Source organism: Macrosteles quadrilineatus, unplaced genomic scaffold (genome assembly GCF_028750875.1).
Source record: "Macrosteles quadrilineatus isolate MER2022 unplaced genomic scaffold, UCM_ALF_1.0 Scaffold_4__1_contigs__length_99947679, whole genome shotgun sequence".
NCBI lineage: Eukaryota > Metazoa > Arthropoda > Insecta > Hemiptera > Cicadellidae > Macrosteles > Macrosteles quadrilineatus.
This window is the reverse complement of record NW_026542597.1, coordinates 30754112-30876007: the sequence shown is the minus strand read 5'-3', so window position 1 is coordinate 30876007 and position 121896 is coordinate 30754112. Positions and strand designations below refer to the sequence as shown.

The 121896-nt window shown below is 37.1% G+C and overlaps 3 protein-coding genes and 1 long non-coding RNA gene across 7 annotated transcripts; all 4 read left to right on the top strand.

Annotated features, from left to right (window-relative positions):
- Positions 1-1102: 1102 nt before the first annotated feature.
- LOC128991263 (uncharacterized) lies at positions 1103-73260 on the top strand. Its single transcript, XR_008490620.1, has 3 exons — positions 1103-1268; positions 48537-48577; positions 73161-73260. It is a non-coding gene; the product is annotated as an uncharacterized LOC128991263 (long non-coding RNA).
- An 8-nt stretch (positions 73261-73268) lies between these two features.
- LOC128991262 (nuclear hormone receptor FTZ-F1 beta) lies at positions 73269-101124 on the top strand. Of its 3 annotated transcripts, none has more exons than XM_054413977.1 (16): positions 73269-73452; positions 73728-73772; positions 76082-76204; positions 77005-77117; positions 77640-77777; positions 78845-78917; positions 79584-79791; positions 81507-81646; positions 85376-85459; positions 85893-85992; positions 86494-86878; positions 91664-91873; positions 93680-93932; positions 95483-95637; positions 96000-96104; positions 100674-101124. In XM_054413977.1, the coding sequence occupies exons 1-15, from the start codon at positions 73326-73328 to the stop codon at positions 96087-96089; spliced, it is 2244 nt and encodes a 747-aa protein (XP_054269952.1). In that variant the 5' UTR covers positions 73269-73325; the 3' UTR covers positions 96090-96104; positions 100674-101124. The 3 variants fall into 3 exon arrangements, with proteins under 3 accessions (XP_054269952.1, XP_054269951.1, XP_054269953.1); XM_054413976.1 differs by having other exon boundaries at positions 77002-77117; XM_054413978.1 differs by having other exon boundaries at positions 73270-73452; positions 77002-77117; positions 77640-77747.
- LOC128992830 (uncharacterized) lies at positions 97189-99288 on the top strand. The gene has a single exon (XM_054416573.1). The coding sequence runs from the start codon at positions 97189-97191 to the stop codon at positions 99286-99288; it is 2100 nt and encodes a 699-aa protein (XP_054272548.1).
- Positions 101125-106268: 5144 nt separating the features above from the next.
- Positions 106269-117017, top strand: LOC128993245 (uncharacterized). 2 transcript variants are annotated; one of them, XM_054417027.1, is made up of 4 exons: positions 106269-106438; positions 115446-115558; positions 116145-116419; positions 116450-117017. In XM_054417027.1, the coding sequence occupies exons 2-4, from the start codon at positions 115453-115455 to the stop codon at positions 116906-116908; spliced, it is 840 nt and encodes a 279-aa protein (XP_054273002.1). In that variant the 5' UTR covers positions 106269-106438; positions 115446-115452; the 3' UTR covers positions 116909-117017. The 2 variants fall into 2 exon arrangements, with proteins under 2 accessions (XP_054273002.1, XP_054273000.1); XM_054417025.1 differs by having other exon boundaries at positions 116145-117017.
- The last annotated feature ends 4879 nt before the right edge of the window (positions 117018-121896 follow it).

Below are 121896 nucleotides of genomic sequence, written 5' to 3'. Positions count from 1 at the left end.
AAAGTTTTCCAGCGTATTCCCTTAAACAGCTAGGTTCTAGTCAATGGTTCTAATGTCTATAGGTCTTAATTGTTTGTATTGCTAAAAGAGTCCACATTGCTGCTTGCTCGCTGGCGAGTAAGTGACACTTTTACAACCCGCCGCCATAATAAACCATAGATGTGGAGGGTTGAGTTTTACCATGTTTTACTTGTCAATTAACTTTCCACCGCGACACTCACCAAAAACATTTATCCTAAGATGTTGATCGCTCCCGTTTAGGTGCCACAGAAGGTGGCAGGAATATTTTTCTAAACTGTGGTGGCACGGTGCCACCACAGTTTAGAAAAATATTCCTGCCACCTTCTGCGAGGATTTGTCGCTGACCTCTTGTTAGTTAGTGGCAGGTTGTTGGGGTGGCACATTTTTGGCGCTTCGTATTTTTCTAGTAATAGTGATAATTTAACAAGAAACCAAACGGCAATTCCTTGTACAGAACTCGGCAGAATTGCTCAGGGATTTTCGGATTTACAACGTTGATTGTGAAACTCCAGTCAATTATCCAGAATATCTATTATTTATGCCTTGAAAATTTTTGGGCGTAAACCAGTGGCATCAATGGGGCGTATGGAATACCCCCCAGGAAACAGGGGGGGGGGGTGGTCCGGGGTTTACAAAGAGTTACAAAAAAGGGGTTACAAAAAAGAGGGGTTTAGCTTATTTAATTGTCAAAAGCCATGGTGGAAGGAGGCACTTGGTAAAAAGTATTCGACCAATAATTATTGGTGTGTTCACTACTGCAAGGAGATCCAAATGTTTGTATATACATATTAACCAACAGTTGGCCCCAAAAGTCGAATCCCGTTATACTTACTGTTTAAGGGACAGTTATAAAAAGTAAGTTCGGCACTTTATGTATATTTCACTTTTTTTTCAAATCATTGTAAAAAACTAACTATTTGGTATTCAACTAGCTGTGGCTGGGATAATTGACATGGTATATAGTGTAACACCCCGATACGGGAATTTCATCACTCTCGAATCGCCGAGTATTTTCTCGTTCGTGTAATTAAACAGTTGGCTACCCTGGTGAAATGAATGTAGTTCTCCCCTCCATGACGACCACGATCCTTCAGAGAGTCGAGGTTGTAGAAGGAATTAACTGTCGTCGAGGGACAGCGTGTGGGTTTTTGTGATTTTTCTTGGTTTACTTTATGTTTTAAGTGTACTTTTGCCATTTGTTTAGTTTATTTTAAGACAATAGTGCATCTGGATCTTCTTCAAGAACCGTAAGTTGATCACATTTCTTATTATAGTCTAACCAAATATGAAACGTCAGAACTGTGTCCAACCTTGCTCCAAGTTGTTACCAAATACGCAAGATGTAATTTACGCTGTCTTTGTCTATGAGTGACAATCTTGTACTTACTTAAGCTCTAGGGACTGTTTATCGTTTTGAAATCCAGTATGTATAATGCATTACTAAACATCAAGTCAATACTGCTCATTGGGCACCAGAGACTTGCAAACCTCTTTGTTCACTTGGGAAATAACATTGGCAACCTAGAATACTTTAATGATTTCTGCCACATTTGCTCATTAAAACGCCACATTTAAGGTAACTTATATCAGTATAAGTAAACAAGTTGAAATATCCCAAATCGGTAACTTAGTAGGATAGGTCTACTAAAAAATTTCAAGACAATACGTAAGTTACTATAATAATTTCACATTGGACCTAACCTACAATAGGCTTAGGCAACATTTTAGACTAGAGCATAAGTCAAGTAAATGTAGGGGATTATGCTATATTGCCAACTAATATAATTATACTAGGTGAAACCCGTTGAAATCGACGGATACTTTCAAGGCTTACGCTAATTCATCTAACTGTGTAAAATTCTGTGAAATATAGCCTACATATTTTGAACATTTAGCATTGTTAAAAGGGTAATAAGTGTAAAAAAATAATGATTTTAACTGCGTTAGTTGCCAAATTTGGTTGATCATTCAATGATTAAATTATTTCCCATACCGTACGTCATCGGAGTTATTATTAAGTTAGTATGTTATAAAATATCTCTAACCTTTAAGTATTAAAATTGTATTGGTGGGCCTCCTCATTTATATGGTCTTGGTGGCTTCATTGGCAACAAATAATGCAAATGACATAGCAATGGGACATTTCCAAAAAGCAAAAATACTGTAACTTGGCTGTTACGTATATATTGACGTATATATACCCCCCCCCCCTCTGCTGTATTATGCTTGTATTTGGCTGTTGATATTGGTAATCAACGTACCTTATAAAGGATTATGTGATCTAGTTTAAAAGGAATATGACCTTTCTGTCATGACAGTAGCTGCTTAAATCGTATTTTCTCTTTGTACCATATTTTACAGCCAAAATATAGTGTTATTTTCAATAATGTTACCAACCCAGTGCATCAAAGTCTGTAATATAGGCAGGTGCAAATAATTTGTCAAGATGGGTACCATTTTAGGCAAGGTTTCTATGTTTGGGTTTTATTAGACACGATAAGAGCAGATAAATCTACATAAATATTTGATATGTGTAGAATAGTATGATAAAATGTAGGAAAAAGTTGTGAAAAAGGCAGACACCAACCCTTACAGTAGATATAATTAAAAAGTATTATTCACATGGCCAAAATGTAAACAACTCTGTGGAGGGATCTTTAAAGGCTTCTGGGGCAGAGCCCTAAGGGATTTTGCTTAGTTTTTCTTTTGATAACTCATCCACAGACCAAGACCTTTCTTTGGACACCTCTAAGTTTCTACGCCCAGCTGTTCTCTCAAATTAGTGGGGACAAAGTTTCCAATTAAATATTTTAATTCCCCCATGTTAATCTTATGGGAGAAAATCCAACTTTGATGGCCTGTGGGGCAAAGCCCGAGGATTTTTATTACAGTAATTGGTATAGTTGTACATATACAACACGAGACACTACACAAAAATATTTAAGCATGTGCATGGCTATAAAACTGGTGACCAACTGCTTAAATGTTTTTGTATCTTGTCGTGTGTTGTATAGGCCTATGTACTATTTATTAACAATTGACACAATGAAAATGAAGAAATAACGTGAAAAATGTAAATAAGTACCGTCCTACAATATTTTAGTTTAGTGTACGACTACACCAGACGATGGAGTAATCTCCGAAACGGCCGTAGTGCTATAACTAAATAAGGATTGCGAAGACATTAAGTACCAATATATATTTGTATACCTATAGGCAACATTTTAGACTAGAGCATAAGTCAAGTAAATGTAAATGTACACGCAATCTGCCACGCAGTGAAAAATCATTATTAACTTATGTGGCAGAATATATGGTTTAGCATGCTATTAATCACATTGTTGTGTTTTAACCCTTGCACATTTTACAAACACTGTCTGCTAATCCACCAATAACTTAGATAAAAATGGACAGTTGGTTTGTGTGCTTAAAATATTTTTAAACCAGGATTGTTAGATTCTAAAGGACTACTACCGCTGTTTACAGGAGTACCCACACACCGTTTTTACAAATCTTTACTTTTAACATTTTTTGGTAAAATTTAACATTAATTAAGCTACAAAAGAAGACATTGAACTTATTTGGGCTGCCGCCATAATAGGCTATTTCAGTTTTTCGGATTAGCCAAAAATAATAGACAAGTAAATATAATGGAATAGCTAAACAAATGTTGCCTTCTAAAACGGTCCCTAAAATTGCATAAGTTACTAAGAGTCCAAACCCCTTTCAAATACAAACAAATAAGTTTCAATTAAGAGAGACTGAGATTTAGAGAATTTTGAATCCCTCATTTCTGTAACAGCTTTCCCATTGAGCAGTAGTCTGTTCTAAAACTGTGCTCAGGGATAAAAAAAAGACACTACAGACACCCATCATGGTATTTGCAATAGATAATTGAGTGTGAATCAAAGACTGTAGTACATATTTCATCACTAGGGCTAATTTATAGAGAGTGACTCTTTTCGACCTGAGCTCAAGTTTTACGATTGAGGCCAAGGTAGGAAAATGAGAGTTGAAAATAGACACTTTTTTGCCCGTTTGATGAAATAGGCTATATTTGTTGTCATATTGCACCATTATTTGATCAAACAATGTTTTAAAACCAAAATAGTTTACATTTAATGTAATCTCTGAAAACTACTTCTAACTTGTTTTCAATGTAATTTGCTGATGAAAACAAGCTAACAAGCAGCTGTTTAGTAGTGATTCAATCTTTTCGTCTATTACAATTGTGTTAGTGTACATGATAACATACTATCACAATATCGAACTATTTACAATAAGGCACAATAAACTACAATCGATTAAACAATCCATAGGCTACTGTAGGCTGTGATGCATGCAAAGAATTGTTTACAATCGAAATTTACAACTGAGTTGACAACAGCTGATTTTTACTCCCTAGGGGCTAAAAAAATTACTCCCTAGAGAGTAAAAATACTACCTACTTTAGACCTGCAACACATGCATTAATACCCCCGCCGCAGCAAACCTGCAGACTAAGCGAATTTCCATTTTGCCTGATTTGATTTTCAATTAAATCTATTCAAATAACATTAGGTATAACGAACGAGCACCTAGGTTTACTGCCTACAGTGTAATAAAGTGTGTTTAAAAAAAAAAAAACACATATTTTATAGTAAAATATTAATAGCTTAGTATAAAATAAATAGATTGGACAAGTTTGATCCAAATATATGCATAAACAAGCAAACTACAACAGTTTACTTATTCTCCATAAGAATAACATGGGAATTTTTAATTTAAAATTTTATCCGTAACCAATAACCATACAAAACCCCCGCCGCAGCAAACCTGCAGACTATATAATTTCCATTTGACTGATTGGATTTACACTAAAATGTCTACTTAAAAAAATAACATTTATTCCCTATTTAAATAGAATTAGTTTAACAAGTACTTAGGTTTGCTGCATCAGGGAGGGTAAAACTGTTTTTTTTTTGTAAAATGTTAATAGTTAGTAAGAAATAAAAACATTTTCCAAATTTGATCAAAATATGTTCATAAACAAGCAAACTACAACAGTTTACTTATTCTCCATAAGAATAACATGGGAATTTTAAATTTACAATTTTTTGGAATTTTCTCCGTAACGATTAGGCGCATAATAACGCTTCAATATACTAAATTATTTGTTTTTTTAAGCTCTACAAAATGGTTTGGAAAGAAATTGCTAAATTTTATGTTTTTTGGGTCAAAAATGGGAAAACCCTATTTTTACCCCATAAAACCCCCCGTAAACCCCCGTTCCCATGGTCCGATCATGCTGGATCGCGAACTCGTTCGAATAAACGTAGGTTTACACGTTTGTACCAAATTTCATCAAAATCGGATCATTTTTGCTCGAGTTATCGTGCTGACGGACACATATATATATATATATATATATATATATATGAATTTGAACGGATGGTGTTTTTGGCCTCTAGGGACCTCAAATTGAAAAAAAAAATCGGTCCCGCGTCCAGGTCTTACCATGAGTACTACGGTAATAGCTTATTCCCTATATGGGAAATTCGCTAAAAAAGCTGTTTTTGTTGCAGTATGGCAAAAATTCTCTTTTATTTTTGTTAGTAACTTGCTCTTTCTAAAGGTTGTCCACCTATACCCTGTTAGTGAATTTCCCATAGGGAATAAGCTATTTACCTTAGATCTCATGGCAAGACCTGGACCTAGAATTTACTTTTTTGTTTTGATGTCCCCAGAGGCCAAAAACACCATCCCTTCAAATTTAGACCTATCCTATACATGTTTTTTTACGTTTAACACAAATTTCAAGTACCATGTACACTGTTTTATGATGAAAAAGGCTCACGTTTTGGTATTCTTGTATTCCTTATTTTATTGCCTATTAGCTGATGTGCATTGTTGCATAGTTATATCTATGAGTTTTAGTGTTAAAGGGAATTTATTGATCATGCTAAAACACCTTATTATTTAATTTTTACTACAAATGGTCAATACTGTAACATTAAACCTCATAGATAACTTGAACAATGTATATAAGCTGACCGGCAATGGAATAAGGAAAACAGGGATTGCCTACCATCATTTGAGCTGGTTTTGTTGTTAAAAAGCGTCTTATGGTAGTTGTAATAATTATTTATGTTGTGTAAAAAATACCCTTTTTAATTTGTGTTAGTTAGCACAACAACTCGACATAAATGATCTGATTTTATTGAAATTTGGTACAAATGTGTAAACCTAACCTATGTTTATTCGAACGAGTTAGCAAACCAACATGATTGGGCTATGGGGACAGGGTTTTATGGGGGGGAAATCGGTTTTTCCAATTCTTGATCTTAAAAGAATTTTAATTTCTTTCTAACTATTTTTTTAGAGATTAAAAACAATAATTTAGTCCATTAAAGGCGTTACTATGCGCTCAATAGTCAAGGAGAGAATTCAAAAAAACTGTACCTATATTATTTGAATTGTAGAATAATAATGTAGTTTGCTTGTTTATGGATTGATACAATTTTGAGAATTTCGATCCACTAGGCTAATTAAAATCACTTTTTAATTAACTGCTTCTTCAATGTTTATAAATTCCTGGTCTACGAACCAGGAAAACAAAAATATGGAATATAATGCATAGATTCTAAGTCAGATAGATGATACATCAATTTTTCAATCTATATTTAGAATTTTGTATTTCTGCTGCCAATATTCTGTATAGACAGGTGCCTGCCACAAACCATCATGGAATTAGTAGTGGTATCTATCTTATATATTAAAAAAATTTGGTTTTTCTTTTCCGAGTTCGTTTGGCTCTTCTACCCGACCGATTTTCATGATTGAGGTCTCAAATTGAAGGTATGCACGCACAGATTTGCCATCAAGCATCGTCATATAATTATCTATAGTATTACTCGGTTTATACGTAAACGAAATTTGCTCCCCATGTATTTCTTATGGGAGTTAAATTTGGCTTTTCTTTGCCGAGTTCGTTGGGCTCTTCTACCCGACCGATTTTCATGATTGAGGTCTCAAATTGAAGGTATGCACGCACAGATTTGCCATCAAGCATCGGCATATATTTATCTATAACCCCACTCGGCTTATACGTAAACGAAATTTGCTCCCCATGTATTTCTTATGGGAGTTAAATTTGGCTTTTCTTTGCCGAGTTCGTTGGGCTCTTCTACCCGACCGATTTTCATGATTGAGGTCTCAAATTGAAGGTATGCACGCACAGATTTGCCATCAAGCATCGGCATATATTTATCTATAACCCCACTCGGCTTATACGTAAACGAAATTTGCTCCCCATGTATTTCTTATGGGAGTTAAATTTGGCTTTTCTTTGCCGAGTTCGTTGGGCTCTTCTACCCGACCGATTTTCATGATTGAGGTCTCAAATTGAAGGTATGCACGCACAGATTTGCCATCAAGCATCGGCATATATTTATCTGTAATCCCACTCGGCTTATACGTAAACGAAATTTGCTCCCCATGTATTTCTTATGGGAGTTAAATTTGGCTTTTCTTTGCCGAGTTCGTTGGGCTCTTCTACCCGACCGATTTTCATGATTGAGGTCTCAAATTGAAGGTATGCACGCACAGATTTGCCATTAAGCATCGGCATAAATTTATCTATAATCCCACTCGGTGTATATGCAAATGAAATTTGCTCCCCATGTATTTCTTATGGAAGTTAAATTTGGTTTTTCTTTGCCGAGTTCGTTTGGCTCTTCTACTCAACCGATTTTCATGATTGAGGTCAGGTCTCGAATTGAAGGTATGCACGCACAAATTTGCCATCAATCATCTACAAATATTTACCTACAGTATTACACGACCAGAACACATAATTTGATTTATTTTATAATTCTTACTTCAATTTAAGATGTACCTTTACCAGTTATAAATTTATAATCCTATATATTTTAGTCTAAGAACCTTCAGTTAAATACTGGCTTTCATTTAAGCTATTAGTTATTCAAATCGGACGAGTTTCAAGCAAACGTAAGGTGAATAACCAATATAAAAATTATTTTTAATAATGTTTTAATATGGTTAAAAATCAATAGCTCCAGTATTGTTCATGTTTTTCTATGTGTTTTAGACACAAAATAATCAGTAAATTATAGGATTTAATTTGAGCTATTGATCGTTTGAATCAGTTAAGCTCAAGATACTGTATTTATCAATCAATCAAAAATTATAAATTTGATTATTTCTCGGATATAATAAAATAATTATTTTAACGCTGCGGAGCAGCATGGGTCCTCTAGTCTATATATTAATTTGAAACTGTTTTTCTTTGTCATAGCTATTTTGAGAGAACGGCTGGGCGTAGAAACTCGGTAGAGGTGTCTAAAGAAAGGTCTTGGTCTGTAGATGAGCCATCAAAAGACGAATGAGGTAAATTCCCTTGGGGCTCTGCCCCAGAAGCCTTTAAAGTTGCCTCTTCAGATTTGTTTACATTACGACCATACGCATAATTCTACACTACTTTTTAATGAAACAGCTGTTAATATTTAAATTGTGATTTGTTGAATTTGTCAAAATGAAGTACAGTATTTGCAATGGGTTTTTCTGATTTTAAATTAGATTTTCTTCTGCATCGTGTCATGTTTTGCAATATAATGTTCTATTCTATTACCAAATCAGTGGAAAATCCTAATATCACAGTACATAACTCTTAAAATTATTTCATTTGGAGTTAACTTATATCTATTGTATGGGTTGGTTTCTGCCTTTTTTACTACTTCTTGGAGATTGTACGTAGGTGATATTCGTTGGCATATTGCATCTGTAGACGAAACTTGGGTTGGTGTAATTATTACAATGGAAAAGAGCAAAAAATCCTGGACAATTTGATATGGGCTAAAAATAAAACTGAATTAACACTGTTCTAGCCTACATTATTCTTGAGCAATCATTGAAATAATCGATTTGCAAACAATGGAAACATAGAAAAAGTCATAAGTTAGAACACAACCAAGTAGAAAAAATAGAAATAATTTTTTTTGCATTTATAATCGTTGTCATAGACAACCTAATGCGGCTATGAGTGGGAAAAATTTGTAGAAAACACTAAAAAAAAGATAGGCTAAGCTTTTTGAAAAAAGATAAGATATTTACAAAGGATTTTCATTATATCTAACTGTTGTGTAGATCGTGAGTATTTCCATAATCTTTGAGTCGCCTGTAATGCTTCGCAATTGCTCGAATTCGAGCAACAGGTACACTAGTAATCATTCTAATTGTTAAAAAGGAAAAAGGGGAAAATGTAAATTTTGTTTTTTAATTTTTGTTTATCAATTTGGATCTCGCCAACAAGTTTTGTAAACTTGGCGAGGCCAAGATGTTGTATGATCATAAATAAATATGTTTGAATTTTGTATTTGAACTAGGCTATTATCATTTCACCAAAATAACACTCTATTACCTTCCCAATGTCAGCAAATCTATGTACTCGTTTAAATAGGGTAGCTATTTAAATAGGGAATAAATCTGTCATTTTTAATGAGACATTTTAATGAAAGGATTTTCAGGCAAATGGAAATTTGCTAGTCTGCAGGATTGCTGCGGTGGGGTATTTTATATGAAGTTGAGGTCAAGTTGTAATTTGTAGGAAGTCTCATAGACACTCTTTAATCTTTTGGGTATTTTATTTAATATAAAATAAGTCTATTCTTTAATCTATGGACGAATATAGTAGTGTTAGTGTTGAGCGTTGTGGTGACGCGAGGCGCGACGGTGGCGCGGCCGCGCTGTGTTTGCGCCGGTCTCCGTCGCGAGGTCAGTGACCTCCACGGTCAAGGTCGGTCACCTTACCTCTACCGCTAGCTCGCCCTCTACTGTCCGCTCCGAGCACGGTTGGCACTCCTTTGTCTACCTCAGTCGCACCTTCGTGTGGACGTGGACACATTTGACTGTTGATTGAACCATACTCCCCAGTCCAATGTTTTGAATCTCAAGTGAGTTTACTGAAGATATACATCGCCGACAGTGCTCTGATCTCAGTTGCTGTAACTGTATCGGTTACAGTATTGAATAAGCAACATTTAAGCCATCATGCAATGATGGCGTGTTGTTAACGATATCCTCATTTTGTGTTACACAAAATAAGTTACCATAGTACTGTACAGTGTACATGTACCAGTACCAAAGATTAAAGGAGAAAATCGAATCTTTTCGGTAATCAGCTATGAGGGGGGTCTCCGGAATTTTATCCCCTGGAGTTTACCCCCAGAGCAGAGCTGACGTCCATAGATAGACAAAAGAAAGAAGAAGGCTAAATAATTATTAACATTTATTCTATTTGTCTATGCTATGACGTAGTAACCTGAGTGATCTCAAGGTTGTTCGTGGGTGAAATTTTACCCTAGTTGATTTGAAAATCTAATGAAAAAAGACGGAACGTGATACATTTGATTAGTAATAAACCCGGAATTCCCCCCCTGCCCATATAACTAAAGGTTTAGACGACTACAGACTTACGGCTCGGAATAAGGATATGATCATTTATTTTTATATGTTTCACAGCAACCGTAGTAAAACGAAAGTTTGTACATGCATTGAATTTGGCCTATTTAAAGGTCTTGGTCTGTAGTAGATGTGTCATCAAAAGAGAAACGAGGTAAATTTTCTTGGGCCTCTGCCCTTAAACTTATGCGGCCGTTAGAGTCTCCTTCCCATGTTATCTTTATAGAAAAAAATTAAGTTATTTTGTGTCCACTAAAAGGTTTTGCAACGGTTGACGTTTGTATCTTAACGAATTTTTAACTGGATAGCTTAGTGGTAATATTGTTCGTCTGGTTTAAGGTCGCCGGTTTGATCCTGAGAAATTTGTGTAGCTTTTTGATGGTTTGAAACTGGGCCCAGCTGTCCTTGATCATTGGGACTTGCAAATGTTATTGGCTAATGAAACATGTGGACGTAGTCAGTAAAAACCTACACAACACATCTCATTCCATTCCCCACTCAGCCTTCACTCATATTTGGGTTAAAATACACACATAGGTGGCGTTCCCATCATCAATTGGTAATATCACCAATTAATCAAAAACAAATTTAACAACTGATAGTCAACTTATTTCAGGATGGTTGGTGGTAATGGTAATGTAATACCCAACCAGCGCAGTAACGTTATATAGTTAGTGTATGTGTGTGGGTCCAATATATGAAGTGATCTTCAACACAAGTGTGATAGACAGACTGGTACAAAGCGGTGGAATTCTTTGTAACGATGTGTGCGAGATGTTTGGTCAATAAACGAGGCTACACGCACACACTCACGTCTACACGCGGTACAGTATATATTTTTGAATTGTCCACGTATTCTGGTAGGTTTTGGCGACTAGTAATCACTTCGGTTGAAGATGTGGACGATGATATTACGAATTATAACTAGAGTTGCTAGAAGTTCAGTTGCCCGGGAGTTTAAGTATTTTGCTAGAAAACTAATGTATTCCTACAAAAAATCTCGTGGAATTTTACTACCCGTGTAGCAAATTAAAAGGTCGCCAGCTCGATCCTGAGAAATTCATGAGCTATATCAATCACTATACATGTGCTTACCAGGATAAAATAACAAGGGACTACGGTTTTCTCTACCAGGAGACTATGACTATCTATATACCACGATAAAATACAGTAATGGGGATTAGGGATATCCATCTACCAGGAGACTATGACTGTCGATATATTGGGATAAAATTATAAGGGACTAAGGCTATCTTCTACCAGGAGACTATGACTGAATGTTGTGGGACTAACGGCTATCCATCTACCAGGAGACTATGAGCATGACTACGGTATACTAGGAAAATACCCCCGCCGCAGCAAACCTGCAGACTAAGCGAATTTCCATTTGCCTGATTGGATTTACACTAAAATGCCTCCTGAAAAATATCACATTTATTCCCTATTTAAATAGAATTAGTTTAACGAGTACTTAGGTTTGCTGCAACAGGGAGGGTAAAAAGGTGTTTTTTGTTGTAAAATGTTAATAGTTTAGTAAGAAATTAATGTACTTTACATATTCTATCAAAATATGTTCATAAACAAGCAACAGTTGACTTATTCTCCATAAGAATAACATGGGAATTTTTAATTTACAATTTTTTGGAATTTTCTCCGTAACCAATAGGCGCATAATAACGCTTCAACATACTAAATTATTTTGTTTTTTTTAAGCTCTACAAAATGGTTTGGAAAGAAATTGTGAAATGTTGTGTTTTTAGGGTCAAAAATGGGAAAAACCTATTTTTACCCCATAAAACCCCCCATAAACCCCCGTTCCCATAGTCCGATCATGCTGGTTCGCAAACTCTTTCGAATAAATGTAGGTTTACACGTTTATACCAAATTTCATCAAAATCGGATCATTTTTGCTCGAGTTATCGTGCTAACGGACACACACACACACACACACACATACGGGGTTTTACCGAATACTCGCAAACACCTAATTGTGGCATCTTTCAACCTGCGGCCACCAGTGGATGAAGGAAGGTGGTAGAAACATGTCTGCATCGATATTTTTAATGAACACTCCATTTTAACATCTAACATTCCAGTTTTTAAATTGTGGCACCATGCCACAAATCGGTATATATCAACAGTGTGTGGACAGGATGCCACTAATGCGTTGTAGTGCTTGAGCGGTGTGTGCGCCCCCCCTACTTCTCGCGTGCGCTGTTGCCAGTTCTCCGTTCTAGTTCCTTCATTCCGTTCTGTATTCATGTGGCTATGCCCTAGCCGCTGTAGCTCATTTCTTCTTCTTCTTCTTCATTTTAGCGAATTTCCCATATAGGGAATAAGCTATTACCGTAGTACTCATGGTAAGACCTGGACGCGGGACCGATTTTTTTTTCGTTTTGAGGTCCCTAGAGGCCAAAAACACCATCCGTTCAAATTCATATATATATATTTATATATATATTTATATATATATATATATATGTGTGTGTCCGTTAGCACGATAACTCGAGCAAAATTGATCCGATTTTGATGAAATTTGGTACAAACGTGTAAACCTACGTTTATTTGAACGAGTTCGCGATCCAGCATGATCGGACCATGGGAACGGGGGTTTACGGGGGGTTTTATGGGGTAAAAATAGGTTTTTCCCATTTTTGACCCAAAAAACATAAAATTTAGCAATTTCTTTCTAAACCATTTTGTAGAGCTTAAAAAAACAAATAACTTAGTATATTGAAGCGTTATTATGCGCCTAATGGTTACGGAGAAAATTCCAAAAAATTGTAAATTTAAAATTCCCATGTTATTCTTATGGAGAATAAGTAAACTGTTGTAGTTTGCTTGTTTATGAACATATTTTGATCAAATTTGGAAAATGTTTTTATTTCTTACTAACTATTAACATTTTACAAAAAAAAAGTTTTACTCTCCCTGATGCAGCAAACCTAAGTACTTGTTAAACTAATTCTATTTAAATCGGGAATAACTGTTATATATTTTTAACTAGACATTTCAGTGTAAATCAAATCAGTCAAATGGAAATTCGCTTAGTCTGCAGGTTTGCTGCGGCGGGGGTATTTTGTAGATATTTTATCGTCACATTGTATGTATGGTTTACGAACTGAGATACTTGGAATAAAGGCCTTAATGTGCTGGGTAAATTATCAGTTTCATGGGAATCTATATATTAATTACGTAAGCCGATTCTTTGCGTCAAAATTGTGGGCGACTGGGAAGTCGTAGAACGACGTGAGAGGGCTCAAATTAAAGGTCTTTATCCCGTGACGGCGAGAGAAATAGTGAAATTCCCAAAATCTTAACACAAAATTAGATATAACGTACAATGCTCTCCATAAGAATAGCATTAGAAGGCATTTACTGCTGATTTTTGTTTACTTCAATCCAGCTGATCGTGATTTTGTCATTAGCAAGTAAGCTTACATTTGGATTACTCATTTGCCAGTCAATTCTACAATGTAATGTATACTATATAAAACCAACTATATAAAGGGATAACGTTACCTTTAATAATCAAGACTTTTTAGTTATGTCAAAGTTGAAATAAATTGTTTTCAAGATTTAAGAAACGATTCAAGATTAAAAGAAGATCTTCTTTGTTTTTATTTCAAAACATATGTAAAAGATTTATTCCAATTATTTTTTTAATTTACTAACATTTATATTTGAGATTTATTGTAGTGTTTAATCAATATTTTGTATGAAGTGGAATAACCTCAACGGTTACTCTTAGAAAACAATTTGGGAATAGAGATGAAGTAGGTTCGTACAGGTATTTAAACGAACCAAAAATATTTATGTCGTGATTAGTTTCGATAACTGGGTAATGGAACCCTAACTAGCCGCAAAATAGTTGGTAATTAGACGTTGACTAGGCCCTTTTTTGGTAGAATATGTAAATCAATCGCACCTTTAGGAGGATTAACACCACATACTTACACTAGGCTAATAGTGGTTTTTTAATGTTGATCACAAACAAATTTAGGTCCAAGTTCTGTCAATGGGATGCCTTTACTTAAGAATAATTTTGTTAAACCTTTACAAAATGAGCATAGACTTAGAAATAATAACTGGGTAGGGTATCTCAACACATCATTTTTTGCCTTTTCTTATTTGACGAAGACAATTTCCAATACTGTATATCAATCGGGGAAGCCTTGTTATCAGCATTAACCAAAAAACCAAAGCTACCTTAATAAACCAATATTTATTCATAAACATGTTTGCTGCCTTTAGCAGTTAAACTCAGGAATCATTCAAATTCTTTATTGAACATAACGTTATCAACAAAAGCAAACAAAGACAAACAACAAACTGTTTTTTTTTTTTTTGCACAAAAGATATGTTGTAGTGGGATATCTAGGCCTATCCTGACATATAGATAATTTGATTCTGAGTTTGTTTAAATATTCCAACAATAATTCCTTTTCCGTAGCTTTTTAGGGACTATGTCCCTACAAGCCACTAGTTTACATTAAAATACGCAATAAGTATGACTCCGTTTTTTCTGTATGCATATAATTAATTCATGGTAATGTAAAAGTATGCGTAACGAATTTTTCACCTCACTATGATGTTTTTAGCTGTTTTACATACATTTAGCTGGTTTATATTGGTGGCTGAAAGTTACGTTTTGCTGGCCATGCCAGCTGTCATCGTCATATGGGGACCGAGCAGGGGCTTACATCCCTAGGGCCGCAAAATCACTTGTTCGCCTATTTACTTAAAACATTAATCTATATACTTATTTAATACGCAAGCAGATTTTTTGTGACAATTACTCCTCCGAAACTACTTAACCGATTGTCATGTTTTTGGTGTCATTGGAAAGAGCGTAACGTGAAGTTGTGCAGGAAACTTTCTTTTTAGGGAATTAATGAGACAGTGAGGCCCTGGAGCCCTTTTAAGTTTCGTATTTCTCCATAAGATTAACATTGGAAACAAAAATGGTTATGAAACTCCAGCTGTCAGAAATCAAAAGTGAGAAGAATAGCATATTATGTTAATTGTAAACAGTCAATAAAATTGTTAATTTAACAGTTTGCTACAAATATTTGCTGACTTGGTTGATATTCGTTTTAAAATAACGCCTGTAATACTTAGCAATTGCTCGAATTCGAGCAACAGGGACACTAGTGTATATTAAATGCACAAGCTGTATCCATGGCATTGCAATAGACTTGTTTTTGTCACAGCTGCCTAGACAACTATTTATTGTTATTTTTGATTTTGCTGATTCCTCAAAATATTTCACATAATAAGAGGGACGTTATATTGCAAAACATACTTGGGTAAAAAAAACCGCTCGTACCACGAGCCAAAATGGGTTTGCAGCTCTCGATCGTTTCACGTTCTCGACTTCGTCCCGAACTTAAAACCCGATATCGAGTCGGCAAAACCTCACTTTAGGCCCTAGGTACGAAATATACTATTTTTTTATGGTGGAATTAGAGACCCAAAGATTCTCACCCCGTTGCGAAGCATGGGCAGATAGTTAGTTATAAGATTATAAAGTCTTTACTGTTTTGTCTGTACATTGCGTAGACTCATGAAGTGTTTGGTTATTTCTACGTTGTATATAATAAGATAGCCGAAACGAGTCTTGTGTATATATCTGTACGTTTGTTTGATTCTTACTGTCATTGTGCCTGTAACGCAAAAAATCCAATTCACGTGTCCTACCTTGGGAAAACTAGAGTACCGTTCATGATCCAAATAGTTTTGTAATTGTTTGAATAAATTTGCCAAGTTTGATCAAAATATATCCATAAACAAGCAAACTACAACATTTTACAATATTCTTTATATGAATAACAAGGGAATTATTTACAATTTTTGAATTTGTCCTGTTACCAATAACCGTACAAAAACACTTTGATATACTAAATTATTTGTTTTCTAAGCTATTTAAAAAGGTCTGGATATAAATTGGGAAATTTTGTATTTTTAAGGTAACGTTTTTCTCCATTTCATATATTAGTAATGTATAATGTATAGTATCAAATTCAGTAATAACATTGACTACTGTATTTAAACCTTAACACAAGTGTTTATATATTCATTGAGGCTACTGGTGCTACCGCTGATGGCTTATGCATGTGTACGTTAGTAGCTAGCAGACAATTTGCCAACTAGGAACATGAAATCAGCTATTCCCCGTCCTCACTGTCGCGGTTGCTCGCCTAGCATGTCAACAGCTGACTGCTGTAAAAATTGGATGAGACGACAGTAACTTTTTCTAGTACGCTTCTTTACCATGGCATCTGCTAATTCAATTTTGTCCTAAAAAATGTATACACATCTCTAAGATTTGTTGCCAACTAACAAGCAATTTAAATAAATAAAAAAAAAAAAAAAAACTATTGTTAATCATCCTGCAAAACTGCTAATAATTCATGATCAAATTTACATCAGAATTCCGTTAGTTTAAATCAACGATCACATAAGACCAATAGATGGAGCACATCTATATAACTAACATACAAGCAGTTGAAGCCAGGTCCGCCATCTTAGTGCAGGTTAGAAGTGGTAGATGCCAATGAAAACGGCACCAAAACTCAATGTCCAGCTTCAAAATAACTTGACATTTAGACTAAAGGTAAATCGTTGACACTTCGTGTGAAAGATGTCAATTAGTCTAGGACATTATTGGTTCTAATTAAAAGCTCAAAAGTTTATATTTTCTATTTTAAATCTTGAAATAAAGTCGGTACTTTTAAATGAGTTTTTAAATATGACATAACAAAGTTCGTCGGCTGCTACTGTTTTTATTTCTTCGTCAGGTAAGTAAAAAAACGGTGGATTTTGTGGCTAAAGAGCTCAATTTCTTGGATAATATTTTTTTTTAATTTTTATAAAGGAGAGTTGTATAAAGAGTTTCAGAAACCATCTTGTGACTTTGAAAATTTTTACATTGTAAACCAAACGCTAAACCTTTAACACACTTTAATAGGATATAGATTTATACAGTGTGTAAATTAAGTATGGAAACAAATCTGTATTTTTTAAACCAAAATAGATAGAAATATTGGGTTTGTGGCATTGACAGTTAACTAAGGTTCCGCAATTTTTTGCATCAGAAAAAATGTTTCACCCCCTCAGGGGGGGTAGGGGTAGGGGGTAACTTAATTTTTTTAAATAGCAACCCCTATTGAGTGACCTCTCATTTTGAAGGGTTTGTCAAAAGAAATACAATGCCGTAAACCCGAGGTCGATATCTTACCCCTAACCAGAATGGCGGCCATTTTAAATTTCGAGATGGGCAAACGAAATCCAGTGTGGATACCCATAATTTACCTTTTAAATGGGTTACATTGGGTAAGCCGAACTCCAGATACCATTATTAGATTGAAAAGTGGATGTTTTTATCGTATTCAAAATTTTGCCCCAGCCCCCAAATAGGGGATTTTGGGGGCAGCCCCAAATTTTTAAACGCAAACCCCTATTGAGTGACCCCTCGTTTTGAAGGGTTTGTCAAGACAAAAGCAGTGGCACAAATCTTAGGTCGATATGTCATCCCTAGACGAAATGGCAGGCATTCAAAAACTTGATTGGGTAAAAAAGCGCCCATTTCACCAATTAAAAATGTTGAATGCCTGCCATTTCGTCTAGGGATGACATATCGACCTAAGATTTGTGCCACTGCTTTTGTCTTGACAAACCCTTCAAAACGAGGGGTCACTCAATAGGGGTTTGCGTTTAAAAATTTGGGGCTGCCCCCAAAATCCCCTATTTTGGGGGCTGGGGCAAAATTTTGAATACGATAAAAACATCCACTTTTCAATCTAATAATGGTATCTGGAGTTCGGCTTACCCAATGTAACCCATTTAAAAGGTAAATTATGGGTATCCACACTGGATTTCGTTTGCCCATCTCGAAATTTAAAATGGCCGCCATTCTGGTTAGGGGTAAGATATCGACCTCAGGTTTACGGCATTGTATTTCTTTTGACAAACCCTTCAAAATGAGAGGTCACTCAATAGGGGTTGCTATTTAAAAAAATTAAGTTACCCCCTACCCCTACCCCCCCTGAGGGGGTGAAAAAAATTTTCTGATGCAAAAAATTCCGGAACCTTGGTTAACAGTCAATGCCACAAACCAAATATTTCTATCTATTTTGGTTTAAAAAATACAGATTTGTTTCCATACTTAATTTACACACTGTATATTATAAATTAATTTGTAGTTTTTTAGAATTTTTCTTTCGCCCAACAAGTTTTTGTAATTATTGTTAACTAACTTTTTCTAAGATACGGTAAACGCTAGGAAACAAATTAAAAGCGTATTTTAAAGGCCATTGTTCAACCGTCATGAATTGTTACATACCAACCTTTAGGGCCCATTGGTGACATTGGGGGGTGGAAGTCTAAATTTAGTTCATTACAATTACGTCAATGACCTTGAGCTCTGCTAGTAAGATGCTGTGGTGGTAGCGTGTCGGGGAGAAGGGTTATTGTTCATGCTTACTCATTCGCTCTTACCCACAAACAAATTTATTTCAAGCCTAAAATGAAGAATGTAGATCTAACTTCTATATTCGTTTGGAAAACGTCAGTAAGAGGCAAGTCTAGACTGTTCCTATGTCTGCGCGGTCCATCACTAGTTACTTTCTTTACTTATTTTTTTTGAAATCCTATGTGTCGATTATGTATCTTGAGCAATGTAAAATCAAGATGACGTTTTTCAAACTAAGATATAAGTTTGGACTTCCTTGTGTGACCAAAATGGTCGCCTACAGAGCAACAGAAGAATCTACAATTTCTTATAAAATCAGTTTTATTGACATTTGCAGACAGTTTTATATAATTGTTTTAAGGAAACCCAAAATCTATTGGCAATCATAAGTTAATATGATTTGAACTTTTTGCCTTATACAAATGAAATACCATGTGCATATTGGTCCTCTGGTCCTGTTAATACAATTTTTTAAAGGGTTTCTTTTATAATTTAAAACTATATCATTGCACAAGCATTTTCAAGGACTCTCTGCAGTTTTGCGTACTCTTGCAACTACTAATTCAAGAATCAGTTTGATGACCGATTAAAAATAATGTGTTTATACGTTATAAAGATTCAACTGTTAAATATTATAGTTTTTGAGGGTGGGACTGGAAATTTAGACTACCATATTAAAGATTTGCATTCATAGTAGAACATTATATACTTTAAGTAAACCAACAGAAAAAGATTGTTTAAAATTTTCAAGTTCATTTTAGAACAAACTGTTTGCTCCGCCTCCCAGTTAACTGAGAATTTCAAGAAGTAGAAACATATTAAATAAATAATAAGTGAAGTTAAATATATCCCACAGTGATTTTAAAAAACATTACACAAACTTCACGGATGCCAATATACTTCTAACAACCTTACTAGGAATTTCCTAAAACTGATATTGTACGTTGAAATAGGTTTATCTATCTATCTATTATATTCTATATTCTATTCTATACTATTATAAAGAAGAGGGGGTGTCTGTGTGTGTGTTTGTATGAGCTAATATCAAAAAATACTGATCCGACTATGCTCAAATTGCACACAAATGAAGCTACAGCTCCTAGGATGCTAGGATACATATAGAACTATTACCGCTTCGATATTCACCTAGGGCTTTGCCCCGTGGGCTTTCAAAAATCTGAGATGAGAGATTTAAAAGTAAATATTGATTGATGGTTTCCATGGTAACAAAGAACAAAGCTAGTAAGTTTAAAAATGTAAACAAGCAGAACTAACTGTCAAATTGATTTCTCAATTCAACACAGCTGGTTCAAACCTTATTAAATACTGCACGAATATTAGAACAGAGAGGGTAAGGATTATAAATTTAAAATAATGATGCCACTAGCCTGAATTTATTTTAACATTACCTAAAGGAGCTGTCAAACCATATGTTAATGTAATTTCATTATTATAGGATTGTTTCAGTTACAGTACTTCATTTGTTTATGATCTAACTATACTGAGTCTGTCATAATATTTGTGAAATGTTGTAATATTATTTATTTATTTTTATAATAATTCATTTTAAAATAAATCATTCAATGGGTATAGGAAATAATCAACATTCTATATTGCCCTATCAACCTAGGCCCTTATCCTGAGTTATGGGGTATATTCTTTTGATTTATTTGTTTGTAAACAGTAATATAATCCCCCTGCCCCAGCAAACCTATAGACTGAGCCAATTCCCGTTTGCCTGATTATAATTTCACTAAAATATGTTAGAAAATTGCCCTATTAACATGTTTGGAACTATTGTGATAGGTTTTCGTTTACAGTGCATACCATTAAACACATTCTTTTATTATAGGTATATGTGTGCCACACTATAGGATACCGTATAAATTAAAAGACCATATTTTCTTAGACCGTTTCCTCTCCCATCACTGCAATGATCATGTTCTACTTATATGCCAACCCCGTACGAAGGTCGGGTATTCTACTAGTTATTAATAAAGTTGAGAATACTAAAGGTTCTACAAAACAAAACATTGAATAATAAAAATACATTTGTATGAAAGTAACAGATAGATTGACAAAATTGTAAAACGATCGTATAATATCTAACAATATCAAATTATTTACAGTATAACGGTAACAACTTTTAAACTACTTTTGTTATGACTCAATGTTAAACTCTTTAGGACCTTTCATTTTATGCTTTTGTTAGTGGGGACTGGTTAAAACACCACAGTAGGTTTTACAAATATGATTGTGAGATGATATTATAATCTGAACTAGATTATGCGTGTTGATAATAATATGTATTTTAATTTAAGTACTTTAATTGATTCGGTTATATGTTTACCTCATATAACATTTGAAGATGGATTGAAACATTAGATGTCTTTGGAATACTCTGAGAGTGAGAAGCAAAACATAACTTTCAGCAATGATGCATCGAAATCTACCTTTACTGACTGATTCAGAAATGTAATTGCAAAATATTTTGTCAACATGACTAAAATGTAAAAAAAAAAAATAGATGTATCAGCACGAAATAGTTTGTAAGATAAAAAAAAAAACAGTCTAGGACAACTTATATAGCGTTCTAACCTCAAACATTGTTATCGTTTCAGTGTACAAATTCAATTGATACAAAATAACTACGTTACCAATTTATGTTTGTAAACAAAAATCAATTTTTTAATGGTTGCGTAATAGCTATTTACATTACAAGTGTAGTAAGAGCGTTTTTACTTCACGCAGGTGAATGTTGTGCAACGAGCGTGATGTAAACAGTGATGTAAACAGCACGCTCATGCGTAACGTGTAACGTACAAGATTTTACCTGACCCGACAATAAACATGGGTTTACGTACAATATTTTTCATTATCCATTTCACTCATCTTCTATCAGTAACGTTCTTTTACTAACAAAAGCTAGGTTAGGTAGGAAAATACTTTAAAGCATAATAATAACATTCAAGCGCACAGCTGATTTCTAGCGTTGAACATCGTTGGCTCCATAGAGTTATATTTTTTAAGTTAAGCACTCAATGTTATTTAAATGGGTTTCTTTACATCACCGAGTGAGTTTTTCATACTTTACATCACTCGAGAAGTAAGGAAGTTGTATACATCACGCTTGGGATAGGGAAGTTTAACATGGTGGGTTAGGTAAATCAATTTAAATTACTAGTGTACATGTTGCTCGAAATCGAGCAATTGCAAAGAAGTACAGGAGTTATTTATAAACAAATAACTTGTTTAAAAACTAACAACAGTCATAATTTCTGATGATTTTAAAAGAGTCAACTATAAGATTATTAACTAAAGGAAATACTCACTATTTACATGACAGTCCTATTCCAGTTTAAAGGGTTAATTTTTAACAATCAATCTGCCCATGTACGGGAAAAGGTAAGCTTACATTAAGTCAACGTAAAAAGGCTTTCAGCTTTTATAAAGTACCGTACCTAAGTTGTTTAGCCAATATGTAGACAATAAGGTGTAGGCCACTTTAAACTCTACAGGATAAGAGTTAGGCAAAAACTGGCAGAACTCTGAAATGGTGTTATTTAACATAGGCTTACTCATATGCCAAATCCTTAAAATAAAAATGCAATAACTAATAACCGATATCATTCAACACAAACCAACATCCAAAACTAAACACATTTTTAATACAACATAGAAAATTTACACATTGACTGTTTTACATATGTTCTTCTTCTCACTATTAATTTTTGCTTCGCAACGGGTAAAATCTGTTTCATAATCATTGAAATAGATTTATAATAAATAATCTATCATAAAGTTTAAGATTAAATAAACCTACCACATAGTTGTTTTACATGGTCAAGGGAAAATGCATTTTTTTGGATCAGCTGTCGGAATTTGTGAAATAGAAATTTGACAGTTCTGGTTGTTTACAATAAAATGTCAAAGCAAATGTAAACATTGTGAATTTTCTCATGCTTCCATGGAAACGAATTATTTAATATTTAATTTCTGACAACAGCTGGAGTTTCAAAACAATGTTTGTTTCCCATGTTAATCTTATGGAGGAATACGAAACTTTAAAGGGCCCTAGGGCCTCACTCTCTAATTATTTACCTAAAAAGAAAGTTTCCTGCACAACTTCACGTTACGCTCTTTCCAATGACACCAAAAACGTGTCAATCGGTTCAGTAGTTTCGGAGGAGTAATTGTCACAAAAATCGTGCTTGCGTATTAAATAAGTATAGATTATTTACTACACAAATTATTTGTAATGTAAAACATTGTTCACCACTCGGAGCAAAAGTATATTATTTATGGTACTTAAATTGTTTTATAGTACGTGGCAGTATAGTATTATTAGTTTATTAGTTGCTTGTTGCACTGTTATACACACTGCTCAAGCTCTACAGCTCATTAAGTGGCATCCTGTCCACACACTGTTGATATATACTGAATTGTGGCATGGTGCCACTATTTCGAGTGTAGGCTGGCGCGAGAATTGGCAACGTAGCATTAGGAAAGTTATAGTTCCGGCGGACGGCGCGAGGCGCGCTAGCTACCTGTGTGGTTTCGTGTTCCACAATTCGGTGTGTACGTGCGCTACTTAAACTCACATCAACGAGTTCAAAAATACTCAATTGTGGCATGTGATGTTTAAACGACGTAATAATGCTGGAAAACCTCAAAAATGATCGAATTAGCTGTGGCACCCTGAAAAAGGTGCCACAATTTTTGAAGGTGCCACAGTACGGCCGTGTGCCTGTGAAGGATGCCACTATTCGGTGAATACAAACACACACACACACACACACACACACACACACACACACACACACACACACACAGAGATATATATATATATATATATGAATTTGAACGGATGGTGTTTTTGGCCTCTAGGGACCCCAAAACGAAAAAGTAAATCGGTCCCGGGTCCAGGTCTTACCATGAGTACTACGGTAATAGCTTATTCCCTATATGGGAAATTCGCTAAAAGTATTATGGCATTACTTATGCACATGGTAGAAAATAACAAACGTTTATGGCCACCGGCATGCCTCACTAAAACGATTAGAGACTATAATTATCGATCTGCCATGAGACTATGGCTGTTTATGCAGTACCAGGATCTAACAAAATATAGCACACTCTGCTTATTGAAAAGTTTAACCTTGGCCAGAAGCTTGTTGTGGTCGTTTAGCCACAGTTTGTGACTCGCCATATGTTTAATTGCAGACGACGCGCGGCGGCGCGGTTTTGCAACCTGTTGGAACCGGTTATTTTCTTTTCGCGTTTCAAAAATCCCGAATGGAATCGCGCTCAGCCGCGAGTCTAAATGTCGCGCCCGTCGACGTATTGTTTAGCCCAGGCGGTGATTATGACTTCGAGTTGTAGGTGTTGCAATATGGAAAGTTTCACTTTTGTATTTTGGCAGATTGGACACAATAGACGCTGTCATACTTTTGGTTATCGCCTCTGTGTTAAATAATTGAAACTTTAATTGTATATGCCTATCGTCAAAATATAAATGCTCATTTCAAAACATACACACTACTAAGAAAGGATTGTTGAGATGTCGCAAAAACTATGAAAGACAAGACCTGGAAATATATCAAGGAGTTGAGGCGACCAATTTAAGTTGGAGAGGAAACTGTAGGACGTAGGCCAATATGTATGATCTTTAGGATGTGATTGTGTTAAAGCTAGTACGTTTTCTGTGGTTAAAGGTACTCTGCATAAGTTATTATAATGATACTTTCAGTAAAACACGTATGGATAGAAAATCGTTTTGATACTTTTCGGTTTGAATATGTAACATTTCTGTCTAAGCCGTACTCAATAAACAACGTGAAGTTAAACGGGTAACTTGCGTGGTTCTGTTAAAGTTAAACGGGTAACTTGCGTGGTTCTGTTAAATTTATCTAATCAACGCGGTAAACTAGTTATTGGTCCTGGTCGATTGTCATAAATCAAACTTAAACCTACAACAACAATAGTAAAAGGTAAAATTTACGTCAACCGTGTCACACTTGCCATTTTAAGTACTTTGGGTGTTGTTCCTCATAGATGGTGGTTCCTTTGTACCTTTAGTGGAATGTTTGAATCGCAGTATTGGCGAGCCAACCTCAACCTCTTGGGTGAAAAATGCGTTAGCATTCCACAAAACATTGTTAAATAGAAAAAAGTAAAATAAAAAAAACTGCATCTTTCTAGAGTATCTAGGCTTATCAATTAATTGATGATCCACTTTACGAGAAAGGATCTTCATGAATCTCCATTAATATTCCAAACAGTCGTGGAAATTTAGTTTTGTTTGCTGTGCTGAACCATTGGATACTGATGATATTCGAAAAGGACTTAAAATCCTGGCATTTTCCATAATATGGAAGAAATAATTCACAACATCCTAGCAACAGTCAACTTTGAAGATAAGCATTAAAGTAATTTTAGTTCCCCTACCAAAAGATGTTTTTATCGAAAGTGTAAAAAAGGACACCGCTACAATGCAAAATCCTGTCGCCGTTTTGTTAAACACCCCATTCACACTTGGAGACTGTCTGACCTAAAGTAAGGCAAGTTCCAGTGCGGCTGGAGGAGAGCCGGGGTAAAAGTAGCCGTCCTTCGCCGCATTCCGTAGCAGCGTGTCCTTTGTCTGCGCCACAGCCACCGCTATACACCTCCCGTCACCATGCCACCACCGCTGTACACCTCCCGTCACCATGCCACCACCGCTGTACACCTCCATGCACCATACAACCACCGCTGAACTCCTCTCGTCACTACACTACCCCCGATGTACTCCTCTCGTCACCATACCGCTCCCGCTGTACTCCTGTCGTCACCATACCACCACCGCTGTACTCCTCTCGTCACCATACCACCACCGCTGTACACCTCCCTTCATCACACAACCACCGCTGTAAACCTCCCGTCACCATGCCACCACCGCTGTACACCTCCCGTCACCATACCACCACTGCTGTACACCTCCCGTCACCATACCACCACCGCTGTACACCTCCCGTCACCACACATCCACCGCTGTACACCTCCCGTCATCACACAACCACCGCTGTACACCTCCCGTCACCATACCACCACCGCTGTACATCTCCTGTCACCATACCACCACCGCTGTACACCTCCCATCGCCACACTACCCCGATGTACACCTCTCGTCACCATACCACCCCCGCTGTACTCCTGTCGTCACCATACCACCACCGCTGTACATCTACCGTCACCATATCACCGTACGAACCGCTGTACATCTTCCGTCATCATACAACCACCGCCGTACACCTCCCGTCACCATACCACCACCGCTGTACATCTACCGTCACCATATCACCGTACGGACCGCTGTACATCTTCCGTCATCATACAACCACCGCTGTACATCTACCGTCACCATATCACCACCGCTGTACATCTACCGTCACCATATCACCGTACGGACCGCTGTACATCTTCCGTCATCATACAACCACCGCTGTACATCTCCCATCGCCACACTACCCCAATGTACACCTCTCCTCACCTTACTACCCCGATGTACACCTCTCGTCACCACACCATCCCGGCTGTACACCCCCATCGCTATAGAACCACCGCGTACACCTCCCTTCACCATACCACCACCGCTGTATACCTCCATCGAAGTATATAACAAAGTTGTGTTATATACTTCGATGTATACCTCCCGTCACTATATCACCGATGTTGTACACCTTCCGTCACCCCAACAACACTGCTGTACACATCGTAACCACAACCACCAACCCCACCACCGTATCTTCCCTCTACGGCCACAGAAAATGTACTACTATTACCGGTTATAGTAGTACGTTTTCTGTGCTACGGCCTACACTATCCTTGTGTGTTATCTCTCTACTAGAATTTTTACGCTGCAATACGGCCTTAAATGTTAAATGGTTTTACTTAGCCAATCCTCAGACGATTTGTATCAACATATAGCTACATTTGTGTACAATATTCTACCGCCAATGTTTGCCTCTGATTCTGTCGGATATGCCTACGTGTCGCAGTGTTTGAGAACGTAGGCCATTCTGTACGAGGTCAAGTTGTACTTGTGCATTGTTCTCCGTCTTCGGCCTAAATCGTTTCATTTCTCGTCTCACAAGCCTCAGTTTTGACTGGAAAGTCGCTACAGACTTAAATATATATTTGAAATTTTAATACTGTATTGCATATTTTAAACTTTTTAATTGTTTTATTTTATTTCGAAATGCATAAGGTGTAGTTGACTGAAGAATTTCTTCATGCTTTTTAATAGCAAAACTTTATGGATTTGAGTATCGTGTCTCCTCGTTTACTCGTACATATTATGTAACATAGTTTAGGCATCGCCAGTGCGACGCAATGTATTGTGATTGTGGACCTAAACATGCCTTATCGACAATAACTGTAGATTGCCTTATCGCGAACATTAAAGTTCTTATCCTCCATTCTGTGATTAAATCAGCTCTCGGCCAAGATGGCAGATAAGTCTATTGTTTCTACTGTTCTACACTACACTACAGACTGTTTGTATCGAAACTATTGCGGACAAATTGCAATTGTTGTCATATAGGCTACATGTTCTAGGTCTGGAACCTATAATAGAATACGTTGCGCAGTTGCATGGTGAAATGCACATAACTCAACAGTTTCACTATGAGTATCGCATTTCATACCCAGAGCGGAACTTACATTTCTTTGTTCAAAGTCCCTTTTAATGTCGAAATAGTGATGAAGGGATCGTGCAGAGCAGAAATTTTCATCAATTATTAAACAGAAGTATTAAGACGTCTCGAGATCTGAAATCAATCTGAATCAAATCAAATATAAAATAACTCAAATCTGAAATAACTTTGTCTTCTGTTGTAAGTTGCCTAGAACATTCTAGATTAGTTGACAATCCAGTCATTGCTGGGAAAACACAATCGCTGAAAACGAAAACAAATGTAAATCAGGCAAATTAAAAAGGGCAAAAATGAAGAAAAAGCCAAAATGAAGATACAATGACAGTCAAAACTGTCCAGTAGAGGTACGATGACAAGCACGTGGTTGAGAACTCAAGCTAAGTTGGCAAAGGCCATTCAATCCTATTAGGAAATTCCTCCATTAAACTTAATATTCTTTTTGGGCAACGGACGTTCATTCACAGGGTTTGTATTGATCTGATATTAGATTAACCTACCTTTAGGTAATCAGTCAGAGAATCGAGGTGGGACTGCCCTGTCCTGCGTGATGTGTTTGCCACAAACTGGTTGTTCAACGTTTGACATACGGCAAAGTAGGTTAAGCTAAGAGGATTTAAGTGGTTTTAAAATTGGTTTTGATTTGACAAGGTTAGGTGGATATGTTGTGTTTGGTTTTAACTCCAATCCCAATTCTAAATAACACTATGGATATCCTTAAAAGTATTAAAATTCAAATTTCAACTTTGTGCATGCTGCAGTTATACAACAGAAATTAGTGGTATCGCATATTTATCCGTTTTTTAAATGACGGACAACCAATACCAGAACTAATATGGATTAGTGCGGACCCCGGTTGTACGACACAACAAACCTATTTTACATCCTTTGGTTAGAAGACCCTAGAACCACGGACAATGGAATATTATATTGTCTGTGCTGGAACCCTGTCCTGCATTCGTTTTGTGGTTTTAGCCTCTCCAGTTTAGTTACGTCACTACACTAGCGTGTGTTAGGCCTACTCCAGCTCCTGAGGTGTGGATTGTGGAATGTGTGGAGTGTGGACAGTGTAGGGAGGCTAGTTCCATGTTCCATCCATATTGATGTGACCCGTGGGTTCCCACGCCGAGGCCACGCCCCTCCGTCCTTGGACACACACACGCACACTCACGCGTGCCGGAGCCAAAACAAGGTCAGGTGCCGCGTTTGACGGTGACGCGCCCTGGCGGAAGCTGCTGGAGCCGTGGGCGGGAGTGCCTCAGGGATCGGTTCTTGGTCCATTGTTGTTTGCTTGTAAAAACCTCGAGACAAGCTGTGCAATACATCATGTCTGTGTGTTTGACATGTTTCTATGGTCGTTTTTGGAACCGTCGTACATCTTGTTCGACGATTTGCAATCACTGGTCACATATTCGAGGCTTTGATACAAATGCCTCGTTGTTTTGAACATTCGCTAAACAGCCAGCGTCCGTAAATACTGACAGCAATGCAAAGTTTAAAAATAGCAAAATTAAATGTTATGTATATGCCTACTCTTTAGATATGTTATTTTTTCTCAATGTAAAAACTCCGACCAGACACGTGATGTGTTCATGTATGCAGACCGTTTTGGGCGTAAGCGGACTATGTAAGCTGAGCATAATTACTGTATAAGGGCTTGGTCGACCCTCATTTTATAATGTTACTTCAATCTTTACCACAAACATAAGATGATTCAAGAAGTGGGAGAAATAGAAGGTACTAATACTGTACCCTAAATCTGCTTTCTCATGGAGGCACACTGGCTATCGGACCTACGATTCTCATCCGGAGGTCTGTCTTTACGATAGCAGTGTTGTAAAGTCTAGCTTATCGTTGTACACTCAACCAAAGAGACTGATTACAAGACCAGTACGCCTTGATATCATCGAAATGGAATTTTATTTGAATAATGAATAACTTGTATAAAGGTGACGCTTATGTAACATGGTGGTGAGTGGTGACTGAGCCCCGCTATGTAGTGAGTGGGACGTCAGGAAGTAGTTAGTGTAAGTGACAGTGTTGTATATCACAGAATGCAAGGCCAACAGTGACGTCATCTGCCGGACCTGCCTGACAAGCACTGTAGGCATACCTACCCTACTGCACTGTAGATCGCGTATCAATACCACTGTTGACTGCGACTGCAGCTTTGAGAGACACTATTCGTGACATCTCCGAACATAACTGTACATTAGTGGTTGTATACTGCGGCTAAAACTGTACAATTATTTGTTATTTAGATAGATTGTGGGTGTGGTATTTTTATAGTACTTGGTTTTGTACAGCAGACTGATAACTATAAATTGTTTTCCACATGATATATGGTATTGATTTTGTAGACGTTTTTTCAATGGTTTACAACAGTCCCAAAACTGCATTTTTGTGCCAAACTATATTAAATCAATAACACGTGAGAAATACTATTAGTGGCCATCGAGGTGGTCAAAAGTGGAGCCGTCACCACAGCTGTCCTCAATTATTTTCATTTGATTTGAGTATACGGACCTGGATAAAGAAACTAATAGACTAAGTCAGTAAAAAGGCATGTCACTCCTGTGTTTTCACACATTCCGGTCGAAATGCGCTTAATTAGCACTGTGTCGCCATCTCAATACAATGATGATGATGCAACTGACCTGACTCCCATTTAGGACATTATAGCGCAGTGGTATGTTTCCGTTGTAACTAAGTCACGTGACTACCTAGATGTGTGTGTGTGTGTGCTTTTGAGACAGACCGATATAGATTAGACGTGAAGGTCAAGGCGTCAAGGTGTAGTTGACGAAGTGGCCGCTACCTCCTGACAGCGCCACTGCCGCTCATTGTTGTGTCCACGGTCCACACCAAGGCACGGCATACTTCTACAGCGTTCACTGTACACAGACTTAAAATGTCAGGGAAGTGCCTGAATAAGGCCGGCGAGGAAATTACCTGAAATCAGGGATGTCAATGGAAAGAAAAACGCTCGTGATTATGAATGAACTGTGAATGAGGAGCAGGAGATCAGCAAACATAAAATATTCCATGTGAAAGATGTAGCCAGTTACTATTAGTTGTGTTGTGTTGTACAGTATATTGAACATAAACGTATGTAAAATGTTTGGTTACCAAGACATTCTTTGGGTTTTAATTGTTTTACTCAATGCATACATAATGGAGGGCGATGGCCGATGGCTTTTCAATAGAACTAAGCTTTTGTATACAAGGATAAAAAGTTCAAGACCACAACCAGTCGTTTCGTAGATTGTCAATCGGTCGATGACATGGATAACCTTTACACATGTCGTATCAATGTTATGAACAATCGATTGGCATAAGATTGAGTGTTATGTAATAGTAGGCTAATAGTATAAACCCCCGTGATTAGACGAGCTTTTCATTCAAGCGGCTTTTGCCGAAGTTATCTTCAGCCAAATTGATTATTGCAGAAAAACTGATAACATCGGCCGGAAGGATGGGCCGGGGGCGCGTGCAGCTTTTGATAAGGTCAAGGTCGCGGGCACCGACCTCGAGGTCTCACTGATAACAGCGGTGATCACGCTGTTGACTGGTGATATCGTGAACTACTATCAATCAATGATACAGCGATATCGTTAAAGTTGCGTTTTTCATACATGGCAGCTTAGTAAACAATTATATGAATGATTTGCCGTTCCATGGTTTTCAACAGCAGTATTTTTGTACCTAGAAATCCGTTATGAGACTTAGTAGTTGTTATTCATTTGCTCGTTACGCAAGAATCTTAAGTCTAAGGTAAAGTATTGCGCAATATGTTGCAATTATATTGTATAGCATTCAAAGGAGAGAAAATATCGTGTATGTCGTACACGAGAAAATATCGTGTTTGTAGTACAGTACTGACTTATCTGGAGAGCTTCCAGATAAGTTTAGATCCCTTACAGGGATCTAAATAAAAGATCCCTGTAAGCAGCACGGAATGTCCAACATCTAAAGTATCACAGGGTGTAGTTAGGAAAGCGGGGTTATCTTGACTAAACACGGCATTGGGCAACGAACTCCCAAATACCTACAAAGAGGTTCCCTTAGTCTACATTGGTGCATTACTTACCGAGTAGGTTGTGATAGAGATCGTCTTGTGTGGTGGAGAGATGATGAGAGGAGGGAGAGGTATTGAGAGAGAGGAGTCACCTTGACAAGGTTGGTGAATCAATGACACTACATCACCATCACACTACGAGACATAGCTTGCACAACAACCAGCAACCGTGCTACATTGGTGCATTGGTTACTGTGTAGGTTGTGATATACAATGTTGTGTTTTTGAGAGATATGATGAGGGAAGGGGGAGGTAGAGAGAGAGGAGTCACCTTGACAAGGTTGGTGAATCAATGACACCACATCACCATCACACTACGAGACATAGCTTGCACAACAACCAGCAACCGTGCTACATTGGTGCATTGGTTACTGTGTAGGTTGTGATATACAATGTTGTGTTTTTGAGAGAGATGGTGAGAGGAGGGAGAGGTAGAGAGAGAGGAGTCACCTTGACAAGGTTGGTGAATCAATGACACCACATCACCATCACACGACGAGACAGAGCTTGCACAACAACCAGCAACCGTGCTACATTGGTGCATTGGTTACTGTGTAGGTTGTGATATACAATGTTGTGTTTTTGAGAGAGATGGTGAGAGGAGGGAGAGGTAGAGAGAGAGGAGTCACCTTGACAAGGTTGGTGAATCAATGACACCACATCACCATCACACTACGAGACATAGCTTGCACAACAACCAGCAACCGTGCTACATTGGTGCATTGGTTACTGTGTAGGTTGTGATATACAATGTTGTGTTTTTGAGAGAGATGATGATAGGAGGGAGAGGTAGAGAGAGAGGAGTCACCTTGACAAGGTTGGTGAATCAATGACACCACATCACCATCACACTACGAGACATAGCTTGCACAACAACCAGCAACCGTGCTACATTGGTGCATTGGTTACTGTGTAGGTTGTGATATACAATGTTGTGTTTTTGAGAGAGATGATGATAGGAGGGAGAGGTAGAGAGAGAGGAGTCACCTTGACAAGGTTGGTGAATCAATGACACCACATCACCATCACACTACGAGACATAGCTTGCACAACAACCAGCAACCGTGCTACATTGGTGCATTGGTTACTGTGTAGGTTGTGATATACAATGTTGTGTTTTTGAGAGAGATGGTGAGAGGAGGGAGAGGTAGAGAGAGAGGAGTCACCTTGACAAGGTTGGTGAATCAATGACACTACATCACCATCACACTACGAGACATAGCTTGCACAACAACCAGCAACCGTGCTACATTGGTGCATTGGTTACTGTGTAGGTTGTGATATACAATGTTGTGTTTTTGAGAGAGATGGTGAGAGGAGGGAGAGGTAGAGAGAGAGGAGTCACCTTGACAAGGTTGGTGAATCAATGACACCACATCACCATCACACTACGAGACATAGCTTGCACAACAACCAGCAACCGTGCTACATTGGTGCATTTTACTGTGTAGGTTGTGATATACTATGTTGTGTTTTTGCGAGAGATGGTGAGAGGAGGGAGAGGTAGAGAGAGAGGAGTCACCTTGACAAGGTTGGTGAATCAATGACACCACATCACCATCACACTACGAGACATAGCTTGCACAACAACCAGCAACCGTGCTACATTGGTGCATTTTACTGTGTAGGTTGTGATATACAATGTTGTGTTTTTGAGAGATATGATGAGGGAAGGGGGAGGTAGAGAGAGAGGAGTCACCTTGACAAGGTTGGTGAATCAATGACACCACATCACCATCACACTACGAGACATAGCTTGCACAACAACCAGCAACCGTGCTACATTGGTGCATTGGTTACTGTGTAGGTTGTGATATACAATGTTGTGTTTTTGAGAGAGATGGTGAGAGGAGGGAGAGGTAGAGAGAGAGGAGTCACCTTGACAAGGTTGGTGAATCAATGACACCACATCACCATCACACGACGAGACAGAGCTTGCACAACAACCAGCAACCGTGCTACATTGGTGCATTGGTTACTGTGTAGGTTGTGATATACAATGTTGTGTTTTTGAGAGAGATGGTGAGAGGAGGGAGAGGTAGAGAGAGAGGAGTCACCTTGACAAGGTTGGTGAATCAATGACACCACATCACCATCACACTACGAGACATAGCTTGCACAACAACCAGCAACCGTGCTACATTGGTGCATTGGTTACTGTGTAGGTTGTGATATACAATGTTGTGTTTTTGAGAGAGATGATGATAGGAGGGAGAGGTAGAGAGAGAGGAGTCACCTTGACAAGGTTGGTGAATCAATGACACCACATCACCATCACACTACGAGACATAGCTTGCACAACAACCAGCAACCGTGCTACATTGGTGCATTGGTTACTGTGTAGGTTGTGATATACAATGTTGTGTTTTTGAGAGAGATGATGATAGGAGGGAGAGGTAGAGAGAGAGGAGTCACCTTGACAAGGTTGGTGAATCAATGACACCACATCACCATCACACTACGAGACATAGCTTGCACAACAACCAGCAACCGTGCTACATTGGTGCATTGGTTACTGTGTAGGTTGTGATATACAATGTTGTGTTTTTGAGAGAGATGGTGAGAGGAGGGAGAGGTAGAGAGAGAGGAGTCACCTTGACAAGGTTGGTGAATCAATGACACTACATCACCATCACACTACGAGACATAGCTTGCACAACAACCAGCAACCGTGCTACATTGGTGCATTGGTTACTGTGTAGGTTGTGATATACAATGTTGTGTTTTTGAGAGAGATGGTGAGAGGAGGGAGAGGTAGAGAGAGAGGAGTCACCTTGACAAGGTTGGTGAATCAATGACACCACATCACCATCACACTACGAGACATAGCTTGCACAACAACCAGCAACCGTGCTACATTGGTGCATTTTACTGTGTAGGTTGTGATATACTATGTTGTGTTTTTGCGAGAGATGGTGAGAGGAGGGAGAGGTAGAGAGAGAGGAGTCACCTTGACAAGGTTGGTGAATCAATGACACCACATCACCATCACACTACGAGACATAGCTTGCACAACAACCAGCAACCGTGCTACATTGGTGCATTTTACTGTGTAGGTTGTGATATACTATGTTGTGTTTTTGCGAGAGATGGTGAGAGGAGGGAGAGGTAGAGAGAGAGGAGTCACCTTGACAAGGTTGGTGAATCAATGACACCACATCACCATCACACTACGAGACAGAGCTTGCACAACAACCAGCAACCGTGCTACATTGGTGCATTGGTTACTGTGTAGGTTGTGATATACAATGTTGTGTTTTTGCGAGAGATGGTGAGAGGAGGGAGAGGTAGAGAGAGAGGAGTCACCTTGACAAGGTTGGTGAATCAATGACACCACATCACCATCACACGTCGAGACTGTGCTTGCGCAACAACCAACGACCGCGCTAAGTAGTCGGAGTAGTGTTGGCTTGTTGGTGAATCTATTGTTGAGAAAACGAGAGACCAAAGTATAATAGTCCGGTGGCTTAGGGCTTTAGTTTACGAATACCGTTACCTGGTGGATAAAAGCACCAAATTTGGCATGAAGGTACCTTAGGGTATACTAATAAATTTTAGCCTAGGAGCCCTTTTGAAATTTTAAATATTTCCACACACGGCACCAAAATCCAAAATGGCCGACAAATACGACAAAAACTACCTTTAAAACAATCCATTCTCCTGTTAACTCTAAAATATAACTTAAATCCAACCAAGACTCTACAATACAAATCGGAGACATACTAAATAATTATGAAAGAAATCTTATGTGTGTCTGGGTGTGAGTGGGTGGGGGTATGTGTGTGAGTATTTATGTAACGAAACCTCTGTACTGGACATTGCGCAAAAATGGTCAAACCAATTTACTGCAAATTTGGTGTGGACTTTGTTAGTTTCATATGTCAACATTTAGATCTGTTTCCTTTTATTTATCTATTTTTTAAATTTTATTTTGTTTATTTTTAAAATTTTCATCTATTTTTGTTCTTTTTTAGATCTACAGGGTTAGGCAAATGTATGAAACCCCCCAGTTAACTTTTTAACGCGTTGCAGTAGGAAAACCAAACTCGGCATATATTTACAAAATAAAAAATTTCAATTTTTCATCAAAGTTACAACTTTGCCTTAGCCCCCAAAATTGGGTATTTTGGGGGCAGCCCCAAATTTTAAAACTTAAAAACGTATCATGTGACCGCTCATTTTAAAGGGTTTATCAAGATAAATTGAAAGGTGAAAACTAGAGGTCAATATTGCACCCCTAGTCAAAATGGCAGCCATTTTAATTTAAGATGAGCAAGCAAAAGATAAAGTCTGGACACCTCCAGTTAACTTTATAACTTGTGGCAGGGGGAAAACCAAACTCGGCACATGTTTACAAAATAAAAAAAATCACTTTTTCATTACAGTTAGAACTTGTACCCGGCTCATGTGACCCCTCATTTTAAAGGGTTTCTCAAGACAAATTAAATGGCGCAAACTAGAAGTCAATATCGCCCCCCTAATACTACTTACTTACTTTCCGTGCCCGGAAATCAGACTTCGCATTTCCAAAAATTAGCTACCGATATGGCTTTGTCATTCGTATGTAAAATATCATCTAATGTGCAAGACTGGTCTAGGCGTGGACAGACCAGCAGACGGCCAGGGTCCTGGACAGCACCACACGCGCACAAGATGTTTTCTTCGTCTGGTAAGAGACCCCATTTCTTCATGTTTGTCTAGTATTTTGGTAACTCGACCCTAATTCGATTTAGGGTCTTCCACACCGTGTAATGAAGGCCTCCACCAGGAGCCAGTTCCTCCCTGGCTGGTAAGGAAGGGTTAGTCAACGTGGCCTCCCACCTTGCTACCCGATTGATTGAGAGTGATCCATCCAGGACTCGTGTCCGTGATAAAAAGCTCTTTCTGGAAGGAAGCCATCGCTCTGCAGGTTGGTGGCCGTGTAATGGGTCTGTCTCTTGCTTAGTCCTTTCTGCGTCGGCAGCGATATCACGTCGGATTGATGGAGGGGCGATCCCTATGATAGGATAGAGTTTGTGTACTGGGGTTGGTTTCAAAGACCCAGTTACAATCCGAGCCATGTCATTGACTGCAATGTCAACCTTTTTTGCATGTGACGATGCATTGGTGCAGCGTACTCCGCAGCCGACACACTGAGCGCTAAAGCTGAGGTTCTGAGGACAAAATGGGTTAGCACCCCAGCACCTGCTGGTGAGCTTCCTGATGATATTATTCCTAGCTGAGACTTTACCTCTTGTCGCAATACAATGCACCTTAAATGTCAGTGTGCAGTCCAGTATGACACCAAGATATTCCCCCCTAATCAATATGGCAGTCATTTTGAAATATACCTTATTAACTTTGTAACAGGTTATAGCTGGAACACTAAACTCTACATACCTTTATAAAAAAAGATAATTCACCTTTTGGCCAGTATTAAAATATTAAATTATTAAAGTTAACTGGGATTGTCAAGACTTTATCTTTTGCTTACTCATCTTAAATAACTAAAATGGCTGCCATTTCAATTTGGAGTGGGATATTGACCTCTGGTTTGCACCATTCAACTTCTCTTGATAAACCCTTTAAAATGAGTGGTCACATGATAGGTTTTTAAGTTTTAAAATTTGGGGCTGCCCCCAAAATACCCCATTCTGGGGGCTGGGGCAAAGTTGTAACTTTGATGAAAAAGTGCAATTTTTTATTTTGTAAATATATGCCGAGTTTGGTTTTCCTACTGCAACGCGTTAAAAAGTTAACTGGGGGATTTCATACATTTGCCTAACCCTGTAGATCTAAAAAAAATAGATGAAAATTGTAAAAATAAACAAAATAAAATTTAAAAAATAGTTAAATAAAAGGAAACAGATCTAAATGTTGACATATGATACTAACAAAGTCCACACCAAATTTGCAGTAAATTGGTTTGACCATTTTTGCGCAATGTCCAGTACAGGTTTCGTTACATAAATACTCACACACATACCCCCACCCACTCACACACAGACACACATAAAATTTCTTTCATATAATTTAGTATGTCTCCGGTTTGTATTGTAGAGTCTTGGTTGGATTTAAGTTATATTTTAGAGAAGTTAACAGGAGAATGGATTGTTTTAAAGGTAGTTTTTGTCGTATTTGTCGGCCATTTTGGATTTTGGTGCCGTGTGTGGAAATATTAAAAATTTCAAAAGGGCTCCTAGGCTAAAATTTATTAGTATACCCTAAGGTACCTTCATACCAAATTTGATGCTTTTATCCGCCATGTAACGGTAATTACACTAAGCCACCGGACTATAATTGGTTGCAGTGTTTTATATTGTAGAGTCAAAACTACCCTTTGAACTTGGCGTAGTGTTGAAATAGTGTCAGATCAAAATTTTGTATCTTATTTTTGACGTAAGCTGGAAAACTCTGTTGGTTCTTATAATATGTATAGAAAGGGTACATTCCCTCTTGATGAATTAGCTATATATTTACTCAAAGTGAAGATAGTGGAAAAAAGTATTATTTGCAATAGCCAAACACGTGATTAGTTTATTGCAAACTAAAAGCATACTGTACATGATCGGACGAAGATTTGCCAAGTAGTTTGAACAGTTTGTTAGTTGTCCGTGTCGTGTTGAGTGTGTGAGTCAGAGTACTCAGAGTTGAGGCCAGTTTCAGTCTACTGAAGTAGTTGCATCACATTCCTACATGCCCAAGGCCGTCGCTGTGGCGCTGCTGTCGTCACTCCGCACACTCACACTTAACACTTAGATATATCATAGGCTACATTGTCCACTCTTTAATCCGTCGATATAAACACACACACAAGCGACCTACCAGGTTTCTTAAGAAATCGATCTCATGTAAACCTGCAATCGTCTGGGCCACCTTTTTTGTTGTGGATCATACAAACCCATTCGAGGTCTGTATACCCGCAACCGAGAGATATTCTTCAGAGAATGGGAGAGATTGGCCAGGCCTCCCTCCCTCATTTGTAAGGTTCCCTTAATTAGTTTCTTCTTTGAAGCATTCTCGTGAACGGGACCAAAATCCTCATTCGAAAATCTATTTTGTGACCACTGCGATAACAAACAGTTTGTCACCTTCTGCTATCCTACTCATCGGAATTTGCTAACATTTCTACGGAAACAAACTAAACCTGCACCCCTCAGTTTCTAAACATAATTGTCGCTGGTTTCCGACAGGTAAATATTACACACTTTGTCGCTATCAGTACGATAGACCTTGGAGGAACGTTACGCAAAATGTACAGAGATCGCGGGGAAAGAGAGCGGAGTAGGGCGCGCGCCGGCGCACGACGGTCTGATAACTCAACGTCCTTGGAACGGCCTTACATTTACTGTAGACGAGGTAATTAAACAGCTACACAGCGGTGTCTAATTAACTGTTCCGTGTACAACATGTAAATTGCTGATTATACAGGCGGACTGAGTGCAAATTATCACATGGTGGTTGTGATCTAATATGGCCAATAGGGGTTTGCGTAAAGTGTATTGTGGCCAATCAATAATTTCGGCGTTGCAGGAAAAGTATAATTATTGCGTTTTTTTAAAGAGTCAAAACCATAGTTTTGTTACCATACTGGTTTGTTAGAAAGTGATAGGTCAGGGGTAGCAGTCATTACATAAAATTCGGCATTGCATTATGTGAATTGTTAAAGGCACCAGGTGGCGTTCGATATAGAGATCGATGATATAGAACGAAACAAGGATTTTAAATAGGTACCCTTCATTTTGACTTTTCTTATTTGTCTTTGGCATTTTTACAATTTTGTTGTCAGAAACTGTCGAAGCCATTGCTCTATGTACCTTGCCGAGTTAGTTATCGTAGTGATAAGCGAGTGCTGATCTGCAATGTTGATCGTGATAAGCGGACGAAGACTACTGAGCCTGAGACCCGGTTTCTTTGTAGAGGCGAGTGACCGGCCAAGCTGAGAAATGTACCGGTCAAGGAAAACACGTCTCGACACTCGGCAGTGCTGCCACACCGCGCTCGACAACCGCCAGCTGGGCAGTGAGCATGTAGTGGGAAACATCAGGGGATATCAGGGAGATACACGTATTGAGGGAGAAAACGGTAATGCCATGTACCATGTAGTGGGAATTGTCAGGGAATATCCGGGAGGGACACGTATATAGGGAGAAAACGGCAATGTGATGTACAATGTGAACAACACAAAAATGGTATGACATTTGCAAAAAAAAAAAGGAAAAAAAGGAAGTGTGTTGCCATAGGCTATTGGTTGCTATATCGGACTAGAGAAACTAGTTATTACAAAAAAAAAAAAAAAACTGCTGTGCTGGGACAATGAGGAGGGAATGTAAGTGAATATGAAAGAGATAAAATGTTTGTACTGTACCTCGATTAGCAGTGTAGCAGACACCTTGAAATGGCATTTGAGGAAACTTTCGAATATACCAGGGAGACACACTTAAAAAAATTATGTTTCAGATCATAGTAATCAAGTTTGAAGCAGTGGAAATGTGAATTAAATGGATTCCTAGGGTGCTGCTATAGCGCGCCAAAAAAGGGATTATGTAAAAGTACTCTGCTCATTCAAGAAGAGTGGTCATACGTTTTTAGCTTACTATGTGTAAACGTTGGTGGATCTCGGGGCTATAGAATACATTGAATAGAATACAAAGTGTATTCTACTGGGCGGGGTAGTCTTGTGATGTGACTATTGACATGGTGGATGCGACGCTGTACTGCGACGCTCGGTCAGCCTACTGCGCATGTGTAGTAACCAGTCAGTCAGTCTGCTCTGCGCCGCCGCCGACCACAGTGCATCATCAGAACAGTGGCGCGGCGTTGTCGGCAGCTTGTTTCTTTTTATTTCCCGTTTATGTTTACAACTAGTCCACGAAACGTGTTATGTTTTAGTTCAACTGTGTAAACCTGTGTGATAAAATTTGTGATTCGTTGTAGTGTTTGTCAGTGTTCTGGATTACTCTCGGATAAAGCTATACTAAATTTGACAGGTAATCTTTTTTACTGTTGGTTTCGAAACATTTTCATCTACGAGATATTCATTACGGATTGTACTGGTTTACTTGATAACTTTTTCTAACCCATCCTGATATAATTATGTTAACACAATTGCTTTGCAAATCAAACTAATTTCCATTAACTTGTAAAACATCGTCGTTTACTTTTGCAACTGTCGTCTAACATCACGTACGTTTTAACAGATGATACTAAATTTCAGAGACAGCCTGTAGATATATGCTGACCTCAATACGAGTAATCATTGATGGATACGTAAACAGTTGTTGCTTTTTATTTTGCCAAATCGTTATCAGATCTAGTTGCTCTATATTCTTCCTAATGCGTTTAAATCCCTCTCACACAATTTATTATTGCTAATTATCAGTGCAGACACCATTTGTGATTCAAAACTGGGAAACGATAATTAATTGTTAAGTCTATTCAGTTATGCGTATATAACAGTAAGTCGTTTCAAGAGCAATGTTTGTACCGCTTCCCAGTCTCCAAGAGCCATGCTGTTTGGAAATACTAAAATCCTTAGTATATTTTAATAAGTAGTTGAATCAGCTGGGTCGCTGCATACTAAGTGAGTATTGGTATAGTGCAATAATAATGTTAAGGCCGCCGTTTTGATCTTACGAAGTCAGTAGCTTTTATACGCCGGAAACTGATCTTAGCTGTCCTTGATATTTGGGAATTTGATGAGGTCATGGCTAAATAAACGGCTGATCTTAGTCAATAGTAAAGCTGAACCACTACAGTATTATGATACTATATACTATATGATACTATATGTCGTAGAGTATATTGTGTTTTAGGGACATTTTACCCCAAATAAGAAGACAATTTGGCCAATTTGTGTAGTATATCTGCCAGATGATCGTGCAGCTTTGTTACTGATTAAGATCAGCTGTTTTAGTCAATCCATTAACGTACTAGCGACCGATAAGGTAAATAAAATGCATGCACAGTGCATATCATTTCGTTGCACTATCTCTAGAATTTCATTTTGATAAGGTGTGACTCCAAAACGATACACCCTAACTTCAGGACTACAAACATGTAGTCCTGTCCCAACTTAGCCTCTAGGCGAGTCAGAATCTTACAGATCTGCGATAATGTACTTGAAAATCAAAAATATTAAAACGACGTTCTAAAATTAAAATAACGTATATAATTCTAAACTTGCACTTGATTTATTTTCCGCTGAAAACCTAAGTTTTGACGGCTCGGTGTTAAATGGGAGATTAATGTGGGAATTGGCACGAGAGGGTGTCCGCCCCAACTGATGACAATATTGTCCGGTCCAGTGCCCACAGGTACAGGTATGATGTTTTGCACCCCGCTGCCTGTTGGCCCAGTTAGGATCAAGTGTTGACCTCGTCCCCCCAACTGGTTCCCACCCCCTAACTGCAACGGCCCAAACGGGCAAACGACGCTGTTGCACAATAGCGACCAAGATTAGGCGTGCAAAAACTTTGCAACGAACTTCACAGTTTGACAGTTATTTGAATATAGTCAAGTAATTTAGTGTAGAGCGTTTCGTTTGACTAAGAATAGACAACTGGTAGGCATTATTAGAAAAAGACTTGGTCTACAATTGAGCCACCGGCACAACAACCGGAACAACCTAAAACAAAACAGCAACAAATATCATAAGATAAAATGTAGACTAATTTTCAGTATCTTACTAATATTATAAATGTGAAAGTTTGTGTGTTTGTTTGTTTGTTTGTTTGAAGTTCAATCACGCATAAACCACTGGACGGATTGGGCTGAAATTTGGCATCATGATAGCTCACATTCCCGATTAACATATAGGCATATTCTTATCTCAAAAATCCTTTCGGGCTCCGCCCCAGTGGCTCTGTAGTTCCCCATGTTAACCTTATGAGTATTCATATTAAAAGGGGATTAAAGAATTTAGTCAGCTGTTTCAACTAAAATAATTGGTTCTATGATATGCGAAAGTATTAAAAGTTATAAGATTTACCAACAGGGTGCAGCACTAATTTTTTGTGAATTTATGAAAACAGCTAATTTTAACTAATACAAAAAACTGTTCTGCAATGAGAACTGTCAAAGTAGGATTGTTTACAGTTATATTTATGTTTTGAATTGCGTGAATAATTAAGGATAGTTTGTGAATTTTTAACAATTAATTTTTATCTATTGTTTAGGTGAAGTGGTGTAAAATGTTGGCTATGGTTGATGTGTAATACTATAGTATATAGTAAATTTAAAGAAGCAAATTTTATCAAAATGTTTCCTCCTCCATTGCAAACGCAAAGCTTGAGTATAACTCCAATAAGCATTTTATACTTAAATGCCAACCCCGTACGAAGGACGGGTACTCTGCTAGTACCTTATAAATGGCTTATTCGACTAGGCCTACGCTATTATTACAGATTGGTTATAGCTTTGCAATAAAGTTGGGATACCTAGTTTAGCATTTTAAAAGTCATGGACTTGTAAGTTTTTTAGCGAATTCCCTCATGGTTAAAAACTATCGCCTTAGCAGTAAATCTTCTATGGTTACTACTTAAAGTGATTTTTCCTAGTTGAAAGAAACTTTTAATTGTAGTTTTCATGGTAATACCGGGGCTATTCTACTTTTTAGTTTTAGGTGTCCAAAGAAAAGTAGCACCGCTTTTATTTGTGTCCCTGGATTATAATCACTCGCGTCGGTCCTCAGGATTCGATCAAATCAGGATTATAGGCCTGCATAGAAAATAACTATTTCAATAATAAAATACTCCCAATTTGACCATGTGTTTTAATCATAAGACTTTAGGGTCTTTACCCCATAACTTTAAAATATTTCCCATTTCCTAAGTCTCCGGGACTTCGTAACTCTTATTCTCTTGTTGGAACAAATGTAGCTGAAATATACATACAGCATAAACACTCGTGGTTTCGTCAACCCGTAAAAGCGAGTTTACTATGCCCAGGACCGATGTATAAGTAGGGACCGCGATTTGCAGGGGTTAGATAGGCAATATGGATACAGCAATCATATTGCGTCTCGGGAGTTGAAGGCACTTTGCGTGCACTTGGCACTGCCAAGATTTCGCACTCACTGTTTATTACTGTTTGATGTAAACTGAAGTTGAACCTTTAAACAAATGTTTATACTGATATTAATTGGGGTCTGACTATTCACCGGGCTAAAATTATTCCACACAAATGTATTGTCCGATGTTATATTATGAATATAAGATACAAATTCGGTTTGTTTGTCTGACATATTTACACTTTTTTTTAGGTAAAGCTATGAATGGTTATTTTCAAACATAGCGTAGTTTATGTTTTTTTCAGCACAGATATTATACGATCTAATTTTGTTCATAACTTTTTGGAATGCGATATGTTGAAAATCATAAGAATTTTTTATATGTTCCTACATTCCAAACCAATTAATTATATTACAAACCATACACCAACGCTCGGTCCCCTGTTACTAGAATGTAATGTGATCAACTGGTCGCAGATTCAGGATGTTGGTCTGACATAATGTAGCATATTATATTTACTTGATCAAGAAGGATAAATCATACTTTCATGTTAGTACGATGTATTTTTTTACTTTGTGATCTACTTTAATATCTCCTAAATAAATAGACAAATTTAAATAAATATCGGAATCGTCTCCAAAAGACCTATTTTTTAACGAAATTGTTTTTATTTCAATGTGATATGATACTCATTCGAAAAATTAGTCTAAATTATGTTTCAATTTTATGGGTCTTCTGCAAATGGCACTTAATTCTTTTACCAAATTGTATGGCTTGTAAAGTAATCAGGATGCAAATTGAATCACTTAGTTTGGGTTTGACTAAAAATGACTTAGTAGACCTAATGAAATGAGTCGCCCAGTAATCAAAATGTTGCCGGATCAATCCTGAGAAAAATCTCTAGGTTTTGTTGGTGCGATACTGGACTCAACTGTCCTAAAGAACCTGCTGATCTTTTGCTTCCAATATATAGTATACAATTTATTCAACACGTATCTCTCATTCATATTTTCCTTAAAAACGCTTATTTGTGTGTCGGTGCCGAATAAATATTGGTCCTAAGCATTTTCTAATTTTCATATTGTATGATAAATGTTTGGATAGCCGAGTGGTTATGCTAGCATTCAAATATGAAGCTGGTTCGATTCCAAGTGAAATAGATTCTTGGCCAAAATGTCATTTATTGGGGCATCAATTGTTGACATTATCTAACTGTCGACGTTAGTAGCTTGAACAAGATTAGCACATTTTTCCTTCTAAGGGGAAATTACAAGTTTAGATAAACGCAGTTCATATGTTGTACAATATTTTATAGGAAAGTGTGGTTAGGATACAAATTCGGCCAGTTCGTCCAACCTGAGCATTTTCCAGTAGTAGTTATCTTATTACTAACACATCGGAGTTGAACCTCTCTTTGTCCACGCGGAGGTGACTCGGTGCAGCGTGAGGCGGACACCGGGTTGCAAATGACGTAACGGTATCTGCCAGTGTGTATTGAGCAACATACTTTCCCCCCCTGGAATCCCGGCGAGGCCCGCCCGGCCGCGGGTTTATGTAACTCCGACCTCGCCGTCTCACATCCCGCAATCCGTATCCTTAGACAAGGTCATCAGGCACAACCCCTGTATGAGAGAAGAGGATACAGTCCTAGAACAGTCCTACCGTCCACGAGTTACGATAACATCACGACTGACTTACCCATACCTTCCACTTGTATGAAATGTACTTTCTGGAAAACCACATGCTTATACTGTCTTGTCAGTTGAGAATGAATTTCACCGGGTGCAATATGGACCACGTCTTAAAGTGCGTTCAGCGCCAGAAACAAGACGATCCAACAACATTAGGTTACGTGCAGCTCCTCCGTAATAAGTGGGTTTTAAGCTGGTTTTGTGACAAAGTACAAAAGTGCCTGTACAAATTGTACCTGTGGGGAGAGAGTTCAATGTGTGAATGGTTGTGCTTTACGCATGAGCACTAACCGGCCGGATAAGCTAGACTCTACAACCCAGATAGGTTATAAACCAGGTTGCAGACATATAGCAGAAGATGCACTAATAACCACTTTTAAGTTGCAGTACTGACTCTTACTTCATAGTCACCGATTCAGTACAAACCTATGGTCGATGTTTCACCATACATAAAAGGAGTTTCACAATCGGCTTCACGTTGTCCGATCCTCCTCTCTTCTTCACTTCCCAACTTGTTCACAATATTTATCAGGCTACAGTACTCCAATTATACTTCCACGAAGGATGATTGATATGATATCACCAAAGACATAGATTCAAGTGGCATTTCTATGCTTGTTCTGTGTGCAAATCTACTGTACTAAATGCAGTCGAGGTTATTTGCAGTGGGCGTGGTTCTGTCCCATATTAGCAGTGGCGGTTGTACCCAATAAGCTGCTTTCCCCACCTTATCCCTGTTTTACCCCACAACTCGTCACAGTATCCCGTATTCGTCTGGCGGTTGGCGATGACGATGATTTTCCGAATTGTTTAACATACAATGACATTCTGCCTGACCTTTAGCTCTTTCTTCACTGAGCCGCTACGTTGACTCACCTCCGTGGCCATCTTGCAGCTCTTGCAGTGCGTCTGTCGTCTGTCGATGTCGAACGCAACGCAATCGGTATTGTTTCACGCATTCCCCGTAAAAAAATAATCCATAATTGGTTAGTTGTTACTGTATACGCCAGTGGAATTTACAATGAAAGGGGGATCACGGTGGTAAAGCACTGTGTTTTGTGGTCTCAGCTATTCATTTTTTTCTCATGAGCTTTTCTAAGATTTGATACGAAATATAATGTTTTTATATACTTACTGTATGTTTATTATTTACTTATTTATAATGAAAATGAAGTCATAGCCTTGTAGCTGGGTGTGGTAGTTCATACTGCATCTGAAAGCGTACGTAAGTTCGAAGTATTTCCCTAATTTTAATCAACCTTTGTTTCGCTATTTCGAAGATTTATAGCAAAAGTATGAAACGGAACTGTCCCGACCCTTAACACCCATTTTTATTATGATTTACTCCGTCACAGTATCGGTAATTCCTAATTTTCTTTTTATTATTTTGCTTACTCGCTCAATTTTTAAAACAATATTTTACCTGAGTAGTTGAATTTCTTTTTAATCCTGATTAAACCCATCTGATTCGGGTTTTAAAATTAATCAAAGAAACTCCCATAGTAATACGAGGGATTTAAGTGATTAGATTTTAAAACCTGGATCAGAGGGTTTTCATCAGGATTAAAAAGAGGTTCAATTGTAATTACAGTAATAACTTAACAATGGTGATCCGTCAGGACCACCTTATAAATTAATTATTTGGGTCCAAATGTTTAAAAAAAATCTTCGTGGACTAATTATAGTAAAAAGAAATTTTATCCTAAAACTATGTAGCTACAACTTGCATTGTGCAATGTTGGACTCAGTCAGCGCCTACTCGTCTTTTCGCTTAAAAAGACAAATGACACCAAATCGCCAAAAATAACAATGTCGGTGGAGCTGCGGGCATTTCCGGTATGTCGCCGACCTTAGCGTTTCCGGTTACTCACCACCTGACATGACGTCGTCTGGTGAGTAACGTCGGCTGAAACTGGTCCATCACTCATCTTAAACTCTTATAATGTTTAACGTAGATAATGTTGTAATTTTTCTGAGAAATAGACTCGGACAGTGATTAGGTTAGGGTACCCGTGCGCAAATTGAGCATTGTTATAGGGTTCGATTCCGAGGCAAACCGAATAATGAGATACCCTTAATCCCTATAACTCAGGATTTGTAATAGGTTGCAGTAACTACAATCGATTTCAATTTACAAAGTTTCAACTAACTGACAGTCACAAGATCCAATGTCTGTCGCAGCATTGCAAAGTTAATGCCACACACGCGATATTCGCGGGGAAACACCGCAGTTCTTGCGTTTCTTGTCATACTTCTTATAATCGAACGGAAAGAGAAAATAGCGATAGAAACCCGTCTGTGGCAAAAATAGCTCCTTTCACTGAGTGTGGCAGTGTAGGGCTTCGTCTGCGAGTTGTGTAATGTGCGACCTGGATACTGGATAGTGGCAGTAGGCCGTGCTCTGTGCTGTGATACTGTACTGTGGTACTGCACAACGCACGACGCACGTTCTGTCAACCTCACACATGCCAAACGTTGTGTTTTGTGTAGTGTTTGGACTTGGTTCGAATTCATCCCTGAGTGCTCAAATGTTTGATAACGTCGAAAATTCCAAGTAACTAGAGCCGCACTTACTTCGTGATCTCTCTTTCGTGTGGGGATCTTGGGTCCGCAAAATAACTTCTAGAAGAAGCTAATTCAGGGAATCTAACCTAAATTAGTCTAAACCTGGCCTTCTTACCTAACAATACCTTATATTCTAACATAACGTAAACTTCCTACCTTGCGTTCGACCTAAGGTTTCCTTAGTTCATATACAGTATGAACTAACGTAACATTTCAATGTAAAATAACCCTTACTGATCTAACTAACATCTCACCCTAATGTAATCCTCTACTAATCTAATGTTACCTGAACTTCTTGCTTACTGACCTACCCTAGCCTACTGACCTAACTTTATCAAGGAGGGAGCTTTCTCCCACCCTCTGATCATCTTTTCTCTGTTGCGGACCTATCTCCTTGAGGATCTTTAAGCAAGGTACATAACTATGCGATAAGAAATTGGACGAACCTATGGTCCTTTTTGTACCCATAGTTAAGAATCTAAAACGATTTCCTAGTTTAGTACAAATTCATATAAGTACTCTACTGTCATTACAACATTTTCATATTTTAACGATAATCTTTTGTTTCAGGATCTCATTTGAGTTTGCCTTCACACAAAAAAAGACTGAAGGTAAGTTCTGATTCATGAAGCGTAAATAAGTATATATTTTGTCAAGTTTATTTAATCCATTAAACTTATTCATGTACATGAATAAATGTATTTACTCGGAGGTGCTGAGACAATTTCAACGTACTTTATGTCCGGTTGGTTATGGAGAGTGAATTTTAGCGAATTTCCCTATAGGGAAGTAGCTATTACCGTAGGTGGCACGGTAAGACCTAGACCCGGGACTGATTTACTTTTTCATTTTGATGTCCCCAGAGGCCAAAAACACCATTCGTTCAAATTTTTATATATGTATATATATATATATATATATATATATATATATATATATATATATATATACGTCCGTGAACGCGATAACTTGAGTAATTTTTGTCCGATTTTGATGAAATTTGGTTTAAAGGTGTAAAGCGGGATAAACTTGAATGAGTTCGCGAACCAGCACAATCGGACCATGGGAACGGGGCTTTACGGGGGGTTTTATGGGGTAAAAATTGGTTTTTCTCACTTTTGACCCTCAAAACACAAAATTTCCCGATTTCTCTTTAGACCTTTTTAAAGAGCTTAAAAAAACAAATAATTTAGTATATAAAAGTATTTTTGTTCGATTGTTAGTAACGGAGAAAATTAAAAAAAATTGTAAATTTAAAATTCCCATGTTATTCTTATGGAGAATATTGTCAAGTGTTGTAGTTTGCTTGTTTATGGATATGTTTTGATCAAACTTGGCAAATTTATTTATTTTGTACTAAGCTATCAATATTTTACTCAAAAACACACTTTATTAGTTTCCTTGTAGCAGCAAACCTAGGTACTCGTTAAACCTAATGTTATTAAAATATATTTAACTGAAAATCAATTCAGACAAATGGAAATTCGCTTAGTCGGCAGGTTTGCTGCGGCGGGGGTATTTATGTTTACTAGTTGTTTCGACAACTTTATAACCAGTATATTACCAAATAGACTGTTAGCTATGAACAGTCTATGACTACTGACTGAGATATAGATTTATAGTTAATTAACACAGTATGTGTTAGAATATTTAATCTTTTTGTTTATTCTGCAATTTTTAGACGTGTCTGCTTTGTAGATTTTTAACGTTTTTAGAAATTTTCATTACTTAGCGTTCACCACTGAAGCGTCGTGTTGATGGGTTCAATGTTTGGCGACGCTGCGTAGGCGTGTGACGTCACCATTGCCAAGGTTACGCGCCGCGACGCGCCCTCCCTGTGACCTTGCAGCTCGATATCTCCCACCCCCTCCCCTCGTCACGTGACCTCCTCCTACCCCAATGGTACAAACTGTATCGTGACGTCATTACGAGATAACTACTTGTTTGGTAAATGTGGAAGTTTTAAATTGCCGCTGTTTACAGTTAAATTGTAGACGGTTGACGTTGTCTCCGATATGAAGTAAATAACTCAATTTAATGGAACAGCTGCAAAATTTTTCATTTCAATTGAACATTGTAGATAGAATGAACTGCTCACAGGCGTGCTGCTGTCAATGTTCTTGTTCTCCCTTCTCTTTTGATACGTATAATGATTGATGTGTATTAACAGATGCTTCCTCTCCATGGTCAAAGGTATCATTATGCCTTCACTATAAAGAAGTAGTTTCATGAATAGGGGATGTTTTCTATTAAGGTTTGTTCTGGGTGAAAACTAAAACTATAAACTGTTTGCAACTTTAAACAAAGGTTGATCACAGGTGGTCAACTAACTTGTTAACCGCTAAGCCTTAACCATATTAGCGGTTATAAGTTTTAATCTGACAAGTGAAAACTCTGGTTCAGTGGCAGAGGTGGAGCGTGGAGCGGCGACGGTGAGGTGTTTGTGTTATTCGTTATTGCTCTACCCAGCCAAGGTCAACTACAATGTCACCCCTCCTCCCCCCACCATCGCAGCTGCATTATTCATTCCATTGTCTTCCCCCCCCCCACCACACTCTGTCCCCCCCCCCTCTTAGAGACTGCCACAGTATCAGTGTATCACAGTATCACTATCACTGTCTCGCCGCCGCGCCGTCTTTCAATCACAATCAGTATGTCAGTATGATGTCTGATATATGTTATTTAAATAGATTTGATTGATAATCAATTCAGGCGAATGGAAATTCGCTTAGTCGGCAGATTTGCTACGGTGGGGATGTCATTTAAGTTATTTGAAGGGATTCTGTACATCTACAGGCAAATATCTTTCTAACAGTATGATGCGTAGATTTTCTCTGTAATGCACACGAGCTGAGAAACAAGGTTTTCAATAAACAAGCTTGCCTATTAATAAATAGGATTCTCTTACGTTTTCAATAATTAATTTAGAAAAGGTTTGCACTGGAGCTTTTAGATTTTTATTGGTTTAGCCAATAAAAAATAGTTTAATAAATTAAACAAATATCTTGTTTTCAATTCCATCACGTTGGATCAGCTCTTGGGAAATTACTTCATCAGTTGATTTGCTTCTCGTCTGTGGAAATAATGCCTACATGGTGACTTCATATGTTTTTTTGAATCGGAACTTTTTGTATTGAAAATAGTTTTATTCATTTCCGATTATAATAAGGTCAAAATGGTATAAACCACGTATTTTATATATTTGTAGAATTCATTGGGGGATAGAGCTGGTATTAGGCACATTAAAAAAATTAATCCCTTAGGCATGCATAATAGTACGGTTATTAGAACAACAAAAGTCGTATTGAAGAAGAACAACATTTTTCAAGAGTGGTTGTGAGATGGCTGGGCGAGGACCAGGACCACCTGTTGGTTCAAGACAAGGTCACTGCGGCGAGGTCCCGTTGTTCCTAGGGGGGAGGAGGAGGCTCTCTCCAACTGTAGGCTGCTACAGTACAACCACCTGGGAAATGTGGGGGTTCTCGTTCTCAGTGTATGGATCAGTGGCAACACCGCCTTATAGGCCTAGAGTAGAGTAAAGTTTAAGTTTTGTCAGATGACCAGTTGTGTGTTGTGAGCAGTCAAAGCCTCACCGTGACGATGAGTCACATAGTCACGTGACCCAGGACCACGTCTCACACATTTATAGATACAGTGGTCATCTACCACTATGTCAAGGTCAAGTTGACTTTGTCAGATGAACAGTTGTGTGTTGTGCGCAGCCAAAGCCTCACCGTGACGATGAGTCACATAGTCACGTGACCCAGGACCACGTCTCACACATTTATAGATACAGGTGTCATCTACCTCCGTGTCAAGGTCAAGTTGGCTTTGTCAGATGAATAGTTGTGTGTTGTGAGCAGCCAAAGCCTCACCGTGACGATGAGTCACACAGTCACGTGACCCAGGACCACGTCTCACACATTTATAGATACAGTGGTCATCTACCTCCTTGTCTAGGTCAAATTGGCTTTGTCAGATGACCAGTTGTGTGTTGTGAGCAACCAAAGCCTCACCGTGACGATGAGTCACACAGTCACGTGACCCAGGACCATGTCCCACACATTTATAGATACAGTGGCCATCTACCTCCGTGTCAAGGTCAAGTTGGCTTTGTCAGATGTACAGTTGTGTGTTGTGAGCAGTCAAATCTTCACCGTGACGATGAATCACATAGTCACGTGACCCAGGACCACGTCTCGCACATTTATAGATGCAGTGGCTATCTACCTCCGTATCACTTGGCTTTGTCAGATGACCAGTTGTGTGTTGTGAGCAGTCAAAGCTTCACCGTCACGATGAGTCACATAGTCACGTGACCCAGGACCACGTCTCACACATTTATAGATACTGTGGTCATCTACCACTATGTCAAGGTCAAGTTGACTTTGTCAGATGAACAGTTGTGTGTTGTGCGCAGCCAAAGCCTCACCGTGACGATGAGTCACATAGTCACGTGACCCAGGACCACGTCTCACACATTTATAGATACAGGTGTCATCTACCTCCGTGTCAAGGTCAAGTTGGCTTTGTCAGATGAATAGTTGTGTGTTGTGAGCAGCCAAAGCCTCACCGTGACGATGAGTCACACAGTCACGTGACCCAGGACCACGTCTCACACATTTATAGATACAGTGGTCATCTACCTCCTTGTCAAGGTCAAGTTGGCTTTGTCAGATGACCAGTTGTGTGTTGTGAGCAACCAAAGCCTCACCGTGACGATGAGTCACACAGTCACGTGACCCAGGACCATGTCCCACACATTTATAGATACAGGTGTCATCTACCTCCGTGTCAAGGTCAAGTTGGCTTTGTCAGATGAATAGTTGTGTGTTGTGAGCAGCCAAAGCCTCACCGTGACGATGAGTCACACAGTCACGTGACCCAGGACCACGTCTCACACATTTATAGATACAGTGGTCATCTACCTCCTTGTCTAGGTCAAATTGGCTTTGTCAGATGACCAGTTGTGTGTTGTGAGCAACCAAAGCCTCACCGTGACGATGAGTCACACAGTCACGTGACCCAGGACCATGTCCCACACATTTATAGATACAGTGGCCATCTACCTCCGTGTCAAGGTCAAGTTGGCTTTGTCAGATGTACAGTTGTGTGTTGTGAGCAGTCAAATCTTCACCGTGACGATGAATCACATAGTCACGTGACCCAGGACCACGTCTCGCACATTTATAGATGCAGTGGCTATCTACCTCCGTATCACTTGGCTTTGTCAGATGACCAGTTGTGTGTTGTGAGCAGTCAAAGCTTCACCGTCACGATGAGTCACATAGTCACGTGACCCAGGACCACGTCTCACACATTTATAGATACTGTGGTCATCTACCACTATGTCAAGGTCAAGTTGACTTTGTCAGATGAACAGTTGTGTGTTGTGCGCAGCCAACGCCTCACCGTGACGATGAGTCACATAGTCACGTGACCCAGGACCACGTCTCACACATTTATAGATACAGGTGTCATCTACCTCCGTGTCAAGGTCAAGTTGGCTTTGTCAGATGAATAGTTGTGTGTTGTGAGCAGCCAAAGCCTCACCGTGACGATGAGTCACACAGTCACGTGACCCAGGACCACGTCTCACACATTTATAGATACAGTGGTCATCTACCTCCTTGTCAAGGTCAAGTTGGCTTTGTCAGATGACCAGTTGTGTGTTGTGAGCAACCAAAGCCTCACCGTGACGATGAGTCACACAGTCACGTGACCCAGGACCATGTCCCACACATTTATAGATACAGTGGCCATCTACCTCCGTGTCAAGGTCAAGTTGGCTTTGTCAGATGTACAGTTGTGTGTTGTGAGCAGTCAAATCTTCACCGTGACGATGAATCACATAGTCACGTGACCCAGGACCACGTCTCACACATTTATAGATGCAGTGGCTATCTACCTCCGTATCACTTGGCTTTGTCAGATGACCAGTTGTGTGTTGTGAGCAGTCAAAGCTTCACCGTCACGATGAGTCACATAGTCACGTGACCCAGGACCACGTCTCACACATTTATAGATACAGTGGTCATCTACCACCATGTCAAGGTCAAGTTGGCTTTGTCAGATGAATAGTTGTGTGTTGTGAGCAGCCAAAGCCTCACCGTGACGATGAGTCACATAGTCACGTGACCCAGGACCACGTCTCACACATTTATAGATACAGGTGTCATCTACCTCCGTGTCAAGGTCAAGTTGGCTTTGTCAGATGAACAGTTGTGTGTTGTGGACAGTCAAAGCCTCACCGTGACGATGAGTCACATAGTCACGTGACCCAGGACCACGTCTCACACATTTATAGATACAGGTGTCATCTACCTCCGTGTCAAGGTCAAGTTGGCTTTGTCAGATGAACATTTGTGTGTTATGAGCAGTCAAAGCCTCACCGTGACGATGAGTCACATAGTCACGGGACTCAAGGACAACGCACACGCTTCGTGTCGTGTTTTTGTTGGCTTTCTACAGTCCACGTGTCGGTTATTTTCGTGTTTTTTAACGCCCAGAAAGGCGAAATTTGCTGTCATAATGAGTGGAGGATAGTGAAACTCGTGGTTTGTTTCCCATTCCCTTAGGTTTTGCTCGGTGGCTGAGCAGTGTCAGCTTTTCAAGCCTAGCCTTTGGTTTAATACTTCAACTCGATGGAATTTTCTTAAAAATAGGGTTAAAAGTAAAATTACCAATACATTTTTCATTCCTAAAAACGAAAGTCACTACAGTTGTCGCGGAGACATGAAAGGTAGTCCGCGAAGAATTGTCCGCAGTTTTGCGGCGTTTTTAACATTTCGTTTCTCTCTTAATCGGCCAGGCCTACATTACTTAATAAGCAAAAGCCTAAAACACGCGGCAAATCCAATAAACAAACGACACGTGTATAGTGGGTGAGCGGGGTGCGGGGGGTTCTCGTATGTAAACGATACATGGGGAACTTATCTTGTTACGCGGAGCGGCTTATATGTCCCCACACTACTCACACGCATGCATGTACCACCACACACTACACACTGACTGTGACTGTTGTATTTATAGCGACGTGTTGCGTGTCCGGAGATGCATAAAACACGAGTCGCTGCTGATGCAAGTTATGAGTTGCAGCGTTGCAGCTTGATATAATTCGACGGTTGCTGGCAAGAAACGCTATTCGGACGGACGGATTGCAGCCAAATGTATCCTTATCAATAAATTCATTGTTTTGCTAAAAAATTAACAGGTTACTTGAATATTCAGGGGATATACTTGATTAGGTAGATGTAGCCAAATGGCTATTGATTCGTCTTCAAAGCTATAGGTTGCTAACTCGTCAAAGGACTATAAAAGAGTGATACTACCTTGCCAATGGTCTATGTTAGGGTGTAACAAATTGGCAATCTGTTTAGAAATAATGGAAAACTAAGTTTTTATTGGTGGGCGATAGGTTGGTGTGAAATATAATTTACAAATCAGGGGCTGCGATTAGTCATAAAAATAAGGCTGCGAAAATCACCCAGAGGCTATACAAATACAAATTACATTGGTTTATCAATTTATGTCTCTAAAATCGCCAACACTGCTAAATAATTTTTAATATTTCCATAGTTAATTAGTCAATGATACCAGTTGACTAGCCAGTTCTCCTACACTCAGTTATATGAGCGGTCTCTGGAAGATCACGCGGGTTTGTATGAATAGTTTAATGATGCCTATTGATTTGTTTCTATTGTTTCAGTATAAATTGTTAATTCGATCAGTTTGTTAAGCGAATTTCCTATTCAAAGGTGTAGGCTTATTTCCGGAGGTCTCTTAGTAAAACTCCCGGGACTAATTTACTTTTTTCGTTTTGAAGGGTCATAGAGGCCAAAAACACCATCCGTCCACATTTTTATGTCCGTCAGCACGATAACTCGAGCAAATATAGTCTGATTTTGATTCAATTAGGTATAAACGTGTAAACTTACGTTCAATAATAAATGAGGGATTTCCCGTTTTGAACCTAAAACAAACAGTTTTTCTATTTCTTTTTAAAAAATTTTGTAGAGCTTCAAAAAAATTATTTAGTACCACGAAGCGTTGTTTGGTACGCCTGACGGGGGGATAAAATTCAACAAAAATTGTAAAGTAAATATTACTATGTTATTTTCATGAAGAATAAATAAACTGTTGCAGTTTGCTTGTTTATTGACGGATATTGTACCTAATACAATCGGAGTTTGTTTATTTCATACCAAGCTATCGACATTTTAACTAACAAACATACCTCTTGACTATCACTTTAGCAGCAAACTTAGATGATCATTAAATCACTGTTATTTAATTTGGAAATAAATTAGACAGTTTTAAAGGAATATTTTTTTTGTAAATCATAGGTAAATCTTAGGCGATCCTCTAGGTAAGCGGAAATTAGCTTAGTCTGCAGGTTAACTACGGCGGGGGTAGTTTATTATGAAACCGTTTACACTCCAAAGGATTTAAATCTGTATAAAAATTAACCAATAAAGAAAATTAAAGATACAAAAAATTATCAATTTGTACCTTACAGTTACAACTAACTCATAAAAATAAATTTGATTCCGATGAGAAATCAAACTGCGTTATTTAAAAATCCTCGCCGCAGCAAACCTGCAGACTAAGGAAATTTTAATTCGTCTGTTTGGATCTCCAAGAAGAACTGGTAATATTGCGATGAGTACAATTTAAATTTATTTACTTATATACATATAAATAATGTTAACTAATAGTGGTTTGTCCATTAGGGTGCCAAAATGCAAAAAAATATATATTGCTCCCGGGCCCAGGTCTTACGATGAAACCTTCAGTAATAGCATTTTTACTTAATTAAATATCACTATTATAATTCCAATAGATAAATTACTACATCTATAAAATGTTATAAAATGTGCATCTATGAAATGTACATTTATAAATATATAAAACTAGCAGAGTATCCGTTCTTCGTACGCGGTTGGCTTATAGGTATAAAATGATTATTGCAGTTATACTCTAGCTTTGCTTTTGCAATGGGGGAGGATAAGACTTGAGAGAATTCGGTTCTTTATATTTACGGTATGCTATAGTATTACAGATATAGTTCAGTATATACAGTAGGCCTATAGTAGCCTATTACATATCTACCATAGCCATTCTGTTCCACCCCTGCACCTGAACAATATAAAATAGTAAATTATCAAACATTCACACAATATTAAAAATTATATATTAAATTAAAAACATAAACATAACTGTAAAAATTCCTACTTTGACAGTTCTCATAGTGTATCAAAGCTTTTTGATGCTGCTTACTTCAAATTAGCTGGTATCTTAATGGAAAATATATAATAGTGTGTTACCTTATCACTTTTTAATGCTATTGAATATCATAGAATAACTTTATTGGTGGAATCAGCTGACAAAATTATTTAACTCCTTTTAAATGTGAATACGCATAAGGTTAACATGGGAAACTCCAGAGCCACTGAGGCGGAGCCTGAAAGGAGTTTTGAAATAACAATATGCATATATTTTAATCGGGAATGTGAGCTATCATCACCCCAAATTTCAGCTTAATCCGACCAGTAATTTTCGTGTTTACTTGTCACAAACATACATACATACATACATCCAAACTTTCGTATTTATAATATTCGTAGGATGTTCTTGTTAGAAGAATAATTTAATTACTGCATTCAATAAACCAAACTTAACTATATTTTCTAGGCCTATTAAATGTAATAGGCCTAGAAAATATAGTCACATTTAATCACATATAATGATATTAGCCAATATTAGCCTAGTTAGTAGTGTACCATAAGCACCGGTTAACATAACTTGACTTGACTAACATGACTTTTCATTTTAATTTACCAAATTAAATTTACTTATCATCAATTGGTAATTTTTTTAACACAACGCGAGCATTCCTATTTTGGTACTAAGCAAAGTATAATTTGAATCAAATGTAACAGTTTTAACTGAACTTAAATATACAATACTAGCGGAATACCCGTGCTTCGCTACGGTAACTTTCAAATTGGTAGAAGTTTTAAATGAATTAGTGTCGTATAAAATTCATATAAAAAGTTTGTATTATCAAAATTAAAAACAATCTGAAATTAGTTTTGAGGGGTTCTATTTTCATTTATTATCATAGAACCAACTTGTGCAGTTGAAACAGCTGACAAAATTCTGTATTTCGTATTAAATATAAATACTCATATAGACATGGTAAACTCCAGAGCCACTGGGGTGAAGCCCGAATTTCATTTTTGAGATAAGAATATGTCTATATGTCAATCGGGAATGTGAGCTATCATCATACCAAATTCAACCCTCTCGGTTTAGTATTTTTCGCCTTTACTTGTCACAAACTTCATCCATCCATCCAAACTTTGTCACTTATAATATTGTTAGAATAAGCACCGGTTAACAGATGACTTTTAACAATAACTGGTCTCCTAGTTATATAACCAAATAGTAAAGCACAAATCATAAAAATAAAGCTAAAATAATAGAAACAAAACTTCGTCTACCCCAGCGATCAGTGTGGACGTATGAACTAGACACGAAAATCAAGCTTCAAAATTTACAATGGGATGAGAAGTCTACGCCTTCACTCTCCTCACACTCTCTCTCACTCTCCCGCCCCCTCTTTACTCGACCACCCCTTTCCCCCAGTCCCAGCGAAATACCCGGTATGGTACTGGCGGGGAGAATAGGCTTATGCCAGGTAGTCTTCTCCACTCGCCTCGACACTTTAATGACCCCTGAATTTACGAGTTCGATAAGACGACTAGCCAGTTCTCCTACACTCAGTTATATGAGCGGTCTCTGGAAGATCACGCGGGTTTGTATGAATAGTTTAATGATGCCTATTGATTTGTTTCTATTGTTTCAGTATAAATTGTTAATTCGATCAGTTTGTTAAGCGAATTTCCTATTCAAAGGTGTAGGCTTATTTCCGGAGGTCTCTTAGTAAAACTCCCGGGACTAATTTACTTTTTTCGTTTTGAAGGGTCATAGAGGCCAAAAACACCATCCGTCCACATTTTTATGTCCGTCAGCACGATAACTCGAGCAAATATAGTCTGATTTTGATTCAATTAGGTATAAACGTGTAAACTTACGTTCAATAATAAATGAGGGATTTCCCGTTTTGAACCTAAAACAAACAGTTTTTCTATTTCTTTTTAAAAAATTTTGTAGAGCTTCAAAAAAATTATTTAGTACCACGAAGCGTTGTTTGGTACGCCTGACGGGGGGATAAAATTCAACAAAAATTGTAAAGTAAATATTACTATGTTATTTTCATGAAGAATAAATAAACTGTTGCAGTTTGCTTGTTTATTGACGGATATTGTACCTAATACAATCGGAGTTTGTTTATTTCATACCAAGCTATCGACATTTTAACTAACAAACATACCTCTTGACTATCACTTTAGCAGCAAACTTAGATGATCATTAAATCACTGTTATTTAATTTGGAAATAAATTAGACAGTTTTAAAGGAATATTTTTTTTGTAAATCATAGGTAAATCTTAGGCGATCCTCTAGGTAAGCGGAAATTAGCTTAGTCTGCAGGTTAACTACGGCGGGGGTAGTTTATTATGAAACCGTTTACACTCCAAAGGATTTAAATCTGTATAAAAATTAACCAATAAAGAAAATTAAAGATACAAAAAATTATCAATTTGTACCTTACAGTTACAACTAACTCATAAAAATAAATTTGATTCCGATGAGAAATCAAACTGCGTTATTTAAAAATCCTCGCCGCAGCAAACCTGCAGACTAAGGAAATTTTAATTCGTCTGTTTGGATCTCCAAGAAGAACTGGTAATATTGCGATGAGTACAATTTAAATTTATTTACTTATATACATATAAATAATGTTAACTAATAGTGGTTTGTCCATTAGGGTGCCAAAATGCAAAAAAATATATATTGCTCCCGGGCCCAGGTCTTACGATGAAACCTTCAGTAATAGCATTTTTACTTAATTAAATATCACTATTATAATTCCAATAGATAAATTACTACATCTATAAAATGTTATAAAATGTGCATCTATGAAATGTACATTTATAAATATATAAAACTAGCAGAGTATCCGTTCTTCGTACGCGGTTGGCTTATAGGTATAAAATGATTATTGCAGTTATACTCTAGCTTTGCTTTTGCAATGGGGGAGGATAAGACTTGAGAGAATTCGGTTCTTTATATTTACGGTATGCTATAGTATTACAGATATAGTTCAGTATATACAGTAGGCCTATAGTAGCCTATTACATATCTACCATAGCCATTCTGTTCCACCCCTGCACCTGAACAATATAAAATAGTAAATTATCAAACATTCACACAATATTAAAAATTATATATTAAATTAAAAACATAAACATAACTGTAAAAATTCCTACTTTGACAGTTCTCATAGTGTATCAAAGCTTTTTGATGCTGCTTACTTCAAATTAGCTGGTATCTTAATGGAAAATATATAATAGTGTGTTACCTTATCACTTTTTAATGCTATTGAATATCATAGAATAACTTTATTGGTGGAATCAGCTGACAAAATTATTTAACTCCTTTTAAATGTGAATACGCATAAGGTTAACATGGGAAACTCCAGAGCCACTGAGGCGGAGCCTGAAAGGAGTTTTGAAATAACAATATGCATATATTTTAATCGGGAATGTGAGCTATCATCACCCCAAATTTCAGCTTAATCCGACCAGTAATTTTCGTGTTTACTTGTCACAAACATACATACATACATACATCCAAACTTTCGTATTTATAATATTCGTAGGATGTTCTTGTTAGAAGAATAATTTAATTACTGCATTCAATAAACCAAACTTAACTATATTTTCTAGGCCTATTAAATGTAATAGGCCTAGAAAATATAGTCACATTTAATCACATATAATGATATTAGCCAATATTAGCCTAGTTAGTAGTGTACCATAAGCACCGGTTAACATAACTTGACTTGACTAACATGACTTTTCATTTTAATTTACCAAATTAAATTTACTTATCATCAATTGGTAATTTTTTTAACACAACGCGAGCATTCCTATTTTGGTACTAAGCAAAGTATAATTTGAATCAAATGTAACAGTTTTAACTGAACTTAAATATACAATACTAGCGGAATACCCGTGCTTCGCTACGGTAACTTTCAAATTGGTAGAAGTTTTAAATGAATTAGTGTCGTATAAAATTCATATAAAAAGTTTGTATTATCAAAATTAAAAACAATCTGAAATTAGTTTTGAGGGGTTCTATTTTCATTTATTATCATAGAACCAACTTGTGCAGTTGAAACAGCTGACAAAATTCTGTATTTCGTATTAAATATAAATACTCATATAGACATGGTAAACTCCAGAGCCACTGGGGTGAAGCCCGAATTTCATTTTTGAGATAAGAATATGTCTATATGTCAATCGGGAATGTGAGCTATCATCATACCAAATTCAACCCTCTCGGTTTAGTATTTTTCGCCTTTACTTGTCACAAACTTCATCCATCCATCCAAACTTTGTCACTTATAATATTGTTAGAATAAGCACCGGTTAACAGATGACTTTTAACAATAACTGGTCTCCTAGTTATATAACCAAATAGTAAAGCACAAATCATAAAAATAAAGCTAAAATAATAGAAACAAAACTTCGTCTACCCCAGCGATCAGTGTGGACGTATGAACTAGACACGAAAATCAAGCTTCAAAATTTACAATGGGATGAGAAGTCTACGCCTTCACTCTCCTCACACTCTCTCTCACTCTCCCGCCCCCTCTTTACTCGACCACCCCTTTCCCCCAGTCCCAGCGAAATACCCGGTATGGTACTGGCGGGGAGAATAGGCTTATGCCAGGTAGTCTTCTCCACTCGCCTCGACACTTTAATGACCCCTGAATTTACGAGTTCGATAAGACGACTAGCCAGTTCTCCTACACTCAATGTGTAGGAGAACTGGCTAGTCGTCTTATCGAACTCGTAAATTCAGGGGTCATTAAAGTGTCGAGGCGAGTGGAGAAGACTACCTGGCATAAGCCTATTCTCCCCGCCAGTACCATACCGGGTATTTCGCTGGGACTGGGGGAAAGGGGTGGTCGAGTAAAGAGGGGGCGGGAGAGTGAGAGAGAGTGTGAGGAGAGTGAAGGCGTAGACTTCTCATCCCATTGTAAATTTTGAAGCTTGATTTTCGTGTCTAGTTCATACGTCCACACTGATCGCTGGGGTAGACGAAGTTTTGTTTCTATTATTTTAGCTTTATTTTTATGATTTGTGCTTTACTATTTGGTTATATAACTAGGAGACCAGTTATTGTTAAAAGTCATCTGTTAACCGGTGCTTATTCTAACAATATTATAAGTGACAAAGTTTGGATGGATGGATGAAGTTTGTGACAAGTAAAGGCGAAAAATACTAAACCGAGAGGGTTGAATTTGGTATGATGATAGCTCACATTCCCGATTGACATATAGACATATTCTTATCTCAAAAATGAAATTCGGGCTTCACCCCAGTGGCTCTGGAGTTTACCATGTCTATATGAGTATTTATATTTAATACGAAATACAGAATTTTGTCAGCTGTTTCAACTGCACAAGTTGGTTCTATGATAATAAATGAAAATAGAACCCCTCAAAACTAATTTCAGATTGTTTTTAATTTTGATAATACAAACTTTTTATATGAATTTTATACGACACTAATTCATTTAAAACTTCTACCAATTTGAAAGTTACCGTAGCGAAGCACGGGTATTCCGCTAGTATTGTATATTTAAGTTCAGTTAAAACTGTTACATTTGATTCAAATTATACTTTGCTTAGTACCAAAATAGGAATGCTCGCGTTGTGTTAAAAAAATTACCAATTGATGATAAGTAAATTTAATTTGGTAAATTAAAATGAAAAGTCATGTTAGTCAAGTCAAGTTATGTTAACCGGTGCTTATGGTACACTACTAACTAGGCTAATATTGGCTAATATCATTATATGTGATTAAATGTGACTATATTTTCTAGGCCTATTACATTTAATAGGCCTAGAAAATATAGTTAAGTTTGGTTTATTGAATGCAGTAATTAAATTATTCTTCTAACAAGAACATCCTACGAATATTATAAATACGAAAGTTTGGATGTATGTATGTATGTATGTTTGTGACAAGTAAACACGAAAATTACTGGTCGGATTAAGCTGAAATTTGGGGTGATGATAGCTCACATTCCCGATTAAAATATATGCATATTGTTATTTCAAAACTCCTTTCAGGCTCCGCCTCAGTGGCTCTGGAGTTTCCCATGTTAACCTTATGCGTATTCACATTTAAAAGGAGTTAAATAATTTTGTCAGCTGATTCCACCAATAAAGTTATTCTATGATATTCAATAGCATTAAAAAGTGATAAGGTAACACACTATTATATATTTTCCATTAAGATACCAGCTAATTTGAAGTAAGCAGCATCAAAAAGCTTTGATACACTATGAGAACTGTCAAAGTAGGAATTTTTACAGTTATGTTTATGTTTTTAATTTAATATATAATTTTTAATATTGTGTGAATGTTTGATAATTTACTATTTTATATTGTTCAGGTGCAGGGGTGGAACAGAATGGCTATGGTAGATATGTAATAGGCTACTATAGGCCTACTGTATATACTGAACTATATCTGTAATACTATAGCATACCGTAAATATAAAGAACCGAATTCTCTCAAGTCTTATCCTCCCCCATTGCAAAAGCAAAGCTAGAGTATAACTGCAATAATCATTTTATACCTATAAGCCAACCGCGTACGAAGAACGGATACTCTGCTAGTTTTATATATTTATAAATGTACATTTCATAGATGCACATTTTATAACATTTTATAGATGTAGTAATTTATCTATTGGAATTATAATAGTGATATTTAATTAAGTAAAAATGCTATTACTGAAGGTTTCATCGTAAGACCTGGGCCCGGGAGCAATATATATTTTTTTGCATTTTGGCACCCTAATGGACAAACCACTATTAGTTAACATTATTTATATGTATATAAGTAAATAAATTTAAATTGTACTCATCGCAATATTACCAGTTCTTCTTGGAGATCCAAACAGACGAATTAAAATTTCCTTAGTCTGCAGGTTTGCTGCGGCGAGGATTTTTAAATAACGCAGTTTGATTTCTCATCGGAATCAAATTTATTTTTATGAGTTAGTTGTAACTGTAAGGTACAAATTGATAATTTTTTGTATCTTTAATTTTCTTTATTGGTTAATTTTTATACAGATTTAAATCCTTTGGAGTGTAAACGGTTTCATAATAAACTACCCCCGCCGTAGTTAACCTGCAGACTAAGCTAATTTCCGCTTACCTAGAGGATCGCCTAAGATTTACCTATGATTTACAAAAAAAATATTCCTTTAAAACTGTCTAATTTATTTCCAAATTAAATAACAGTGATTTAATGATCATCTAAGTTTGCTGCTAAAGTGATAGTCAAGAGGTATGTTTGTTAGTTAAAATGTCGATAGCTTGGTATGAAATAAACAAACTCCGATTGTATTAGGTACAATATCCGTCAATAAACAAGCAAACTGCAACAGTTTATTTATTCTTCATGAAAATAACATAGTAATATTTACTTTACAATTTTTGTTGAATTTTATCCCCCCGTCAGGCGTACCAAACAACGCTTCGTGGTACTAAATAATTTTTTTGAAGCTCTACAAAATTTTTTAAAAAGAAATAGAAAAACTGTTTGTTTTAGGTTCAAAACGGGAAATCCCTCATTTATTATTGAACGTAAGTTTACACGTTTATACCTAATTGAATCAAAATCAGACTATATTTGCTCGAGTTATCGTGCTGACGGACATAAAAATGTGGACGGATGGTGTTTTTGGCCTCTATGACCCTTCAAAACGAAAAAAGTAAATTAGTCCCGGGAGTTTTACTAAGAGACCTCCGGAAATAAGCCTACACCTTTGAATAGGAAATTCGCTTAACAAACTGATCGAATTAACAATTTATACTGAAACAATAGAAACAAATCAATAGGCATCATTAAACTATTCATACAAACCCGCGTGATCTTCCAGAGACCGCTCATATAACTAATGTTTGTTTCAAGACAAAGCACAAGAAAATTCACAACCGAATGTTGTATACACAAAACTAGTTACTACATTATTATTTCAAATTTAATCGTAATTATTTAAATACGGTCCAAATTAAAGTTACTTTTATTGTGAACTCAACTAGGTATATATATAACTATTAATTTTTTTATGCATTTGATTGACTAAATAGATAACAAAACTTAAAAAATCAAATTGACAATACTATTTGGTAATTTCCTGAGCTGTTCATATATTACTCATGCTTAAGACGGAATCATATATTAAGTTTAAGACGAAAATAGCTAGCTCATTTCCTGAATCGTCTTTATCCTATTACTCTAGTGATTCAAAGAATTGGCTACAATACATTTTGTTTAACTTAATATCTCAACAATAAGAATTCTATTCCAGGAAGGTCACTATCCCATCAGTTGTCCTCTCAGTAACGGAAGTGTTTCATCCCCAATGCCATTGCCCTTTGCACCCCTCCCCCCACCGGAGCATCCTCCTCTCTTACCCACGCGTCAGGTATTTTTGGGGAGATCGGTATTCTTGGGGGGAAAGCTAGTTGGTGTGCGAACTGAAGATTACGTGCCGGAAGCGACCGTGCCAGAAGCGACCCAGCAAATATCGTGCCAGAAGCGACCCTGGTAGTAGCGTGAGTGCCACTAGCGACCCATTGTTTGATAATGGATTTTACAATGTTTTGTTCAAATCGGTGTTAATGGCTTATAAACAAATCCTATTCTTGTTATAGTAATATGTACCCCCTGGAAGAGCCCAATATTCACCTAAAGAGCTATTTTAGCATCTCTAGTTTCCAGCTGCTAGCATAGGCTCAAGTTATGTGTGGTAACTTAATCAAACAGTTTTTCTTGAATTTTTATAATTTTATAAGAGGCAATCAATTACCTTACCTTTTCTTTATTTTTCAATTTATTATCTAAATATGTAAATATGAGATGGTGGATGTGTGTTTGTTTGTATACTACTTAATCGCACGGGAACCATTCAAAAGATCTAAATAAAACTTCACATGGAGGTAGTTTATCAAATATACCCTCGCCGCAGCAAACCTGCTGTGACTAAACAAATTTCCATTTGTCTGAATTGATTTTCAATTAAATCTATTTCAATAACATTAGTTTTAATGAGTATCTAGGTTTGCTGCTATAAGGAAACTAATAAAGTGTTTTTTTTTAGTAAAATATAAAATAGCTTAGTATAAAATAAATAAACATGCCAAGTTTGATCAAAATATATGCATAAACAAGCAAATTACAACATTTTACAATATTCTCCACAAGAATAACATGGAAGTTTTAAATTTACATTTTTTTAAATTTTCTCCGTTACCAATAACCGTACAAAGACACTTTGATATACCAAATCATTTTTCTTTTTTTTAGCTATTTAAACAGATTTAGAGAGAAATTGGGTAATTTTGTGTTTTGAGGGTCAAAAATGAGAAAAACCACTTTTTACCGCATAAAACCAAACTCCCATGGTCCCATCATGCTGGTTCGCGAACTCATTCCAGTTTATCCCGCCTTACACGTTTAAACCAAAATTCATCAAAATTGGACAAAAATTACTCAAGTTATCGCGTTTGCGGACATATATAAAACGGATATATTAAAATTTGAACGAATTGTGTTTTTTATCCTCTGGGGACTTCAAATTGAAAAAGTAAATCAGTCCCGGGCCTAGGTCTTACCGTGCCACCTACGTTAATAGCTACTTCCCTATAGGAATATTCGCTAAAAATATAAAAAAATGTTTATTTCAGTATGTAAAATACTATGTTACAATAGGTAGGTACTTTGTCAGTACAAATTTTATAGTTATGCCATAGTTATGTAATAATATACTGTCATAGTCATTAAATATGAAATCGCTCTCACATAGGCTACTGCCCGTGCGTGAGAAATTTACTTTATCAATAAATAAACATTATAAATATAAAAAAAAATAGATATTTATAAAACATGAGATGAAAGTTAATTGGTAATAATTTGGTTGAAAGAAAAAATAAAGACTAACTAAAATAAAAAATAAAGGTATACAAAATAACTGGAAAACAGTTTTATTATTTGGATAGTTAGTGCAACTTGGACTAATAAAATCCAGACAAAATTAAAAAAGCAGAAACCATTCGAATCGTCAAACTTTGGATGTTTGCTACTAGCCTGTTTGGAGATAGTGGCTTCGTAGAATTTAATGAAGTAAACGCGTTAACAATTGTTAATATATAATGTTTGGATCAGGATTTGAAATAGATACTCGGACTCTTTCTTCAAAGTCCTGTCAGTTGCAAAGTAAAATTGCAACAGCTTGTTTTCATTTAATATTTTTTTTTCTTATTTCATTACGTATAAATATCCCCCTTGAATTAGTAGAGACGTCTTAGTAATTTTTCGTGATAGCAGGTCAACAACATCAGGGGTTGTAAGCTGTCACTATGACTAGAAACCTCAAAATATTCTTTATTTAGTTGTGCTAGTATACTCTTTTCCATATAGGGAATAAGCTACTACCGTAGGTCTCATTGAAAGACCTAGACCCGGGACCTATTTCATTTTTCGTGTTGATGCCCCGAGAGAGCAAAAACACCATTCGTAAAAAATATGTAATTGGTAACTTAAGTAATTTGGTTTGAATTCATTTCCATTCTAGCTCCTGAGCTGTTATATTTAATGTGCTAAATAGGTTTACATACCTTATAATCCAACAAACAGCTCAAATAGTAGGCTGTTTACATGTTTCGGCTTGTATACGCCATTGTCAAAACATTATAGTTGGAAAAAAATACTTATCATTGTTTACTAATGTACATAAACGTTCACACACACATACCTACAATCTATAATATTAAAACGAAACAGTGTTTTTTATTTCACGATTCTGAATCAACCACTCGACGGATTTTCATGATTTTTGTTTGAAATGAACATTCAGCTTTTGTGTCACAAATTCAGCATTTGGATAAAAATGTCAAGACTTACTTAGGGTTGACTTATTTATACTATGTGTAATGCTAATCATTGATACGTTCAATTCTTCTGTAAGAGAATGACAGATTAATTAAATATACATAGTAAAATACTAGGATGTTCAAATTATTTTTAAAGCAATCTTTGAAATCTTTGATTTGTTTTAAAGCACTATAATTTGTTTTAACTAACACAGCTGGTTAAATATAAACTATGGAACTATGAGGTTATTTTATTTACTCTTATTTTGTCAAAGGAAATAAGTAAGATTAGTAGAGATAATTAGACCACAGTTTAAACCACATTTTTAACCAAAATTAATTAAACCACAGTACAAATCTATAGGCTCTGTACACGCGTCTTAATAAAAAAGGATAAATGCAAATTATTTTACTGCTACACTTTTCAAGGAAAGATTAAAAAAATAACAATGTTGACATGTTTTAATTCTTCATGGTAGCTTTTTTTACATTTAATGTTTGTCTGCTTTAACTTTGTTTGGATTAGGCCCGGAAATATTGATGTCATAAAAAGAATATCAAGAATAATAAGGAATCACGATTTTAAATTACCACCACAATCTCAGCCGGATTTTATCATGGTTTTATACAAAGATAAACAGATGGATGACATAGATTGAACACAACGTCAACATTGACCTAGCATACTGCAATTAGACAAACCATCCTTTTATGAAATTGTGTTCAGTTGTGGTTTAACGTGAAAATATCAGTTTTATTTCAACTATGAATATATTGTAGTTTAAATTAACTAATATGGGAAATTACGATGTACAATCAAGGTGGGTATATAATTATCAAGGATAGAACTGATAACGGTATGGATAATAAACATTGGCAATTACGTCATTAGCTTTACTAGCGTGTTTACTTTTTATATTCCTGCTACATGTGACCAGTTTTTTCTTCTTCAAATGAATGTTATTTGAACCAAACAGCTGTTTTAAAACAAACTGTTATTGTTTTTACTTTTCTTTGTTTACACTTATTTATTTAGCAATCAATGCAGTGAAATTGATATAAAGGATAGGTATGACAATTAGTTTTGATGTTAGGACACCAAAGTTAAATTATGTGTACTGTGAATTTTATTGTATATTATAGTTTTATTTTAGGTCGTTTCTATTCAGACCTACTGGAAATTGTGTATAGTAGTTGTATTGTGATAACAATTATGGAAGAGGCAGGTATGCTATGAAAGGGGGTATCGTTGACTAGGTCTATACACTTCTCAATTGACTATTACAAAGCTATTACTCTCTCTACTGTAGGCTACTTATAATCAGTGTGCGTCTGTGCGAATCGGCTGCAAATCTCACTTCAACGCTTTTCACATCGTAAAAATTGCAGAATTGCTGTTTTATTGTAAAATTATCGGATTGAAAATACATTACGTATAGGCCTATGATGAAATAAAAACATATTTGGTCACACAACATTTGATTACAAGATGATTTTTCACATTAAAACTGCAAGAAACTTACAAGAAACTGTATATGTGTAAACTAGCTGATCTGAATTGTACACGGTTTTATTAACTGACTACTGAATTCCCGTACGTAGGACGGGCTAACACCTCGTAACGAATAAAAAATAAATAGGCCAAAAATAAATGCACCTAGAGTCTACAAACAGTTATAGTTTGCTTATTTTTTTTATGGATATGTGTTGGTAAATGTATACTGGTATGAAATATACGGCGGGAGTATTTTGTTATGTATTTAATGTGACAGCAAATCGCTTTCATGGTTTTTAATTCGGTTTAGTTTTTGTTAAGAATATAAGTTGAATCGGCGATAGTTCATAACTCGCATCCCGCTCCAAATTCTTGGGTCGCTAGCGGCACGGTAGAAAATTGGTGGGTCGCTTCCGGCACGGGTCGCTTCTGGCACGGTCGCTTCTGGCACGACACCGAACTGAAGCCTAATGAAGCGTAAAAGGGTTCGACCCCGGATTAGGGCCAGAGCTCGCCAGTGTTCCGTTTCCCGTTTGAATTATCATTGTATGCGAAGAATTCAGTTTTACTTCGCCGTATTTGAATATTCAGAGCGAATTGGCAATGTTAAAATTACTGCCATAGAATTGGATTAACGTAGCTTAAAATGGTAATACTAATGGGGAATTAAATGATGTGGTGTTCACTGTTCAGTTCGCCCTCGTGTGTGGCAACCGTGGCAGCACTGTGTCTCCCTCCGTCACGCTGGTCTCGGCGCAGTAGTTGTGTGGCTCTCCAAGGTCGCTGACAAGGTCGTCATGTGACCTCTGCGTGACCCCCGCCTCGCCTTACAACAGTATCACTATCACATGTTCACACATGTCTGCCCCCGCCCGCCCCGCCCTACCTTCTGCCTTGTCTTGTTTGTTTATGAACAACAGTATTTGGAAATTACTTCGTTGTTTATCTAAGTTTGGGGGGGGGGGATTTGAGAGATAAACCAAACCTGTGTTTTTTCGACCATTTGTATGTTAAAATATGGATGTAAATAACAGAGAAATGACTCACGTTTGTTATTTGACTCACAACTCGTGTTATGTCCACGGTCAAAGCAACATTTGCAACGCTTCCACTATTGATAATAATTAGTTTTGTACTGTGACAAAACACCAAGATGTGCATTTTATTCCGTTTTTAGTCTCGCCGGCCGAGTGTGAGCCGCGAGCCGCGGGTAAAAACTTCTACTGTTCATTAGTGATGGGAGAATCGAATACTTTAAAGAATCGAATACAGTGAATTCGTAGCCTCCCCTGTATTCGAATACTTTTACGAATACTTGTATTCTAACACCTTTGAGTATGCAAAGCATGGAAAATTTTTTTTTCATAATGCAACCGTTCTTTTGGCCACTGTTATTTCGTTTTACAGTAATTAATTCATTAATATAATTTATTCGATGTAATTTTAAATTATATGATTTTTAAATGTACATTTAATTTGACTTATAATTATTTCATGGTCAGTTATAGTCTTATTAATGTATTATTTTCTATTATATTAACTAATTAATATCTTTAATAATATGTCTTATTCATTTGTATGGATAATTTACATCAGATATGCATGTTATTTTGCCATGTAACTATATAAATCGGTTGTAGTTATAATAAATTCTACATACTCAATTGCCCTCTACCAGTAGTAACCTAATATTTTAAATATCCAATATATTCTAAATGTTAACGATTAATAATAATCTTATGTAAATTATAGGGCTAATGGTAAAATTATAACAAATAGATGAAAACAAATGCTGCAGTAAAAATATTAAATACTCTTACGAATGCTACGGATTCGTAAGATATTCAAAAGGGAATTCAGTAGTTGAAAAAGTGTTGAATACATTTTTGAATCCCCCGAATTCGCTTTCTAGATTCAAGAAATCCTGCAAAATCTGAGGTCAAGAGTATTCACAAAAAAGTATTCGTACGAATCTGAAGTATTCGAATCTACGAATACTCGGGCTGTATTCGAATACTATTCGATTCTGTATTCGATTCTCCCATCACTACTGTTCATACCAGCAATGAATACAAACTAGCGGCGCAGCGGCGGCGGCGCTGGCGGTGACCGCGATTGGTGGCCTTTTAAATTAGCGGTGTTGGAGTGGATGTAATAATATAATGACGGCACAGGCTGAATGGAAATGAGCTTCGTGGTTTTGTGAACTGAAACAGACCTCGTGCTTTGTCTTGCAGCTTGCAGTTGGTTCGATGTTGGGGGAAATGTACCATAGGTCGAGGTCTGACTTGGTAAACACTTTTACTGTGATTTGCACCAAAAAATCAGTCCTAATAATAATCAACGGAATGTGAAAGCTTTTTTAATGTATTGTAAACTTTTATGAATCGATGTTTTTCTTGGTTGTGGGAGACTCTTACCCACGAACAACGTATCAGTTCATGTAATTGTTTCCCTTTAGGAAACTTTACTTCATCTAGAGGGTTACGGCCACATACGTCTGTCAAGCTCAGCTGGTCTGGTGCGATACAGATGTCCGTCTCAGTGGTCTTGGTATCCTCTGGTAGAATGCTGAAGAAGAGTTCAATGATTCGGAACTGGACAACATTACAGCAAATAGTGTCCAGCCTCTAGCTCCCTCTAATCTTCTTCCCACCTAAAAGGAGGTTATGCAGTGCATCTTCCTTATTTGAATCCTGTACTGACATTCCTGACCATCGATTATCTACTTTTATGGAGGGTCTAAGCACCTGTGGCCTGTGAGGAGGTAGACAAGATGTAAGTTAATCTCTCCGAACTCCCAAGTCTTCCCCAAATTCTCCAATCAATCCAGGGCCGGCGAGACGTCACGGGCCCCTGGGCTGAGCGATCCGTGGACCTCTATTTTCATGACTTTAGTGTCCAGCCGCCTTGGTGCTGTTTTGTTACACAATTGACAATACCTTTCTAAAATGCTTGATAGTTTGATTAATTATGTGCTCACAGTTGCAACTTTATTCAAGTCAAAAACTACTTAGTGAACTGGAAAATCATCCTAAACTTTTTGCTTTAGCAGATTACATGTACAGAAACAAATTTACATTTGGCTGGGCCAGGCCTCCTTTGGAGACCCGGGCCCCGGGGCTCTGGCCCTTCCTGCCCCACTCTCTAGCAGGCCCTGCATCAATCCAACTGTCAAACATGCTGTCTCGTCAGTTTTCTACCTCCACGGTGTGTGTATTGGCTTAGGCACGGGGCAGAATACTATTCCCCAGAAAACTCAACGTTTGTTCAAAATGAAAGAGGTTAAAAGAAATCACTCTTGATTAATAGAATGGTAGGTTATGACTCTGTTTGGTAGGCTGAAGTAATTTGAAAAACACATCATGATCTACTACTCTATATAAATACCCCTACCTCACAACCATAAGGGAAGCATTGATTAGACGACAGGAAGAAAAACACAGCGTCCTCCTCTGTTTTTGTTTGGTTAGGTTCGCTAAATCACTTTCCTCTAGAGATACAGTACTCTAACTGCTCACCAACATTCGTAACTTTTACTATTTCTCAACCAGTCATTATGTTCATGTTATGTTATGAGATGGACAGTGTCAGCCAGTGGGTGTTACAGAGGATGGGCAGCAGCTAGCAGTAGGGGATGACACTGAGAGATGGACAGTGTCAGTCAGTGGGTGACGGGAGGAGGGAGTGATCTAACAGTCACAGGGAGTTGATGTGTGTCATGTTGTGTTACAGAGGATGGGCAGCAGCTAGCAGTAGGGGATGACACTGAGAGATGGACAGTGTCAGTCAGTGGGTGACGGGAGGAGGGAGTGATCTAACAGTCACAGGGAGTCCCACAGTAGTAACCTCCGGAACAGTTACTGTTACCTCCATCAACGTCCAGGATACCTCGGATATTAGTAAGTATTGTAATCGTTTTAGTGATGCTGATGCTACGATTTACGTACTTTCTTGACTTGTATGACTCGCCTGCGGCTCTTGCGTTAACATGTCTCCCATGTGCAGCAAAGTGCTACTTCGCACACTAGTTACACAAATAACTATTTCTCCTGAATAGAATAAACTGTAAATGTTTTGCAAAAATTCCTAAACATTCCTTTGCAAACAATATGAAGATTTCTTAAAATTCTTCTTGATCATAATATGCCATTAACAACAAGCTTTCTGTTTATAGGGCCAGAGTCCAAATATCCTGGATATCAGCAACCAACATGCAACGGTAAGTTTCTAAAAGTAGAAAAAGAACCAATTTACTTTAATACCTCAATATTTTAATAGTTGGGCATTGCTAATTATTGACCAAATTGATCTTTAGTTACAAATAAAAAAGATTACTTTAAATAAATTTACCCAACTACTAAATTTTAATTTGTTAACTTTCAAATACATACTGAGCCTTGGACAGGGCCGGTTCTAGGAATTTTTCAGAGTTAAGCGAACACCCGAATCAGCGCCACTTAGAATTCCCCCCCCCCCCCAAACCATGAACATAACTTAACCGTATTTGTGAATTTTTTCCCAATAATTTTGGGAAGAATTTTTTTTTTTTAAGTTTAGGTAGAAGAATACTAACTTGCAATAAAACGCTGTTTATTATTCGCAGAAATGTGACATTTATACACTTTTACTCATCATATAAACTATAGCAAAACCAAGGACACACTAAAAAAACAGTCCGTAATGTAATGTTCGTCAAGCATGACGTCACGATAGAAGACGGCAATGACGTAATGTTTGCCGTTTGTGATCAACTGCTTGTTTTAATCTTTCCTTGGAAAATAAATAAATAAATACCTACGTCATTCATTGCCGTCTTCTATCGTGACTCTTTTGGGCTGACTGGACTCGCCACCAGATGATTTCTACAATAGTCTACTCATTGATTTGCCTTTTTTCTTCCTCCTCCACATTCACCTTACGCTTTCTATGATAAGTGCCAGACGGTTTCTTTTTTTCTGCCATTGTTTTCATAGTTTCGGCTCGCAATATGTTTCATTCATTCATTCAGTTTATACTTTCTTTTTATTTAATGTGCTAATTATAAATTAAACTTAAAACACTCGTAATAATTCGCTTATCAACAATCATGAATCATCAAAACAATGCCAATACGATACCGATACGGTATAGGCCTACGCCCGATTACTAGAAAAATACCGGTATGGATCATAAACATAAACAAATGACGTTTTTGGCCAGAAAATAAACATTATTTAATATTGCTTAAATGGAACTGCCCAAACATGTGTTATGTTCAATGCTATTAGTATAGGATTCGGGCCAACAACGTCATTTGTTTATGTTTATGATCCATACCGGTATTTTTCTAGTAATCGTGGGCCTACGTATACAACTAAAAGAGTGCAATCCAACGTAGTGCTCTGCTCTAGGATCAGAGGCAGAAAGGAGTGAAAGAAAGGGGAAGTTTCTTGTTGTGACAAGTGGCGCTGCGCGCTTGCTTATCTCGAGCATGAGTGATTCGTGAAATGAATCCCAGCAAACGCTGGCGCTGACGCTGCCGACTGCCGAGCGTCAGCTCAGTTCAAATCGAAACTGCAAATGGCATTGAGTTGTATTGCTGTACAAATATACAACATTTTCAAGTGCTGTTGGTACAAACAGAATAAATGCCTTTATTGTGGTGCTTTGAATACTTGAACTCTGAGCAAAAATAAACAAAATTACGTTGTTCACGTAAAAAAAATGTTCCGTTGGCGCCATATGCGGCCGCGTAGTTCGCGTATGGGTTAAACCGGCCCTGGCCTTGGAAAACATTGTTTATACAGTATTATCATAAGAGACATGCCTTTGACAGAATTTTAACCCCTAATTTATGGGTGGTACCTCCTGGCTGGAGAGGCAGTGCTTTATACCGCTAAGCCATTGATCTAGTTCTTATTGAGACCCAACAGTCCACTTTCCTTCCAATAATCCTTCTAACTCTAAATCTCAAATGTAGTAGTTCTCAGCTTGATGTGCAGACTTCAGCACATGTTGGGTTTTTGTTGAGGTATTCTCACATAGTGAAGGTTTAGTTATATTAACACGTTCGCTGCGAGAATCCCTTTTGGCAATACGGTCAGAAATGCGACGCAGCCTCGGCGCGCCATTGATCAGCAAACGCAATAGCATTAAAATATTTCAGCCTTGACAGCGGCAAAACAGCAGTGGTGATGGTGCTGTGTTACCCCGAGAGTGGACATAGTTCACTGAAAAACTCACAGATAGCAGCACTGCCTGAATCCGTAGCCAGTGTCTTTGTAATATGGCTTGAAGGGAGAAAATCCCTGAAAACGGACAAAAAGTGTTGCCAGACGGGACTTAGCGGGAAATTTTACCAACCTAAACCCTACCTACACCAAATTAAAGTATAGGACCAGCACAACATGCTGATATAGTTTAGTTGATCCCCGATAAATGCGGAGGTCACAGTAGACAAACTTGTACAACACTGCACCGTGACTCCGATCGGAGTCGTCAGAAGCGAACGTGTTAATGATGGCTGTATTGTATATTGTATGTTTGTAGGACTCGGGTCAAGCGCAGGAGTGATCTCAGGCAAGTGCAGTGTAGTGGTGGGGGGCCCGGACACCACCCAAGATGACGAAGGGTCTGCGTCTGATGCCGAAGTCAGCAGTATTGACTTCTCAGGTGAGTCCAAACTCGTCTTTAGGGTTTAATATAGAGTTGAAATTGCTTGACAATGTAGGCTTACTATTTGAAGAAAAACTTATTACAAGTTCACGTCTAATGTAACTTATTGTGTTTAAAGGGGTTGGTGAGATTTCTACCATACCTAATGACTTGTCCACTCTGCAAGAACAATTATTTTTTTGTACAAATTAACTATTGTAATGACTATACTTTTTCAAACCAAAGAAAAATGTTTGGGGTCATTATTATTTTTGTGATAACATTTGGTGTAGAATACCTGTCAGAATAAGGCAATGAAAGGTTCTGGTGAATTATTACCAATCGCATGAAAGCTATACCGCACGTGGAAGGTATCTGGAATACAAATCAGTTGTTTTAGAAACCTTAAGTTTGGTTACAACAACTATTGGGGACTAGTCTAGTCGTTAGAGCTTTTGACTTCTATCTTGATATAAAATCCCGCAGATCCAAAGGTTCTAAACCTAATTTGAGATATAGGTCTCCACCTATTCAGAAAATAAATAAGGATAGTTCTCATGGGTTGTTCCAGAAAAATAGAGGTCTATTTATCCACCCTGTATTTTAAAAGCTGTGGGTTTAGCTGAACTTTTCTAAGAATCTAGAGACTTCTGGTCCCATTCTTATCACAGTAATAATATAGAATCGTCTGTATAGCAGAACAATCCTACTAAAAGCTATGCAATAATACAATTGACAGTCATGGTATTAATGGGCTTGTAGTAATATGAGTGGTGTATGTTTATATTGATGTATTTGTGTAATGTGTGTCCCAGCAGGTGTCAACATGCGCAACAAGAAGAAGAGAGAAGACGGAGACGGAGAGTGTGTGGAGAGGCCGATGTCATGGGAGGGAGAACTCTCGGACTCGGAGATGCCTACCATCAAAAGAGTGAGTACAAAGTAGAAATTACAACTTGAATGAGTTTACAACACTAAGCTTTCAATCATGAAAGCTGTATTGACAAATGTGCCCAAATGGCTTATTCAGGGGGCTAATTCAAGATTATCGAGTGTGTTGGGTTAGCAAGTTTAACTTTATTTATCTTGTCCTTGGTTCATGATTAAGTGGACATAAAATTGGCTCTTAGAAGAAAAATAGAAATTTAGTTATACAGTAGACCCTTCACCACCTATATGGGGTGCGTCTCCTTACCTACCAAAACGTAGTCTAGTAAAAAAAAAAAAACAGTGATAGGAAAAGTCCATCTGTTTTACCTTAAAATTAAACTAGTAAAATAGTATTCGGATTGTTTTAGTTTCTAACAAATATTATTTTCAATTGGAAAATGTGCAGTACTTTAGTATAGGAGAGGCCATAGATCGTATTTCTATGGTATAGTTAATAGATTAGATACACAGTTGTTAGTTATTAGTTATAATTGAAACAGCATAACTATGTTATTTGTAACAGGAAGAGGAGAGAGAAATGGAGGGGGTCCAGGTGACGACCAACACTGTCAAACAGACCTCAGCAGACGACAACAAACCTCGCCCTCTCAAGTTCACCAACGAAGCCATGGTACGTCACATGTCTGTGCTACTGGAAAAGGTGAAAACAAAATCAGACACCTTCTTGAATCTTGTCATACACCGTCTCAGTAACTGAGCATTAAATGTTTGATTAATGTTGTCTGTGAGGATATAAACATGTAAATAATATGTGTGAACCTCATGCATTAACTCTTGCTATTGTTGTAGTAATTTACTATTTATTTAATTTAATTTGGAAATTGTGTTGAAAAGTTTTCAAGAGAATCCATTGCTGGTGTTTATTCAATAAGTTTAACTTAGGTTTGTAGTTCTGTTTGTAACTTTAATTTTATTATTTTTAAATAACCTATTGTCTGAATTTTACAAAAAAATACAACCTGCACTTAATGCATATATAAATAATTCATGTTTTGTTAGACTTGAGTGTCCTGATCAATTGTTTCTAAAACTGTTTGACGGAGAATGAACTGAATGAGATAAGTTTCCTACGTCAATCCTTGATGTTTAGAAATTTAAGGAGATGGCTAGGATGTATTCCTTAATTCTTATTGAGGATTTTCCCACCAAAATTATCCAATGTTAAGTAGCATATTTTATAGAATTCCACAAAACCTAGTTAGTACTTTTGCTCTCGTCTCGGGGAACTAAATATTTTTTTTTTATTCCAAAATTTGTTTGGAAAAGGAAGTGTGTATTATTTGTTCTGACTTAATAAGGTTGTTTTCTCTCAAGGTTTTTTTAAATAATTTGATTAAATAATTTTTCTAGGAAAGACATGAGTACTTGAATTAATTTTTCAATATATTGAATTGAGTTTTTTTTATCTGCACTTGGCTTAAACCATGCACAGTAAAACTGTGCTTATGCATACAATATTCAATAATCAAAAATTAGTCTAGTAAAAGTTTTTTTTTATTTCAATCCAAGTAAGCCTTGCAGGTGTGATTAACAGAGATTATTATTTAGCACTGCTGGAAACGGAAATATGCGAGATTACTGTCTACGTACAAAATAATGAACATTGAATGTTTTTTTAATGAAAAGTCCCATCTGAAATCTTATTGCATACATCCTACATCTTATATTATTTTGTAAAAGTTGTTTACTGTGTGTTGTGTTTGACAGATGGACAAAGTGATGGAACATGTGAGGTGTAACAACCAGACAGAGCTTCCTCTCCTTGTGGACAGGCTACTTAGTGAGTATAACCTTCTACATATCACCAGCATTAGAATAAACATGGACATAGTTTATGAGGCACTGACAAAGTGTACTACTGTAAATCACGTACCTCTGTATAATACAACTTTAACCAAACTGACAGGATAGGATGATTATTGTAAACTATAACACCTTTTATGCCATATATTTTATCCCAGTGACAAATACTAAGGGAGAAAATAACATTTTAGACTGTAATGCACTCCGTGTGTGGCTTATTGAACTGTGTACTTTTGAAATAATAATTGGCTAGAGTTTGTCTATAAAGATGGGTGTCTACTTCAGTATTTAAAAGTCAATGCTAAAACAATTAAAACGATCTTGGAGCCAAAAATAAATACAGTAGAACCTACCTCAACCATAATACAGTACTTTTACCCACACCACGGTTTCAATAGCTAATTGATTTAGACAAGACAAGGCAAAATGAAGTTACGGAAAAAAGATGATACTGGGTCGGGATGAGGCTGTTGACCTCATAGAAAGAGATTTCAAAATAAACAAAAGCAAAAATAATGCAAACAATGTACTAATTTGGCTGTGTCTAAAACTACTTGTTATTCTCCCATCAGGTTGCTCTAATGGCTATTGAGTTAATGGTTGAAGAGTTCTGTATTGCTAATTGTTCACTACGCCTGTGCAGGTAGTAGCAGTGGCTACAGCCCCGTGTTGCCCCAAAGACACAGCGGGGGCCCCACCCCCAGTCCTGACTCTGCAGTGTACAGCTGTTACAGCCCCACCGCCAGCCCTGTCACCTCCCGACACACACTGCCCTCCCCCTCCCTCAGCCGCAACAACTCAGACGCCAGCCAGTACGGCGGCTCACAACATTCCAGCTGCTACAGCCAAAGGTAAGCATGCACTGACTTGACAGCAGGTCTAGAAATCAAGTTATGTAAACAAGATATAAATAAAATATTTGTATGTTTCTGATATTCCGAATTAAAGCTCAAATTAAATTATTTTCTATGACACCAACACATTACAGTGTTTATTTAAATCATATATGAATGGATTTTAATTGTAGTCACTACTCTCTTGTTAATCATTTAATGAAAAGCGTGCCTTCAAGATGGCCGCTTATTGCTGTGTTTTGTCGGTCAAACTGTCTCGGTTCGGTTGGACTTGTCAAATTAGAATCAATATGGCGTCGTTCTGTTGTTGTTAGTTAAAATGTCAACATTGTTATACAAATACATCAACTTGATAAGAGGAAAATAAGTTAGTATTTGGTATTAAAAACAATTGATAAGGTTTTAAAATTACTTTAAACACACATGCAATAATTAATTCTTGATAAAAGTCCATTAAATAATCCAAATAACATGCTTGTAAAGATCAGAATAAATTTTGAATGAATTTGTCAGCTATCCAACCATGGCCAACATAACAACACGATAAACAGTGAAAACAGTGGTACACTTTTTAAACATAGAATGATGACTCCAGATATAATCCATTCATCTCTATGATTAAAACACAAGATGAGGAAAGAACTGGAGTTGAAATTCAGCTGACAGGATTACTGACCAAAATCAGCTCCATTTATTAAAAACCCATGGATCAAGGACAGCTTGATTGAAATACCCCCGCCGCAGCAAACCTGCCGTCTAAGCGAATTTCCATTTGGCCGAATTGATTTTCAATTGATCTATTTAATTACATTAGGTTTAACGAGTACCTAGGTTTGCTGCTACAAGGAAACTAATAAAGTAGTGTGTTTTTAGTAAAATATTGATAGCTTACTATAAAATAAATAAATTTGCCAAGTTTGATCAAAATATATCCATAAACAAGCAAACTACAACATTTTACAATATTCTCCATAAGAATAACATGGGAATTTTAAATTTACAATTTTTTTAGTTTTCTCCGTAACCAATAACCGTACAAAAACACTTTGATATACTGAATTGTTTGTTTTTTTAAGCTCTTTAAGAAGGTTTAGAGAAAAATTGGGAAATTTTGTGTTTTGAGGGTAAAAAGTGAGAAAACCCAATTTTTACCCAATAAAACCCCCCATAAAACCCTGTTCCCATGGTCCGATCATGCTGGATCGCGAACTCATTCAAGTTTATCCCGCCTTACACCTTCAAACCAAATTTCATCAAAATCGGATAAAAATTACTCAAGTTATCGTGTTCACGGACACATATATATATATATAAATCTATATATATATCTATATATATATATATATATATATATACATATATAAAAATTTGAACGAATGGTGTTTTTGGCCTCTGGGGACATTAAAATGAAAAAGTAAATCGGTCCCGGGCCTAAGTCTTACCATGAGACCTACGGTAATAGCTACTTCCCTATAGGGAAATTCGCTAAAAGCATCCGCTTTTTTCAGGACTTGACTGTCGACCTACTGACAACTAGGTGAGCACTTACACCTCTCAGGTTAAACGTTAATACCTATCCTGTCTGGTTCATCTCTCAGTTTTGTACTTATTAGTTCACCGACGTTAGTTTTTTTTCTAAAATTTACTGCAACTAGTTTTAAATTTTTCAATGCTATTGATCGTCAAAGCTAACCGTAGTTTGTTTGTTACAGTTATTCGTCTGTGTCAGTGTCACCAACCCAGTTCTCGCCCACACACTCACCCATCCAGGGTCGCCACCTTCACAGGCCGAACACAGGGTTTCCGTCCCCCGTGCTCAACTCACGGACCACCCAGGATTACGCTGTCCAAAGTATGTCCGCCTCATCTACATAAGTGTTGGTTGTGTCTTTGGGTGTGTTGCTAGTCTAGTGGTTACTGTCTCAGACTTCGGTGCGGAAGGGTTCAATTCCCGGCACATCCCAAAAACTTTATTCTCATGATCACTTCTTGTAAAATGCCATTGGTGTGGAAAAAAGAAAGAAAAAGTGTTGGGTGACAGTCTGTGAACAATATCCAACTACAGTTTTATAACACTGTATTTTTAGATTCAGCAAATGAGTTAATACACCAACTTAAATTTTAGAAATATAAGTTACCAAACAGCAGGCCTCCAGGGTTAAGCCCCTTTCTCTTTTGAATCTCCTATGTAAGCTATCCCTAGGGCTTCTAGAAGATGCATAGATGTAAATAATACCCCCGCCGCAGCAAACCTGCTGACTAAGCGAATTTCCATTTGTCTGAATTGATTTTCAGTTAAATATATTTTAATAACATTAGGTTTAACGAGTACCTAGGTTTGCTGCTACAAGGAAACTAATAAAGTGTGTTTTTGAGTAAAATATTGATAGCTTAGTACAAAATAAATAAATTTGCCAAGTTTGATCAAAATATATCCATAAACAAGCAAACTACAACATTTGACAATATTCTCCATAAGAATAACATAGGAATTTTAAATTTACAATTTTTTTAAATTTTTTCCGTTACTAATAATCGAATAAAAATACTTTTATATACTAAATTATTTGTTTTTTTAAGCTCTTTAAAAAGGTCTAAAGAGAAATCGGGAAATTTTGTGTTTTGAGGGTCAAAAGTGAGAAAAACCAATTTTTACCCCATAAAACCCCCCGTAAAGCCCCGTTCCCATGGTCCGATCGTGCTGGTTCGCGAACTCATTCAAGTTTATCCCGCTTTACACCTTTAAACCAAATTTCATCAAAATCGGACAAAATTTACTCAAGTTATCGCGTTCACGGACGTATATATATATATATAAGTCTATATATATATATATATATATATATATATATACTAGTGATGGGCCGATTCCGATTCTCGATTCCAAAATACTCTCGATTCCGCCGGAATCGAATCGAGCATTCGATTCGAATCTCCGTGGGTTTGGGATCGATTCCGACTCTCTTTGATTCTTTGATAAAATTGGTTAAAATAAGCCATAAACGTCATATAAAGCAACAAAGAAACAAAATAAATTCAGATTGCTAATGATTTGCTTGCAACTCTGAGCAAACAACAAGTCCTGGTCGTATCGTCACTAACTCAGCGAGACTAGAGCGAGCGTATTGCAAAAATAATAGATGCGAACTCAATACAGAAGTAGCCTACAATGAGAAACAGTTAACAGATGGGAATTGGAGATTCGGGCAAACTGGACTGGAGCGAGTAAGCATTGCGTCACAGCTCACAAGACATACAAGGAAAGGGATGAGCATCGATTTAGATCAACCAGTGGTACCAAGGCTACTAACCACGAATACTAGAAAAGTAGAAAAATACCGGTATGGATCATAAACATAAACAAATGACATTTTTGGCCCGAAAATACACATTATTTCACATTGCTTAAATTGAACTGCCAAAACATATGTTCAACGCTATTCGTAGAGGATTCGGGCCAACAACGTCATTTGTTTATGTTTATGATCCATACCGGTATTTTTCTAGTATTGGTGCTACTAACTGAATCATTGCATCGCTACATCGATGTTATCAGTAACCGATAACATCGTTGTGAAAACATCGATGTTTTTGGGACTAAGACATAGATTTTTTTCTTCAATTTTTCGTCTGGTCTCTGTACTCTCCAGTAACGGAAAACATCGATATCTCAATTACACTTGGTCAAAAACATCGATGTGAAAAACAACGAAAATCTATAGAAAAACATCGGTGATGCGAAAACATCTACTATCGATGCTCATCCCTAAACAGAGCTGAGCTACCATTCATTAAGTATAACAAAACACTTCGTATTCGGTCCCGAAACGTCACTACTCAACGAGACTAGAGCGAGCGTCCTATAGCCTAAAAGCGACTTGGGCTTGGGCTTGGAAATATAATTTTGTACAGTGAATTGGAAGGTTTTAACTACCTATAAATGTTCAAGTGCGCGAAATTGTAAATAAACTTGTTTAGTGTTGCAATCAACGGGTAAATCTTCAAACACTGGGTATTTTAATGGCCGATAGGCAGAGTAGTTTTGCAGGTTCCGTTATTGTCTGCCAACAGTGGCAACACTGATAAAGTGAAAAATACTTAAATGCTCCAGTACCGACGGCATCAACAAATCGTATTGAGTACTGAGTTTCAATCTTAAATCTTTCAAGACTCTTTTTTGTAGGTTATGCTTGGATATACATTTTGATTTTGCTTATAATGTTCATATTTTTTATTTTTTTTTCAAATGGACAATCGACAATGGTTTCGGACGTGAACTTTAGGAGGGTGTACAAACAACGGTACCTAATGAATTGAGAGTGCAAAAATAAATATAGGAATTTGATTTTATTAAGAAACTAGACTTCTTTCCAATATTGATTTGATTTGTATACCTGTAAAGATTCATGTTAAAATTAGGTAAGTTAGGTGGACTGTAAAGATTTATTAATCTTTTCTCCATATTTTCCTTATTTATATCATACACAAGTGTTGATTCAGTTTTAGTGTAATATACTGATTGTGTTTTGTTTTGTAATACTAATAATAAACCAACAAATATGTATGTACCTAACACTGTTTTTTTTTTCCTTTTTGACTTTTTCTACTTACTTTTGTTGTGAATCGTGTGACTTAAATGTAGATCAGATACCAAATATTAATATTATTGATCTATTGCTTAAGCTGTATAATTAATTATGTTTTTGTTTCAACTAGGCCTACTCCTAGAAGTTTATATAAGGTTAGGTTAGTTTGTATATAATTTAAAAATCAAGAATTGGATAGGGGCTGATTTTTTATAATGATAATGAATGATTTTTTATAGTACATATAAAAGTTATTTTATAATATTCTATGGCTAGTATTTTACAATAACCTTGTAAATGTGTATTGAATGTGTGACATTCTAAATTCTACAAATAGATAACATGCTTGGTAAGCTTGTACTGATTTCACAATTTTAAACACATTCATAAAACATAATTGAATTTGGAATCGGAATCGAGTCCGGAATCGAGATTCAAATCTTAAATTTAAGAATCGGAATCGGAATCGGAATCGAGAAATTTTGGAATCGGCCCATCACTAATATATACATATATAAAAATTTGAACAAATGGTGTTTTTGGCCTCTGGGGACATCAAAATGAAAAAGTAAATCGGTCTCGGGTCTAGGTCTTACCGTGCCACCTACGGTAATAGCTACTTCCCTATAGGGAAATTCGCTAAAACAACCATATTCTTACAGAAAGTCTAAATTTGGCAAAAGCGTGAATTTTTGGAATCGTACAATCTTTGTAGATGCGCCCTGTGATCGCTATCGTAAAAGTTTTGCTCGAGCTCAATTTCCCGACTTGATAGCCTGTAGGCTAGCCTCAGCTTGGCTCAAAAATCGAGCCGCTCCCACATCTCTACTAACTGAAAAAAATCAATCTAAATTCACAAACAAACATGACTTAACTAACAGCAGTATATTATTAGTTTGTAAATTTTATAAGTTAACCATATTTTGTATCACTGGAAGTGTAAGTTTGTTTTATTATTTAAATTTTGTGTATATAAATGACATTTTGATTTGCAGGTGGTCTGGTTTATGGTGTTAACAGGACCAGTCTAGCTACTGTGGAAGACAGTCCTCACGACAACACTAGTGTTGACGCCAACGGTGAGTGCGACTTTACTTCTTCAACTTGGCGTAGTTTCAATTTACTTGAGATCAATTTGTTTCCTAAACACAATGAATGTTTTTTTTTAAATCAGAATGCTGGAATCTTAACCCTTTGGAGATTGGAAAACTGTGGAATGTTTTATTTGTCAGGTTGTTAGACATACTGGATAAAGTCAGCAGCTGGAAAAATATTGTGTCTGTTGTCTTTTCCAGTCAGATATTTTTGTCCCTGGCCCTCAGATGAGCAGTGCTAAGTCTCATTCTACAAGCCCAGCAGCACCAAAAACATTTTGAAAATATTTATTGTTATTATTTTCATGTTTGCTGAGTGGTGATACATATAGAGTAACCTTGAAACTAAAATACTTGCGAGCTGGTGGGAATTAAGTCAATTAGTGTGTAGGCCTAACAGTTATGTTGTGTTGAACAGATGAGGATGATCGCATGTCAGTGTTGGCGGCAGAGTTGGTACAACACTCGGGTGGTCTAGCCACTCCTCCGGGCATCAGTAGGCAACAGCTCATCAATAGGTAGGCATACGTCATAACATACTTATTATCTGAATTCTTGGGTCATGGTCACATTGTGAAATTAGAATATTCTTAACTTGTCCAGTGGATGTCATTAAATTACTACGGTGACTTGATTAACAAATTTTTACAATGGACACACTCACTGTTTACCACTTTTTTTTTTTTTTTTTTTTTTCTAATACTGTCACAGCCTTCTTTACATGTCTATGTCCACATGATTGTCTGTTGTGTCATTGTTGGTGATATAACCTTCTGGATACATAATGAATATTGTTGTCTATTGTAACAAAAACTAAAAAAGAAGATTTGGAAATATGGAAACTTTGCAAAATGGAAGCCGTATCATTCTTGTAGATTTATCAAGCGCTCAATGCCAGCAAATGCAGAGCAAAATAAAGTTCCCTAAACATGACCATTAAAATATTCAATAATCCATAAAGATTTATTTTCTTTTAACAATGACTTGATTATCAATGTTATCCGTACGTTCTGTGACAGCCCGTGTCCCATCTGCGGGGATAAGATCTCTGGATTCCACTACGGGATCTTCTCGTGCGAGAGCTGTAAAGGATTTTTCAAGCGGACGGTGCAGAACCGCAAGAACTATGTGTGTCTGCGGGGCTCCAGCTGTCCTGTCACCATTGCAACGCGCAAGAAATGTCCGGCGTGCCGCTTTGACAAGTGTCTGCACATGGGCATGAAGCTGGAAGCCATCAGAGAGGATAGGACGAGAGGAGGTCGCAGCACCTACCAGTGTTCCTATACACTCCCCGCCAGCCTCATGTCTCCGCCAGGCACACTGGACAGTCCCCGCCTAGACACCCCCGTAAAGCTAGAGGCAGGGGAGTCACCACACACACGACTTGTGCCTCCTCTGCTCCAGGTACATTATGTCTCTGGTCATTTTGCTTCCGTTCATTATACGAACATGTGTGGGTTAGGATTGATACAATGCAAGTTTTGCTATTTGAGATGTGTACTAACTTGTTATTATTAGGTTGAGGTAAAAAAATCGTTAACCAAAATTCATTGACTGGAATAATATAAAGCAAATAAATTATGAGTTAAAGTAGTTTGATTCATCTTAGACCCAGCACGACTGTCAGCAAGTTTGTAGGAAAACTATTACTTTCTGAATTTGGAGAGTTCAATTATCAATAATGTTGAAATTGAATCAACTATTCTTTAATAACACTCACACAATAATAACTTTTATTTACTTATAATCATAACAAAACTAGATAGATAACATATGATTTTATAAAACAGGTAATAAGTAAATTGGATGATGTTGTAACTCCAACACACCCTCTCAACATCATGCCTAGTAAAGTCCTAGGTAAAAGAGTGATCTTTTAAACACTTGCCCTAGAAGTGGCTTTGTTAAAAGGTCCGCTTGATTATTTTCACTTGGACAGTATTCCAGAAATACTTCGTTCTTATTTATCATTTCTCGGACGTAATGTTTTCGAATATCTAAATGTTTTATTCTAGCACTCATCTTTTCATTTTCAATAAACTTGATACAGCTCTGATTGTCTTCAAATATTACTGTAGGATTTTCTTGGGGGAAGCCCATATCTTTCAACAATAGTCTTAACCACACTACTTCTTGAGTGGCTAAGCTTGCGGCCATGAATTCAGCTTCTGTTGAAGAAAGAGTGACATTGGTCTGTTTTTTGCTAATCCAGTTTATAGTGCTGTTTCCTAACTTGTACATCATTCCGCTGATTGATTTTCTATCTGCTAAATCACCCCCCCAATCAGCATCTACATAGCATGACAATTTCAATTCTTTTTCCACCCCTAATTTTAATTTCTTGTCAATGGTACTTTTCAGATATCTTATTATTCGCTTTACAGCATTCCAATCACTTTGGGTGGGTTGTTCAACTCTTCTAGCTAGAATTCCAACAGCTGACAAAATATCCGGTCTTGATGTCACAGCAAGATAAAGAAGTGATCCTATTGCCTTCCTGTACATTTTGTTATCCGGCAGATCTGGTGACATAGCTGTTGAGTTGATAAATCCAACTTCCATTGGTGTTCTTGCTGGTTTACTGTTTTCCAGCCCATGTTCAATTATGACTTTATTTATTTTTCTTCTTTGGTGAATGTAAAAGTCTCCATTCATCTTATCAATTTCAACTCCTAAGTAGTTGTGAACAACTCCTAAGTCTTTCATTTCAAAGCATTGTGTCAGTTTTTGAAATGTTTTCTTGACATTTTCAATTGATCCAACACACAAAATGTCATCAACATGAACCACTACGTATGTATAATTTCCATCAGTATTACTCGTATATAAACAAGGGTCAGAATTGCTTTTTTCAAATCCCATGCTCATCATTGTTGTATTCAGTGTTTCATTCCAGGCCCGAGCTGCTTGTTTTAGCCCATAAATTGATTTCTTTAATTTATAAACTTTATCTTCATTATCAGATTTCACAAAACCTTCGGCCTGTTGCATATATATTTCTTCTTCTAACTTTCCATTTAAAAAGGCTGTTTTTACATCAAAATGATGCACAGTCAGATCTTTTGTCGCTGCTATGGTTAGTAAAAATTCTTACTGTTGTTGAATTAACAACAGGAGCAAATATTTCATCATAGTCTTCTCCATATTTCTGTGAGTAACCTTTGGCTACTAAACGTGCCTTATAGCGCTCAACCATACCGTCATCTCCATACTTTGCTTTAAATATCCATTTACATCCAACTGCTGTTTTCTGTGGAGGTAAATCTACAAGTTCCCATGTATCATTTTTTAATAAGGCTTCCATTTCTTCTTGAGCTGCTACAACCCATTGTTTTTTCTCAGGTTCAGGCAATTTCTCCAATTGTTTCCAAGATTTTGGCTCAATCACATTTCCTTGAGCTATTAATGATAGTCTGTTAGGAGGAACACCTTTTGTTTTTCTTTCAGATTTTCTTACTTTCAAGTTAATATCATTATTCTGATGATCATCTCCATTATTATCCCCATCAATCATATATGGCTCGTCATGTTCAATCTCTTCCATTTCATTTGACATATGTTCTTTAGTTTCATTTGTTAATGTTTGCCTATCATCAAGTACATTTTTCTCATCAGTACCTTTTGGTTGATCAACTTGAACACTTCTTTGATTTTCTTCGACCTTTTCATGTCTTTGGAGTAAACTGTCTACAGGCAATACCCTAAAGCTTGAATTAGTATGATTTGCATCGACATGTGGAAAGGAAGATGTGTCAAAAACTACATCTCGAGTTGTAATGATTTTCCTATCTTCGGGTAACCACATCCTCCAGCCCTTTGATACATCTGAGTAACCAACAAATATCCCTTCTTTTGCTCTTGATTGAAATTTGTCATTTGTCTTGTCTAGGATAAAACCTTTACAACCAAACTTTTTTAGATATGAAACATTTGGAATTTTCCTATACCATCTATGATATGGTAATACACCATCGATTGCATCTGATGGGCATCTATTCCTAACATGAGCTGCTGTTGCAACTGCCTCTGCCCAAAACGTTTGAGGAAGATTTGCTTCAATGAGCAAACATCTTGCCATGTCGTTTAATGTACGATTCATCCGTTCAGCCACTCCGTTTTGTTGAGGCGTTCCGCTACATGTTAATCTTCTCTGAATACCATTACAATTCAAAAATCCATCGAACTCTCTGTTAACATACTCTCCTCCATTGTCTGTTTGAAGATATTTAATTTTTCTTCCTGTAAAATTTTCTACTTTGTTCTTGTACCTTTTGAAAGAATCTAATGCATCACTTTTCTTCTTCAAAAAGTAAACTTCAACCCATCTTGAGCTATCATCAATAAAAGTAATGAAATATTGAGATTTTCCATGTGACTCAGTTTTCATTGGTCCACAGATGTCAGAGTGAATAATGTCCAGCACTTCAGATGTTCTTTCACTTTTAGGAAAAGGTCTTTTTGTAAATTTTCCTTGAATACACACCTCGCATTGTGGAATAAGCTCTTTTGTGTTCACTTTAATACCTTTAACCATATTTAAATTGATTATTCTTTTCAAGTCTCCAAAGTTCAAGTGTCCAAAATGTTGGTGCCAAGACAATAGACTTGATTTTTCACAGCTTATATTCATTTCTTCACTACTCTCTTGTACGTAATAAAGTCCATTTAACCTATTCGCATGGATCTTTGTCTGTCCATTCTGATCTATTATCAAAGCAGCATCTTTTTTAAACAAAACGTGATACCCATGGTCAGTAATTTTAGCTACAGACATCAGATTTGTTTGAAGTTCTGGTACATACAAAGTGTCATACAAATTAACGCTTAGATTTGTACTCCCATTTAAAATGTTCATATTAACTGTTCCAGCCCCTCTTGCATCAGTTGATGAATTGTTGCCAAGAGATATACTTCTTCCATTTACAGGCTTGTACTTGGTAAATTTACTGTTCACATGAGTCATATGTGAAGTGCATCCACTGTCCAAACACCACTGTATATCTTTCATTGACAAGTTTCCAAAATAAGAGTCATCTTGTACTGAAGAATTAAGTCCTACTTCTTCTAGCTTAGCAATCGCTACGTTTTGTTGATCTTTATTTGCTTTGGGACAAAATTTTGCTTTATGCCCGATCGCTTTACATATAAAGCATCGAAACGGAAAATCAACTGATTCCGTTCTATTTCTATAAGAGTCTTTTGAAAATCTTCCTGGTTGAAATCTAACTTTATTCTGAAATTTTCCTAGCAGAGCTTCACTACTCTCTTTCTTACCATGTTCTTTTCTCGCTTCCCACTCTTCTACAATTTTTATTTTCAAAGTTTCAGGAGAAGGCAGTGCATCTCTTGTTTCAATAGCAATTCTAAAGTTTTCAAATTCATCTGACAGGGAATACAAAAGAATAATTGTCAAAAGATCCTCATTAATATCGATGTCCATTCCTTTTAATTTGTCCACTACATCAAAAAACATATTCATGTAATCTCTGACATCATAATCAGGGGTCAGTTTTGCCAAAATTAGCTTCTTTAACAAAAAGGCTTTCCTTGCTGGTCCACTGGAATCATAAATGCCTTTTAATTTTTCCCATATCTCTGCTGAAGTGTTACATCCTTTCACTTGCTTTAATTCGCTTGGGCTGATAGAGAGGATTATATCTGCCTTTGCCTTTGCATCAGTGATTAGCCAAGCAGTCATTCTTTCACCTTCTTCTAGAGGCCTTTTAATGGTTCCTAACACATACCCAAGTAAATCATTTTTAACTAAAACTGCTTCCATCTGCATTTTCCATGTGTCATAATTATTTCTGTTCAAAAGTTCAATGTGATTACTCATATTTCTTTCCATATTCCTCACTTAATTGAGTCTCATAATCTGTTGAAATTGAATCAACTATTCTTTAATAACACTCACACAATAATAACTTTTATTTACTTATAATCATAACAAAACTAGATAGATAACATATGATTTTATAAAACAGGTAATAAGTAAATTGGATGATGTTGTAACTCCAACAAATAACACATAAGACATAACTAAAACACTTTTTTTTATATCTTTACTACAAATTAAAAATCCAGGTAATATAGCCTATAAATAATTCATACACTGCTGTACAGTTCTTAAGAAAGATTTTATATAGTTTTTTTTTTTTTTATTTCTTTAAACTTATTCCTATTTTGCAGGAAATCATGGAAGTGGAGCACTTGTGGCAGTACAATGAGCCAGGAGGTGAAGGTGGTGGGGGAGGTGGAGGTAGAGTGGGGGGAAGTCCTGCGAGTCACAGCGGGGGCAGCGGCGGAGACTTCCTAGCAAACCTCTGCAACATTGCGGACCATCGACTCTACAAGATAGTCAAGTGGTGTAAATCCTTGCCTCTCTTCAAAAATATCACGGTTAGAATGTTTAAACTTGATTTATTATGAAAAATATTTAGCTAACGTTTACCTCAGATGCATGTCAAGAATTTTCAAAATATCAACATCAATTTGACCAAAATATGACTTGTCAATTTTTTGATTGAAGGAACCCTGTACACATTTTTGTCAAACTAATATGATTAGTCTGGTAATTAACTTTATTAGGTTGACCTGGCTAGTGATGCAGTGTATATTGTTCACTTGTGATTGTATAGCTGAGAAATTCATGGTTTTTGTGAGCATAGCATGATTAATCGAATAGGGAAGAGTCTATTCTGAAGGGTTTGCATAAAAAAACTCAACTTTACAGACAAATTTGAATATTTAAAAAAAAAAAAATTATTTTAGGTTGTCCGGCAACTGGGAAAAACTGTAAAAAGCGGGAATTATACGGGAATATTATGATGCCGGGAACTATGCGGGAATTATACGGAAATTCTGTAATCATGGCAGTAATGTACAGGAACTTTTCCTGAATCGATTTTTTATTTTAAATATTCAACAATCGTTGAGAGTCAAACAGAACCTGTGTAAAATCTTCTCCAACCGGAAACATTTATTATCGTGAAAAGCAAAATCAGCATGTTACGAAGAGGACAGGCTATAGACGCCATTTTCTCGAAGCCGTCCAGCCCAGGACCCAGGATTTGGGCTACTATGTATGTTGTTAATATTTCATTTAAACATCAGCATTGATTAAATTAAAGATTCCCGCGTCGTGATCTGTTTTGTGTGTATTGTTAATACAGTTGAACCTCGTTTGTACGAACCTCGATAAAACGAATTCCTCGATAAGAAAAATTTGTTTAATCTCCTTGACACTTTCATATAGGTCAATGCTAAAAACACCTCTATACAACGTAGTAATTAAGTTAAAAACCTCCATAAGACAAATTTGTTTGTGACATGGGCTAGGACTGATTAACCTCTATACAACGAATATTCTTAGCACAAAACCTCTACAAGACGAACGTGACCTCTATAAGACGAATTTATCATAATCTTAACCTCCATAGTACGTAGTTTTCAAAACAAACAGAAGCTTGTCTCAACATGAAACCCCCTCCTATCCCTCCTCCTTCCTCAGTCATTGTTTGGAAAAACCTTTGAGCGAGGAGAAACCTCTATAAGAAGAATAACAGCAGCATTAAACCTCGATAAAACGACCCTCTTTATTAAGAATAATAAGAATACCTCTATAGTACGAATTTTTCCCGTACCCCTTAAAATTTGTCTTATAGAGGTTCAACTGTATAATAAAACCTGGCAAGCCTGGTATGCTCACGGGGTTACCGCTACGCGCTACAGCACTAATAGCCACTATTGCAACTCATAATTTCTCACTCGTGGCCACCTTTCCCCAACGGCCACCCAACCGCTACCTCAGCTAGAGGCCTTACCTCTTCTGCCACAGATGGGCTTTGTTGGTGATGTGCACATGTTTTTAAGTTGTTTTGCGTACTTGCGTGAGTGTGTGCACTCTTTTTATTAGTATTGCATATGAAATGTATTAAATTTGATAAACTTTTGCCAAATTTACCTTTAAAAAATGCCTCTGGAAAAATGGAAGTTACTCAGGAAATATGCGGGGATTCGGCCGAGCCCTTTGCTAGACACCCTGTATTTCTTGTTTGTGCCAGAGTGGACTCTAGTCCATTCAGATAAGCCTGCTACCCCTACACATATCCCCAAAACCCCTCAAGTCCTTGTGCAGTATGTTTACAACTTCAACCTTTGAGTAATGATTGACTTGACTCATAAAGCATATTCTTGTATTCTCAGATTGATGACCAGATCTCTCTGTTGATCAATGCGTGGTGTGAGTTGCTGCTGTTCTCGTGCTGCTTCCGCTCCATGTCGTCGCCGGGGGAGATCCGAGTGTCGCTGGGCAAGTGCATCTCGCTCAGTCAGGCGCGCGAACTCGGCCTCGGCCCTGCCATCGAGCGCATGCTCAACTTCACCGAGCACTTGCGCAGACTGAGGGTCGACCGATACGAGTACGTTGCCATGAAGGTCATCGTACTTCTCACTTCTGGTGAGTTTGTGTAGATTCTAATAAAGGAATGTAGAATTAATGAAGAATGAATAGGTTGATGGACAGTAATTATTTTTGTACATTGCTTAGTGTAGTTTTTGATTTAACATTTTAAATATTTTCTCAATAGAAAAGGCTATTCAGGTGTATTTTAACCCAAATATGAATGGAAGATTAGTGTGGTGTGAGGGAGTAGCATTGTGTAGTTTTGTTACTTCTTAGCTTCTTTATTCAGGAACGTGTATTAAAGGCACATTGATTTTAAAGGCACATTATTCATTTTAACATGTCTCGAGCATATGTTGTGACACATATGGTATGGCCATTGATGTTTAAAAGAATGTATTAGATTTTGAAAGAAAAAAATGTGTGGCTATTGAATTTAAACGCTACAGCTTCCTTCTTGAAAAACCCCATGGTGGGGGGATATACAGGTTAATTGTGTGGTAAACGTTTAGTATGCTATATCCTTAGAACATTGGTCTTACTGTAGGTGGGTCAGTTCTCTCTGTATCCATTTCTTCTTTTCAAATGATCATAAAAAATACTTAACACATTCGCTGCTGACCGCTAGATTCCGGGACGGCGCCAGGAGCTGAACTAACGCTCATAACTAACTAACATTACCGCCGATACACCGAATTACAGTAAAAACAAAAGTAGTAATGTTGTCGCAATGTTCTGCAATAAAACGGGCTTTGGACATAGTACTAAGTGATTCTGATAGATAGCAGCAAAACCCAGGTTGCAGTCGGTAAAGTAGTAACGCTATTTAGTAGGAAAAAGGAGGGACAAAGCCTTGTTCTAAATGACCCTGGTGGTATTTTGGGAAACTATTTTTTATTGTCAGAAAAGTACGTCCCTACAAGCTGCAATGAAATATAGGACGCTCGTGACGAGCTGGCTGATCCATGGCAATGTTAAACAACAATGAACGGTGACATTCCGAAACGTTCCTAGCTCCTGGCGCCGTGGTCCGGCTGACATTCCGGAACGTCCGTAGCAGCAAACGTGTTAAATTTACTCAGTTGTGGTCAAAATTATTGAGGAGAAAGGAAGGATACACAACAAACTCACCTGAATAAAGAAGTCTCAGGAGGTCAATAGAACACAAAAAGTACACATTTCAGGGGCTTCTTCAGAGGTAGAAGGTAGAATGGCAGTTACAGTTCTGGCACGGTTTTAAATGTCTGACAGTCTTGCCAACACTTAACTTGTATAAACTAAAAATTATAAATTCCGGAACCTTATTACTATTAATAACCTTATTACGGAATTAATAACTAAGGTACTTACGTATTATACGGAGACCACTTATTTTACAGCGCGCTGCGGTGGTTAGGTTAGGTTGGTCTATTATAAATATGTTTGTAGGACTTTCCTACTTTCGTTATGAATCGAACCAGACAAGTCATAAAAGCTTCATGATGACCAAACCTAACCGCCGCAGCGCGTTGTATAAGGGTGGCCTCCGTATAATACTTAAGTACCAAAACTAAACTTAGTTATGGTCAATAACGCTAAATGTGATTGAACGTCGTTGTTTGCAGATGCCAGTGATCTGAGGGAGCCAGAGAAAGTGAGAGCATCACAGGAGAAGGCACTGCAAGCTTTACAACATTACACTCTGGCCCACTACCCGGACATACCTTCAAAGTTTGGTGAACTGCTGCTGAGAATACCCGACCTGCAGCGGACCTGTCAGGTAACATTACACATAGCCTGCCCCGACCTTTATAACTCAAAGCATTCTTTAAAATATTTCATGGTGCAACAACTTTGGCCATGTAACAACCACTCAACTCAGATAAATGTTTTAAGGTAGGTGAAGAGCAAGCAGCTCTGTTGAGTGTTGGCAAGTTCTTAATGGATTCAACTAAGGACTGACTAACAAAACTGATAATTTGTAGTTAATCCACCGAACAATTTTATATCCAACTGTGTAATTTCAAAACAATTTTTGAAGGGAGGAGACTAGGGGTTAGGAAGTAGAAAAAAGTTTTTTAGACTTTCAATTTACAAAGTTAGTGCATTGCCTTGTGTTTATTTTTACTTAATATTTTTCAGGTCGGCAAAGAGATGTTGTCGATGAAGAACAAGGAGGGTGAAGGTCCCAGTTTTGACTTACTCCTCGAACTTCTCAGAGGAGATCACTGATATCCACTGCCTCCAGTAAGTGTGAAAACTCCTACAGTTATTCCTTTCCTTAAAGTGAGATTGAGCGTTTGAAAAGTGAGATTAATATTAATAAATAATAAAAAAAATGAAAAATAAAATAATAAATAATAAAAAAAATGAAGAGGCGAAATATTAAGTAAATTATGTGTGTGATTTTATGTGTTCTTTGACTCATCTGCAACCTTTCATCAGGTGAGTTAGCTGTGTCCTCTCCATCCTATATTTATTTATTTAATCCAAGCTAAATGCTTTTTCCTAAAAACATAACCTTAAAGTGACAAATCTTTTCACTCTTTCCTTTACTCCTTTCTTTCCTTAGTGTTACTGTCCAACTATCCTATCCACTATGAACCTATCTTCCTTTTGGCTAAAACAAGCCAAACAACATGCTTTCAAATTATCAAAAATTATATGTCATGTACATTTCCTGAGTTCTTGCCTTACTCTAGGCCTAACTCCAGTGGGCCTAACTGTAAAACCAGCCATCAGTGGCATGCCCCCTAATATGTGGCCTGCTATATTAGCCCTAGCCTACAAACAATCAATAGATTTGACTAAATCTGTCCTACAACTGTACTCTGAACAAATGTATAACCACAGAAAGGCTCTTTCTGACCTCACAAAGCTGATTTTGAATGACAAACCACAACTAGCAGATAATCTCAATTCAATAGCACAGAAAGCCTTAATTAATATGAACAAAGAAGCTGAAAGAAAACTCAGAAAACTCTCTAACCTTTGTATCAAACATATACATCAATATGGATCTATAGGCCTAGTCCAACAAACCCAACCACATCAGGTTCCTCTAATCTCAGATAGGCCTTGTCTGGCCTCCCTCTTAGGACTACCTATACCAGTAGGCCAAAAACCCTTTCTACCTAAACCACCGAAGATTCCTACTTCCCCATTCAAGAGCAATTCTGTCCCAAACAACCCTGAAACCTCTACAAATGAACAACAAGTTTGCAACTTATCCAACCACCAGCTCTCAGAAATAGAAAAAACAGTTTTGACCAAGGGTCTCAGTTTTTGTCCCACACCCCGTTTTGACCATTTTGGCCTAGTTAAAGACATCATGTCGCTAGCTAGGAACCTACGTCTCAAACATTATTTCAACTCACAAGATCAAGACAACTCGAAATCCAACAGTGTGGAGCCCTCCCTAGCGAAGTTTGCTCCACCCTCGGACTTCGATCCCCCTCCGTTACCAGCAGACCATCCGATAGAACAATACATCAACTTCTTGGTACAAAACATCTCAGATCCCACTTTCGAAAACAACGTAACCTCTACAACACTCCATAACCTCACCGAAGCCGAGAAAAAAGCCATTTCAACTTTAAAATCAAATACTGATATCATGATCCTTCCAGCTGACAAAGGCTCGACCACAGTGATAATGAATAAATCTGATTATGTGTCAGAAATCCAACGCCAGCTCAGTGATTCTTCCACCTACCTCCTTCTGAAAGAAGATCCAACTATAAAGTACACCGCTGAACTCAAGGAAATAATTTACAAACACTCCAAATCCAACAATATCTCCCCAGAAACAACAAATCTGTTAATACCAGAAGAACCCATCTGCCCTAAAATCTACATATTACCAAAAATCCACAAAGGCATAACACCACCGCCAGGAAGGCCCATAGTATCAGGCTGCGGTTCTTTAACGGAACGTATCTCTTCATACGTAGACGCCTATCTACAACCGCTAGTACAAAACTTGGCCTCATATATCAAGGACTCCAATGATTTTTTGCAAAAACTTAACAATGTCAGACAACCACTCCCCGCTAACACTCTCATGGCCACTATTGATGTCACCTCACTCTACACAAACATACCTCATGTCCACGGCCTAACAGCAACAGAAAACTACCTTCAAAACAGACCCAAAGGATCCCTACCCACCACTTCGTTTATAACTCAACTGATAAAATTCATTCTGGAAAAGAACTATTTCCAATTTCAGGACAAACACTTCCTACAGATCAAGGGCACTGCCATGGGTACAAGAATGGCCCCATCTTATGCTAATCTCTACATGGGGAATTATGAAGAAAAGTTTTTGTCTAGCCGTGAACACCTCCCCATCTGCTGGTTTAGATACATTGACGATATTTTCATAATTTGGACCCACGGTGAAGAATCACTACGGAAGTTCCTGGAAGACCTCAACAGTTTTGGACCGCTAAATTTCACCTGGGATTTCTCTGAGACTTCCATCAACTTTTTAGACCTTACAATTCATCTAAGGAACAATAGCCTCACCACATCTATCCACATAAAACCGACCAACCACCAACAATACCTCCATTTTTCTAGTTGTCATCCGAATAACACCAAGAGATCACTTCCTTACAGTCTTGCCCTAAGGGGAAATCGCCTAATTTCAGAACCGAAAGACCGTACACAATACCAAACCCAACTTCAAAAAGCCTTCGAAAACCGAGGCTATCCTAGCACTCTCGTAAAATCTCAGATCCAAGCGGCTCAGAACCCACGTCCAACTACAAAGAAAAATACCAACCATCTTCAAGTAAATTTGATAACCACTTACCACCCTGGCCTGCAACAACTAAACAACCTCCTTAAAACAGGTTTCAAAATCCTAGAGTCCTCCAGCCAAACCAAAAACCTCCTTTCAAGAGCCCCTTCCATAATCTATAGGCAACCCCCAAATTTGAGGAATATGCTAGTCCACCCAAAACTCCCAAATCCATCAAAAATACCATCTGAGAAACCAAGACCGGGCTCATACCCATGCAATGAAAACCGATGTAAATCTTGCCAGATACACCATCCTACAGAAACTTTTACCAGCACATACCATAATAAAAATTACAGAATCCAAGGCCATCATACCTGCAGCTCAGAGAACCTTATCTACCAGCTTCAATGTTCACATTGTCCAGCCCAGTACATAGGCCTAACAACCGAGACTCTCCGAAAACGCATGAACGGCCATCGACATGATGTTAAAACTAGCAAAGAAAAACCAGTTGCACAACATGCCTTATCCCACCAACTTCTATTTGATGAATGTTTCACCATAAAAGCTCTAAAATCATTGCCAAAGAACCAATGCAATAGTTCAATGCTCAGAAGATGGGAATTAGCTTACCAGTTTGTGACCAACTCCAGAACCCCACCTAACCTCAACATTAGATAATATCCTCATATCCTCACCCTCACAGCTAACTCTTAAGTATTTATTTTCATGGACAAAACTAATTTGCTTTTCAATGTACATATTATATGTAAATACAATATTGCAATGTGCCTGTATTTAGTGCTTTGTGCAGTGTCAGTTGGACAACCTGTCAGACATTTTGAATTCAAACTGTGTCATCCTATTTAAACTGTTGTTTTGTAACTACCATCTAGGCCTACTTCTGAAGAAGCCTCTGAAAGAGGCGAAATATTAAGTAAATTATGTGTGTGATTTTATGTGTTCTTTGACTCATCTGCAACCTTTCATCAGGTGAGTTAGCTGTGTCCTCTCCATCCTATATTTATTTATTTAAAAAAAATGAAAGGCATTCATAATTGAGAACACTTGCTATTCAATTAATGAGTTTTTAAATAACAAAAATGGCGTTGTTGGTAAGATTTAGGTATATTGTATTATACTTGTAAATAGGCTCATTTTAATTTTTATGTACTTATTTTTATTTCTTAGAAATAAGATCTGACATCTTTCATTGTACATAAATTGTACATATTATGAATAAAAACATATTTGATTTGATTTGATTCTTTCTCAACAAAGTAGTGAAGTAGTAAAGGGACTTAAATACTATACTACTATGGGTGAGGTTTGCTAACTCCAAATTTCATTAATTCCAATGGTAATAATTTAAATAAGTAGAGCGTTTCACCAACTCCAAAGATCAGTCCGGGCCAGAAGGTGCTGCAGGGGTTGCCACGGTCAGATTGCAGGCACATCACGTTCTTGCTTTGTTAGCCACGTGCCACGAAACAACATCGAGGGTCCGTTAATGTATTGTAGAGAATGTAGTAGGCCTACTATTAAAAACTAATCAATGTAGGCTACTGTATGTTTGTAAATTTAAATAAGCAAAGTTTAAAATATTATGCCGCTAGCTGCCATGTGTGTGTTGCTTGTTTACTTGTATTATCATACAACTGGAATAAGAACTGTTTCTGTTGGTTGGGGGAAGAATGAATAGTTATTCATAAATACTTAATTATTATTGTTGAAAATTAATATATAATAATGATAAATTATCAACATGTAAATTCACTATTTTTATTACTGAAATTACCTAAAGAAATGATCAAATAGCTTTAACCTAACCTAACCTAGACCCCTTAGTCAATGCTAGAGCAACATCACAAATATGGTGGATAGTGCCTGCAATCTGACCTGACCCGGACGGTATTTTGGAGTTCATGAAACGCTCCCCATCCTGTAACATGTTAGTTTGGCTTAGACAGGATGGGCCGGATGACCTGATGTTTTACAGGTCAGGAGATTGTCTAGTTTGTCTAGTTGTTTACAACCCTCAGTAAAAGTTTTTTTTTTTTTTGCAGGTGCCTTAACCAGCAGCAGGACCAATGGACGACTCTGGCCTCTCGGACCAGATAGTATTTTTATTTTGTATCAAAAATATTATAAATCTATGAGATTCTGTTTTTTAATAGAATCCATCTTTTGTACATACGTAAGTCATAAGTTGTAGTGAGGTTTATGAAACCCGCTTTAGTATTATTACGTAATGTGAGAATGTACGTTTTTTACAGTTGTTCTTTTGTTACACAAATTTTTGAATAGATTAAATTTTCATATATTTTATGTATATTAAGACCCGTTGTTGCGGCCGAGGCTTTGTTGTCCTTGAGCTTTCGCCGTGTACGAGTGTGGCCGCTTTCAAAAAGCAGCTTTTTATACTTTTTAAATTTTTAGAAAATATAAAATAATATAAATAAATATATCGCTTTATGAGTGTCCACAGTGACAATAAACTTGTATAGTTTTTCTTCAGCAGTATTCTTGTCTATTTATACTCCACTGTTACTCAGGTCAGGTATTGTGTCGCTGATCAACCCTCGTCTTTGTTCAATATATTTCTCTCGTGTTATCCGATTAGTGCAATTAGTTGCAAAGTAATAAGTATTTAAAACTGTTTTGGACTTTAAATATATTTAATTATATTTAGTTGAGGAAATTTTGACAGTTAAGTCGGTCATATGATGAGGGATCTTTACGTTGCATTTTTAGTCCCTCAAGTTTTACTCTCAAAGAAAAGATAAACTTTGTCAGTAAAAAAAGTGTTGTTTCAAAATGTCGCTTTAACATTATATTTGATTAAGATATATATTGTAAAAAAAGTATTTGTAAAAATTCTAAAATGTTATGTATTTAATATTATTGTTGAGACTTTTTTGTTATATAAAATCTTAAATTTTATTTGTAAAATTGTGTATATCGGTGATGGCCATACGTTTACTTATAGTCTCGTGGTTCAGAATCCAAGAGACGATGTGATGTTAATACTTGACTTGCATTTTTCATTTTCTTACAGAGCCTCTAGATTGTCTTGTTATATCCTTCTTGTTTGTGGGAACTGGTTCTTGTATTACATGCTAGTGTTTTCTTGTAGGAAAGGCTGCCAGATAAACAACTAAACACAGTAATATCCTAGTGGTAACAGCAAACGATTCCAGTTTGGTAATAGAACTTCTTCTGATGGGTACAATACTATAAAAAAAGTGTAAGGTTACAATTTTATTGAATTTTGAGTGATTTATAATTTAATTATTAGAAATATTTATGTAACTGCTAAACTTGACCAATCAAATCTGGTTGTCAGGAGGTTTGCAGTTAATTATGTAACTCAAATTAGCAAATTTCAATTTTTTGCCACAAAAGTTCTCAAGTTGTAGTGACTGTGCCCCCTCGCTGTTTCGAGGGACGGCTTCTAGTCTTCTCAGTTCCCATAAACTTGTTTTTTACTCTGTCTTATCTTCAAATGTTGGTACCGAGTGCTGTCTTAATGCCCTCTGTTTTCTTACCACTATTTCAATTAATTCTCGTGGAAATAAAGTCGGATCTTCAGTATTTTTTCTGCGTGTGAACATTTCTTACTCACATTGATGGAGGTCCGATTGTTTTACTACAAATCCCACCGCATGAACATTGAGACAGCACTCTTTACCGTTGACAGAACATATCAAACTTTTGAGTGTTTGTGGTTCCAATTCTCTTTTGTACGAGTGTCGTAGGTACCGGTAGCTTTCTCTATATTACGCAAGATTGTGTCTTGTAATTGTTGGAGTCTTGTCCAGTTTTATGCCATTTATTGTACTTAAATAAAAATCGAAAAAGGTAACAAACAGTAATACAACTTGGGGTCAATGTAATCCGGCTGGCTTCACACTTTCTTTTGTCTAGTTATTAAAGAATTCATTAAATTTATTTTGAACTGTTATCCTTCTTTGTGGGAAAATTTATTTATTAGATTTATATCAGTTAAAAAAGTAAAATTATTGACTCTTATTTGTTAACTCTTATTAGTCATTACCATTGTTTATGCTGGTATTCTTTTCCAAATCAAAGGAAAGGTTTCCGTAAATAACCACCATATTTTGTGTTCGATAAAAAAATCCTTTTGTTTATTTTTTTTACTCATACAAATATTTTGCAACTTACATTTACACTGCAATGTCGCATACATATTTCATTAAATAAACTACAACATTTCACCAGTCAATTATGAGACCAAGGTTTGACGCCAGCCGGAATGTCGCGCGTCTGGTCGGTTGCTCAATGTACTTACCCGACCCGACGCCTGTACTGTACTGTACGTAGTATTACGACTCACTGCCAGTATTATTGTCGGTCAAATCGACCTGCAGTCTTCCACCTTGACAATCCCTTTCCTCAATAAACATTTTATAATTCTTCAGTACACAACGTGTTTTACTCACCCTTGTATGATCTCAGTTGATCCCAACAGTACATATACCGCAGCTTCGTCTAAAGTGAGGCTTCATCTATGTATTTAATTCATACATAGACATATGTTGTCTTCTGTTTTCCAAGTCCAATTTTAGGGTTAAATATTAAAAAACTTACTCCTATGAAGGTTCTTTTATTATTGTTGACACGCAGAAATCCTTCTTTGTGTCAGTTTCAGTTTTTGTGATTATTCTGTGTGCACCTGACATCATGTTGTCAGCCACAAGAGAATGGACAATGGATCTGAGAATGGAGACAACAACAAAAAGTGATTAAGGTAGTGAATATTGGGTTTCAGAAAAAATTAAATCTCTTGGGAATGTGGAATCCCGCCTAAAACTTATTAATTATTTTAAAAACCGCAAAAAGTATGAGGCTGAAGCTGGATTGTTGAAGGATCAATGTAAAAACGCAAAGTTTACAGACATGGACATTCAAAGATTTAAGTTGACAAAATTAAGCAAGTTAAGTAAGTAAAAGTTAAGTAGTAATTTAAGTTCAAAAATGTATTTAATGAAAATGGGACTAGCGTTTACCCTAATCTTTTATTTTTCCTTTTCTTTAAAAAAATACAGTACTGTGTATGTACATTCAAGGTGGATTAAAAACCAAGCTTTTTTTTTATTTTAATAGGCTTAAAGAGTCTCTGAGATGTCGGAAAGGAGAGGTTACCACTTATCTGAGACCTTAATTAAACAGAAGACATAGATCTGAGACTTCAGACAGGAGAGGCTACAAAGGTTATGAGCCCTTCTTGGGCAAGAGAGGTTACTGGAGACCAAGACCTTAGTTTTGGAGAGGTTCATAGGGATCTGAGACCATGGATAGGAGAGGTCCCAAGGAAATAGAGGCCTTGAACCGGAGAGGTTCCTATTGAATGTAAGCCATGGACAGGAGAGGTTTCTAGATATATGAGACCTTGAGCTGGAGAAGTTCCTAGGAATCTGAGACCTTGCAAAGGAGAGGGTACTGGAGATCAGAGTCCTTGGACAGTTGAAGGTCCCAGGGAACTGAGACCCCGGACCTCTCTGGTCCAGGGTGGAGGTTCCTAGGGTGCTGCCACCTTGAAATAGCCTAGGGAATTGAGGTCTTGAATATGAGAGCTAGGGCTTGATCATAGGACTAGGGATCTGAGACCTTGGATAGGAGAGGTTACTGGGGGTATAAGATCTTGAACAGGAGAGTTACCTAGGGATCTGAGACCTCAAATAGGAGAAGTCCCTAGGAATCTGAATCCTTGGAAAGGAGATTTTACTATAAGGATCTGAGATCCCTGAACAAGAGAGGTTACTAGAGATCTGAGACTTTGGACAGTTGATTTTCCCCGGGATCTGAGAACCTGTATAGCCGAGGTTCCTATGGAGCTGAGGGACTGGACAAGAGGAAGAGAGATTCCCATGGAATTCAGACCCTGGACAAGAGAAATCCCCATGGAACTGAGACCCTGGACAAGAGAGGTCCCCATGGAACTGAGACCCTGGACAAGAGAGGTCCCCAAGGAACTGAGACGCTGGACAATAGAGGTCTCCCATGGAACTGAGACCCTGGACAAGAGAGGTCCCCATGGAACTGAGACCCTGGACAAGAGAGGTCCCCATGGAACTGAGACCCTGGACAAGAGAGGTCCCCAAGGAACTGAGACCCTGGACAATAGAGGTCCCCCATGGAACTGAGACCCTGGACAAGAGAGGTCCCCATGGAACTGAGACCCTGGACAATAGAGGTCCCCCATGGAACTGAGACCCTGGACAAGAGAGGTCCCCAAGGAACTGAGACCCTGGAGAAGAGAGGTCCCCATAGAACTGAGACCCTGGACAAGAGAGGTCCCCATGGAACTGAGACCCTGGACAAGAGAGGTCCCCAAGGAACTGAGACCCTGGACAATAGAGGTCCCCCATGGAACTGAGACCCTGGACAAGAGAGGTCCCCAAGGAACTGAGACGCTGGACAATAGAGGTCCCCCATGGAACTGAGACCCTGGACAAGAGAGGTCCCCATGGAACTGAGACGCTGGACAATAGAGGTCCCCCATGGAACTGAGACCCTGGACAAGAGAGGTCCCCAAGGAACTGAGACGCTGGACAATAGAGGTCCCCCATGGAACTGAGACCCTGGACAATAGAGGTCCCCAAGGAACTGAGACGCTGGACAATAGAGGTCCCCCATGGAACTGAGACCCTGGACAAGAGAGATCCCCATGGAACTGAGACCCTGGACAAGAGAGATCCCCATGGAACTGAGACCCTGGACATTAGATGTCCTCATGGAACTGAGACCCTGGAGAAGAGAGGTCCCCATAGAACTGAGACCCTGGAGAAGAGAGGTCCCAATGGAACTGAGACCCTAGACAATAGAGGTCCCCATGGAACTGAGACCCTGGAGAAGAGAGGTCCCCATAGAACTGAGACCCTGGACAATAGAGGTCCCCAAGGAACTGAGACGCTGGACAATAGAGGTCCCCCATGGAACTGAGACCCTGGACAAGAGAGATCCCCATGGAACTGAGACCCTGGACATTAGATGTCCTCATGGAACTGAGACCCTGGAGAAGAGAGGTCCCCATAGAACTGAGACCCTGGAGAAGAGAGGTCCCAATGGAACTGAGACCCTGGACAATAGAGGTCCCCATGGAACAGAGCCTGGACTGTTGATGTTAGAGATACAGTATGTGCAGGTTGAGGTAACCAGAATACACAAAATAGAACAACCTCGATAACAGATGTAAATAAAATTAGATGACCTTGGCTATGCAAAGAGATATAAGTTACACGAAAGTGAGCATTTTTAAATTTTCAAAATAGAAAATATACCGTATAGGTACTAATCTAATACACTAAACAATCGTATCGTATAGAAGTTATTTTAATCCATGTTGTAATCTAATCCTGTTTTGGAAAATGTACTTAAATGAACTGCAATGAAATGAAAATTTGAAAAAGAACAGTTTTAAATTCTTCAAATACAACTGCGAGCTTTGATCAGTCGACTACAAATATATCACCATCACTATTGACTGTAAATAGTCAATGATAGGCCTACAACTTAACTTCGGTCCAGACCCCCTAAATGGTGTCTTGTTGAAAAAGCGAGCTGCTCTTATCTTATCTGTACACATCTCCATCGTGATTGTCGATGACACAATAATTAGTTATCAAGAGTCGGGCGGAAACTTGACACTTTCCATGTTTGCGAACCGTCGTCGTCTGCCGGTTCGTGTTCGTGTGTTAGTCAACAGTTATAGTGTACGAACTTGCCGCGGGAATTGACAGCAGCACTATCACCTGATAACGTGTCTACCTGAGAAATCAGCGAGAAGAATTCTTAAAGTTGCGCTTTTGTAAGTTTGTGTTTTTGTTGATAAAATTGTATTTACATTTACGCCAGTTGCAAACAAAATGTAGGGTTAGTCCATTGACTTGCTTGCATAGTAATCAAAATAGCATAATCATGTGCATGTTAAATCTTTGTTTAATGTTTTTCGCCCTTTGAGGAAAAATTAGCTTATACGAATGAATTAAGTGCCCAATTCTATTCAGAAAGTATACATGTTTTTTGTTTTTCAAACGTAATCTTTAGGCATCTTAAGCTTGCAATATTATTTATCCATCCTTGTTTTCATGTACAATTATAAGACACATTGTTTGTTGCTCAGTTGAAGACGATTTTGAGGTGAATGTTTCTTTCCAGTATGTAAAGGTTATACAATTTATTTCTTAATGAGCCGGTTTTGAAAATAATAAATACGACGTTCTATTTCGTAAACTATGGTTTGTTCTGGTATTACAAACAACTAATATTACTAACTTCTGCGATTATTATTCAAAGAGTACAAATAGTAAATAATTAAAAATTTTGTTGAAATCGACATATTTAAAAACAACCACGTAAAATTTACCTCGTGATCGTGATATATTACAAATTGAACATTTGATATAAAGTCGATGGTTGGGTATTTCAAGCTGAACGTGTAAGATGTCCATGTAGATTGTTGCGTTGCGAGTGCTTTATACTAAACATGTTCATTTTCATCCGACAAAATACAACTAGATCTTTTAATAAACAATCCTCATTTTGGACAGTAGCAAAACAAAACTTCTTCTCCCATTCATTGTCAACTTATCCTACTTTAAACAACACAGCCGTCATGTGCCGGCGTCATAGTTGCACAGTTATAACAGACGACCTTGTATTAATTAATTCTTAGGCGAGAACTACAACCACTTGGCTACACAAATATATTATCTATGTTCTGGTGTTGTTGTCACTCTGTAAATGCTTTCTTCATTTTACTTATCTATTAGTCGCTCAAACTATCACGGTTTAACCTAGTTTTGTGCGAGTCACAACTGTAAAAATTGTGAACATACCAGTATTTTGCAATTAAAATTCATATTTTGTGCAGTAACTATTATGTTATTGCAAACCATGCATGTAAATCTGATTCCTGAATTGGGTACAACTGGTACATAGCCTACATAGGCATATTCTATGTCCTCCTTCTGCTGAGTCCTTAGCTTTTCATCTCTGTGTTTTGTATCAGCTTTTTCGTCATACTGCAGCAAAAACAGCCGGTTTTAATGCATGCGTTGCGGGTCTTAGTAGCATTTTTACTCCCAAGAGAGTACAAGTGCTACTTTAGAACCGCAACGCATGCATTGAAAACGGCTGTTTTTACTCTCTAGGGAGTAAAAATGGTTTTTAGCCCCTAGGGTGTAAAAATAGCTGTCAACTCAGTTAATTGTAAATTTCAATTGTAAACAAAAGCGCGTTCCGAAAGTATGTATCGATTGTAGCTTATTGTTGCCTTATTGTAAATAGTTCGACATATCGATAGTATATTGTACACCAACACAATCGTAATATACGATACGATTGAATCACTTACACTAAACAGCTGATTGTTTCCTTCTACCCGGTCAATTGAAGATGGTGGCTAAACATGCTAATGTTCCTGAACATGCCTCTACGGTATAAGCTCTCAACATTCTAAAACTAATTTTCCTACAGTCACCCGACAAAGTTGGCTTCCTTGTACTGTTTATAGTACAGAAAGCTGCTAATTGCTGCATATTTATACTTTGCCGTACGGTTTATACTTTGCCGTACGGTTTATACTTTGCCGCACATCAGGATTCCAACGAAACAACACAAAACAGCGTGGTTCCATTATGCACGTAATCCATGTACGCTTGGAAATAGGTTGGCAACACTTAAAGATAATTATACTATGAGCAGCTGATTGACTATTATAACTACGATTTAACCTGTCATTTCGTGTTTATAGTTTCGGTATTTCTGAACTTTCTGGACTTTTCTTTTTACGTTTTTAAAACCTTCCTACGATCTTAATAAACAAGAAAATACCTTTTAAGCATTTTTTTAGGCGCGGAAACCACTTCAAATTACAAAAACATACGGAACTATATTCTCAAAACGCGGAGCACATTTCTTGCCGAGGAAAAATAGCGGAGTGATATGGACCGCGGGTACTACTTTCTCTAGGCCACCATTACAGGTGTTGCCAGCTGAACCTAAAAACGTGCTGCATTGTGTTTGAAAGACTAATTATTTATATGCTTTATAGTGACTGTAGGAAAAATATAATGTGTAACACGAGTGAAAAAGGCCTTTGCTGCACTCGAGATCATTCCACACTCGCCTGCGGCTCGTGCGTAAACATTGCTCTCGTGTGCAGCAAAGTGCCACTTTCACCACTATTTACACAAATAACTATTGTTTCTAATGATTGTGTGCTTTTTGTGCTCTTAACATATCAAAGCTTGCAGTGGATGGAGCAAGAATAAATGTTAGCTATTATTTAGAAGTTAAAATCGCATGTAAATAGACTAATTTACGGATTTTTAAAATAATTTTGTAAATACTTAAAGAAACAATTACGAAGTTTCAGTTCAGCCAATGCATAGTTTGAATCATTGTGAATATTTTACAGTTAATTTCAACTCGATAAACACTTAAATAATGCCAGGAGGTTCTTGTTTGTAAAACCATATTTACGTGGTAAACAGCTGGCGGGTAGAACCCTCTTAAATTTGAAAACAAGTTGTTAGTTTTGAGAGGTTATCTTTAAATTAAAACTATTTTAGTTTTGTTACATAGTTCGTTCAAATAATGGTGCAATATGACGAAAAAAATAGTACATCACACGGGCAAAAGTGTCTTTTCAACCCTCGCTCGTTTTCCGACCTCGGCTTCGCCTCGATTGTAAAACTTGTGCTCGGGTCGAAAAGAGTCACTTTAGGCCCCAGTGATAAAATATACTTAGTTCATACCCTTTATCACGCCAAGATATTTGCTCTTCTTGCTGCTTCAGCTGTTGTTTCTTGAATCAATTTCTTTACCAAAGTCCAACACGTCATGAACATTTAAAGTAAAAATCTATTATCTATTCCCCCACATAGTAGTGAGTTAATTTATGAATTATAATTGACTAGCTAATACTGAAGCTTGATTAAGCTTTAACAATACATACAGTATTTTGAAACTCCTTTAATGTAAATGCTTTAACTCTCTGGCGGGGTCGTCTGCTAGCCGGCGACGTGCGAGATGGCAGAAGTACAGTATTGGTCAACTTCTGTAGTGGCCTCATAAAACTAAAACTGCCAATACTTTTATGAATGAAACATGCATAAATGCATATATATTCTGAATCAGCATCAAACAGGGAACATTTTATACATAACTATGCATTTTTACAAGTATATGTTACAATAATTGACTTGACAACATTAGAACCTACCGCCTAGCTACAACCAAAGTGCGACATTTTACCCTGAAATATTACAATAAATTATTGAGCGGAGCAAAACGAAACTCTTTGGGATCGACTTCAATGCAAACTTTCTAACACTATTACCTACTTAATAACGGCTAAACATATTTTAGCCAAACTTACCAAGGTTGTTTCGACAAATGTGTGGTTTCAATTTTGATAATGCCTAATTTAAAAGTAACTAAAAGTTGTAAAATTTTAACTTTGGCCTAATGGGTTGCCAATAATAACCTTTAACAAATGACGTAAACATAAAAAAAACAAAGAATCTTAGCAGATAGAATAAAATGTTTAAAATCAAGCCAATAAACGACCTAAACACATATAAGGGATAAACATTCGGATTATGAAGACCACTGATCAAATAATACTGATAAAGTATTACATGCCATTTTAGCGAATTTCCATGTAGTAGCTATTACCGCAGGTGGAACGGTACGACCTAAAATTTACTTTTTAATTTTGATGTCTCCAGAGGCCAAAAACACAATTCGTTCAAATTTATATATATTTTATACAAATTTTTGCCCCATAAAACCCCCTGTAAAACCCCGTCCTTAGGTCTGATCATGCTGGTTCGCGAGCTCATTCAAGTTTATCCTGCCTTACACCTTCAAACCAAATTTCATCAAAATCGGACAAAAATTACTCAAGTTATCGCTTTCTCGGACACATATATAACTTGAGCGACAACAACAAAATATAAACAGAAAATCAAAACAAATTAAAGAAATCCGTGTGACAACGTAAACTTGGCTCAAAAAGCCACGTGACAGATGATGAGAAACGTATTCCAAACTCTATCGGAAAAAAAGTTATCATTACTTGTGTTACAGATATAAAATTTAAAAAAAATATGAATGGATTATACCACAGTTCAGTTTAGAAACAATTCCGATCTGACACCCAGTTAGCCTACCTATTTAATTATTTTTATTTATATACGAACAAACACCATTTTACATTGTACATTGCAATTTTTTACAGATGGCCAAAAAAAGATGACGTAATAATACATGCGTGTGACCATTACAGCTATCTACTACCTACACTTATAATTACGAAACAAAGTTTAGAAAATAAATATATAATAAATATCACAGCAAGTGGCAATAAAGACTAGTTAACATGCAGGAACAATAATAACAATAAATATTAACGAAGTTACATAGTTTTATAGGGTAACTTATAGCACTAGTGTTATATAGTCAATGCTTATAGTACAATCCTAGTGCTATACAAATAGGTAAACAACTAGCTGTGTGCCCGTTCTACGCACGGGGATCTTATTGTAGTCAGTTATTATTGAAAATTTTTTATTAAGAACAGAATTTGGTTTCCATATTTTCAGATATGCTGGCAAAACTATTATATATAAACCTTCGCAAATACAGTATCTGACTGTTTCAAGCCAAAACAAATGCTTCGAAATTAAATGTAACCTGGGTCGTGTTGGTCCATATGTTAAATCCAATGATTAAACTAAAAAATGCTTTATAGATCTATGAGGCATAGCCCTAATGTAGGCATATAATTGAAAGTTACATTCCACAATGGTTAAAGTATTTAAGGTACTACCTCAACCTCCCAATTTAACACTTTATTCGTGTTGACATTTTCATTATAAAGGTACTTTTGTCCTTTCCGTGAAACACTGAGAAATAAGGACATATTTGCTTTACTAACAGACATACACACAAAAATACAGAACTTAATTAGAGGATTTGCTACGGTTTAAGCATAACAAAGTACTTGTAAAATTAGTATCTGAAATATTATGTCATCAAATTTCATCATAACAATGTATATTTGCTTGGACCGATGATGACCCGAAATGACGGCTTACTATATGAAATGAAGTACTATAGACGATTGGCAATTTATAGTAAATATTACCAAAATAGGCCACGAACTATTGATACATAAACAACGTAAAGCGTTTAAACAATTCATTATGGTTTTCTGAATAAATGTTTTACTAAAATGCGTTATCGTTTTCTTAGCATAAACTAACATTTTGGAATCAAGAAAGAAAAAGCCAAAATTGTACAGTTAAGACATCAATCAAATTGAATACGCCTGTAATAATAAATAAGGTGCAACACCAACGATAACTAATTTTTAAAGTACAGTGATGTGTTTTTGGTACTTAAAAATGATTCTTACTACTACCAACAGTACCAACGGTTCTAAGGAATAGAACCGGTACCAAAAACCAACGTTCACAGTTGATACAGTAACTATAGTACAGCCGACCAATTATATGAGTTAATCAAGTCCCGAGGTTATTGATCTCTTGGTTTTGGATTTTCTCGTAAAACGTTTTAAAACGGCAATCAAAGTTATTTCCCATTAATTGCTTTATTTGTAAACAACTTTTAATGTAAACTTATCGGTGTCAGTTTGAAAAAAAAACAACCTCATACAAACAACTTTTTGTTATTTAATAGATAACGTACCTATTCTCTAAACAATGATTGGTAAAGGCTATCTAATAACATTAGAAGGAAATGTGACAAATATCACACAACGTTGGGTTTTTGGACGTTTGTAATTTTATTTCTTAAGTAGGTAGGCCGTGTATTCTAGGGAAAAGTACCGGTATCAAGGATCGCCGTCGAACAGTTTGTTATGAATAATTGGGTAGGCGTACGTACCCAAGAGATGGGCTATGGGCCTACTGGCTGTATGGTCCAGCGATTGCATCACACGGTGAGTAGGTACTATTGACTATATATATAGTCAATGGTAGGAACAGAAAATAACACATATTAGAAAAGCGAGTTTAGCATCATCCGTAAACCTCTGTTACAATCACCCACTGCAGTTGTGATTTTTTACTTTACACTTTACACAACCGCCATTGAAGCGCCGAATCAATGAGTGGAAACCATATTTCTAAGCCATTTGGCGACGATCATTATTAAATTTAAAGTTTCCCAGCCGTATACAACACTGATTCAAGGTCTTCTTTCTGGTTATCAAAACTCAAGAACAATTTATACACAAAGAATCTCTGGTTCCTGAACTGGATGATGCCTAGTTATTTAATTTCATTTACACGGTTACACTATTACACTATATTATTGCACTTTCGATTAATTAAATCGGTTATGTAAGAAAAACGTTTTTAATCACTTGGGATTTACATTCAAAACGTGATTGAAAAAGGTTGCGGTATTTGTAAACAACATTTGTAAACATATCAGTGACAGCTAGGAAAAATAATCTTGATCCGAACAGCTGTTCGTTATTTCATAGATGATTATGCAATAAAAATTGGACGAAAACTTGACATAAATCGCACAAAACTACATTTTTGAACGTTCGTAATATTATTTACAAAGTAGTGAGGCCATATTTTAATGGCTTAAGACAATCTCGCCAATCCAGTGAATACATTAAAATGACTTGGATCTTGTTAGGTACTCTCGTTTTCCAGGAGAAGATAGCGTAAAATGCCATCTTGAGTGTTACAGACAAAGGGACGGACAGACAGACAGACAGACAGAAATTGAGATAAGACTCGTTTCTGCTTATTTAATGTATAAGACGTAAAAATAACCTAAAAATATATAATTCTGAGCAATGTACAGACAAAACTCTAATTTTATTTATATAGATAAAAAAAATATTTGCCCACTTCTATGGTTTACTATGTTTTGGAAACCTAATTTTTGTTTAATCTTACGAAAGTTGGAATTTTACATCTAGACTCGTTCCTTGTGACTAGCGTACGGTATTCAGTGTAATCCATTTCAGATGACTGGTGTGGTGTGGTTGGCCAAAAAACGATCGCTATTATATCATATTTTTATGTATCTAACTACAACTATCTAACTATATTTTTATGTCTCTTCTATTTACAGTATAATTAATTGTGAATATCATCGACTATTTGGAAGACTATTTAAACATGCCTTCAATGAATGTGACACCTACACGTGAAATGATAATCAAGACGTTGACAAATATCATTACATGAATTTCCAATGATTTCATATACTAATAAAACAAAATCCACAGTAATGACTTCTTCTAAATGTTAATTTGTCAATCGACATTTTATAACAACTCTATTTTAACCTTAGCATTAAATTAATTGAGGGTGCCACCAACTGTTTGTTTAGATGATGTTTTGTACATCTGTTACTTAATGAAGCCAGCCGAGCGATTTGCTAGTTCAGTAAGTGATCTGGCATTCGGTCTTGCAGAATATAGTTTAAAATATTAAAAATATTTGCAAAGCCTTATTTCGTAAGTATTATTTGGCTGTCTAAATTCTGTACATTTAATAAACCATAAAAACACCTTCTTTAGATACTTTGCCCAAGTATAAAAGTCACAAGAATTGCCATTAGGCATTTTAAAGGCACAATATTACGTATGTATTAATTTACCAGTGCAGGTTCTGCAATAGAGTAAAAGGTTCTACTTTTTAAGTTGAAAATACATGAATCTTCCATTCCAAGATGGACTGTTGTACTTGTGGGGAACTTACAAATTTATTTTTGAGGAAAACGCCACGGTTTGTACTAGCCGGGGTTTATCCATTACATTTTAAATGAAAGTTTTATAAAAAATAAACCAATATGAACATGTTCCATTATTAACCATTATGGACGGCTTAGTTCTGAAGCCTCTTTTATATTGTCTATGCTCATGAATATAAATTAAGCTATAATTCTAAAATTAGATGGGCTAAAGTGCCAACAGAGCAGAGGGCACAACCATGAACATATCTCGCAGTCTCGGCAACACCTTGATCTTCTCTCGCGATCGCCACAACACCCGTTAACATCTCCTACAGTTTCGGCGACACCTTGTTGATTATCTCCTGCAATTGCCGCAACACTCGTGAAGATCTCTCGCAGTCTTGGTGATATCATCTTAATGTCTACTCCTCTTTCTTGATCTTGGCCATGACGCGGTGGCTGCAACTGACTGTGGCCATAGCGGCAGTCAGAGGGTTGTCACTGTGTCTGGAAACTGTTTTGAGAGGGAGGTGGAGCAATGCCAGAGGACTTACACTCTTTAAACCCCGAGGCACTTCAACAGACGTGGCGCTAGTCGCCACAGTCATATAGATTTGGACTTGGGTTCACTGAAATGTGTGAACTTGTGTGTAACTCAAATGTTGACATTTTTGGTTTGACGTAGACGGTTCACTCTGATAACTACCTCAGAGAACTACAACATACAGGACCTGGATACAGTTTGTTGCGCTTTGATCGCCACCACATTTCTGGCTTATTTTAGGAGGAGGTAGCCATGGGAGTATTGATTTATACATCAAGGAAGGAATTATGTATAATCAACATAATTTTCCAATCACATCTCCAGCGCAGCTGACAGCAACACTGTACACCCTTGACGACACAAGAATGTACAAGATCGCCCGTTATAGCAATTTTCTTACTATACACAGCAAACGGCACACAGTTATTGGATGCTCAGCCATATTCCATTACCCACCATTTAAAACTTTCCGGTCTCATTTATTGCATGTTTGTATAGTTTATTTCAATGATCTTTGAGAATAATGTGTCCCTAGACTGGACATGGAGCGGAGAGTGGTGTTGTTATTGGCCGTCTACACACTAGGAGTGAACGGAGGCGTAGACCACGCAGAGCTGAGGGGAGAACATCCCAAACAGGAACATATTGGTAAATATACAACAGTTCATGGAGTCATGACGATTCAGAGTAGATGCTCACAATTTTTGTCCACACCATTACCTAAATCATATTTTAAAACATTTAACCTAAAAAGCTACTCTGCAGTGTTGTTTTTTTTCCTCCAAAGTGTTGTTGACCATATGAAACAACTTTAGGATGTGTTATCAAATTTTTTTTTTAACATGCCTTAAAGTGAAACAATTTAGAAGAGCTTTCTTGTTATCTTTGTAAATAAGGTATGCATTTGAGGTTGGTCCAGTCGTTAGAGCTTATAAATTATGTCTTGGGTTCAAATCCGATCCACTTTTAATGGCTTTTTCTTTTAGCTATGATAACTCTATAACTCGTGGCCCTCAGCTGTAGGTCCACCTCTATACAAAAAGAAAGAAGGTCATCGAACCAACCAACTTTCTCTGTATTAAAGTCCTGCTTGCTCTAAAAAGCCAAAAGATGTTTAAAACTTACTTTTGAAATGTTTAGCGCAGATCACATTTTGCTAAACCTAAAAGGTGTGAAACAGTGGTTTGTTGCTGCAGTGCAGAATTTCTCTGGTGACAGTAGATATTTGTTACAGACAATGGGCAGTGCACCCCAGTCCCCTGTGACTTTGGAGTACCGCCCCCAGAATGTAAAAAGTTGTGTGACTCGCACAGCTACCAGACAATATGTCAGAAACCAGCAGACTTCTGTCTGTGTCGTCACATGGTGAATGGAAAGTGGAGACTGGTCAGTCCTGATGAGCTTGACGAAGAAGTTTTATCTGAGGAGATCATGAGACCTTCAGAAAAAGATAAAGTTGTGGATCAACCTCCAGAAAAGGTGGAATCCATCGATTATCCTTCAGAAAAGGTGGAATCCATCGATCATCCTTCAGAAAAGGCTGAATCCATCGATCATCCTTCAGAAAAGGCTGAATCCATCGATCATCCTTCAGAAGAGGCTAAAGTTCTTTATGAACCTCTACAACCCTCAGAAACTGAAGAACAGCCCTCAACTAAACCCGACGACGGAGTTGTGTCATTCCAAATATTTGCTGTGTTTCTTCCCATTAAACAGATGTTTTACGATTCATACAACGAAGCGGATTCCACTCCTGAGCCTGGAGATTTCCATGCTCTCGGATACGAACCTGTCAACGTCCACGAGGGAAGACTGTTCTGGGACTTCCGCTACATCCTGACAGGACTGATGCTCCTGATGATAAGTTTGGTGGTGTACGAGCTATTTATGTGTGCTAAGCAGGTTTACGGTCCTCGCCCTGATCTTGGACAATATGAAGAACCTGAGGTGAAAGTAAAGATTCCAATAACTGAAAAGGAAAAAATTCTGAATGTTTAATTCGTTTTATTGCTGGTGATTTTGAAACAGAACTTCTTTTGTGTACCATAAACCAAGAAAGATGTTACAATTTCAGTTTTAAAATAAAATGTATTTCACTCTGCTGGCATCATGATTTTAAAATATTTATCTTACATTCACTTAGGTTTAAGTCCCATATAGGGAATATTATCGAATTTCCCATATAGGGAATAAGCTATTACCGTAGGTCTAATGGTAAGACCTGGACCTGGGACCGATTTAGTTTTTCCTTTTGAGGTCCCTAGAGGCCAAAAACACCATCTTTTCAAATTCATATATATATGTGTGTGTGTGTCCGTTAGCATGATAACTAGAACAAAAATGATCCGATTTTGATGAAATTTGGTATAAACGTGTAAACCTACATTTATTCAAACGAGTTTGCGAACCAGCATGATCGGACCATATGGGAACGGGGTTTTATGGGGTAAAAATGTGGTTTTCCCATTGTTGACCCTAAAAACATAAAACTTTCCCAACCAATTTGTAGAGCTTAAAAAAGAAATAATTTAGTGTATTGAAGCATTGTTGTATGCCTAATGGTTACGGAGAAAATTCAAAAAAGTACAAATTTAAAATTCCCATGTTACAGTATTCTTATGGAGAAAATGAAAACTGTTGTAATTTACTTGTTTATGGATATATGTTGATAAAACTTGGCAAATTTATTTTTTTCATACTAAACTATTGACGTATGGTCAAAAAACACTTTTTACCTTCCTCGTAGCAGCAAACCTAAGCACTCGTTAAATCTAATGCTATTTAAGTTGGGAATAAATATGTCTTATTTATGGAAATATTTTAGTAAAAATGTAATCAGACAAGTGGAAATTCGCTTAGTCTGCAGGTTTGCTGCGGCGGGGGTATTTTGTCTCTAGTTCATGTACGTCGACACCGATCGCTGGTGTTAACAAAATTTTGTTTCTATTATTTTATGGTTCTTTTCATGATTTGTGCTGAACTGTTTGGTTATATAACTCTGAGACCAGTTATTGTTTATGATTAGATAGTTTTATTATTTGGTTAAACAAGCTTTTAAATGACTGAAACAACTAGAAACAAATTAATAGTTAATAAAACACAACCTCTACAGTGCAACGTACAGAACTAACAATAAAATTGGCTTCAGCTGTTCCATTAGGATGACAAATCTACTAAGGGAATGTGTTATATCAAACACACATACTTTCACCCATTAGCTTGTGAACAACTTTTATCATGGGTGGTGAGTAACAACTATCATATTTAATAGGGGAAATCACACAAGTTGCAACAACTTATGAACCACCATTTTTACAGAAATGGGGGTTGTACCGTACTTATATCAACTACTAGCAGAGTACCCATCCTTCGTACGGGATTGGCATATAAGTATAAAATGCTTATTGCAGTTATACTCAAGCTTTGGGTTTGCAATGGGGGAGGACACGATTTGATAAAATTTTCTTCTTTCAATTTACGGTATACCATAGTATTGTACACATCTACCATAGCCATAATGTTCTATCACTTTACCTAAACAATAGAGAAAAATAAATTATTAAAGATTCGTAAAATATCAAAAATCATTCATGAAATTAAAAACATATAGTAACTGTAAACAATCCTACTGTGACAGTTCTCATTGCATATTAGCGAATTTCCCATATAGGGAATAAGCTATTACCGTAGTACTCATGGTAAGACCTGGACGCGGGACCGATTTTTTTTTTCGTTTTGAGGTCCCTAGAGGCCAAAAACACCATCCGTTCAAATTCATATTGCGAGTCCCATGCCTCACTTTAAGATTTAGGTTTCCTAAATGTTACACTCGCTTAGCTTAGTGAAGAGGTGTTAGGTTAATGAGACATAAGACTGCTTAAGGGTGTTACTCAACGTGTAATGAACAAGAATTTAAATTTAGAAAAAACAACTAAAGTAACTAAGTGTTACAACAGCAAAAGAAAACTTAGAAAAGGCAAAAATCAACAATAATAAGATAAATAAATTTACAACGTTAAATTTACAAGAAAAGAAAATCAATTGAAAATATAAAAGAATTAGTTACTGACAAATTATATGACTTTTATGTTTGACAAAGTTTTAGTTAGATATTTTATTCTTTCTACATACTGTCTATTGTCCCAGAAGCACACACACCGATACACGCACTCCCAAACTCCCGATCTTCTTTCTCCGGTGGCCCGTGGTGATCTCCTCGATGTTTTCCTTCAGATCCTCCAGCTCCAAGAGTCTTGACCCCTCCATCTTCATCATTAGCCCTTCTCATTGGCTGATTACCGATAGGGTGTGTGGCTAATAGGTTAACGGTGTTTCTTGGAAGTCAGCCCTACCGGTCATCGCCTAGCTCACATCAGCTGGGAAAGGAATTTGTAAATCGATGCTCATGCTACTGTTCAACTCTGTTCACACCAACTGGTCGACTAAGTGTAATGTGAACAGAGTGTCTGCATAGATGAGCACCGTGGGTACGGGGTTAATCCCCTTTCTTACACCCCCCTGGTTAAAACGTCAACCTACCACCGGTTGACAATAAAAAAGAAAAAAAAAACAACTTAAGGAGATACGCGGAAACATCAATCGCGAAGGTGGGAATCGAACGGATATCTTGATGTGCGTTCCGACTCTTCTTCCCCCCTTCCTGCGACGCGACGCGATCTTGAGGATCGGCGCATTTTCTTGTTTCGCGACCCTTCCAGCGACGCGGTAGAATGAGCTGGTGGTGTATAGCTCATAGTCGCTCACGTCTTCTTTCGCCCCATCGAGTCTCCTTAAGTTAATTGATTGTTTCATTAATTTTGAACTATTTAAATTTTAGCTGTTTGTTAAGATGTTTTTATTTTTTTTATTTATTATTATAAATTATTTTTTTGATGTTGAGATTATTAATGGTTTATTCTGGTTAACACTTTGTTACATTAATAGTCTTTTTGAGGGGTTTGAGGTTTTGTGATTAGATTCATTTTAATATTGAGTATGTGGATGAAATATGCTGAAATAATGAGTAAGATTGTTAATATTACTATCCAGACTAATAAAATGTTTGATGAGATTTAGGGATCGATTGGGTTATTTTAGTGGCGCGACAGAATGATATGGAGTTACGATTTATGAGATTTCATTAAATTATTCCGGTCACGATATGCGTTGGAATTTCCGCGCCAGCTGATAAGAGTAGGTTGCCATATGAGAAGGATAGCGGCGAGCACAGCTGGGACGGCGACATGGGCAGCATCACGGCGTCGGGGTTGAATGGACTGCGAGTGCTGACTATGCGATGGCGATGAAGTCATGTCGTGTTGCGGTGACCTTGTACTTGCTGTTGGCTTCAGGGACTCTTTAACTGCTGAAACTTACTTAACAGTGGAATTATTACATGTTGTAATAGTTTTATTCACAAATGTTGGTAATTGGTAACATACAATTTTAATCGATTCATATGCTTTCCCTACTAAGACTATCTATCTACTTATTGTAATGAATATTTAGTTTGTTTGAAATGTATGTTACATGGAACTTAAAATATGACACTTGAATGATACTTGATGTTGTTAGACACATAAATACTATGTTCAAAATGGTATTTGGTTCACAATTACTTTATGACGACACTTTGTTATAAGAGTTTTGAACATAAATGTTTTATTTTAATTATTTATGAATTCTTGCGTGAAAGTCCTATCTTTCCTTAATAATCTAGAGAGTTGTAAAGACAATTTTTGTGTGAATAATTAAGGGTGATCAATCCTTAATTACTTCTCGTTGAGTGGAGTTTGTCCTTGTGCTGTAGACCAAACCAACTTGTATGTCACTGAATGTCACTAATTATCATTCATCCTACGCGCACTAGTAAAATCACTAAGTGTCCAACGTGTAAGTAAGTTGCTCGTTACAAGAACTAAAAATACAGTTACAATGGTAAACTTGATTACGAATGTCTGTGAGTGTCTGCGTGGCCACGCGATATTTTTGTATTAAAAGTCGACTTAACACTTGAGTTTTGTGTAGCTACACATTATTTACATAATATTTACACGAGTTTGCGGAAGTGCGTGTGCTTCGGGAATAGACGTACTAATTGTTTCTTAGAATACACATTGCTTACGTATGACTAACTAAACCTAAGTGAATACTAGCTAAGGTCAAAGCATATGAATCATATATGTATTGTGGTTATTTATTTTGTGTAGCAATAAATCAAAATCAGTTAAATAGCTAACTTGTGAAATATATTTATGAATTATTGTATGTTACCAAATTTATCTTATAAAATAAACATAGTATCTATTGACCTAACGTAACTAAATATTTTTATTTTACAAGTCTTGTTTGAAAAACTTTCATTCGGGAGACATGAATTACTTCTTTGACAAGTTTTCCATTTTTTAAGATTTCCACTAGATATGAGACTGGTGTAACTTGTTTTAATACAGTATATGGACCTTTGTAGCGGTAAGAAAATTTGGTTTGATTTTCCCTTAAATTTTTAGGGTACCATATGAGAACTTGGTCTCCTGGGTGTAAGATTAAGTCTCTCCTATTCCTATCGTAATACATTTTTTGTTTCTTTTGTTCACTAGCTATGATAGAAGGTATTGTGTCCCTGATTTCATTTACAATTCTTAAGTTTTCTAACAGATCTTTTTCTACATTTGGATTTACAAACAAAGTATCACTTGGAAAGCTTGGCTCAAAGCCTAAAAATAAGTACGAAGGTTTGTACTTGGTTGTCTGGTGTTTACTATTATTGTAAGCAAAAAGTACATAGTCAATGTATTGTGACCATGCGTTTGGTTTTTCAGCTACATAATGAGAAATCATATTTATCAACGTGTTGTTAAAGTTTTCTACTTGACCATTTACTTGTGGTGTGAAAGCACTACTTAGAATTTGGCATGTACCTATTGCTGTGGTTAAGTCACGAATCAAATTGTTGTTAAATTCAGTACCTCTATCTGATTGTATAA

Excerpts from the sequence above, each read along its gene's own strand:
- LOC128992830 (XM_054416573.1), top strand. The coding sequence starts at position 97,189 with ATGTCGCTAGCTAGGAACCTACGTCTCAAACATTATTTCAACTCACAA.
- LOC128991262 (XM_054413976.1), top strand. The coding sequence starts at position 73,326 with ATGGACAGTGTCAGTCAGTGGGTGACGGGAGGAGGGAGTGATCTAACA. Across the intron at positions 76,205-77,001 it reads CAGCAGTATTGACTTCTCAG|CAGGTGTCAACATGCGCAAC; the intron begins GTGAGTCCAAAC and ends TGTGTGTCCCAG. Across the intron at positions 85,460-85,892 it reads CACTAGTGTTGACGCCAACG|ATGAGGATGATCGCATGTCA; the intron begins GTGAGTGCGACT and ends TGTGTTGAACAG.
- LOC128993245 (XM_054417025.1), top strand. The coding sequence starts at position 115,453 with ATGGAGCGGAGAGTGGTGTTGTTATTGGCCGTCTACACACTAGGAGTG. Across the intron at positions 115,559-116,144 it reads TCCCAAACAGGAACATATTG|ACAATGGGCAGTGCACCCCA; the intron begins GTAAATATACAA and ends TATTTGTTACAG.